The sequence below is a fragment of the Sitophilus oryzae genome, unplaced genomic scaffold, assembly GCF_002938485.1.
Source record: "Sitophilus oryzae breed Bouriz unplaced genomic scaffold, Soryzae_2.0 scaffold_377_pilon_pilon, whole genome shotgun sequence".
Lineage (NCBI taxonomy): Eukaryota > Metazoa > Arthropoda > Insecta > Coleoptera > Curculionidae > Sitophilus > Sitophilus oryzae.
Window position 1 is genome coordinate 201,021 of NW_022146948.1, and position 144,179 is coordinate 345,199.

Here is a 144,179-nt window from a genome sequence, read left to right on the forward strand (position 1 = left end):
TATAAAATATTCATTCAAGCCAACCTTTTAACCCTGAAATAAAAAATATATACATTGTTTTCTTATTATTTACTACGTCTTTGAAAATGGCTATAAATATAAAAATACATAAAAAGTTTTTGTTATATGTAGCATAATTTCCCCGGGAATGGTTTAATAGGTAATTAAAAAGACGGTATATTAAAGTTTAGTCGGGTTTCATTATTTAATCAAGATTGTATGATGTAACTTTGAAATTTAATTAAAATTGAACACAAAGATAAGGTCAAGCTTTTTAATAACTTTTTTAATAAAATTTCTATACAGGGTGTACCAAAAAACGTGCCATATCCCGTGGGGAGATATAAAAAGTAAATTTTATTTTTACGTAAGGAATCTCCCTACGAGAGATGTCACATGTTTTTTGAAACACCCTGTATAAATAATTGCTTCGTCGTTAGTGAAGCTATTAATTTATATGAATATTTTATATAATATAAATTACATAAAAAAAATTGGAATAATTAAATAATCAAAAAAATAATAAATATTATACCCAACTAAAACTTGGTTCTGTATATTATTTCTAACATGCAAAAAACTTTAGTTTTAATAAATTGGAGTGGACCGGTAAAGTATACCGCAAAAAATAATTATAAACTAGTTTCAAAATACAAGTACAGAACTTTATTTTAAGTTGGCTTGTCATATCTAATTACAAAATGGTAAACATTACGAAATAAAAAATAAAAATTGATGTGAGATTATAATAGATTAATTTCTTTTCTATTTTAGTATACCTTTTCTTGATTATCAAAGTGTAAAGGAAATCCATACTTCACTTAAATATATTTGAATACCTTTAGAAATCGAAATCAAAAGACAAACCTTAGTAATGTTATAACATCAATTCAACGATGTCCTATTTATCGAATAAAGCTTTATTTAAAGTAATTACAGAAGTATTGCTACTGGATATTTAAAGCATAAACGTTTTATAGTCTGTATATTTAATATTTACAGGGAATAATATAACCACAATTAGGTAACTTATTTAGGGTGTATTCCGTTCCTTACCTTGGTTATGGTTTTATGTTCCGTTTCTATGGGTTTCCTGAAATTTCCCTTAGTACGGAACACGGTTCCTGAAAAATTCAGTTATAACTGTCAACCAAAGTAACCAGCGGGATTCAAAGCCAGCGGGAGAAGGCTGATTTTTCTAGTTTTGTTTGTCAATCAATGTCGCTTATGTGACAGAAATCAAGCAAATATTGGAAGTTCGAGTAAAATTCTCATTAATTTCTAAAATTTGTATTTACATCCAAAAGCAATGGAGGTAGGCAGTAAAGGTAAATAAATTTCATTAACTAAATAGAATGACTTTTTAGGACCATTTAACTTAACATGCAGCCATTGTTTCTTAAAGTCAGGAACATTCAAAGAAAACATGAAAAACAAGACAACAAGTAATCGTGAATGTTTTGTAAGCTATCAAAATATAAATATTGATTAGATTTGTTTATTTATTATTGATCTGTTTTAATATTGTACCTGCAAATCTTCACTTGAGTTGTCTAACGAGTTTAACAGTTTATTAATAAAGTACTTTTCAATATTAAGCTCCATTGAAAAAAAAGAAGCAAACGTAAAAGCAGAGAACAGGGACATTAAAAATGCATAAAAGATAAATTTTATAATAGAACACTAATAGAAGTATTGAAATTTAGAAAACGTCAAAATTTTACGTTTCCAGTATTTTACAAAACCGTTCCCATACCGTTCCTTATCAAACCGATGTTTTTCAGGAACCGCTCTTTACCATAGTTTACCAGTCTGGTTCGCCTGGTTTTGCAACGGAATACAGCCTTAATGTCAGTAATGTTATTATTACAGTATATTATTCTGTATTTTTTCATTAATTTTTGAATATAAAATGTTTTTAAATCTGTGGTACGTAAAAATATATGATTCCGGAAGATGACATTGAAAAACAAATAATTTTGAATTAAAATGACAGGAAACAACTGCCGATCATTGTCATATATATTATCTTTTACTGGGTCATAAATAAAATTTCTGCCAGATTTTAGTGATATGGTTTGTTCAGATGTATTCTACATTTATTTAAAATAAAAATATAACACTGTTCAAAAAAATTAGATAAGTACCGTTAAAAGATTTTTTTTTATAAATTTACATAATGATATGAATCTACCATCTTTGAAACATCTTGTTATAGGCTGTCCGCTGAAAATATCCATAACAGTTACAATTGTGTCTGTGATTTTAATTGAAAGGTAAATTTTATTTTCTGTCAATTTTTGTAAATTTGTCTGGCAAAATCTTTCCCGACTCGTTGGACGTACTATACAATACGTTTTTTCCTTAATTCCCATTTAAAATAATCACTATACAGTGTAACATAACAACCCTAAACTTGTACAAAAAAGTACTGATAGTTTATGCTTTGAAAGTCCTTCGATGTATAATTGTAAAAGCATTATCGAATTTAAAAAAAAACTATTCACTAGATGTTAGAATAGCGCTTCTTTATAAAATATTTCTATTTAAAACAAAATTAATTTTAAAATAATTTATGTTTATCAACTGCTATGAATCTACAAAGCACTGAAACTTATTACGGTGTTTTGGCCTAAAAACTGTTAAATTTGTCATTTTTAACTGTAATTTTATGAAAATCAATACGAAAAAAATAAAAAAGCTTGTGATCTTCTAAGATTATTATACATTGTTAACTTATTTTCTTCAAATAAATATTAATAATGGGATAAAATATACGAAATGACCATAAAAATTGATTCTATTTGAACAAAAATAACGTTACGGTAGGCAGAGGAATAATATTCCATTACTTCCCGTGTTTGGTTTGGAAGAGACAGTGAACACTAATGCTGACAGATAAAATTTTGTCTATGGTCAAAGTTGTACAATAGACATAATAAAGCTCTACCGAAATGTTATTTCTGTCCCTTCTATGACGTAGTTTTTATTTAATCGAATGATAACGTAGCATCAAATAGTTTTATGATCAAGCAGGCTCCAACTTTAACAGTGATTGTTAATGTTTAAAGCACGCTTAACCGTAAAATTTTTTGATGACATTGCATAGTTATAGTGTTTGAATTTAAATACTTTAATGATGATGCGAATGTCAATAATCTTAATATCATAAGCTTGTGAAATAAATTATTTGATTTTCAACATGAGCTCATTTGAGATATTATAGTAAAGTAACATTTATTTAATATATCGGTTTAAGGCAATACAAATGACAGAAAGAGGGCATTTATCTTTCTCACAGCTCTCTATCATTATTTTGATGATAAACCTTATCTTGAAAGTAATATCTAAAATGTTATTTAGAGGGGCATTATGGACTTAAAAGACTTCGGTAACAAATTTTTAAATTAAACTAGTAAATTTATACTTGTCTTTTTCTTCCTTAATTCTGCTTTAAATTTAAGAGCACTTATATCATATATACCGTATGATCGAGAAAAAACGGCGTCAGCGATGGCTATGAAATGAAGATCGCTGTCATTTTATATGTAAATTTATATGGGAAATGTCATCGATCGTCATTTCCCAGCCAACTGGACGCCGTTTTTTTTCGATCATACGGTATATATGAGAATACAGGATGTTTGAAATGTAAAGTTCTAACATTTTAGTAAATATCTCAGTCGTATATGATAGAAATGTGTCTTTTAATCTACAGGAAATTTTATTAAAGTGTTACAAATCAATATCTGGCAATTCTTCAAAATTTTGTGAAATTTTTGGTGTACCTAAAGCACAGCCTATTTATTAGACAGCCAGTTGTGTTACAATCATTTACATAATCCCGTATATTATGTTATATAACAAGACAGATTCTGAGCTTCATTGAAGCTACGTTTATAAAAATAAACTATCTAGACTTGTGTGCGAGAACAGCCGCGGCAGGTAAACTACAATGTTGGTTCTAAAGAATTTAAAATGACTGGCTGGCTACTGAATAGTCTGACTGGCTAGTCTCTCTGGCTGGCTACTGAATAGTCCCCCATACACCAAAAGACCCGGCCTGCGAATCCGGCCTTCGGACTTGGCTTGCCGATTACATCTTTGTCTGATTGAAATATTCCCATTTGGGACAAAATTCGACGTTTTATGGCAGGTTTATATAGATAAATATTTACAAACGATCAAGATATAGATAAATATTTACAACCTCACAGATCAAGTCCGCGCACTTGGCCTGTGACAGGCTTGGTCCTCCAAAGGCTTGGCCTGCCACAGACTTGGTCTGGCTCAGAAACGTAAAGATTTCATCCGCAGGCCAAGTCCGCAGGCTAAATCTGCAGGCCAAATCTTCTGGGGTATGGGGAGCTAATAGCTGAGCCTAAATAGGTTCAGCTGATAAGCTACAGACAGGGCCTATTTTTCATCTGATCGGACCCTAAGGCCCAAGCAAAAATTCGGGCCCTCTTTTTCAATAACAAGAAATTATGAATATTTTACAACCTTTAACGGCCCCCCAGACCACTGGGCCGAAGGCCCGGACCTTATGGGCCTTATGGTAAAATAGGCCCTGGCTACAGACAAGCTAATGACGATGAGAGATACATTTTACCATATATTTCGCATTTATCCCCACTCTCCAATTTCAGAGTTTAGAATTTTAACTTCGATCCTGCACTATTTTTTTCAAAGCCCAATTATATGCGAAGTAATAAGTAGATTGGTATATATTTGTAAAAAATAGTAGGTAAAGATTGTAAAATCGTAAAATTTTATTAAATTCCTTATATTGGTTTCTGAATTATAAGATTATAAGTTAATACTAACTAGTTAAAACTATTGCAATTTCAAAATTCACCTGTAATGTTTAGGAAGGTATTTAAATAAATTGTTTTAGTTTTACCATGCATTTTTCTAATCTCTCCATGAAGTTAATTAATAATGCACCTCAAAAAGAGCTACGTCGAAGGACGAAGTTAAACGACCTTAGACGGTAAATCTATTTGGACGGGTGAACGTCTGGAAAACTGTGTTGTGCTGTTGTTATAAGAAAAAAGTGTAAAATGTATTGAGACTGTTCATTCATTCTGGTTAGAGGCCGGAAGAGTTCGGATCTCTCAGACGTTTGCTAAGTAGGTAGTTGGTAGGGCACTATATGGCTGGAGGCGACGGCACGTAAACAAAGTAAATTAGCCCTAGCAGCAGAAATAGTATGATATCTTTTTGGTCCTTTAAAATGTAGAGTAAGAGTGAATGTAAATGTATGGTAAAATGCGACCACCTTTTAGTTCAACCATAAATTTTATAAAAATATTTTAAATTGTCCAAATATTATGTTTTAACATTTTATTTTAAAAAGCCTGTATACAATTTTGTTGAATTTAATATATAGAGCAAGATAAAGATTTAAATATAAAGCAAAACTTAGCTGAATTACAAAAATATGTTTTAACCTAAAAACCGCACTAGTTTCTTGTGATACATAGCAAATTTTTGTAATTCTCTTTATAAGGTAAAATATATTGTAGGAATTATCATTTCATATAATTGTAATGAAAAATTTATATGCTGTGTGTTTATACTATTATAATTCTTTATATTATATATAGATTTTGTGCAATATAAGATTTAAGTTTTATTTTTGATGTTACTCGAATTTTAGTTTTGTTTTGTTAAGTACCTATATATATAATTAATTTCAGAGAGATACATAATATATAATATTCTGAATTTTCAAGTTTATATTTTTGTTAAATTTTCGTGTGCAAATTGTGAAGTTTGATGTTTATATTGAAAACATAAGCCTAAAATGACTTCATAATATGCACACTAAACGTAAGAGATTTTATTTATTAAGAAATTTTGTTGCCTGTGGCACATCCAAGTAAACTTACAGACGTATATCTATATATAATTAAAAACTGTGTAGTTTATAATAGATGTTGGCCATATTTATTTTGTATATTTGAATTTTGTTTATGTTGTTTTTATTGATGTCGAATTTTTCAAAGTGTATATAAAATTAAATTTTTTGCTTATCTCAAGATGTATGTTTTCTCCATTTACAATCAAGTGTTTAAATATAAACACCACTTTTATGGAAAATTAAAATATTAAGAAAATACGTTACTTGGTTTGTTTTACCCTTATCCATGGCAGTATATACAGGGTGTCCCAGGCTGAGCGTGCATTAGAAGTTTCTAGAGAACTACAATATCTAAATCGGAGATTTTTTGCACATTAGTTTTTCAGAACGAGATCTATCGATTAAAAATATTTTCAATATGGCGGCACATTCGGAAATACCGGAAATTGACAGCAACTCTCTTATTTTAAATAGATATCCCAATTTTTTTATTACATACTTAACATTATTGAATATTATAACATGAATAAATTATTGTTATGACAACTCACAAATTAAAATAAAATCGTACCATCCTTATTAATATTTTATTTAATAACTAGTCGTCTGGTCTTCAAAGTGGCCCAAGTTGTTATTATTTTTTGTAAATCTAAGTTGATGGCAATATCCGCTTCACATTAGTGCAGCGCACAGTGTGTGCACCCCTTAATTAACTGTGCACCCCTTAATTAGCTGCCCGGTCATAACTGTTTGATATCTAGATATAGCTTGACTGATGCACCTTTTTTAATAGAAATTGATAACAAATGCTAAATAAACGTATATAAAAAACTTAATGTATTATGTATTAAAAAAATTGGGCCCAGTTCGTGTGATTTGCATTTTAAGTTCTAACTATTCGGAAAGGTATACAGATTATGTTTGCACATATACAGACCGGACCACCGTAGTAGTAACATAGCCGGATAAAAAGCCGGCGATAAAATAAAAATAGGTCGATATGTGATAAGAATGTTTCAGAATTTGTATTTATTCGTGTTTTAATAGCCAAAACGAATACGTAGATTCTCGCGACAGTTCTCGTGTAAAATTTATTTTTTAAGTAAAATAATGGATGTTTATGAAGTTCGTGAGAAAATTCAAATTGGAAAATGGTATTTCCAAAATAGGTCTTATCGGGATATACAAACAATTTTTTCACAAACTTTTGTAAACAGGCCAATTCCATCTTTATCTACTATATCAAGAGTTATTAATAATTTTGAAACACATGGGTGCGTTTCCCCACTCCCCACAAAAACACAAAAAGTCTTATGTGTTGATTAATGAAGAACAGGAGTTAAAGCAAGTGTTCGTTTGTGCTACAGCGGATCAAAATACCACGTTTTCAAGTAATCAAATTGCTGAGGTGGTTGCCCTGCCCACAATGCCCGTATTGTTCAAGAATATTTGAACAATACTTTTCCCAACCGTTTAATTAGTGGATATGGAACTATTTTGTGGCCCGCTAGATCACCAGATCTTTCTCCCAATGATTTATTTTTGTGGGGTTATGTAAAATCCAAAGTGTATGGTCATAATAGGGCTAATAATCTGGATGAGCTTCAAGTAAAAACACGAGAGGCTTTCCAAACTATTAGCCCTAATATGTTAGCCAATATCAGACGGGGATTTTACGACCGCCTAGGCTTCTGTCTAGCACAAGAAGGTGATCTTTTTGAACACTTTTTATAACTTTTTTTTTATTTAGAGTAATATTATAGTTTTTTTTGGGTTTAGAGAATTTATTTATTTTTAGTTTTGGCTTGTAAACACACTCAAATAATAAATATTTAAGTATTTTTATTTTAAATGTTACCTTAAGTGAAGGCAAACACTTAAAATGAAAATTATAAATACACGGCACTCCTCCCGTCATATTCCTAGTCTGTCACGACCGACCCGTCCAAGCACAACTGCAACTGTGTACTGCCTGACCAGCCGACTAGCCGGCAGTGACTCTCGAGTACGAACGCAAAACGGGTAAACGTAAATTCGTCCGGCAACTTGCTATGTTACTAGTAGCCTGGGCTTCTCTGTATGTATGTACAGGGACATCATTTTAAGTGTCTCACTCGATTTATAATTTTCCTGTTTGGTATTTAAAGATAGTAGAAAGATTTTCTAATGTATTTTTTCGCGAGGATGCCGATTCTCTAGATCAAAATTTTTGAAAACGTCAATTTTGACAGATACGACGCTATCTTGATTTTTTTTAAATGGAAACCCCCACATATTTTAGCATGGTCCGGTAGACATATTTTAGCTAATTTCAAAAATATATAGTTTAGTGTACTTTGCTCTTACCGTGTTCGATATACAGTGGATTTAAAAATGAATTGTTCCAGAATCATTTTAAGTGTCTCACCCAATTTAAAATTTTCCTCTTTTCTATTTTAAGATAGTAAAAAGATATTTTAATGTAATTTTTCGCGAGGATGCCGATTTTCTACATTTAAATTTTTTAAATCGTCAATTTTGACAGATACGACGCCATCTTGATTTTTTTTTAAATGGAAACACTCACATATTTTAGCATGGTCCGGTAGACATATTTTAGCTAATTTCAAAAATATATAGTTTAGTATACTTTGCTCTTATCGTTTTCGATATACAGTGGATTTAAAAATGAATTGTTCCAGAATCATTTTAAGTGTCTCACCCAATTTAAAATTTTCCATTTAAAATATCTTTTTACCATCTTAAAATAGAGAAGAGGAAAATTTTAAATTGGGTGAGACACTTAAAATGATTCTGGAACAATTCATTTTTAAATCCACTGTATATCGAAAACGGTAAGAGCAAAGTATACTAAACTATACCTATGTCTACCGGACCATGCTAAAATATGTGGGGGTTTCTATTTAAAAAAAATCAAGATGGCGTCGTATCTGTCAAAATTGACGTTTTCAAAAATTTTGGTGTAGAGAATCGGCATCCCCGCGAAAAATTACATTAGGAAATCTTTCTACTATCTTTAAATACCAAACAGGAAAATTATAAATCGAGTGAGACACTTAAAATGATGTCCCTGTACATGTTTTTTTCATATTGAAGAGGTCAAATTTATTTTAAGTGTTGAAAAAATAAAAGAGATAGTTGTTTCATTTTATAAATACAATTTTATTGTCAATTGATATACAGTGTGTCCACGAAATAAGTTGACACGAAGAGGAAAAAATAGGTTACTTTTATTTTAAGACAAAAAGTCAATCTTTAACCACCCGGTATAAGATCCGGCGGCAATTCGCGGCAGCCAGTGGCAATTAATTTATATGCAATATACTTTAAGCAACAAGTATTATCATGCCGTTTAAGAGGATTTGAAAGGGAAAGTAGTTAAAAGCCTTAAAGAGTGACAAGCAAAAATGTAAAAATACTATTTTTACTTGCAAAATACTTTTTTTACTATCATAAACTAATATTACTTAGGTTTGGTTTGGTTATATTATTATTTGGTTATATATTAAGTGTAAAAAAGAAAAAACAGTTCTTTTTACCTTCTTTTCGAACGTCCATTACAGAAAAGGCATCAGCTTTTATCAATTTTAATAAAATAAGTAATTAATTGGCGTTATCTGAAAACTGTTTATGTCAGCTTGATACCAGTAGCAAAAATGTGACATTTCTAATAAAAAAAAGCGCTACACTAGGCTTAACTTGATTTTGTTATTTATTATATATCATTTACAGGGGATTATAAGAAAAGTATTAGCAACAGTTTCATGCAAACATTTTGAAATTAATATTTCTAAGTAATGACCTATCTGGGAATCACTGTGCAGCTGCATAATTTTTTTTTTATTTTGACAAATTTGGGATTTAGACGTCGCGTTGTAATGACTAATTTCCCAACTCAATTAATGCCAGGTCGAGCACGATCCGAGTTTCGCCGGAACTCGTCCGTGCCCCGTCACAGAAATGTCGGCGTACATTTTTTTTGGATCCGCTCCGCTCCCGCCACGTTGCGGAAAGCATAAATGTACTTTTCCTGGTGCCCCGACTGCAATCTGCAATCGTGATATAAACAAAGTACACTTTTTATCATGTCTGTAGTAGGTATTAGTGAATCTTACAGCAGTATTTCTTCTTCGTCTTTATTCATCAACTGCAATTGGTACCAATTCCAAATGGGAGAACTTTGGCATTGTTCGTATTCTTCGTGTGTCTATGGGGCACATCTTGGTGTACCTATGGGGCTGTGTTTTTTAATATACTCGGAGCTAATACGAACCCCGTTATCAACTCGGTGTTGCATATACAGAAGAGAAGGATCGGACGTGGCTCGGTATGTCTACTTCACGGAACGTGCCCGGCTCAGACACGTTCCGGTGTACTGTGAATCATTCTTTACTCAAAAAAATATCTGATCTTATCCGGCCTTAACCACTTGCTTATTATGGAAGCAATACATCCAAATATATTTTTGAAGTTTTTCAAATATATTTTTGAAGAATTTCTTTACGCGTGCTGGGGGTAAAAATCAAGGTCATGACACGACACGACACATATGCCGTAGGCAATGACACGGCTTAGACAAAAGTTGAAATGGGTTTTTAGTCTTTGGATCGTCGTAACCCTTGTCTACATATAATAATCAAGGGTCGTAACTATGTGAGCAATTGAGCTAGGGGGCAGAAAATTTTGACGACGTTTCGTGCACTATGAAACCCCATCATCAATGAATCAAATCAAAAAATCTTCCGATTTCAATGAAATTTAGTATGTTGATGATAGATTGGGTCAACGCCAACCACTGCCGTTCTTTAAAAGATCTTTTAAAGAACGGCATTGCGCCAACTTGACCGTGTACGACACGTGTCACTGTGACAGTTATATTTTGGCGTAGGAAACGTCAAAAATTGATGTTCGACGCGACCAAATTTGGTGGGTAGGCTATGCGAGGTATTAATGGTGTGCGCATGGTCCGACTCTGCAAAGTTGGATACGATATTTAGTTTACTTGATATTGAAGAAAAATGTAGCTTGATTTCAGCGTAATTGGAGACGGGCTACGGTATGATGCCCTCGACCTTTCGAACCGGTGCACGGTGCCTCTAAATGGACGAAATCATCAGGATTTTTCTTAATTATGAGTCGATTGGAACCAATAAACTTGTCACGTGGATAGAGGTACCCAAATGGAGTCCTCACAGATGGATAGACGGACAGACCGACGGACAGATGGAAATAAGAAGTTTCACTTCAAAATATGCGCACATAGCGCACACATTTTTTTTCATTTTTGCCGTGGAAATTGATTAAAAATCACTGCTTCCGCGTAACTGGGCCGTTGTCCAATAATAATATACCTAAAAACACCTGGCTAAAAATATTCCATATTTTTCTTTTAACATATGGCGATTGATATTGAAAAGTAATTTTATTTATAAATTTGGAGCTCTTATTGATATATTTTAATTTTGTAAAAAGGTATTTCACTTATATTTAAAGTTTTTTAAAGTTCATTATTGGTATATTTTTGGAGTCTTTATTTTAGTAATTATAATATAATAATAATAGCTCCCGTATATAGCGTTTAACACCTTGGGAGTAGCAAGGTACAGCTTGCTATACTAGAGCCGTTCGGTATACAAGGAAGGTAATGTGGCTAGCACTACGCTTCAACCGCCTATTATTACCTCTGGATTGTGAATCCCAAGTATTCATTTAAGGCTGAGTCGACCTAGGTACCCAAACTATTTTTATTAAAATAAAAATAGGCTGATGAAATGCCGGGTGTGGGAATCGAACCCACACCTTGAGATTGGTGGACGAGAGCCTGTACCTCTACGCCACCGGGCACCTTACACAGTAATTATGATATACTTAGAACATATTTTTTTAATTTTTATAACATAAATCTAGAAATGGCAACATTACAAAGCCTCATTCAGAACCTCCAAATTAATGGAATATTTATTATAAATTGACATTTTAAAATTGTGAAAAGCTCTATTTAAGATCAAAATGGTTAAAAATATATCCTAAACTATCATTTGAGATACAGGGTTTGAGACGGGGCCGGAGGTTCTAAATAATGTTACCGATTCTAAACAATAGTACCATATGAAATGAAGACCGCTGCCATTTTATATGTAAAATTATAATATGGAGAATGTCATCGATGTTAATTTCCAAGCCAACTGGACACCGTTTTTTTTTTTCGTATTGAGAAATTATGGTTACACTCCTTCAATTGACACTTTATGTCTGTTTCATAATATAATTTTGTACTTTTGCTTAGGCGCGTAAAAATGCTTTACGCGCCTCAATGGTTTACGCGCCTTAAAAAAGTATTAATTTTTGCGTCGGTATTGCAAGATAACAAAATGGCTTTTGTTATCTTGCAATACCGACGCAAAAATTAATACTTTTTTAAAACGTTTAAAAAAGTATGTATTTATAAGTTTTCTAATATGTCTAATTAAATTTGGGCGAATGGAATATTGCTTGTTGCTGTAGATAATTTCTCAGGGAAAATTGATACGTAAATAAAAAGGACAATTTGTTCCAAAAAAGGACTGTCCTTTTCAAAAAAGGACAGGTCCTATTTAAGGTTGCATCATAGAGAAAGATAATAAAAGAGACTATTTTATTACTTTCTCTATGGGTTGCATATACTGGAATGGACTATATCTGCATTCTTCTTTTTGGGTATGATCGAAAAAAACCGCATCTGCTATGGCTATAAAATGAAGATCGTTGTCATTTTATATGTAAAATATATGGGAAATGTCATCGATCGTCGTTTCCAAGCCAACAGGACGCCGTTTTTTTATCATACGGTAGAAAATCCTAGCAACATCTTGCGGTAATCAGTTGTATCCATAAAGAAAGCGTAATAATTAGCTTAAAAACAATACTATTTTGATTTCTAATCATAATTTCTCTAGACGGATAAAAATCAAGAGAAAAAGTTAAAAGTTTGTTAACTTTTTCTACTAATTTAAAATTATTACCACTAATTTTAACGTTCTGAATGCTTACATTGAAATTGGAGCATCAAATTTTAAGCTAATTGGAATCACTAAATTATTCCACTATAATTTCGTACTGAATGAATACTTGTACAATGTTACAATGTTCAAATACAATGATCAAGAAAGTTTTGACTTAGACAGTTACAAAAACCTGTGATTGTTTGTGTCATCATATACCTATATGAACAAAATCATTTATAGTCAGATCAAGACAAAAATAATATAGGTACTGTGTATAACAATAATTTTGGTTTGACTTGGTATAAATAAATAAACGTACAAACCAAACTAAATAGTGTGATAAATAATATTGTGAAATCGTGAGATTCATTTGAAGTTTTATTGTTAAGAAGTTTCTTTATTCGTATTGTTTTCAAACACTTTCTTATTTATATTATTTAGTTGTTTTTCCATATTCTTTATTTTGCAATTATTCTTGGTTCTGTCATGGTCAAACATATAACAAATTGTATTTTATATAAATTGATAAGAACAGTTTCATAGCAAGTCCCGTTAATATGTTGAATATAAACATCTGCGTTCTGTACTTTATATACAGGGTGTTTCAAAAAAACATGTGCCATCTCTCAAGGGGAGATTCCTCACGTAAAAATAATATTTATTTTTTATATCAACATAGGTTCGATTCTGCTTTGTTTCGTATCTACAGGGTGTTAAAGTCTTAATATTTTTTTCGATTTATTATAATTTTCTTCCGAGTACTTTTAGCGTTTCGAATGAAATTTTGAGGGTAATAGTTAAAGCATCTACGCCACTGATTTTTTTCTCTTGTTAGCGAAATAGTGTAAGCAGTTTAATGCCGATTAAAAGTTGTCTCTAATATTTTGCCGATTTCGGCCTCCTTGATGAGATAAACGCAATTTTTTTGCCTTGATCCAAAAGTCTAATATAGCAACCTTTAAAAAATTTTAATATCATTAACTTGCAAAAGTTTTAAATAAGTACTCATTAATTCCTCATCAAAAAGTATGAAAAAAAGGTCCTATAAACATGGGTATGGAAATGCGTGGTTTTGGAGTTAAAGGATGTTAAAACGTTTTAAAATCAGTTTTTTTGTTATTATCTTAAATACCATTATTTTTTTTATTTAAAATTGCTGTAGGTTGGACTAATAGTAATAATAACTAATATTAATAATAAATTAGGCAAAATATATAATTTATTAATTCTGATTAATAAAATTACGTGTATCTCATCAAGAAGGCCGAATTGGACAAAATATCAAAAGATACCTTTAATTGGCAATAAACGGCCCACACAATTTTGATATCAAAAGAAAAAGTCAGTGGCGCACATGTTTTTTTTTTAAATATATTCTGAAAATATTCCAGTGATAACCCATATGCACGTCCCAGTGATAACCCATATGCCACTTTTTTAGCATTAAGATATGTAGCACTTATAGTAAATTTTACCCTCAAAATTTCATTCAAATCACTAAAAGTACTTAGAAAAAAATTATAACAAATCGAAAGTTTATTTAACACCCTGTAGCTACGAAACAAAGCAGAATCGGACCTATGTTGATATGAAAAATAAATCTTATTATTACGTGAGGATTCTCTCCCCACAAGAGATGGCACATGTTTTTTGAAACGCCCGCGCCCTGTAGATCTTACAGAAGATAGAAATCCATAAATGAAAGAGTGTTTTAATAAATGTGTAAGGTATTGAACAAGTATAAAAAATCTTTTTAACAAAATATATGTATATATTGTTTTAAATCAATAAATATCGTATTAATATTTTGTTATCATTATAATGTGAAAATAAATTAGTCTTATAATAAATAAAATCTATTCACATGTGTATTATCACAATAAAAATATCTGAAATATTCCAAATACTAAACAATTTAAAAAAAATTCAAGTAATTGAAGTTTTATAGACAACAAAAACATAAGAATTGACTTGAAAGCTATTATCAATTAATCAAAATATCATAGGTCTGGTCATTTACTACTATCATAAACCATTTCTTAAAATTTTACAACATGAACATCACACTATAAAGACTGTCCTGGGTAACATTGCAAACTTTGTCTTTTAATTCCCTGAAGATCTTGCTATATGTTGCTTATACATTGTGTATAACATTCCCAAAGTTAGAGCTCCAATAGCTGCACCTTGTGCACCCACACGAAGTTGCATTAAGTAGACACTTGTGCTCATCTTTCCTTTATTTTTGTATGCATATGCTCCATAAGCAACTGCTAATGTACATACACCAATAGCTAAAAATGAAAATGTAATATTAGTTATTTAATTCCAAGATAAATTTTAATCATGCTAAAAATGAGGCGAGGACAAGCAATAGGCTGTCAATCGGAAACTTATTTTTAATAATATGTTTCATAGTTCATTTTATGATTTTGTTACTTAGAATTTTAAAGTAACAGTAGGTAAAATATGAAATTTTAGATTTAGAGGTGTGCTTAATCTTAATATAATTTTGTATATTTCGTACATACAATTTTAGAAATAGTTTACTAACCTATAGGAAACATTGGAGACTCCTTAGACTTTCGACTCAATCTATCGGACTGAGATTCCTCTTCATACAGAACCTGATCATTCATATTGCCTTTTGTAGCTTAAAAATAATGTAACAAATTATTAAAACATTGAATGAGGGCTGGTAACTTTCATAGTTATGAATGAAGTAACATAAAGCTGATAAAAATGTATGCAAATAAATAATAAACCTTCTAATTTCTATTTTATATTAAAAAGTACATATTTTGAATCCACCCTTCGTATGAACTTTAGGGTAGGTACACTCAAAATTAAAATTACGCAACTTAAAACAAAAATACAATAGGTTATACATTAAAAAAAATTGTAAAATTAAAAACTCACTCAATGCCATTACAGCGAAAAAATAATAAGAGCTGAACAAAAATAAACAGGCTCTAAATGTTTTAAAACTAGCAAAAACACATACAATTAAATTATTGTACTATAGACTAGAGAACACAACGGGGAACGGGGAAATTCCACACAAGAAAGAATGACAGTTCTAATGAAATATTCAATTCGAGTTGTCCTACTAAAATGAGCAGTTCCATGCTATATTTATCTCTGTCTTCCATGGCAAGTAAACAAGATAACTATGTAGAGTAGCCAATTATAAATTTAGAGAAATGATGGAAGAAATAACGTTCTTTCCTTGTTGGCGTAGTGAGCTAAAAAAGGACAAAACATGATCCGATCATTTTTTAATATGAACTTAATTTTAAATTGTTTTGGGAAGTGAACAGTCCTATTGAAAGTGAAAATTTGTGAACTTTCAACCTTGCGTATGTCACTGCTTACGTAATTTGACGGAATTTTCCTAAAAATGCAAATTAGTCAATGTCACGGGCACATTACGGGACAGACAAGTGAGACAAGGACGGAGAATTGATTAGATTGAGATTTAACTAAAAGAGACTGACTTGAGCATTCTTATATAAACCCAGGACTTTTCGTCTGACCCAAATGTCTACTATGAGAACTGTGTATGAGAATACCAAACACGTCGATGTAGGCTGTAATGCCAAAGGATAAGCACTTTTGCGGTTCGAAACCTCTCCATTTACTAAAAATTGACGTTAAAAATACTTATATATTGTACTAATATAGTTAAAAAAAATGTTTAAAAATCTTTCCGAGGGATAATGACAGTGAATGGTTATTTTCTGCCATTTTAATCGAGGTATAAGTTGACTACTAACAGAGCTACTAATTTTTTTAGATGTCAGTCAGCTGTCTAAATCAGAGACTAAATCTTTCCCAACTCGTTAGACGTGCGATAGACGATGGATAGACGTGCGTTAGACACTATCACCAGAGCTATCACCTGCTATCACATATATCTTCATATGTATCACGCGTACAACGCGTATAAAAACTCCAACATAGTTCAGTCATTGGGGATCAAAAAAGGGGCCTGCTTGGAAAAAAGTCCGGAAGTTTTGAAACTTTGCAAGTTTATAGGTTTTGGGGTCCCTAACTAAAATCCATAAAATGCACATTTCCAGACTTGCCGCCGGCGCGGCGCCGACATCTTGCCAAGATGGCGCCCAAAATCGGTATTTTGTGAATATCTCGAAAACTATGCGTTTTTCGCGAAAATTTGAGGAGAGCAAAATTAAAGAGAATAAAATTTTCTATAAAAAAGGTTTTATGAAAAATTTCGCTAAAGTCAACCGTTTAGGCACAAAATCCCTGGAAATTTTACAATTTTGCGTAAAATATGATATATTATGTATAGTCGATTTTCCGAAATCAAATGTCGATTAGGGTTCACTAAAATTAGTTTTAGTTTAGTTTCTTCAATTTTGTCATGAAACAGTGGCGTATTATTAATTCGCTCATTAATTTATGCATAATTAATTGTCGTGCTGGACAGCATTCATTGCGAACTTACCACCAGGTTCAGCATTGGTCTGGTTGTACCAAAGATGCCGAAGAATGGGGTTGGAAGAACAAAAACAGGCATTACTCCAGTCACAAAACGTTGAAAGATCCAGCTCCAAAATCCCTGTTGGCATTTTTATCCTGTAAATGCAAAACCAACAACTATGGTAAAGCCTGCGGATGCAGAAAAGCAGGATTAACATGTTCAATGATTTGTGCATACTGCAATGGGAAATCCTGTGACGTCACTGAAGTGTCACTCGACGAATCCGATGAAGAGGAGTTGGACTTGCCTGTAGATATCTCTCTGGCGGCTGAAGATGAAGAGTTGGACATATTGAGAGACCACCCCGATGAGCCCAGCACAGCAGACACGATCGACTTTGACATCAATGAGCCAGATCCGTCGGGCTTGTGCAGTTAAGTTAAAGTTTTTAATTTACCTAGTGGAGTAGGCCTCCGGGGAGACCACGTTAAAATAAAGGCGCCATATACTTTATCTCTTGTGGTGTGGAAACAAGTACACATTTTCAATAATTAAAATTAATTATTCATAAATTAATGAGCGAATTAATGATACGCCACTGTTTTATGACAAAATTGAAGAAACTAAACTAAAACTAGTTTTAGTGAACCCTAATCGACATTTGATTTCGGAAAATCGACTATACATAATAATATCATATTTTACGTAAAATTGTACAACTTCCAGGGATTTTGTGCCTAAACGGTTGACTTTAGTGAAAATTTTCATAAAAACTTTTTTATAGGAAATTTTATTTTCTTTAATTTTGCCCTCTTCTAATTTTCGCGAAAAACGCATAGTTTTCGAGATATTCACAAAATACCGATTTTGGGCGCCAGCTTGGCAAGATGGCGGCGCCAGCGGCAAGTCTGGAAATGTGCATTTTAGTTATTTAGGGATCCCAAACCTATAAACCTGCAAAGTTGCAAAACTTCCGGACTTTTTTCCAAGCAAAAATCCCCAATGACTGAACTAACGAGTCGGGGAAGATTTCGGATTTTGACGGGGAAGACATTCGAAAAATGACAGCAGATACAATTTGTCTTTTGTTTGACAGACATAACTGTGACGATCCTCTCGTTGAACATACTGTATTTAATCATATAGTATTTCTATAAATGACTAGGATAATAGAAAAATATAGTAAATACAAGTACCATTTATTAACAACACAGGTTCTTACAAAAATAAAACAAATAGTACCTATACCTATATCAATCCCAAAGGCCGTTGTGTATGAGATAGATACAATGATATAAAAATGCTGATAATTGTACCGTATTATCGAAAAAAAAACGGCGTTGGCTATGAAATGAAGATCTCTGTCATTTTATATGTAAATTTATATGGGAGATGTCATTGATCATTTCCCAGCCAACTGGACGCCGTTTTTTCTAGATCATACGGTACTATTCAGGTTGTGTTCCTGAATATCTTTATGATTTCCGTGCAGTACTCTAGTAAATTATAAGTTGGCTTTACAACGTTTCGCAGTATTTAATTGATTCTGAACTCGTCTGCTGAAGTCTAGATCAACTTTTTCGTAACTCTTCACGGCCCTTTCTTGGAGCACATCTTGAACAAGTTTTAAGCTATCAACTAGATTTGATATCAGTCTTTGTTTAGCTGGTTCGTCCAAAACGTTTCGCCAGAAAGCAGTCGCTTGCTCGTAATCCTCTTTCACTACTTCGTCGTCATGTCTAAAAACAATAGAAGTATTCAATTATTGCTCAATGTCTTAATATATGATCGAAAAAACAAGGGCGTCAGCGATGGCTATGATTTGAAGATCGCTGTCATTCTACCGGGTCCGTTTCAAAAGTGGCTCACCCCTATAACTTTTTTATTTTAGATAAAAAAACGGGACTTGGTATGTTAGTATACGACATAAATTAGGATTGATTGACGTATTCAATTGTTTTTGGTCACTTCCTTTTTCTCCGGAAATGACTATAACTTTTGATTTTTAAATGATACTCTCGGATTTTTTTACTTTATTCAATAGAAAATGACACTCTGAATAGAATGACATATCATATGTCAACATCCGCATTTTCGCATATGGTTTATTTGCAATTGTAACATGCGGTTCATAACGACAACTATTACTATGGAGTACATCATAGAATTTATTTTATTTTTATTTATATACGCAAACTTAAAAATTGGTAGTATTGAGAGAAAGAATAATTATGTTTTATATATTAAATTGATGTCGGTCTCTTAATAAAGAAAAGTTATTTATTATTATATCAGTAAAATCATCAGATCGTTGAAGAGCTTGAAAAGATCTTTTTAGATTGAAAGTAAGGCAAGTGGCAATAAACGTTTATTTTTCATGGGATCTCTACTATAAATCTTAATGCATTTCTAACATGAAAAATATCTCTCAACCCAAGTACTTGTAAATGGTGTAGTAACAAACAAAACAAACAATTTGAAAGCCTCTGGAAATATATTTCCAGGATTATTCTCCTTAATTTATTTTATGCTCGAAATTATCATATCTATTATTAATACCTGCAATTTATTCATTAATTTATGTTGGTCAATAATATTTTTTGTTTGTTAAATCACTATTAAATGCGTTGGAAGTTGGAAATGTATCTATATAACAAGTTTGTTAAATCAGATGTATTATTATATAGAAATAAATAAAAATAATTGAGACATACGAGTACCTATCTGCAAACCTTATTTCTAAATGTATAACAATGTTATCTAATACGAGTATTTCATAAAATAAAATTCGCAAAGATATTTGACTTAGCCGATTTTATTAACATGTCAAATTGAAATAGCACAGAGACCCATTCTGTAATATCTGTTGTATCGTCTTCTTGCACAGAATAAAATAACGCGCTTTTTATTTCGGATTCTTTTATTTCTGTGGCATGTTCTGAAATACAACCGGTTATATCATTTTTAATAATTTCGAATAAGCCCGAAAAATGCTTCCAATTTGCTTTAAACGTTTTTTGAATTTTCATATAAAAGTTTTAAATGCTACGTATAATGAATCATATGAAATATCCCCTTAACGATATGTGATATCCTTATGAAATATCCGGAATATCCCCTTAACATCTAAGCCTATCGAGCCTCCACGACTTCATGCGAAGGCGACCTGAGATTTCGCCTAAGCCCCGCCTTAACATTATGCAATTCCGACTTACGTCGCGTCGCTATCGCACGATGAGTTAGACAGAGACAGAAGACTACCGTACGTCGTGCATCGACACTGATAGTAGGCGATGTAGAAATCGCCGAACAAAGGCCGCTCAAAAACAAACGGTCAAAATTATATTGTTTTCTCAGCGGCACAGTCAGCGGTCAGCGTAAGCCAGCGGTAGTGAATATGTTAATTTACAAGACCACAAATATTAAAATAATATTGATTAAACAAATCACACTTCCGTGTATTAACGGTATTTTTATGTATTGGCAACATTAATAGTAAATAATGTAATGTAATAAATCGCTTAAATTCTGCCAAAATCTTAGGGTAGGCGCCGCCTAAATTGCCTACCCTGACGAGCCGCCACTGATGTATGTTGATATGAAAAATAAATCTTATTTTTACGTGAGGAATCTCCCCACAATAGATGGTACATATTTTTAAATGAACAGCCACATTGCCAGTATAATTTACAAAAGAAATAACTGGAAATATCTAATAGAAAACAAAATATGAAGGATTCTCAAAAAAAGAGGGGGTCACCCAATATCTTTGGTTTATTTACCTATCAACATCTCCAGTCAGAAACTCTTTGGGATATAGAGATTTAACTGTTAGGTCAGTTTTAGGACCTGAAAAACTATTGGGATGGTAATTTGGACCACTTCCTTGATTGCTAAAGGCCATTGCACCGTCCCTTTGATAATTGCTCACTTTGAACGGACAATTGACAGGTAGCTGGTTAAAGTTTGTGCCCAAACGATGCCGCTGCGTATCGTTATATGAAAAAAGACGACCTAAAATAAAGAAAGAAAATTAGTGAGAATACTACCAATTTAAAGGTCACATTATCACACATGTGATAACATTTTTTTAATGATATTATCAATGGTGTTATAGGATCGAAAAAAAAACAATGTCAACAACGGCTGGGGAATGACAATCGATGATAATTTTGGCGAGGTCAAGCCCTAGACGTCATTTACTTGGACTATACTCTTCATTATTTTCTCGTGGCGCTTACTTCCAGGTGACCTTAAGAAGGTTGTAATTTAGTTTTATAATGAATAAAAAAACTAGAGAAAAAATATTTTGTTGAAAATAGATCTGTGTGTCTAGAAATGTTGTATCCCTTTTTTATTATTCCTGTAATAAGTTTTAATTTTTGACAAGTTTTATATCAATTTTGTCAGCTGTTTAAGACCGTTTTTTTTTCGATCATACGGTATAATAAAGTATCTACGTAATTCAAAACAATTTACATTATATTCAGTGATTTAAAACTATCACCACAGATTATACAGATTATAAACTTTGTTTTTTCTTTGTTTTTCGTGGTGCCAATTTTCGGAATCGGGCACTAGTCTGACTGATTAGAAAATAACGCAGTTTTTAAATTTATTGCATTTTCATGCCTCCGTTTATCGGATATAAGTTGGTGTTATTTTATATTTTCGTTTCCATAACGATATTGCTATTTTACAAAGTATTTTATATTTTATTATATTTTTATTAAGGTTAGATTAAATTTGTCAAAAAAGTGTCAAAACGTCCGTTATCGTATGAACGGGTCCGTTGACGGGCTGAAGTAAAATATTTACGGATGAAAAGTGGCGCGAAAACGCTATGACCAATCAGAGCACCGTCGGACCATCGTATCAACGTATAAACGGATGCATGAAAATCAAGCTTTAAGCCGGAGTCTCATGCATCCGAAATCCGATGACACGACGATCAGACGGTGCTCCTATTGGTCGAAATATTTTGACAACAATTTTTATCCGATAATTTTAACTAATCATCCGACGTCGTATAAAGTTAAATTTTGTTTAACTTTTGTACGATATCGTGTGTTTTTTAACCTCACTTTTTTTTAAAACATTTGTTTTTAAAAACAAGTTTAGTGGGAAGTGGGCAATTTCGGGATATTTGGCGAGGAAGTTATTTTTATAAGTGTTTCTCCAATAAAACATGACATGAATCTCTATTCAGCGCAGCAGAAAAATGTTAAAACTGTCAAATTTCGGAATGAACTTTCGGATGTATGTGACAGGCTTGTTTTATTTCACACGATAACTTCAAATTTCGGATGTCGTACCATCGGATTTCGGATGCATGATATTCCGGCTTTACGCGTACCTTATCATGGTTACGATATGCGCGAGTGAATTTTTAACGCAACACCCGCTTGTTTTGAATTATTACTTTAGTTTTATTAGGTAATTTGATATTTAAGTAGCTGGGATTAGTTTTAATTAAATAAATATGCACCTCTTCAAATATTAAAGATTCTATAAAGAGGCTTAGGTTTACAGCAGATGACGGCTTAGCCCTTCTAAGAGAATTTGTTGCTTGTTGCCCTAAACCCACTGGCAGACGTTGAACAATAAAGCACTGGAAATAAGCACTTTAGCCCTTTAGTTTTAAAATACCTAGTAAATAAAACAATTTCAAAGTTTTAAATTCAAAGTTAGGTTAAGTTTAAATAGCGGACGCGACGCGAACAGAATTTTTTCCGATGCGATAACTATAAATGAACAGAGTTAATACCACCTGACGTAAAGGAAATAACACCTGGCCTTATTAACGTCCATGCACGCTATTCGGTTTAGCGATATCTCTCTATTACGCTGTTTATTGTTATTTTAGGTGAGTTTATTTTTGCGCACAGGAAATTTTACTCGTTTGCACATCGTCATAAAAAACAATTTTCGTACCACGAATTAGGGACAAGATTTTTATCTGTATACATATAGGATACCTAATCTGTGCTATCACTAACCTTGAAGCATCCTGTCAGGAGAAGGTTGAATGCCTGGAACCATATTTGATGGGCACATAGCGATTTGTTCAACTTCAGCGAAATAGTTTTCTGGATTTCTGTCTAGCACTATTTTGCCTACAGGAATTAATGGAAACTCTGAATGACTCCAAACCTTTGTCAAATCAAACGGGTTGTGTTTGTACGTAGTTGCTTGACTAGGAGTCATTACCTAAAAAAATAATAAGTATAAACCATAGATTTAGGAAGAACAGATATCACATTGTGCATTTTAACCCGATCAAACAATCGGAGGTTGACTACGTACTGTAAAAACCAAATGAGATAGAGAAGGCGACATTGCCACATCTCAAATTTGCGCCTATCTGCTTAGTTTGATTTGTAGAAAAGGTGACTTTAAAACCTTCACCGGATATCAATAAATCTCAATTTCTTAATTAAATTAATAGTTTATTTTTAAAGATGTATGCGTGATTAACCAGAGGATATATGCGTTACTATTAAAGGACATGTTTATTGTTTAATGTGCTGAAACGTCTAGAACTATTGGCAACGTCGCTGCTAGTCTTCCAGAATGAAAATGAGCCGTCCGTCCCACCACCCCTCGCAACGGCCCTTGGTCCGTTATAGCGTACTACGTTTAGCTTACGGTGTGTTTGTAGTCGGAATCAAGTCCGAAGTGAACTTTTCAGTGTTTTTCAGTAGTTTTTGCTTTTGTTTAACGTACTTTTGAATCTGCGAATTTTCAATATGGTACGACAGTGTCAAATGTGTGGAAAAATAAGCTCAAATTACCCGAATTTGTCTTTTCACAGGTAGGTATTGTTTCCGCCGCGCCGTAATCGCCGTACATAGGCGTCCCACAAGGGAGCCTCTCACAATTAAAATAATTTCTAATTATATTTGTTGAATTTTGAGCTATTAAAACAGGAACGTAGTAGCCGGTAATTGAATTATTATTCGACTCAATTACTACTTAACTGTTGTAGATCATAACAAATTTGAATATAAACGTTGCATTTGAAACTTTATTATAAGCCAGAAAGTGACATTTTTTCTTAAAATTGCGTCATATTTTGGTCATTATATACGATATTCTAAAGGAATTTTGCTCAACAAATACGTAGGTGTTTACCCGCCCTTTCTACATTTTATTGCATTATTATATCTGCCCCTTCGGCCTCGTTTAAACAATTTTTACCACCGTACAAATACCTCTTCCTAGAGTTATTTGTACGGTGTGTTTACTTTTTTTAAATGGGACGAACTGTAAATAATTTTTAGGCTACTAGTTTTATACATACCTATATACAGAGTGACCCAGGCCTCCAAAAAAGCTTTTTTTTACCTATTACGTTTTTGGTTTGTCGCACATTTTCAAAATATGTTTGTCAACATACACGGTGATTCAAACCACAATACATATGCTTAATACAGTTCATGAAGATTCAGATATTTTTCTAAAAAATTTGATTGTCTGATGAAGCTACCTTTAAAAGTAATGGGTTTGTAAATAAACGTAATATTCAATATTATGCGACAGAAATCCCATACTGTAGCACACAGATTTGATACTTTTAATGATAAATGCCTTCTATTGAGAGAGACTAAAAGGTAATTGCCTCGTATCAGAGCCATCATAATACAAAGAAGAAGACCCAAAGTCAAATCTTGTCTTATATTTTCAAAAAAAAACACAATTTTCTCATTAAATATTCATTTTAGGTATAGGAAGTTATTAATAATATAAGATTAAACAACTATTACACAGTACTTCACAGGAAGCTATCGATTGCGAACTAACTAAATCGTTACTAATTACTAATTTTGAAAAGTTCTTTTTAAGATCAAAAAAGGTAAAACTAAAACCTAAACTATCGTTTGAGACTAAACGGGAAGTTCTAAATAATGTTACCTATTCTAAACAAGAAAAAATTATTTATAAGTTTTATAACATCTCTAATTAAATTTGGACGAAAAGAATATTTCTGTTTGCTCTAGGTAATTTTCTCAGGCAAAATACGTAAATAAAAATTACTTTTTAAGTCAAAAAAGTCAAAAGACTGTCCTTTTCAAAAAGGACAGGTGGCAATCCTAGGTATTTCTGGAATGGAAATTTAATGGGTAAATCTACAACTTTAGTTTGAAAATATGTTCCGGCCACCTATGTTTACAAAAATGTCTAAAATGTGCTTTACCATTGCCTCCATATTCTGAAAAAAAATTGACAGAAAAGTCACCAACCACAAACCTAATATAGAACTGTTTCAGAAACTTGAGTCACCCTGTAAATATTCAAAAGTAACTGAAAGTTTATATAGAAGTAACTGAAAGTTTAAATTGAAAATCGACGTTGGAGCGATTTTCGAAAACTACCTACTAACGTTTCAACTTAAGTATATATGGGATATTAATTATATTATTATATTAGACCATATAACAAAAACTCATCTGACGAAAAGTGTTAATGTAGTATATTAATATGGAGTAAAAATTTTATTAATTACTTTACTTTTACTTTACTAATTAAATTCCTTCCAAAAAACGATACGCTACTGGCCATTAGAACAATCCAAATGCGCCTAGTTGCCGGGGTCGGAAATTTTAGACTTCTCTGTCTCTTCTGTCCTTGTTTGACACATTGGAATGTTTGATACACTTCCAACGAGTATTTATGAATGAGATGTCCGGTCTATCTTTATAATGTCTTTGGTATAAACACTTTTTGTTGCAGTGTTGTATATGTTACAGTGAAAGTCGGAAATTCAGTGATTGTTAAGATTCACTAGGAAATGCTAGCAATTACGCATTGGACCAGTGAATGTGGTATTTTAAAGAGATTTGTCAACTTTTCCTAGTAATTTCTAACATTCACTAGTGAAAGTAACGTTTACTAAAGGTGGCCAGTAAAAGTCATTGTATTGTACAGGGCGAGTGTGGTGAGGACGAATGTTGGTGAAAGTTAGAACAAATAAGTAAAAGTTTTATTGGAATATTGGATCACCTCAATATTCAAGCTGATCCACATATATCTTAAAAGTACACTTTTACTTCTTTCGTATATATATTAAAAATGATGGAAAATAGCGACATAACCTCCTAAATATTAAAAGAGAAAACATAGTAAACATTTTAAAGCGTAAAAAAAACATTCATAAATGAGTCGCCTAGTTTCAAAACACGACAAATCCACACAAGTCAAATGTTGAGAAATTGGAAAAAACTGTTTTAGATTTGTAAGTAATCTTATATTTAATATAAGATATATTTAATATAAGATTACTTATTGGTATCAGTTTTTTAATAAAGTTCTTCATCGTGGACAAAATAAAGTATGCCCGAATTTTCTTCAACGGGAGTTATTCGTTTTTTCAAATCCGCTACTTCAAGCATATCAAAACGTTTAATAAATTCATAGTCATTAGGTTCCTTAATATATTTTTCTTTTGCACGCTTAACTTTTGCTATGACTTCATTATATTGCAGAAATGAAAAACAAGAACTATTACATTCTTGGAGTGCCTAGCGCCTAGTTTATCTAAATTTTTCACAGAAAATTTCTTCTATATGGAAAATACTGTATAGCACTTACCACAAAAAACAAAGCGAATTTACGCCAGATGTCTGTCCACGTTGCCAACGTTCAGCCTAATTTAATGTTATTCTTATATTGCCTATTATTCAATTTATCCTTATATTTTACAACATGTGGCAACCGCGCTAACTGAATCTTTCAAACTCACTGCTATCGTCCAGCGAATGCTACCATTCACTAGTTAAAGTTGGTATCAAAAATAGCTTTTGAACTTTTACTGGTGTCTTAGCAAACCAGTGAATGTGAGCTTTTACTAGTAATTGTTAACAATCACTGATTTCCAACTTTTACTGTAACATATACACTGCCACATACCCTGCTGGTTATCCAAACTATGTGGTCTGTATTTTAATGCGTGTGACAGAGAATAATATAAATGACCAGTTGACAGACAGAGAGACAAAATCAAAAGCGGCATACAGTGTTGTCGGTTTTTTTTTACTTTTGTAGGAAAATGTGTGTAGAAAAATATAAGTTCTTTTAAAAACTTTATGTATACTACTGAAATGAAGATAGCATATCTAAGCTAAATATAATTTATTACAGCTATAGTAAAATGAGTAACTAGTAGTGAAAAATAAAGTTCCAACCATAGATGCAACATTTGCGTAAAGGCCTATTTGAGCGGTTTGAAATTTTGATGCAAAATCCGGCAATACCACATAGAAGAAATGTATCGACCCAATTTTTATCTCTTTTTAACACATTTGATTTTCCATTAAGCTGTCCACAATACTGTCTTACACGTTAAAATTCAGACCTCACAGTTTCAATGACCGAATCAGTATAAAGTCCGCATCATATATAACTGTTTTTATTTATTAGCTTAGGTGAAATTTGCCTCGAACAATAGTTTCTGCTTTGATTTAGATTAATAATGACATAAGAACATCTATTCTGATACCGTCGGGTATCTGTCAAATTTGACATTTAAAGCAATAAATGGCTAAAAAAGATTTCCTGGCCAAATTTTGAAAAACTGTTTCTATTCTAATTTTACATAATTTTGATTCAACTTTTACTCTCGAGATATCCGATCTCATACGGCCTCCAACTGGCGCGAATGACCAGTACGCTCAGTAGATTTACGCTCTTGCCTTGGAATAACAGCATAATGCCGATTTTCAGACGTCTGCCCGTCCAAATATCAATAACGTCTAAAGTCGCTTAACTTCGGTGAATTTTAGCATTAGAATTTTCATAAATTGCACTTACAAATTCTTTTCAAAAAATATAATAACAAATTTTTTGTGTATTTAAACCCATACATTTGTTTAGACGGCTGTTTACGATATTCTCCGATGGTGGCAGCACCCGCGAAGAATGCACTAAGCCTATTAAAGTTTTCTATAGGATGAAACACGGTCTGTTAAAAAGTTTAAAATTTTTTGCTAAATTAAATTGTGAATGTACAGAGTGGGTCAAATTCGACGCTTTTAAAGGGAAACACCCTTTTCTATAGGAAATAGACGAAAACTAATATCGGTGTCTGGAGCTCAATTTTTATCAAAAACCTGATGGTGAAAACCGTACATGGATGTCTGTTACCGTTTATGAGTTACGGGGTGTTTTTCAAAAATGTGCATTAACAAATCGCTATAACTTTTTTGCTATGGGAAATTTTGTATTTTTATGAAAACATTTTCAAAGCACCTTTTTACGTAGAATTTAATGGTTTAAGTATATTTTTTTAAAATTAATAATTTAAGAGTTATCAACAGAAAAATTGATCTTTTATTTGGGACACCCTGTATATTTTCAATTAAATGAAAAGAACTTAAAATTACCTTTCCACAAATATAGCACACTTGATATATTGTTATAGTGCCTTTCAAAAGAGAATTTTTAAAAGTCCACCACTTTTAACTAGTAGGCGTTGGACCCCATATTGATGATCTGCGCCTGATAGAACACGAAAACATATTTTTTCAGCAAGACGAGGCATCGCCTCAGAACGCTGAAGGTATCAGAAAATTTTTGCAGCCAATTTCGAGAATAATTGGATAGAATAGCCGATGTAACCAAGATCCCAGCCGTTGACCATCGAGGCCGCCGGTCTTAGTGTCTATGGATTTTTATCTTTGCGGAAGAATAAAGGTTCTTATTTTTAAATTGCCCCTATAATCTAGACATCTTCACTCCTACTGAGTTAATGAATTCCTCGGGAAATGTTCAAAAACGGTCCCGTCTGTCCATGACTGAAGACGGTCGACATGTCGAACACCTATAGCAAAATCTCATGTCTTGGTTTGCTATTAAATTTTATTGTTATTGATATAGTTTAAATGTGTTGATGTTGTTAAATATAGTTTAAATTGTGATAAAATGCTGCATCTCTCATAGCAAATATTATTTTCGTTTTAATTGCTGCTCACTAGAATGCTACCTAGGATTTATATACCTAGAATTTTGCTGCGCACTAACTGCCAGCTAGATTTTTTTTGTATTACAGCCGGCGCCGTTCAAGCCTACTTATTCAAAGTGGGCGAATTTTTAAAAAATCTATATCTCGAAGAGGAATCGAGCAAAATATCAAGTATGCTATCTTTTTGGAAAGGTAAGTTAAAATTCTTTTCAATTATTTAAAAATATACAGGGTGTCCCATATAAAAACAAAAACAAATTTTCTGTTGCTAATCCCTAAATTATTAATTTTAAAAAAATATACATAAACCATTAAATTCTACGTAAAAAGGTGTTTTGGAAATGTTTTTATAAAAATACAGAATTTTCCACAGTAAAAAAATTTCAGCGATTTGTTAAAAATGCACATTTTTGAAAAACACTCCGTAACTCCGAAACGGAAAAAGATATCGCTATGCGGTCTTCACCATCATGTTTTTGATAAAAATTGAGCTCAGACACCGATATTAGTTTCCGTCTATCTCCTATAGAAAAGGATGTTTCCCTTTAAAAGCGTCCAATTTGACCCACACTGTACACAAACTTTAGTACCTATATTCTGTTCAGTAAAAGCATCTGTGACAATTTAATTCAAAATTGGATTTTTCTGTCATTATTTTGTGTCATGTGTTAAATCACATATTCACATGACAGACTAATATATGTCAATGAAATCTTATCTTTTACCTGTATATAGAATGTCCAACTGGGATAATTTCCATTGGCAATAGCATTATGGAGATCTCTGATAGAATAATCAGGATCACTTCCTGACAAGTCTGCTGCTGTCTTTGAATCAAGATTCTTTATTCCTTGATCTGTTTTATAATGAAACTTGCAATACACGTATTCTCCATCTTTGTTGACTAGTTTAAAAGTGTGAGATCCATAGCCATTCATATGTCTGTAACCATCAGGTATTCCTGAAACAAGAATTATAAATTTTTGTTTAACGAAATAGTCAATAGTGGAAACATTTATATACACTCACCGGCCAAAAAAACCGGCCACTAAAAACTAGTCCCAATTTCAAAGTCGGATTTCTCGCGAACCACTCATTAGATTTTGATGTTTTTTTTTAAATTGTAACTTAATTCCTTCTTAATGGATGCTACGTCGGCAATTTTTATTCCGAATTTATTTTGAGCATATACAGGGCACAACAATAAGACGAAGTTTTTTGCCTAAACTTAGTAACACCCTGTAGAGTGCAGCAGCTGTAGTAGCTTTTGCTAAATCAAATCACATTATAGCCTCATCTTTTGTGAGCATTTTGTTTTTTAATCACATTAGCTCTGTTTGTATTGAGATACGCTGCTTTAAAACAAACGTCTCGAAAAAAGCTTTAAAATCAAATCAAACATCAGAACGTAGACGTATGAGAATTAAAAAAAAAGGTAAAGAAATTTTAAGAGGCTAATATCTAGTGTCCAGTCGCCTGGTGAAATTTCCCGTTTCCATAAACCGATTTCAGGCATCCTGGACTGTTGTTCGAAACATACCCAAGGTATCGGAGACATAACGTTGACTTCGGCTATCCCCAATTAAAGCCACAATACGAGCAACATCCATTACAGATTACAGATAATGGGATTTTTTAATTTGACAACCGTTTTTCTTATATTGCAAATACTCATAAATCCGTTTTCGCCTATGTTGCCTTGATTATTTATACATAAAACTTTCTGCCTTTTCAGAGATGAGTTCTGAATTTTTCCGTGACGTTCGTTTTCAGCATATCTTCAATACAAAAAGAGATAATGTGGTGATTAAAAAAACAAAATGCTCACAAAAGATGCGGCTACAACGTGATTTAATTTAACAATAGCTAATACCGCTGCTGCACCCTACAGGGTGTTAGAAAATTCGGACAAAAAACTTCGTCTTATTGTTGTGCCCTGTATATGCTCAAAATAAATTCGGAATAAAAATTTCTGACGTAGCATCCGTTAAAAAGGGATTAATTTACAATTTAAAAGAAAAATCATCAAAATCTAATGAGTGGTTCGCGAGAAATCCAACTTTGAAATTGGGTCTAGTTTTTAGTGGCCGGTTTTTTTTGCCGGTGAGTTTATAATAAAATACAGTATTGCAAGCTGTTGGAAACAAAAGATTATTTTAGCTTCAAATAAAAATTGGTTATTTAAAGTAGCTATATAGGCCTGGTCATCCTGAATAGATATGGAGATATCCTAAAAGTGGATTTCCACCAAACAGACAAAACTTACAGAGTTGCGGTCTAATGAATAGGATGTGCACGGAGAATCCCACAACTCTACTTTGTTATGTCTCTGAATATCAACTATTTTAGTTATAATAAAATCAACTTTTATGTTTGTTTTATAGATTAAAATACAGACCAGATTTAGAATGACCACGCAGGTCTGTAAAAAGATATAGAGGTATTCAAAGTCAAATATTGAAAAATTCAAATTACAAGAATTTTAAGGGAGTTACGTTTCTAAACTACCCCTGTATGAAATCAATAAACCAATTCTTATAGGGATCTGTTTTCTATAAATAAATAGATAAATAATTTAATCTGATCATTATCTTGGCATTTCTTGTCCAGTTATTTTCGTGAATATTTGCTTATCAAATTCCAAACATAGGCCCACACCTGTCCTTTCTAGATTGGAAATATTATGAAAAAATATTAGCTGATAAAAATATCAAGAATGTTGGGACACAAAATTATACCGAAGATTAAATCCTCATATTTGTTATCATACTGCATAATACAACATCTTTTAAAATATTTTTTAATTATAAATTTAAAATATTAAATTATAAACAGGCATAATAGAAAATGTTACGCCAGAATCAAAATTCTGTATAATTGCTAATATAATTCATGTTGTTTGAAATGTAATTATCAATCATTAAAAAACGAAAATAATAACAAACAACTAGCTATCAATGAATAATTTTTTAATAATTATATTATAATTTATACTTGTTTTGTTTACTATATTACGTTTTGAAAATCTTGAACTGTAATAAACTTAGTGTCTACATAATAATAATGATAATCATAATACTACTGAATTTCGACCTAATTGTGATTGGTAATTTGATAGAAAACTAATTTTGATACATGTTAAACTACGTAAATGACGAGATTGTCTGTGCTGGTGATCTTAAATAAATACTTCATTCTTGATAGTGAAATCTTAGCATTAGATCAATCACATTATACAAAAGATACGAAATTTATTACCCTTCAATAATAAAGTAATTACAAGTAATATAATAACTAAATAAGTTATAAATCCCAAAAAAACAGGAAATACAATCTTCAATTGAATTAAAATGAAATGAAAAATTCAATATTTTGAGATGTGGCTTGAGGAAAATATAAAAAAAATATTTATCTACCTCTTTGGTAAAAAAATATAATAACTTTACGGTTAGTAATTAAATTATTAAAAATAATAAAAGTTATTTTACCTCTGTCACTAAATAAAAACAACCATTGATGCATAGTTTCAGGTCTTAAAGTATGAAAGTCCCACATCATATTGGCATCCTTCAAATGTGTCTGAGGATTTCTTTTTTGGGTGTGTATGAAACTAGGAAACAGGATCGGATCTCTGATAAAGAAAATGGGTGTGTTATTTCCAACTAAATCCCAGACGCCATCTTCTGTATAAAATTTGACGGCAAACCCTCTTGGATCCCTCACAGTATCAGCAGAACCTAAAGTGTTACAGTAGATCATACATATATTACATTAAGAATCAATAGTTATATCAATATTTTTTTACCTGATTCACCACCTACTGTCGAAAATCTAACAGCTAAGGGTGTACGTTTTCCTATTGTATCAAATATTTTTGCAGCACAATATTTGCTGATGTCATGAGTCACCTAAATAGAGAAATTTTATTTTATCCAAAAGACAAAGATCCAACAGCTCTTAAAATAAAGCAGTTATTTAAGTTACATAAAAAAATATAAAAAAGAAAGAAATAGTGATGGAAATGTATAAAAAAGAAGCAAAAAGATTAAACGGCTCAGCCCTCAACAACTCGTAACCGTATACACCAGTGCAGACACGCACACTCACACACTCACGCAACCACACCTACACTAGTGCACACTGATGTAACTGCCTTCAGGCTTCATCAGTACGGTAAGGAATCAGGAAGCGCAGAAACCGATCCCAAAACACAAAAAACCAGGAAGCAAACGATGCAACGAGGCACCGTGTGCAACCCAGGAGATGGAAAAAAAATTTGATGAAGAAACGAAAATAAAAGATGGAAAATAAAAGGAGGAGCAAACGGGAGCCTTCATCATCATCATCATCATCATCATCGCCTCTTCATCAAATTTTTTTTCCATCTCCTGGGTTGCACACGGTGCCTCGTTTAATCTTTTTTCTTCTTTTTTAAAAAAATATATATCGGGTGCGTCTCAAAAGTTGCTCATCTATAACTTTATTATTTTTTCAGTTTAAAAAACGAGATTTGGTATGTTAGTATATGACATAAATTAGGATTGATTGACGTATTCGCTTGTTTTCCGTCACTTCCTGTTTCACCGCAAATGATTACAACTTTTGATTTTTAAATGACATCCTGGGTATTTTTTTACTTTATTCGATAGAAAACGACATTCCGAACAGAATGAGATATCATATGTCAACTTTTGACATTCTCGCTTAATAAAAAATCGTATTTTAAATTTCTTGTTATGTTAAAAACACTAATTTTTAATCAAGGAGCCTTGGAAAAATAGATTTGATCGTCTAATGTTTTTAGTGTATTGTCTACCTCATTTTTATTTTTTTTGTCTCATTTTAACCCAGCCAGTTAAAAGATGCCCAAATCGTATTTTTAATCACATCTCAATTTTTTCAAATGGAACGAAGGTGGCTCATTAGCTTATTTGGAAAAAGCATTTCTTTACGAATAATTTGATACCACACACTTGGTATTTTGAGCCAAATTGTCGTTATGATCCGCATGTTATAATTTCAAATAAATCATATGCGAAAATGTCAAAAGGTGACATATGATATGTCATTCTATTCTGTGTTATTTTCTATCAAGTAAAGTAAAAAAATATCGAGGGTGTCATTTAAAAATCAAAAATTGTAGTCATTTCCGGTGAAACAGGAAGTCACCGAAAACAATTGAATACGTCAATCAGTCCTAATTTACGTCATATACTAATACATACCAAAACTTCTTTTCTTTATCTGAAAAAATAAAAAAGCTAGAATAGATGTATTATCAAAATAGTTTTTTTTTTGTTAAGCAACTCTGTCTTTAATTATATAAAGTGGCAATGAAATATTATTTTTCTGTGAATTATTATTATCACATTTTTATAAATGATAAAAACTCGGATTTTATAGAAGATTTATGGTTTTTCAATAGATACTAGAAATGATAGTACCAAGGTTATAAAACAAAATACTCAAATAGACAAAAGGTCGGTCTAATAAAAAGCATACAGGGTGGTTAAAAGTTAAAACTCGACGCTTTGGAATAATACCAAGAAAATGGAAAATAAAAGGTGCAATGTATATTAAAAAAATCTCAAAAAGACTGATTAAAGGTATATTATTTTTGTATACCGGGTATGTCTCAAAAGTGACTCACCCCTATAACTTTTTTATTTTATCAGATAAAAAAACGAGATTTGGTATGTTAGTATATGCACAGAACAGGTATATGACATAAATTAGGATTGATTGACGTATTCAATTTTTTTCGGCCACCTCCCTGTTTCACCGGAAATGACTACAACTTTTGATTTTTAAATGGCACCCTCGGAATTTTTTTACTTTATTTGATAGAAAATTACATTCTGAATAGAATGACATATCATTCGTCAACTTTGGCAGCATGTAATTTTGACAATCCCTCACCAAGTTATCTACTATAAGTTAAACAAGCGTGTAGGGCACAAGCGCGGTTTTAGAGGAGGGGTAATGGGAGTAATTACCCCCCCTCAGACCGATCAAACTTCAAAAAAAGTTTTTAACACGTAAAAAATAGTTTTTTGCGTGAAACAAATAGTTTTTTCTCGTAAAAAATAGTTTTTATCTGTAACAAATAGTTTTACACACAAAAAAATATTTTTTACGTGTAAAAAACTATTTGTTACCCATAAAAACTATTTTTAACGCGAAAAAATATATTTTTTAATTTATTACTTTTTGCAACATTTTAAACTACACTTTTTCAAACATGTTCTTCAAATCCTTCAATTTGTTAGTAAGACGTTCCACTGCAAATACACGCACGTAGTGCACACACATTTTTTTATTTAAAATTACCCCCCCCCCCTAGAATTATTTTCTAAAACTGCCTGCACGTGTACGCAATGTGATGGCACAAACACTATTTTTTCCAAATCATACCATTTTTTATAAAATTATTATTTTCATAAAATTCAAAAGTTGACTAAATACAAAAAATATCCTAACCAGTTTTTTCAACCCTCACAATAAATTTTCTATTTTGAATATCATTTTTCTGGTAGTTTACGACTAAGTTTGTATCACCCTGTACCTGTTGATTATTTTTATGAGTAACTATAAAAAAACTGATATCAGTTGGAAAACAAAATGTGAACTTAATTATAAATTTTGGCTAAGATTAATTATACTGGGTGGCCCAATATTCCGTGGACATAGAACTACTGCCTATTTTTGGGATCAAAATAAGTTCATTTGACACAATTTACCTCTATACAAAAGTGCTTCGTTTGTCCGTTAGAGGGCATCAAACTTTAAAAAAATAAATTTTTAAGATATTTTAGGAACCGTTATTCCGATTTGAATTAGATTTGTGGTGCGTATATTTTGTTAGAGGGTTTAACGTTTGACTTTCACAAAAATTAGGAAAAAGTACCCCTACTATGTATATTTCAGTAGAAATATTTTCCAATTCCAACTCTACCGACGACTGATTTTTTTAGTAAAATGGTCTTTCTATTATATACTACTTTTTTGTCTATTGTAATAAAATGTCTTTCCGAAGCTAACTTAAAAAAACTATGTCCACGGAACATTGGAACACCCCGTATATTATTATCTATTTATATCATTATAAGTTACTACTATATTTTAGTTGAGAGTATACTGGCATATCTACCTCAAAATATCCAAAGGCACCAGCTCCCTTGGCATGGACCACTCTCTCTGGAATACGTTCCCGGTCAAAGTGGGCTATTTCTTCCAAAAAATGAACGTCTCTGAGTAAAATTGGGCCTCTTGGTCCAACTGTTTCGGTGGCATCTTTTACAATAACTCTCGCACCGCTTGCTGTAGTGGTCACAGAAGACTAAAAATTTATAAATATTTAAATTATAATGTACATCATACAATCAATTAATTCTTGCGTGCAAGGAAAATTGCAGCAGTTAATAAAGTTGCAATTCACTTTGCAGCAGGGGTGTATAGTGTATAAAGGAATTTATTTTAGGGGGCCCAAATAAAAATTAATATAGAATTTGCTTTTTAGGGCTCCATTTTTAACCCAAAAGCCTAATATTTAAGCCAATTTACAGTTTTTAGGGGGTCCTGTGCCCCATAGCCCCCCCTCCTTCATATCCGCCGCTGCTTTGCAGTCAGCAATTCTGTTGCAATTCTTTGTATTCTCACAGTAATACCAATATGAAGAGATTTTTGACGTTTTGAAATTCAACAGAACCCAAATGTTTTATTTGTATTATTTTAAATAGATATTTAATTGCTTGTAAGAAATGTATTAAAAAAATGCACTAAGTATTTTTTGCTGATATTTCATAGTTTTCACAATACACTAAATATTACTAAAAATATTCAATATTTTTTTTTATACGTTTTGAACTCTTGAATTATTGGGCTTTGGGCTGAATTTATTTTTGAAAACTTTTTTTGCCAGACCACCCTGTATGTATAATATCGCATTATACATGGTGGTCTACACAACTAAAATAATTATAACACAATATAAAATAATTATTTAGCAATAATATTACATCATAGTTTATGTCTTGAAGTTCGAAAAACAACCGAAAGACGGCTGGGGAATGATAATCGATGATAATTTTTGCGAGGTCAATCTCTAGACGTCATTTACTAAAAATTGACATAAAACTTCTCACAAATTAACACTAATAATTATAGAAAGATTAATAACGGATACAACGTTCCCAGACACACAAATCTATTTCCAAAAAAAATATTTTTTTCTCGAATTTTAAACTACACCATTCAAAAATCATTTTTACTCAATATAAAACTAACTAAATTAGTACCTTCTTAAGGTCAAATACATTTAAATTAAATGTATTTGTTTAAGACCAACTGGCTGGCAGTAAGTGCAATTAAAAAAATAAAGAAGAGTACTACTACGGGCTTGACCTCAGAAAAATTATCATTAATTGTCCATGGTATGATAGTTAGTTGTTCTCAAAGTATTAAAGATATCGATATTAAGCTGATATCGGTACCAAACATTGAAAAAAAGAGGATCCTGTTCTATTTTTTCTTATGGGACCTCTCCTTTTATTCCGCTTACTTTTATGTCAATATGACAACGTCGCAAAGAAGAAGTAAATTTGATAATGGGGGTGGGGAGTTTTCGCATAACAATATTTAATTTCAAGTTATTTGGAAGACAAAAATATTTTTATCAAAAAAAAAATGTTTATGAATTTCTGTTCTAATTGTATGTTAGCACAAATTATTTTCCTTTTACAATAACAACAAAAACAAATAGATAAAATAATATATAACAAAATTCTTATGACAAAAATCTTAAAACACTCTGTCCCTTTATTATAACTCTCCAGGATAACCAAAAAATAACACAATTTTTATTTTTCAACACCCCTCGTATATCGGTTGTCCTGTTACTTATCGAGTTTTTCAGGTAAAATCTAGTGGCGTAATTCGGTTTTCGCTTTTAAATGTGGCAATCTCTATATTATTTCTTTATTTTATTTGTCTTGTTTTCAACTTCCTAAAAATATACTATACTCTAACTTATTTTTATAAGGAAGGTAAAAAAAATGCATTATTTAACTTATTAACATAAATCAACTTAATTTAAGAGAGTATTTTATTTTATTTAATTTAACCAGATAATGTTGTTTTGCATCATGTTATTTGAATTGTGAATTGTGTGTGTTATCTGTAACAAGAACTTATGCAGCTTTTTGATACCACGATGCCAATCAATTATTGACATTTTTTATGCACTTGTGTAATAATTCGATACACAGAAACTAGCGTGAAATAGCACAGAAAATAATGGACTAATAACCAAAATTTGATGTCAAATAAATTATTTGATTCTTTTGTTTATTTAATTTAAAGAAGCCTATGTTAAAAAGTTTTAAATAATGCATTTTTCATAATAAGCATCATCAAAAATAGGTATAGACTCGGGTATAGATTAGGTATATTATATTTTTGGAAAGCTCATAAGAAGACAAATTAAATAAAAAATAATATACAGGGTGTCCCATTTAAAAAAATATATAAGTTTGGATCTTATTTCAAGAATGGCACTAATGGCAGCTCCCAGTGAAAATCTAGTTACGCCACTGAATTAATAGGTACTACGTGAAAAACTCTATGAGACTCAGTTTTCACATTTTCGATAAGTTATAAGATAACCGATATCTCCTCCTTTGTGGGTCGAAATATACAAAATTTTCTAATTTGCCCTGTATTTCAGAAAGAAGACGGCGACTAGAACAAATCCATGTGTAGAATGTTCAGTAAATCTGCAAAAAGTAGCACGGTAATGTGAAAACCGCATTTGTGTATCTCTACTTATAAACATGATCTTATAAACGAGAAGCATGCGAGAAACCATGTAATGTAAAAGTAAAAACACAAAAATGGGACACCCTGTATGTATAGTCTATTATCTATACGGACGGATAGATAAGAATACATTACACAGCAATCGATTAAAAACGATATGAGTAAAAACAGGAAAATACTGTAAAAATTGTAACTTGTAGGCTTGTAGGTATTATGTCGTATCTAACTTATTAATTTAAAAAAGAGTCAGCAAAGGAGTCAGTCACAAAAATGTTTAAAGATCTGATAATGTTACGCTTGTTTTAATCTTAAATCACAGAACCCACTTATCATAAATAGTAAATAAAGCTATTATAAAATGCACTCAATTACAGTGATGAATGTTTACAACGAAATTAACCTTGTCCTCGGTTGACCTTTGCCTATGCATTTTATGTTTTATGCATGTGGCAGTGCATAAAAAAATAATTACTTAATTTTAAGGCTTAAACAAAATTAAATATATATTACTTACCGAATTATTCTTTGCATATTCCTCCAATTGCTTGGCTGCTTTATCTATTGAACTCATTCTTTACCGGCACACAACAAAACAACATAAAAATGTAAACAACGAAGAGTTTGGATTCCTATTTTTGACCAAGCAGTGCCTTCTATTAAAAGATCAGCCTCCGGGCGAGATTTATGACGTCACGCTAGTTAGATATAACGGATTAATAAATATGTTGTAGAATACATGGAAAACATAATTATTCCTCAGATTTTTGGTTTGTATTTTAAAAATGATATAGTTTAAATGAAATATACATAATATACAGTTAATAACAGGTATCTGCATTATCTACCACAAAAAGGCGGGCAGTTTAAATGTGAATATAAAATTTTTTGTATTTTTAAAAATATTCGAAATCAAAACTGCAAAAAAAATAATGAAAATTTATTTTTAACAACGGAATATTTGAAAAGTATAAACTATTCTACACTTCAAATGCTTACAGTTAAATGCTAAATTAAATTTGATAATATACAACATATGTATATGCCAAATTAACCTCGAGGGGTAAACCGCTGATGAATTTCTGTACACTAATGCCAAATAATTTAGTACTAATACCAATAATACCACGAAAATGCCAAAAATGCCAACATCTTGTACACCAAAATACACCAGCGGTTTACCCCTCGATTAACCTATAGTATTATAAAACGTATATAACAACGCCACTAACAAAGCATATAAGATCGCAGGGTTTGCAATCTATGCTATTATAACAGATTAAGATTTAAATAAGACATCATCAAAAATGAATTCACCTTTAAGTTGGATTTATAAACTCAGCAGTTGAAGTTCAGTTGAGGTAGCAAATGTTCAACACTATGAAATGAAGGCACAAATTTATACCTAGTCAGTTCGTTTTACGTTCACGGAGTTGAGAGATGGGCAACGTTTTTACATATCGAACTTGCTTTGCATGATACCCTTTCCCTGGATCGTGTTCAAATGATGTTCAATCGGCTGAACAAAATATTGCATGATGACGGCAAAACACATAGCACAAAACATAAAGTTCAAATCATAGAGAAATATAAGGTCTCTGGTTCCTCGGGAAATAAAACTTCCTCCATAATTTCTGTACGCACAAACACAAAACAAACAAACAAAGCGTCGTTTGCTACACAAAATAATAACAAAATTCCAAAATTCAAAACAAAATTGTAAACAATTGCAAAATACCACTGACTAAAAAAAATACAAATAATTTGCTGTCATTTCACTTGTCAATCTTGTCATGACACGTGACAGGTAGCAGGTGGCGACGCTTTTGAGCCCTAACTGAACTATGAAACATTATGGCCAAGTTAGACAACCTTTCAAACACTCTTTTATTTTAGTTACTTTATGGTACACGATAGGTACACGGCACGTCTGTTGCAAGCCACTGTTGCCAGACGTTTAATTTTAGGGAAAGTTGTTCATGGAATGCATGATAACCACTGTAATTATGTTATAGTTGAATGTTGAAGTAAACTTTTTTATAAATCATATCAATCACATTAAATTCATTTTGATGCAATAATTAATTTAATCATAACAATATAACATTATTCTTATTAGTAAATAAACTAAATTTTATATATTTGTACTTTGTACTAGGTACTTTAAAATTGTTTCTGTCTTCCTAACACTAAATATTATTAATAATTTATAAAAGTGTAATTAGGTCAATCGATGTTCCTTATTCTGATTCAATATACCTAATTCAAACCAGTTTTTCAATTTTTTAATATTTTTACATTTCACACTGTTTTTCACAACTTTGAGTTTGCTGAATATGAAGTCTGTCCGTCGAGAGAATATATGACAGTGACAGAGTTGCTGCCTATTGTTTTAATTCACAGGTTTGTGTGTTTAGACCAAAGTATTATAATTATACTTAAGTAGAGTCTTAAGTAGTAGAAGAGTCTTAAATAAGTGCAAATATTTTTAGAGCTGATAGATCTCGATAAAAGAAGTATATTTTTTCTTTGCCGTTTTTCAAATAAGTCCAAAGTAACCAAGTTATTCAAGTTTGAAAATTATAAAAAAATTATTTATTTAAAAAAAAATTGAAAGCCACCCTTTCAGTGCCGTAACAATGGTACCTAATATCAGAGGTTAAAGCCGGAGTCTCATGCATCCGAAATCCGATGACACGACGATCCGACGGTGCTCCTATTGGTCGAAATATTTTGACAACAATTTTTATCCGATAATTTTAACTAATCATCCGACGTCGTATAAAGTTAAATTTTGTTTAACTTTTGTACGATATCGTGTGTTTTTTAACCTCACTGTTTTTGAAAACATTTGTTTTTAAAAACAAGTTTAGTGGGAAGTGGGCAATTTCGGGATATTTGGCGAGGAAGTTATTTTTATAAGTGTTTCTCTAATAAAACATGACATGAATCTCTATTCAGCGCAGCAGAAAAATGTCAAAACTGTCAAATTTCGGAACGAACTTTCGGATGTATGTGACAGGCTTTTTTTATTTCACACGATAACTTCAAATTTCGGATGTCGTACCATCGGATTTCGGATGCATGAGACTCCGGCTTAAGAAATTATACCCTGGGAAAATTTGCGGTGAACGGGCAGTTCCAAAAAGTTTTCTAAAATATACAGGAAAATTTAAAAGAAAATATATATATACATAATTTTTAACATCTTTTTTGCAAATAAAAACTCATAGACATGTTCCTGGGGTCGAAATATACCAGCCCAAAAAATATTTGCACTAATTTAAAACTCACCCTGTATATTCTGTGATTCTATAGATGTCACGTGTCTAAATCTTCCCTGTTTGGTTAGACAGATTTTATCCTTACTGTATGTAAGTATCCGTCATTCGTCATTCCTTCTCTCCGATCCCGGTGAAATATAATTTTTTAAATAAACCAATAGAATTGCCCAAAAATGACGACGCATGACAGATGCATATAACATATAATCTAAAGATCTTATAGTCACAGATAACAGATCTAACTTATAGAATTAATAGGTGTTTGATATAACCTCCTCAAATGATAGGTAGGTACCTATAAAAATTTTTATAGATTATATTCGGAGCAAATTTGTGTTTTTCTCTAATCATTTTTCATATTATTATAGAAGTGAAACTTCTTTACGCGCGCTGGGAGTAAAAATTCAAGGACGTGACGTGTCACATTGCGGACGTGACGTGTCACACATACGCATGACACAACAGCCCAGAGGAAAAGTGGTAAGGACAGCCTACGGCTTACAAAAAATCGTCCGATTTAAATGAAATTTGATATTTTTATATATAATACACAATACAATATTTTGCACACGGTCCCACCCTGCAAAGTTGAATACGACGTTTCGTTTACATCTTCATCAGGGTGGTACTAAGGATTTGATATTGAAGAAAAATGTGGGTCGATTTGGGCATAATTGGGGACTGGCTACAGTAAGACGCCCTCGACGTTTCGAACCGGTGCCTCTAAATAGACGAAATCATCAGGATTTCTCTTAATTACGGGTCGATTGAAACCAAACTCGGCACGTGGATAGAGGTACCCGAATGGAGTCCTCTCAGACGGACAGTACGGACATGGTACGGACACACGGTCATTTTAATACAAATTTTATGAAAGTGAATTAAATTATTTATTAATTTTTAATTTAACACTTTTTCAAACATGTCCTTCAAATTCTTCAATTTAATAGCTGTTAATAAGAAGTTTATTCGAATATACGCACATAGTGCATCCAAATTTTTTTTCATATAAACGCAGCTTATGGAAATTTCTAAAAACTTTAGTCATTGTCATCGAATATATATATTCGTATTTACCTCACAATTTATATAAATTTGACTTCCTTTGGCCCGTGCGTTGACAAAATATTTAGTCGGCCGACTATATTTAGTTACAAGTTTGTAACCAATATATTTTTATGGAGCCGCGCTCATCGACTATTTGATTGTATGTGAACGCGGCTCCATAAGAATACATTGGTTACAAACATGCAACTAAACAGTCAGCCGACTAAAAATTCTCTGTCAGTGCACGGGCTTAAAGTATTCGGTACTAAAATAAACTTCTGGCAACACTGTCTAAAAGTTGTTTATAATTTGTAATTAATAATACAAACGTAGCCAATTTTAAATGTCAACAAAATATATAACTCAAAGATATAACTCTTATCTCTAAAACAAGATAATTAGATAGATATTCCATTCTAGTCAATAAGTATGCATGTGTATTTTTGCAATTAGCGTTTATTTTTGAAAGTAATCCTCGTTTGATTCATCGGTTAGCGGCTATAAAATCGGAATATTTGCTTTATTTCGATATTATACCAGGATGACCAGGATAATTTTATTTTACTAAAACCAGACATATTACTAATATACAGGGTGGCCGGAGTTGTATACGGGAAACTTCGGCAGCATATTCTCCAGATAGAAATAAGTAAAAAATGTTCGTATAAATGTATCTCCTAAACTAAAATGTTTTGGGAACAGAATGAAGAAGTTTCATTTTTATTTCGATTTTTCCAAATAATTTCTGAACTCACGTCCATATTTGGGTGAAAATTGGCGTCTGGAAGTTTTTTGATATTAGAAATTTGGATTCTGATGTCAATATGATTCCTACTTGTAGAGGGCGCCACCTACATATGCCACTATACTATCTACAACTTATTTGGAGAGTAATAACTTTTCGTCCGTACCTGTATAAAATTACTGAGAAAAAAAATAAATATTTCCGCCATTTTTTACGCAAAAAAGGTCTTGTAGTAAAAATTACTACGAGTAATGGTTTTCCAGATATTTGGAATTGAAGTAATCAGTACATGTCATAAATGACAAAAATTAAACATGTTGACTGGAAAGTAATTCATCTGAAATAATAAATTTGAAATGTTTTTGTGTCAAAGATTCAACAGAAACTGTTTTATCGTAGTTTCCTCTAGAAAAATTTGTGATTAGCCTAAAAAAAATAAAAGTGCCCAAATTTATTATTTCAGTCAAATAAATATCTTCTCAACATGCGTATATTTGTCAATAATGACATGTATTGACTATTTCTTTTCTCAATATCTTAGCAACGTAGGCTCTTAGCGATTTTAAGAAACCTTTTGACGTAAAAAATAACGAAAATATATATTTTTTCACTCAGTAGCTTTATACAGGTATGGACAAAAATTTATTAGTCTCAAAATGTTAAAAAAATATGTAGGTGGCGCTCCCTAGAAGTAGGAGTCATGTTGACACATCGAAATCCCCCAAATTTCCGATGTCAAAAAACACCCAGACATCAATTTTTATCGAAATATCGACTATAGTTCAGAAATAATTTGAGAAAAACGAAATAAAAATAAAATTTCTACACTCTGAATCTCCGAAACCAAGCATTTTAGAACATAAATTTATACCAACTTTTTTACTTCTTTATCTGCTGAATATGCTGCCGATGTTTCTCTAATACAATTCGGACCACCCTTTATAACGATGGATTTCTTAAACTCGGTTAATCAATTAATCTTTTCAATCTCTTTCTAATCTTCTCATTCTATTTATAAAAAATAATTCACAAATCGTTAAAATAGAGTTTAAGAGTTTTTTTTCCGTAAAAATAATTTAATAGTTATGTTGTTAAATAAAAAATGCAAAGTCTTTTTAAGTATTTTATTGAAAACAATATGCACCTATACTTATAAAACATCTTACTGAAAAATACATTTGGTATATAAGTTAAATTCTAGTTTTCATATACAATATTTGATAAAATTATGTTCCGAAATAATTATATACAATGATACTTAAACATTTTTAAAAATTACCCTTAGAACTCTACAGTCTGCCCAACAAAAGAATATACAACGGTGACAGTATCCTTCCGTCATTTAAATTCAATGCTAAAATTGTAGCACTATCGTTATCTGTACAGTCTGTCGTACTAAAAAAATGTCTTACAGGACAGACTATAGATAAAACACATGCTATGATATTTAATTGAAGAAAAGATCTTAATTTCCGTTAATGCTGATCGGTGCTTTCGACAATAAGCATGATACTCTGTTGGTTGGAGGGATCTGCAGCGCCACCTCTGACACATTCGACTTGATGCGAGGCCCAGTCTTTCCGTTGGCAGAACGTCGAGCAATACGGTGTTCTTCTACATAGTGAACATTCCGCCAAAGCTTCCCTGTTGCAATTGGCACACTGGAAAATAAAATCATATATATGTTACAGTAAACGTCGGAAATCAGTGATTGTTAACAATTACTAGTAAAAGCTCCCATTCGCTGATATGCTAAGACTACGCCAGTAAAAGTTCAACAGCTATTTTTGAAATCAACTTTTACTAGTGAATGGACAAAATTTACCAATTCCCTGGAGAATAGCAGTGAGTTTGAAAGATTCAGTTTGCGCGGTTGCCACATGTTGGAAAATATAAGGATAAATAAGGATAAGTTGAATAATAGGCAATATAAGGATAACCTTAAAATGGGTTAAACACTAGCAACGTTGACATCTGGCTCAAATTCCCTTTGTTTTTTTGCGGTTATGTTTGTTTGTTATCGTTGTAAAAGTGCTGTTATCGTTGTAAAAGAAATTTTCTGTGAAAAATTAATGCAAAATAAACTCTCTCAAGTCATAACAAAAGTTAAGCATGCCAGAGAAAAAGTTGTGACTTGACCTATGTGTTTGAAGTGCCGTATTTGAAAAAAAAATAGTAGCTCCAGAAGAAGATTCGGGCATCCTTTATTTTGTCTACGATGAAAAACTTTGTTCAAAATTATTTGTTTTGTACAGTTTAAAATTTTTATTATGTTTTTTTTTTATAATATTTAGAAGGTTATTTTGTGTCGTTATTTTCTATAATTTTTAATAAATATACTAAAGAAGTAAATTGTAATTTTAAGATATGTGGATTAGCTCAAATATTGAGGTGATCCAATATTCTTAAAAGTTTTATGTGGTCTAACTTCCACAAACGCTCTTCCACACCACATTCGCCTTGTAAAATAGAATAACTTTTACTGGCAACCTTTAGTAAATGTTACTTTCACTAGTGAATGTTAGAAATTACTAGTACAAGTCAACAAATTTCTTTAAAATACAGCATTCACTGGTCCAATGCGTAACTGTTAGCATTTCCTAGTGAAGTTAACATCACTGAATTTCCGGCTATCACTGTAACATATATAACAGCATAACGAATATAACTCGACAAAAATCGTCTATTTTTTGTCTGGTCCAGTGATAAAGCTGTTCCCGGTCATGAGACATTGAATTAGAAAATTGTCTCAGTCTAACAGTTGAAATATTGGTTCGGCATCGTTTCTAAACTAAAATACTCTGAAGCAATATTACGAGACGAGATCTTGAGAGGAACGGAACCTCGGTTATAAAATCGCGGTATTTTGTAGCGGTATTTCTCTGGAACGGTCGCTATTGTAACGCGACTCATGTGGAACCGGTATTTCCATTACTAAGAAGTACGGATATATTTAATTATCTTAAGCATCTTGAACTTGAGTATCAAAGTGCATTTTACTGCATATAATCTCAAGTTTTTTTCCATAAGCTTATTTTTTATTTTTTAAATAGGTTGTAAAAAAAAGAACATGTGCGCCACTAACTTCTTTTCTTTTGATATCAAAATTGAGTAGGCCGTTTAATGCCAATTAAAAGTGATCTCTTGATATTTTGTCGAATTCGGCCTACTTGATGAGATAAACGCAATTTTATTAATCACAAAATAAAATTAAAATAAAAATGAAATTAATGAATTATATATTTTACCTAATTTATTATTAAATATTATTACTATTAGTTTTTATTACTATTAGTCCAACCTACAGCAATTTCAAATAAAAAAATTATGGTATTTAAGATTATTATAATTATAAAAAAAACATAATTTTAAAAAGTTTTAACATCCTGTATCTCTAAAACTATGCATTTCCATACCCATGTTTATAGGAACTTTTTTTCATATTTTTTGATTTTTTGAAAAACGAATAAGTACTTATTTAAAACTTTGGAAGTTAATGATATTAAAATTTTTTAAAGGTTGCTATCAGACTTGGATCAAAGCAAATTAAAAAATTACATTTATCTTGTTAAGGGTGGCTGCAACGACGTCCCGTAATCCTGCTGTTAAAACATAACAGCTGATTTTTATATATAAAAACCAATTCTTATGTTTTAACAGGAGGATTACGGGATGTCGTTGCAGCCACCCTTAAAAGGCCGAAATCGACAAAATATCAAGAGACAACTTTTAATCAACATTAAACTGATTAACATAAAAAATTATTGACAAATAACGATGACGTAACGTTGAACAATGGCTGAACAGACTATATAATATAATGTCCAAATGAAACTTCTAAGCAGTTGAAATACTTGTTTGCTATGGTTATTTCTCGAAAAGTAATGACATCACAACACCATGTTGCGCCAAATATCATATAAGGGTCCATAAGAAATGAATGAAGTCATAAACAAGAACATGTATGAGATTTTAACATCTGACAATCCTGAGCTTTACTGTTAAATTTAATGCAATCTCAGACGATTTGTTGTCATGTATGAAAATTTACACGGACTTTGTCCTTAATACCTTCTAATTATTTTTGGGATAATTTGATAACAAATAAACCGAACCAGATTTATAAAACGAAAACAATCATTTATCTGTTATTTCATTTTACAAAACGTCAGATGAACTTGAAATTCAAATTATAAAAATTCCGTAATGTAACAAATCTTTTGATACGTCATATAACCAAATTTACCAGGATTGTGTAAATATTCTTGTGTTTCGTCTACCGGGTGTTTTTCAAAAGTAGCTCCAGTAGCCCAAACGAAACCTATAACTTTTTTATTTTTTCAGATAAAAAATGAAATTTGGTATGTTAGTATGACGTAAATCGGGATTGATTGACGTATTAGTTTCGGTAAGTTCCTGTTTCACCGAAAATTACTACAACTTTTGATTTTTAAATGGTCAAAGAAAGGGTTTTCTTTACTTTATTTGATAGAAACTGGTATTCTAAATAGAATGACATCGTATGTCAACTTTTGACAATTCCAATTAAAAAATGGCATTTTTAATGCCAATCTACAGCATGATACAAAGAAAACAAGGTATGATCGATAGCGGCTCCAATTTCCTTCAGTTTGCGCATATCACCTGTGACTTCATACGCCATACAAAAAAAATATCCATATTGTTCAATTACCACTAAAAGAGACCTAAAATAGGGAAGAATAAGGACATAACCTCAAAAGTTATGTCAAATCATTGAGCTTGACATTTGACAAGAAATTTTCACATTTATTATGTGTCATCAGTTTGACGATTTGAAACTGGCGCGTGGAGTTTGCCAACCAATGGTGCCGTTATCACCTGTGACGTAGTGACCAAACCTGCGCAATATCATACCTTGTTTTCTTTGTATCATGAATCTACAGTCTGTCCCCGGATTGTCTCTACAAGAGGAAAAACTTATGTATTATTGAAATTTTCAGAAAAATGCATTCTTTATAAAAAATTTTGCTTATTCTAAAATGGTTAGTCCCGTTTATAATTTTCCGAATACCCATATCGTTTTAGAGAAAATTAAAAAAAAATACATAAAAATATGGTTGAATGTTGTATTTTTGTTGAATATGGTTGAAGTCCTATAAGTCAAAACGCGTTGGTAATATAATTTCGTTTTCATTCTTTGATAGATTGTTATTGATAGAATTTTAATTAACGTCATATTTCTTGCTGTCTTAAATGTTAAATAAGTGGTAGATAGAGCAAAAAAAGACAAAACAACTACTAGAGCATAAAAAGGACCTAGTACGCATAATTGTAGGTGTCGTCACTGGAAACTGTCCCACGGGGGTAAACCTCGTGAGACAGAAAATTTCCAACGACGACTACTGCAGAGAATGCGGAGAGGAAGAAGAAACCATAGAGCACCTGCTGTGTCATTGTCCGGCACTGGAATACCTACGCTTTAAAATTTTAGGACAAGGATTTTGGAGGGGCTAGAGGAAGCAGCAGAAGCCAACATCAGCGACATATGGAACTGGAAGTGCTTTAACGCAAAGAAAGAATGAGAGGAAGGTTTGGTAAAACAATACAGGGGTATCGCAATGGGCCCAAGGTCTCCGAGTGAGGGATCAAATATGATCCCAAACCCCAGCAACCTAACCTAACCTAACCTAAATGCAAAGAAACACAAAATTCATTTAGTTCAATGCTACGGAAAAAGTGATATAGTTATCGGAAAATATGATACTTTAACAACAGTAAAAAAATATGACGTTAATCAAAATCAATAATAACTATCATCAAAGTATGAAATCGAAATGATATTACCATAGAAACGCCTTTTGATTTTTAGGAAATACAACCATATTTTCATGTTCTTTTTTTATTTCCTCTAAAACGATATGGAAATTTGGCAAAGTATAAATGGGATTAACCATTTTAGAACAAGCAAATTTTTTTATGAAAAATGCATTTTTCTCAAAATATCAATAATAAAAAAGTTTTTCCTTTTGTAAAGACAATCCAGGGACATACTGTAGAGTGTCAAGGCTGTGTCAAAACTATTAATTTTTGATCAAGGCTTTGGAAAACTAGATCTGATCATCTAATTTTTTGCGTCTTTTCCTGGCCGGTTAAGAGATGCTCAAATCATATTTTTAATCATAACTCGATTTTTTTAAATTGAACGAGGGTAGATTAGCATATTTGAAAAAAGCATTTATTTACGAATAATTTGGTACCACAAACTTGACATTTCGAGTCAAACTGTCATTACATTTATGGCCATAGCACTCTAGATTGAAGTTTAAAATACTACTTTTTTACTTTTTATTAGATCAGTCAAAATAGTTCATTGTGTGAGACCTTGTACTTGTTTACTAAAAAAATGCACACGTGTTTGAACTCCAGGCACATATTTGCAACTAATAAAATATTGCATCGTAACATGCTCTTACAGATAAACCTATTTTTTGCTATATTATTATTATTTGTTTACAATTATTACTTGCACGATACCAGTTTGAGATAAATTGTATAAGTTATCTAAAATGTCATTAAATAATTTGAAACATATGTCACCGTCTATAGATAATGTGCTTTTAAATTACCTACTTATTAAGGCTGTCCATTCATAAAATATATAAGATTAAATATTACAGGGTTTTAATAAAAGCGCAATAGGCAAAAAACCTTTCTCTGGTTTAACGAAATGTAACTCAAATCTTAAATATCACGGAAAAAAACTATAGTCTGGTCGACACGATACAAGTGTACTTGGGTCGAGAACAGTTGGGCACAGGGCGCGTATCATTTGGTTTGATACTTGGATCGTATCAACCGATTTCATATTTGTTCAAACAGCGTCCAAGTGTACAGGGTGTCCCATTCTGTTTGAAATCATACGGTATCTCCGTTATTAGTGATGATAGAAGGGTGCGGTTTGCACACACCTGTCCCACTTTTTTGTTAAACGGAAGATGCCGTAAACAAAATGTTCATAGCCCTCTTCGTTTCTAAGCTACAGGGTCTTTTTGAAAATTTTGCAATTTGGGACACTTCATTTATCTCTGGTATTGATAAAGGTATCGAAATGGTGAAAATTGTTTATTGTAGAAGTTTTTACGTAGAATACAGTGGCGTAGTCTGTTGTTCTACAAAAAGAATATTTTTAAAGATATGAACTAAAGTTATGATTTCTTTAATGGAACACCCTGTATATTTATAAATTATATCGTCCCATTGCTGCCAAAAGTTACTAACTTACTTTTTATTACTTCCGAGAAAAACGCGTCTAAAGATGAATTGCATTGCATAAAGTTGTTGTTAGTAACTTATTCGGTATTAAAATACAGCATAAATAGCCAGAAATCGTAGTTAATGGCTTTTTCAATCGATTCTCGGCTTCAAAATATAGTTAAGTGATTGAATAGTTTGGTTATTCTGTAAAATATTAGTTAGTGACTTTTAGCAGCAATAGGACGATATGATATATCATAATTTATAAATATATAACACTCTATATTTATTTTCAGTATTTACTGCAATATTTAAAGTTTTTATTAAAAGATCATATTTATTAGATCAGTAGGCCATTATTGATAATAAAAGAAACTAAAGAATTATTAAAAGTATACTGCTATTTGTCTCTTGTTTTATTTTGGGAGCCACTAATAAATTCTTTATACTCTTTCGATACTTAACTCTCTACTGCTATTTGTAAATCTTGGAAGCTATTGTACCGAAACTTTTAGATATTCCTTTAGGTAATTTACGTGAAATATATTTTCAGCAAAATGGAGCTCCCCTCACAACCTTGAAAATATTAGAATTTTAATTTTAATTTAAGTAAATTATTATTTCTCAAATCAATGAATTAGAACCAATGTACCCATATGATGGCTCCCTGATTCCCGGATTTGTCCGGTCTCGATTTCTGATTTTGGGGATTTTTGAAATATGAAATATATCGTGGCAATGCTTTAATAATGCAAGCTTTTTGATATTTGCAAACCCATCCCGTAATAATAGATTCCATTATAAAAAAAGAAAAATATATTCAGAGATTCAGTGGTAACAGTTTAAAAGAAAAATATATCAATCCCAAATAAAATATTAATATGTGTATGATTATTCTAGTAAATACCATTTGGATTTTGTGTTGTTTATCACGGCCTACTAATTAGAAAATATAGAGTGATATATATTTTTGAGAAGCTCATAGCAAGACGAATCATATGATCTATAAATATACAGGTATTTGAAAAAAACATAACCATAGTTCATATTTTCAAAAATATTTTTCTTGTTGAAAACCAGACTACGCCACTGTATTATACGTAAAATGTTCTACAAGAATCAGTTTTCAACTTCTTGATATCATCCACAATAACGGATATACGGGGGCTGTCCCAAATTAGAAAATTTTCGAAAAGACCCTGTAGCTCAGAAACGAAGAGGGCTATGAAAATTTTATTTACGGCATCTTCTGTTTGACAAAAAAGTGGGATAAATTTGTGCAAACCGCATCCTCCTATCTTTACTAATAACGGAGATACCGTATGATTCCAACTAAAATGGGACACCCTGTACTTGGACCAAATCAACCGGATGCTGTCATTATAAATACACCTATATTGATGCTATGCGCGTCTTGTATAGTATTGACTCTTTGATCAAAGTCGAGTTGGACGGCTTCGTAGCATCCAAGTAAGTTAGAAAGCAGCCTACTTATCAATCATTAAGATATCAATTAAGCGGCGTTACCAGTGTCAATATAAAACAAAATAAAAATGTAATAAGAGTTGATGGAAAATAACAAAATTAAGCTTGCGTAATGATTGGTACCACTCATTTTAATACTATCTCTTAGATTCCAGTGCCATGCCGCCTTGAACCGTTTTTCCAGTATCTTTTAAAACCGGTTTTTCATCACAGTTGACAAACAACAATTATAGGTGTTATTTATTTCAACCCCTCCACTTATCTTAAAAAAGTGAAAAAACATACAGATAGTGTGCTTTCACTGTAGTAATTCTCATAATATAAAATTTCATAGCTTGGTTTTTAAGATAAAAAAAAAATAAAAACATTATTATTCAGCCACGTTTGTACTGCAGTATCTCCTTAATTGTTGACTTTTGACCTAACGTGTATACCGCGCCGGCAACTCTTATTTTTGGGTCGGTATTTACATGTGTAGGAGTAAATCGCATCAAACACCCCCCCTCCCCACCCCTACTAAGTCGGAGTTATACATTTCTCCGGTACGCCTTTCCCTATCGAGTAAAGTAAAATCACGATCGCAAACCGCTTATTTTTAAGACTTTTTTTTCGAAAAGATAACTAGATAAAATCATTAGATACATATCTAATGATTTTATGTAAAGCATCTGAGCATCTGAAATGGAATTATAAGGATATCCTTAAGGTGTTCGTTTTTTTATAACGAGAAAACGTCAGTAATCGCGTATAAATAAAGATGTTTAAATAAGAAAAATTCGATAGGTTTGTTTTTTTTTCATTCAAAAAATTTTAAAAAACTCATCCATTTACTTTTAGTGCATTGCAATTTTCAGCAATCTTGTAACTTTTTTATTTATAAAGATTTTGAAAAAAAAACTACAATCAATTATTTCTAATGGATTTCGAGATATCGATTTTTGAATTCAGAGTTCTAATAGCGCGACCACTGTCGAACACTAACTCAATTCCACTTATTTTTACCAAAAGTGCAAGTGTTTCTAACTTGCACTTTAAAATTTACAAGCTATAGAAAAAATTACAAACTTAGGAAAACCTAAACACTTAGTTATTTTTCTGTCTTTTTTCTCTAAAATTTTACGATTAATTGAAATTGGAGATAAAAATAATATAAATATTGAACAGCAACAAAAAATCGAAAATAACAATTTTCTCTTGAATTCTTTAATAATTAACTTTAATTATTCTTTATTATTTTGATTACCTAACATACACATCTAAAACAGCACATCATTCTGTTATGTTACATATTAATATCCTCAAAAGAGAATACTGGTAGTATTAAAAACCATTTAACACTAACAGTTGAATAATCACTAATATAATTTTCAACAATTTTTTATCTGTCTAGATTCAAAACCAGGTTAATTACAGTCAAATCATTACACAGCTTGGAGTGGAACTCTGTAACTAAATAGCGATCGGTAGCGATGAAGAATAGTGTCCTTGGCCGTAGAAATTAAACGGCAAGCAAATTAATTATTTTTATGTAAGTTTCGCCCCCTACAAGTAGGAGTCATATTGACATCGAGATCAAATTTCTCATGTAAAAAAATACACAGTCATCCAAATATTGTTATTAATTCAGAAGTTATTTGGAAAAAGTTGAAATAAAAATGAAAATTCTATACCCTGTATCTGAAAAACCAAGCATTTTACGACATAAATTTATACACTTTTTTACTTATTTTTATCCCCAGAATATGATGCGGAAGTTTCCGAATACAATTCAGACCACTCTGTATTATTACATTTATTTCCAACTTTAGGTTAGGTATGGATAGCTCTTAGATAATCAAAGGTACACTAACCATACAACAAACACATTTAAAATTGTATAATAACCTAACAACTATTTTATTTCTATAAAATTTCTGAAAGCATACCTTTTTTTGATTATCTGTATCAATTTGTTGCAAGGTTGGATCAGTATTCTCTGGCCCTAGGGCAGCCACTTGAGCTTCGACTCTAGCGGCTAATATTGCAGCTTCTTTCTCCCTTTCCGTCTTTTCCTGCTGCCGAGTTATTGTCTCTCTCAGTTCCTCTACACCTCTAAATATATGAAATAAAATAACTCAAAAAAGTGGTTGCTTAAACTTTGAAAAATACCTTCGAAAATCATTGGAAAGTCTTGAAATTTGAACGGAGATTTCTTCTAGTTTTTTAAGTTGCGCAGCAGGGTCGGCACTGACAGACTCCATAAGTTGATAATCATTTGAGTCTAAACCCTCAGCTAAATTTTGCCAAGCTTCTTCTTTGCTCTGGTGATCGCTGTCTTCTTCATTTGAATTGTTTGAAATTCTTTTGCTAAAAAATAATAACAATATACATTAAAATTAAAAAAAAACTGTCTACACCATAAAATTCTAAACACATTTTGTCTATAACTTTCAATACTAAACACAGAATGCTTAGCTATGCAAATGCGGTAGCAAGCGTCGATTTCTTCGACAAATTTAAAATAACTATACCAGATAGGGAAGTCCTTGAAAAGGACAGCCCTACATGTGGCTTAAAAATGGAGAAGCTGGAATTGTTAGGCTGGAAAAAGAGATAGATTTCCATGTGAGCCTATCCAAGGATGTCACAATTTTCCAGGCGGAAATAATTGGATTGTGTGCATACCCTAAATAAATTGGGAGAATAAAGCAATGCTTCATAGAATGGACAAGAAATGGCCAAACAATGCCATTCATAGATCCAGAACACTTCTATAATGCCAACAAGAGTACCCATGTTGTGTCTATCATTTTAATTCACAGGTGAATTGTATTTTTTTCTGTGGGCACGTTACAAAAATAGCCACAAAACAAAGTGGTCAACAATTATTCTTTAGACATACACACACTATGATAATGCAATAGTCTAGTAAATGTGAGTTTTTTTGTATTAATGCTAAGTCATTGACACAGAACTATATGAAAGGTTCAGTGTTCAAATTAATTATTAGACTTTTGAAATAGATATGTCTTATTTACTAAGAGTGGGTCCCAGGTGGGACTCTCCACTGCAACCAGTCATATCCACTTGTATATGACTGGCCAATATAAATAGAATAATATGGCAACAGCTCACCTCAAAAATCTAATCCAATTTAACCCCTACTGTAAAAGACAGTTAAACAAAGTGTGTTTTGAATTTCTTGTTGATTAAAAAAAAACAGAATTTCTAAAAAAAACCTAGCTGAAAAAAAAGGTTCTATTTAAAAAAGAAAAAAGATTCTATTTAAAATAGGCAGATAACTGGTATAATATGTCCAATGGGAGGATTCAGAATAGTGATTTTAAAAGTGCCCCTTAAAATATTCAGACTTGTATCAAAACTAGATCCTAACATACTTCTAAAGCTGAATTTACATTTACGCGTTCCCGGATCCGAGTTTTGCTACTTTGCAGCAAATTCGGAATTGTAAACATCTACTTGGATACATTAATCACGCGGATCCGTACTAGTATTGAAGTAGGGAACAAACCGACTTGCTGGTTACTCGTAAGCTTATTTACGGAAAAAAAAATGGCGGAAACTAGATTTTCCACTGAACAGATCGAACAATTTATTGACATTTATCGATCTTTTGACTGCTTATGGGATGTAATATGTAAAGAGTATCGTGATATTAATAAAAGAAATAATGCCTATGAAACAATAGCTGATATAATGAATATTAGTATAGAACAGGTGAAGAAAAAAATATTATATGTTTTGTAGTCCATTCGCATGAAGTTTTTAAAGTCTTTTCCATCTCGGTGTTAATAAGTCTTTTAATAAATTATATTCAATGCCAAATGAGTTTCGCACTTGCAGATGTGGTTTTACCCAAATACTTCTAAACCTACTAATTTTATTCATATTAAATTGCTTCTTTTTTAACAGCATTATTATTATTAAAGCTACTCGCTTTTTTTAGAGGCAGCCATTTTAAAAGGATGAAATCTGAGAACTAACTAGTATAGAGTGTAAACAGGAACAATCCAAGTTGTAACAAAACTCGGATCTGAGAACTATTAAATGTAAATTCAGCTTAATAATTTTCATTTTTTTTTACTTTTAATACCTACTTGTAATTATTTTTAAATTTTAAGCATTGTGTATATCTATTTCTTGTTATTAAATATTGGAATAAAGAGTAGATTGCGAATTTGAAATGAATAAACCAATTTCGAGGGAACAACCATTGGTTATGGTTGACAGATAAACAATGCTTTAAACGTCAGTTGTCAACCAATCAGTAGACAACTGACATTTAAAGCATTGTTTATCTATCAACCATAACCAATGGTTGTTCGCTCGAGATTGGCTATAGTTTCCTGAGTTTAAAACCTAGTTTACTTATATAAAATATCTTTATATTTATAACATTTACAGCGTCTTTTATCATTCGCTTTTTTTTATCATGACTTCACTTAGGCGTCATTTCTTGTTTACTGTCACTGGCTTTTTAATTATTAAATATTAATATGTTTGGTACTATGGTATTCTGGTATATTATCAATATTAGAATAAATTAGGTAATCGTTTCTATAAGGTCATAAACAAGAGGGCTAAATTCAGTTTGGAAATAGATATTTATAAAACCTATATCATACCTTTGTGAATCACTTTCTTTCCTTCTTTTTCTTTTGTATGGTGTAAAAAGCCTCACTGGACCTGTAGCACTTTCATCATCGCAACAGGCAGAACAGGTACAACTTGTAGCATGTGGCATAATAATTCCTAGAAATCAAATAACTAGTATTTACATCTCTTATTCAAGATTTATCAATTACCTTCATCAATAAGAGTTTGTAAACTTCTACCTCCAAACCTTATACTTCTTTTCCAATCTTTACTTGATGCCCTACCTATAGTAAACAAATTATAGTTAATTATTTATTTCAAATTCTATTTCATACCACACAATGCTTCAAATTCGCTAGGTGTGTACCATGCATTTCCTAATTTTATACAACGACCTCTACCTCCTGATCCAAACCGAGCTTTATGAAGCTCTGCCGATGTATTTTTGCATCTAAAAATTAGTTCCAAAAAATAAGGTAATACATATGATACAATAACTGAGTTAGAATTCATATAAGGTTTATCAAAATAATTACCTAACTGGTAAAATTGGAAGAGAAGCAGCTTCAGTCCAAGAACCCACAACTGTTGGTGTTACCTGTAAATACATAATGTACATTATCGGAACTTATGCATTGCTCAAAACTAAAGCTACCGTAACTTGTTGGCTGGCTACATTGGCATCCTCTTGTTGAATAACAATAGTTTTAAGTTCACCACTAGAAGCATCAGTCGCTAAGTATCCATTATTATCAACGCACAACATAGGCTTGAAATGTTGCATTTGTTCTTGGGTGATAACATTGAAAGTGCTGGTAATAAGACTCCCTACAAACAATAATTATATTAGCAAAATTGTGATGTAAGTGAAAGTAAACAGTATATAAATTTGGTTTCAAAATATGCATAGAAAATGAAGAGCAGATTAGAAGTGGTACTTTTACTTTTAGTATGAACATTTTGTGATACTGACCAACCGGTAAAGAAACAGGAACCCCTGCATGTCTGACTGATACAGTAGCCACCCGGGTATCTTTGGTGTCAATTGGATCAGAATCGCCATCGCCATTGTCATCGTGCTCGCTCGCAAGTTGTTCGGCTTCGGAGATGTCCGGTAGGACGACCCCATCCGAATTGGAGTTCTCCATTGGGAAAATCAGCTGAACCCGTGACAAATTTCTGGAAATCGGTTAGTTTTTCCCAGAAATAAAAATGAAATAATTCAATTTTAAATACTCAGAAATCTACACCCCAAACGTTGACAATGTTAGTTCACATCTGTTTGAAGAAACTTCCGATAATGTTGCATATGAAACAAAGGCGCATGCGTTGCACTAATTTAAATGTTAATTTTTTCCCCCAATATGAAATATTTATGTTAAATAAAGTTTTTTTATTAGTTTTCAGTTTTCGTCGTTCATTTGGAATGATTTATTTAGCTAGTAAGTACATAAATATTGCAAATTATGCACTTTTTATTCTGACATTAATTTTAATTAATTCTAATAAGCAATAATGTAATTTGTATATTTCTGAAAAAGGTGTTACTTTTAAATAAAGATAATAGCTTATTAAATTATTTATTTTATAAGTAAATTTTCCCTAATAAGTTAGAGATACGCCTTTTTAAAGTCCCTCCTATTATAAACTTTTTAAATAGCTGTAGATATGTACTTAAAGAGGCACAATTTTATTATGTAGGTATTACAAGGGTATTAGGTATCTTATCGGATGCACTAATTTAATACGTATAATATGGGAAAAAAACAATGATATAGGTATATTCAGTTTTATAACAAACCGATGATGACAAACTAGGTATTATTATATATATACAATTTTTAATACCTCAAAGAAATTTTTGATATTTCAAGTAAGAACAAAATACCGCTAAAAAACTAGAATTTGAACATTGACATAATGACATCCGTCCCTAAATTTGCATCTATTGGATTAAAATGTCACGTGGAAAAGAATCTTTGTTATTATTGGCTTACTGCTTGTTTGACGCTAGGTTTGACGTTTTCATTTGACATTTGACATGAAATGGTTTTTGTTAAGCCATTTTGGCTGTGCATTTTGGTCATAAGGCAATTTTGGATTTACCGACGCCGCTAAAGAATTCCTATTTTCTAGAAAAATATTGATAAATTGAAACATTTTACATTGTTTTTAACTACGTAAGTAAGATATAAATGCGTTGTGTAGTATTGTATTTTTTTATATGATAATTCTGACTTGATGTAGTTTGTGTGTTTACATTTTTATAATGGTCTATTTTATAATGGTGGACTTTAGTGAGTAGGTGCTTGTTTTAGTGATAAGATGAGCCGAAGACACGATTCCGAAAATGAAGATGATCCTGAGCCCTTTCAAAGTTCTGGTGATGAATGGAGTATAGAGGTAAACACAAACATTTTCATAATATTACAATGTATGACTGATGCTTATTGTAGAAAGATGAAAAAGAAGGGGGCCGGAGAAAATCCGCCCGAATCAGTCGAAGGCCAAAAAGAGCTGTTGTAGATGAAAGTGCCAGTGAAGAAAATGAAAATTCAAGTGATAGTGAAGACGATTCCTTTTCAGAAGAAGAGCCAGTAAAAAAGCGAACAAATAACAAGAAACCTGCTGGAAAACCCTCTCCCAAAAAGAGAAAGGTGATTATTATTGTACCACCTTTATTAAAATTTTAATACTCTCTTAAATTTGTAGCAGTAAAGATTTATTCATATTTTTGTTAACGTTCTAGGTGACAAATGATAGTGAATTTTCAGAAGATACAAATTCTAATATATCTCAAGAAGACAATGGAATTAAGAAAGAAGCTTCCACAGATTCTGATTCGTCCAAAAGTTTCTCAAGATCAGGTCCTCGAAAGTTTATTCCTAAAACAATTTATTCTGAAGAGTTTGCTGTAAGTTGATAGTTATTATATCTGTAGTTTTTATACCTACCATCATGATTCGAAAATATGATATTTAGCTACTTGTCAGATATAACACCCTCTGAATTTGGCACTTATTTTTATATCAGTTGAAAGCATACACTGGAATAACAATTTTAAGCAAAAAAGCTCATAACAATGCAAATAAAATAAAACATGTATATAGGGTGTTTTATTTTAAAAAAATATAAGTTTAGGTAATATTTCAAGAATGACTATTTAAAGCAAAAAACTTGTTACTCCTCTGGATTCTACGTGAAAAACTCTATGGAGCTCTAATGATATCACAAACTTTACAAAAAATTAGTTTATAATGAAAATCGATAAAAGGTGGGTACTGGTGGGTACTGAAAGGCTTAATATTTTATTTTGTATTTTTGATGCTATTTTCACCCATCTAGTATCCTTTCTATTTTTGGTTGTGAAATTCAAATGTTAAAGCGCCTAGGAAGAACAGTAGGCACTCCAAATCTCATTCTAATCAAAATTTCGATTATTAAAACGTCTTCAAAAGAAATATATTTTTTTAAATTTGGCTGAATTGTTTTTCTCTAACGGAAAAATGAAGCACTTCTGTACAGAGGTATTGTGTTCAATTGTGTATATGTTACGGTTAAAGTTCGATGTCTGGTTAATGTCAACATTAACAGGTTAATGTTTGGGTTTGGTTTTGTTTTTGGTTGTTTTGTGTTATTCTCGAGATTATCCGGGTAATGTCGATATTAACCTGGATATCGGACCTTAACCCTAAGCGGCGACAAGTTTGCTTGAAAATGACAATCAGTGATATTCACCATATAATTTTACATATAAGATTACAGGGTTCTCTATTTCCAAGCTAACTTTGACGCCATTTTTTTATTGTATGGTACATTGCAATATCTATCGTATTGAAAAAAAACGGCGCCCAGTTAGCTTGGGAATGACGATCGATGACATTTCCCATATAAATTTACATACAGGGTGTCCTAATATTCCGTGGACATAGAACTACCATGTATTTATGGAACCAAAATAAGTTTATTGGACACAATTTACCTCTATACAGAAGTGCTTTGTTTGTCCGCTAGAGGGCATCAAACTTTAAAAAATTAAACACATTTTTTTAAGATATTTTAAGAATCGTTAGTCCGCTTTAAATTAGATTTGGATGTCTATGTTTTGCCAAGTGGTTTAACATTTGGCTCTCACAAAAATCAAGAAAATGTACGGGAAGGGTGAAAAATACTCCCACCCCTGTATAAATTTTAGTATTTATACAGGGTTTAAATAGTCCCTTTAGTATTTACTACATTTTTTGTCTCTTGTATTAAAAATTAAAACGCTACGTCGCGTCGCATAGTTTTTGTGAAAAACATTTTTGGAGAATTTATTTTACCAAAGCAGATCTGCAAAATATACATGGAGTTCCAATATTCCATGGATATAGAATAGATATTTTTTAGATCAAAATAAGTTTATTGCACATAATTTACCTTTATACAAAAGTAGTTTGTTTATCCGTTAGAGGGCATCAATCAAAAATACAAAAACTGCAACCCTTACATTAATTAATTTAAAAATTATTAATTTTTTAAGTTTTTTATGAAGTTTATTGTCAAATATAATTTGTAATAATGACATAAAATTTCATATTTTTGCCAAGTAAATTATTAGAGCAAATTATCAGAATAATATTCATATAGCTTGATGTGACAAAAAACATTTTTTGGGAAGTCAGCTTTGGAAAGATATTTTTTTTTCACAAAAAGTATGCAGGGTGGCGTTTACATTTTCTTGATTTTTGTGAAAGCCAAATAGAGCACTTAGCAAAACATGGACACTCAAAATCTCATTCAAATCGGAATAACGGTTTTTAAAATATCTGAAAAAATGTGTTTTAAAGTTTGATGAACTCTAGCGGACAAACGAATCACTTTTGTATAGAGGTAAATTGTGTTTAATGAACTTATTTTAATTCCAAAAATACATACTAGTTCTATGTCCACGGAATATTGGGACACCCTGTATAAAATGACAGCGATCTTCATTCCATAGACATCGCTGACGCCGTTCTTTTTTTCCGTCGTACGGTATAAAATCTAATTTTTATCTAATCTACCAATAATATACCATATGATCGAAAAAAAACCATGGCGTTAAAGGCTATTGAAATTTTGATTGCCTTACATACATAATAAATTGCTTTTTTTTGGTATTTTTTTAGACTGGTTCATTTGTAATCTTAAAGAAAGATGCCCAGGGTGGTGATCCCAAGAAACATCCTTGCATATGGAGAATTGATGGAAAAGCTCTACTTCAAAAATACGAAGCTTTTGATGAAGATGATAAAGTTCGGCATAAAAACACTTCAGTTGTAAGTAGTTTTGTCTACTTAATTATCGTAATTCTTACCTTAAATTATTTTTAGTACACCGGATGGTCTCCATTAGATAAGGATTTATATGCTCCAATTACAGTTGATGTAGTTCGGCACAATAATAATAATTTAACAGTGGAAGTTCAGTGGGACAAACTTAATATCCTGAATGCCGACAGTGATTAGAACATATAGTGCAGTTTTCAGTTAAATTTATACTTTGTTTTTATAAAAGATCTTTGATATATTTTCCCTCATCGATAAAATTGTCAGATATTTTAGATATGGTCAATCATATTATTTTATACGGGATTCATACTCTTTAAAACTTAAAGGAAGACACAACATAGAAGGTATTAATGTTTGCAATAAAATTTTTATTCCATTGGGTTGAAATAATTAGAAATATACAAAAAAATATTATGTTACATTGGAAGTTTTACGGTATGAAACCTGTTGTTACTTAATCTTAGAATAATCTCTTTTGAGTGTAAAAGCATTTCTGTTATTCTTCTCATTGCATATTAAGTTTGAAATATAGCTGTCTATAGTTATCTACTCTTCTTTTTATAAATTAGTATTATTGTTTTGTAATTTAAATTCTAAGGAAGTTCTAACTGTAGGAATATTTTTTGTCATTATGTATGAACCGTAGTTTAAAGAAATTTGAAACTTTAAAACACAATGTTGGGTCTCTAGTGAAATTTTTATTATACACCAGATAATTTTTTTCTTTTAAATAAAGGTCAATTTTAATAGAAATTAAGTTTATTTTGTGTCTTGACGAACTTCATTATTATTATGAGTAAATGTTTTATAAAATAGCGTTATTTTTATTTTTAGATCACTGTACGTCACCTTTACGTTAATATTAAGTGACAGCGAAGTTGTCAATAATTATACAGCGTTTCTCACCGTAGACGTTCGTTAGAAGTTTTTGAGGTTAGGAAAAACTTAGAAGTTTGAAATCTTGGGACTTAGGGTTATTTAAAATTTCCTTCCATTTAAAAATATTTTCAAGGTTACACCACTTCTGGTTACACCGGAAGTCGCCATTAACTTCCTTGTTTTAAATGGAACACCCTGTATATTATTTTATTTTTGGATTTCTAAGAAAATTTTATGATGAGTTTCATTAGGTTTTCCTATACCTATTTTCAACTGTTTCTCAGATATCTTGATTTATTTGAAAATTTTTACAGATTTACCCTTATTTTTAGCAGTGGGTCTTTTACTCATTTTGAATCGGTGATAAAACGCTTCCGCGGTATACCGAAGCAGAAGACTAATACTTTCGAAGTCCATATTGACAACTAATTTATTGCATACAGGGTGTCCAAAATTTAATAACTGATTAGATTATTATCAAACTCAAAAGAGTTAATTTTTTCAAATGAGACACCCTGTATATTTTTTGATAGTTGGATGCAGAATTCAAATCTGCATAGATTTGCTGTAACTTTCCCTATACCCATTTTCAACGGTTTTCTTGTTAATCCGTATTTTTTACTTTAAATTCAATTTTTGGCAGAATCGACAATATCGTTTGTGTTTTTTAAAATAAACGAATTTAGTTAAAGTAACGAAATTGAATATAATTAGAACATACGAACAAAACAAAACTGAAAACGTATAAAATATAACATAACATAGCAAAACAAACGTATAACAGTAACGCTGGGGCATTAATTATTAACACTAAACGCTCGACTAAACGTTAGTGTATCCCTACAATAATAAAAAAAAGTTAACTCAATAATTACAAAAATTGTTCGAAGTGACCGCCATTTTCGTTTAAACATTGAATAACTCTGCGATGCACTCCTTGCGAAACAGATCTCCGGATTTCGTCTGGGCATAGATTAGTAAACCCATAGTTAATACAGAATAAGTACAAAATTAATAGAACTTCGAACTGACGTTTCTTTGAGATAAAAATCAACAACAGTGTTTTATTTTCTCTCAAAATCAAGGCTTACTAAATAAAACTGTTAAAGTAACATCGGCTTTTGATAAAAAAATACATATAGGATAATAACATAACCGCCGTTGAAAACAGGTATAGGGAAAGTTATAGCAAATCGTGCACTTTTTCAAACGAGACACCCTGTATATGTTTGTATAGTAGGATGCAAAATTCAATTCTGCATCGTACGTAGCTAGATATTCTGTGGTACTAGGTAAAGACGAGTTATTAAACCGTGTTAACCATGCGTTTACTTAATCTATGCCCAGACAAAATCCGGAGGTCTGTTTCGCAAGGAGTGCATCGCAGAGCTTTCAATGTTTCAACCAAAATATATAAGTTTATTTTATTTTATTATATATAAGTTTGGTTTGTTCCTGTTTTCTTCGAATGTTCTAATTACATTCAATTTCGTTACTTTAACATAACTATTTTATTTTAAAAAACACAAACGATATTGTCGATTCTGCCAAAAATTGAATTAAAGTAAAAAATACGGATTAACAAGAAAACCGTTGAAAATGGGTATAGGGAAAGTTATAGCAAATCGATGCAGAATTGAATTTTGCATCCAACTATCAAAGAATATACAGGGTGTCTCATTTGAAAAAATGAACTTTTTTGAGTTTGAAAATAATCTAATCAGTTATCAATTTTGGACACCCTGTATGCAATAAATTAGTTGTCAATATGGACTTCGAAAGTATTAGTCCTCTGCTTCGGTTTACCGCAGAAGCGTTTATCACCGATTCAAAATGAGTAAAAGACCCACTGTTAAAAATAGGGGTAAATCTGTAAAAATTTTCAAATAAATCAAGATATCTGAGAAACAGTTGAAAATAGGTATAGGGAAACCTAATGAAACTCATCATAGAATTTTCTTAGAAATCCAAAAATAAAATAATATACAGGGTGTTCCATTTAAAACAAGAAAGTTAACGGCGACTTCCGGTGTAACCGGAAGTGGTGTGACCTTGAAAATATTTTTAAATGAAAGGAAATTTTAAATAACCCTAAGTCCCAAAATTTCAAACTTCTAAGTTTTTTCTAACCTCAAAAACTTCTAACAAACGGCTACGGTGAGAAACCCTGTATTCTTTGTGCTATTCACTTATTGAATAACATCTTTTATACCGGGTGTCAAAGAAAATCTTATAGCGACCGTTATTTCACTGTTATTGTATAAATTTGAAGTGAGCCGTGAGCCTAAGCAAAGAATTTTAAATAACACCACTTATAAAGAGGAGAAAGAAAGATATACCGTCAATGGATATACCTCCTGAAAAGGTTAGGTAAATTTGTTTTATTAGTAAAATAGCGCTGATATACCGGGTGCGCCTGAAAAGTAGCTCACCCCTATAACTTTTTTATTTTCTCAGATAAAAAAACGAAATTTGTTGTGTTAGTATACATATATAATATATACCTGATAACATAAATTAGGACTGATTGACGTATTCAATAATTGTTTTTTGCCACTTCCTGTTTCACCGGAAATGACTACAACTTTGGATTTTTAAATGACGTCCTCAGTATTGTTTTATTTTATTCAATAGAGAATGACATTCTGAATAGAATGACATATCATATGTCAACTTTTGCCATTTTCACATATGGTTTATTTGAAATTGTAACATGCGGTTGATAACGACAATTTTACTCGAAATACCAAGTTTGTGGTACCAAATTATTCATAAAAAAATGCTTTTTCCAAATATGCCTATGAGCCACCCTTGTTTCATTTGAAAATATCGAAATATGATTAAAATACTATTTGGGCATCTTTTAACCGGCCAGAATAAGACATGAAAAACATTAGAAGATCAAATCTATTTTTCCAAGGCCTTGATTAAAAATTTGTGTTTTTAACACGGTCTCATGGCACTCTAGATTAAAATTTAAAACACGATTTTTTAAGCAAAAATATCAAAAGTTGACATGTGATATGTCATTCTATTCAGAGCAAAGTGTCATTTTCTATCGAATGAAGTAAAAATATACCGAGTGTGCCATTTAAAAATGAAAAGTTGTAGTCATTTCCGGTAAAACAGGAACTGACCAAAAAACATTTAATAAATCCTAATTTATATCATATACTAACATATCAAATCTCGTTTTTTTATCTGAAAAAATAAAAAAGCTACAGGAGTGTCACATTTGAGACGCACCCGATATTGGTCTGTGTTGGATCAACGCCAGTGGTGTTTACAAAAGATAACTTTATTTTGTAGATTTTCTTCTAGTGGTGAAAAACCTACAATTCTTTCTAGAGACTATGTATAGTGTTATAAAATACTGGAGCCACGTGTCAAATTTGAAGAACTTTGGTCAAGCCAATTTTGAGTAATTTTAGAAGAACTGTATCTATTTTTAAATTAAAACTGAACAGGTAACAATCAAATACCATTCAAAAATCAACATACCTTAAGTTGTTAACCTATAAGTTTTTCATTTTCAAACATATAACAAATTTTAATCAAATAGCATATGATTTTATAACTGAAAAAAAAACGGCGTCTACGAGGGCTATAAAATTAATATCGCTGTAATTTGATATATAAAATTATATGGCGAATGTCATCGGTCGTCATTTCCAAGCCAACTGGACGCCGTTTTTTCGCTCATTGACAGTGACAGTTGTGTCTGACATTTTAATTTACAGGCAAATTGTATTTTCTGTTTTTGGATATTGTCTGTTGAAATATTCTCTCCCTTCCAGGACAGACTTTGTGACAAATTTGTATTAATATTCAAAATGGCGGCGTAGGGCTCATATTCTAAATTCATTATGGCGGAATTTTTAAATCACTTATATTCACAATCACCAGACATACATCTATGGTACATACTAAGGATACTAGGAAACACGCGTCTAGTTCCCTGAAGAAAAAAGTGTCATATTTACATGAAATATGCTGCTAATCTCGTTTTTTTTATCAAAAGCCTATACCAGAATATTATTTATTGTATTAGACAATAACTAAAGTTCTTTGAGTTACAACAACATATTCTCTTCTCTAAATATTCTTTGAGTTGACAAAGTCATATTATATTTAACATTTTTTATAGGATATATTAGACTATATTAATTCCTAGCATAATTTTATAGGACTTCTGTACTAAATTTGTCTGAGACGGGTACGTTCTGTGAAGTAGACACCGAACCACGTCCGAGCCTTCTGTTTATGCAACACCGAGTTGATAACGGGGCTCGTATTAGTTCTGAGTATATTATAAAACACAGCCCCATAGACACACGAAGATTTAATACGAACAATGCCATAGTTCTCGCAAGTGGAATTGGTGCCAATTACAGTTGATGAAGAAAGAACAACACCTGCTCAAAGGACAAGATGAAGGATCTAACTTCTTCATTATATCCTTTCATTGTCCAGTTTTATGCATTCCCTATCATCAAATACTGCTGTAAGATTCACTACCTGTTACAGACATGATAAAAAGTGTACTTTGTTTATATCATGACTGCAGATTGCAGTCGGGGCACCAGGAAAAGTACATACGATCCGAGAAAAAAATGTACACCGGCATTTCTGTGACGGGGCACGGACGAGTTCCGGCGAAGCTCGGATCGTGCTCGGCCTGGCATGAATGTATATGTGTAAATAACACTTGACAATGTTTGGCCGTGTCTTCACCGACGCACGGCTCGGACCCGTCACGGTATAGCGCGAATCATCTTTTAAGGATGATTCACAGTGAAGTAGACACCGAGCCACGTCCGATCCTTCTGTATATGCAAAACCGAGTTGATAACGGGGTTCGTATCAGTTCCGAGTATATTAGAAAACACAGCTCCATAGACACACGAAGATTTAATACGAACAATGCCAAAGTTCCCGCAGTTGGAATTGGTACCAATTGCAGTTAATGAATAAAGAACAACACCTGCAGGGGAAACACCTGCTCAAAGGAAAAGATGAAGGATCTATCTTGTTCATTACATCCTTTCATTGTTCAGTTTTACGCATACCCTGTCGTTAAATACTGCTGTAAGATTCACTAATACCTACTACAGACATGATAAAAAGCGTACTTTGTTTATATCATGACTGCAGATTGCAGTCGGGGCACCAGGAAAAGTACATTCATGCTTTCCGCAACGTGGCGGGAACGGAGCGGATCCGAGAAAAAATGTACGCCGACATTTCTGGGACGGGGCACGGACGAGTTCCGGCGAAGCTCGGATCGTGCTCGGCCTGGCATGAATGTATATGTGTAAAGAACACTTGGCAATGTTTGGCCGTGTCTTCACCGACACACGGCTCGGACCCGTTACGGTATAGCGTGAAGCATCCTTTAATTTTAACATTTTAAGTAAAAACCAATAGAGCTGTTATTTAATATAAGACTATTCAATGATAACATAAATCAACAAATTAATCCCTTTTGAACTATATTTTAGTTGATGATTTGACGTGATTTTTATGGCTAAATAATATGGTTGAAATATATTCTTTATGGGGCAACATTCAGACATGATAATGATATATCTAAAAATAATTTAGCATTTACCTCTTTTATACAATTTTAACTTATTTTTGAAGGAGAGGATTCATGACAGTGACAGTTGTGTTTAACATTTTAACTTACAGGTTCGTTTTTGGATGTTTTCTGTCGAAATATTTCCTAATCCGTCGAACATACATACATACATACATACTGTCATTACTCGCTGACGAGTATTTGACACGCATCAGATGGTCACGCAAGGCGTTTTCTTTCATGAGCTTTTCTGTGACTGGAAAGCCCGATACGTGATGTTATCTGTCTCCGCACTCCGGAGATTTTTGAATAAATCTCATTGCTTTGCTGCCTCTTGACTTTTTGGTTGTCGCTGTTAACTGAGTTTACAATTCTTCTCCATTGCGTTCTATTGTGAGCTGCTTCTTCCAACTCATTCTGCATGATAATACCGTTTAAGTTTTCGTGGAAAATATCCTTGTACCTTGTACCTTTTGAGTTGTCCGCCCGGCCTCCTCTTGCCATCTACAAGCTCAGCGTAGAGATTTTGGTATGCGGTTTTCTTGTATTCTGCATACATGCCCAGCCCATCTGAAGCGGGATTTTGTAATCATGACTTCCTCAGTATTTTCGAACAGACTATTGTGAAAAGTCAGTGTGTAAGACAACTACATATATACATGGGGTGCAAATAAACACAATATTGTAAATATTGTGGTAGTAATTCACCCTCTATACCCTATACAGGGTTCGGAAATAGTGCGTCGGGCATCTGTAGCTCCTAGAATAAAAAACTTGTGAATTTTGTTTAAGTGCAGACCTAAAGTATGTACCAGGATGTATTTCCGGAAAATATTTTAACTTCTATAGGGTGGCTAAAAAAGTGTGAGTAGATCTGGATGATTTTTTTTAAATGGAACACCCTATATATTATTGCATTTTTGGATTCCTTTCAGATCACTTTACATAATCCTAAGATACGAGTAAATCTATTTCGATAGTTTCAGAGATATTAAAAAATAAATCAAAAATATATAATTTTCAGCCCTTCTTAAAAAATATTAAAAATACAAGAACTGTTCTGAAATCAAAACTATATTAGATATTTACTTTAGATGGCCTGATTCTTACTTTGCTATAAATATGGTAGTCATAAATCATACAGGATGTTCAATATTTTACGTCAAACGTAAAATAAAAAAAATAATAAAAAATAATTTTTCTTCGTTTTTTTTAATGGAACACCCTGTATATCATTTTTTATTAGATGTACAATTAAAAAATGGACATTTTTTGTATTTAAAGTATTTCAAAATTTTTAATAGTTTTCCGGATACACGCAGTATTATTTCATATGGCGCTTTCAATGGTAAAATACGAGAGAAAAATCATGAAAATTTACTGTGGAAAATGCCATATGAAATACAGACCATCTAAAATAAATATCTATTATAGTTTTGATTTCAGGACAGCTCTTGTATTATTAATATTTTTTTTAAGAAAGGCTGAAAAATATATAATTTTTACTTATTTATTAATATCTCTGAAATTATCGAAATATATAAAAAAAATTTACTCATGTCTTAGGATTATGTAAAGTGATCTGAAAGGAAGCCAAAAATACAATAATGTACAGGGTGTTCCATTAAAAAAAATCATCCCGATCCACTGACACTTTTTTGAGCCACCCTATAGAAGTTAAAATATTTTCCTGAAATACATCCTAGTAGATAATTTAGGTTTGCGCTAAGATCAGTTTCTAAGGAACTTAACTCATCAACCTCTAGAATGGTCTATTATGCCCTTTTTGAGTCACATCTTCGTTATGCCCTTCCATTCAGGGGTACTTGCTGCGCGACAAAATTTGATCGTATTTTCAAACTTCAAAAGAGAGCAGTTCGATACTTATTGGGACTAAACAGTAGAACTCACTGCCAGAATTTCTTTAAAAATTTCAAAATACTGACTCTTCCTTCCTTATTCATTTTTGAATCCGTTTGCTTAATCCGCAAGCACATATTCTCTATTCCGCAAAGGCCTTCTCACAACTATCCACTTAGGAATGCGGAGCACGATATTTATCTGCCAACCCCGATCTCAGAACTAGTTAAGGGCTCAATACTGTACAATGCCAAGAAAATGTACAATCATTTGCTTTCGAATATCAAGTCACTTTCATTCTTTCCCCGCATTTCGCAAAAGCTCTGAAATTATACTTACTGGAGAGAGCCTATATGCGGTAAACGACTTTTTGTTGATGTTTAATCATGAACAATTTTGAATTTTAAAATTTTGATCATCTCACACACTGGTTAAAGGTCTAGTATTTAATATTTTATAACTCTTGATTTTATAATATATAACATTATTTTATCCATTTACAGTTTTCCTTTTGTAAAATTTTCTAGATACGCCTGTGTTCTGCAATGTCCATATATGTTTTATTTGTAATTTTATGACGTAATTTTTTTTTGAATTGATTTGTATTGTATGACATTTTTACTTGTTTATTTGTATATTTGTTTTTGTGTTTTTTTGTTTTGCTTTGTCGATGAAACTGTTTTGGCTTTTTGTACAATAAAGCGTTGTGTTTGTTTAAACAAAATTCTCAAGTTTTTTATTCTAGGAGCTACAGATGCCCAGCACACTATTGCCGGACCCTGTATACGTTACTAAATTTGCAGGGTAATATTTAACTGAAAAAATGTATGAAAAATCTAGTTTATTTTATTATTACATTCATATTCCTATAATTATTAGTGATAAAAACTAGTGGTATAATAAACTTAACATTAAATCATTCAACTTTCATACAGTCCAATTATCTGATTTTCTTAATTATTATGGATACAATTAAAGTATATGTCAGTAATATTTAACTTTATTTTATTATAAATCTTATAACTGATACCTATATCTCCTAGATTAGTCTATATTTTGGAATTAAACATTAAGTACAGTGTGTTAAACAAGTTTTACGATCAAGTATAGCCTTGAATGCATTGACGTAACCTATGGCGTAACTACAGGGGTGCCCAGGGGTGCCGCCCCACCCCAGGTACTGCTGGGCAACCCCCAGAGAAATCCTGAATTATGACTCTTGGCTACGTATTAATTTTTATTTGCTTGTGATGCAGTAAAAATGACGTTTTCTAGTTTTGTATAGTTAATATTATTTTGTTGTGTTGAAAACATGTGTTAACTTTTATTTTTTTAGGAAATTTGTAGGTATTTAAGTAATCTACGGGAACACGGTTTGATAACCACGTCTATGAAATTTATTGATAAAAAAATTCATGTAAACATTTTATTGAAAAAATGTCTTTTTAAAATGATTTTTCATTTTTAAACAAACAAAAGCCTGGGCCCCACTGGGCTCAATCACAGCCCCCCCCCCAGGCCCACCCCAGGATAAATTGCTAGTTACGCTAATGTTTGAATGACAACTTTAATAATACTTTATGCAACTTTATACTTCATTTGTAGGGGCAACACTGTATGATCCCTGTACAGGCGTATCCAGTATAGTTTTCTTTAAAATAACGTAGATGACTGCGCCGATTATTAGTTCACCCAGTGCAGTAAGAACAATGATTGCCCATGCCGGTATTGCCATAGGACCTGAAATATTTAATTAGTCACGTTAATTAGGGTGTGTAAGCTCTCTCTCTCGCGAGTTTCGGTTTTCTCCTGTTGTCTCGTTTTGCAAAAACTATACAGGGTGTTTCAAAAAACATGTGGCATCTCTCGTGAGGAGATTCCTCACGTAAAAATAAGATTTATTTTTCATATTAACATAGGTCCGATTCTGCAGTTTTGTAGTTACAGAATTATTATAATTTTAGAACTTTTAGCGTTTCTAATAAAATTTTGAGGGTAAAAGTTACTATAAATGCGACATATTTTAAAGCTAAAAAATGTCAACATATTCACCAGGGACGTGCATATGGGTTATCACTGGAATATTTTTCTATAAAAACATGTAGGCCACTGGCTTCTTTTGTTAGCGAAATAGTGTAAGCAGTTTAATGCCGAATAAAAGTTATCTCTTGATATTTTGTCGATTTCAACCTCCTTGATGAGATAAACGCAATTTTATTAATTTGCCTTGATCCAAGTCTAGCAACCTTTAAAAAAAATAATATCATTAACTTGCGAAGGTTTTAAATTAGTACTCATTGATTCATCAAAAAATATGGAAAAAGTTCCTATTAACATGGGTATGGAAATGCATAGTTTAAGAATTACAGGATGTTAAAACTTTTTAAAATTAGGTTTTTTGTAATTATCTTAAATAACGTTATTTTTTTATTTTAAATTCCTGTAGATTGGACTAATTGTAATAATATTTAATAATAAATTAGGTAAAATATATAATTTATTAATTTTATTTTAATTTTAATTTTATTAATTGGTTAAGAAAATTGCGTTTATCTCATCAAGGAAGCCGAATTCGAGAATTGGAGGCCCAACTCAAAATATCAAAAGATCACTTTTAATTGACAATAAGCGGCCTACACAATTTCGATATCAAAGAAAAGTCAGTGGCGCACATGTTTTTTTTTAAATATTCCAGTGATAACTCATATGCACGTCTCTGATGAAATTATCGACAGTTTTTTGACAGTAAAATATATAGAAACAGTCAAAATTTCATTCGAATCACTAGAAGGTCTTAACACCCTGTAGCTAGAAAACAAAGCAGAATCGGACGTATGTTGATATGAAAAATAAATCTTATTTTTGCGTGAGGAATCTCCCCAGGATGTTTTTTGAAACACCCTGTATAAAGTTAACTTACGTAAGTACGTCCTTGTTACTGTTTTTCTACCCCTCAGAATTTTTCGTCTAGCTTCAACTTCCGGTGTGGCAAGCATGAGAAGCACTAAAACCAAAAATTAGTCACTTCCTCACAAATTTGCACATAATTTGTATATTTACCTGCAGCTACAACGATAACTACCGATATTGACTTGCTAAACATTTTCATTTTGTTTTTTAACTTTCTTAAACAGAAAAGAAAAAAAATGACGAATACAATAATAGCAAGTTAAATTTGTTCTACATATTCCGTATGTATTTTACTTTTTATCTTATAGATAAACCGATAAATGAAAATTATTTATCTCTGAGTCGACATTTGTCAATAAAGGTGATTAGATAAAAGAATTCTTATTAATATTATTGACTATAGGTGAACTAGGTATGTGTCATTATATTTAGTAAAAAATTGTGTAAAAAAGTTAGTTAATCAGATTTGATATCATAAACTTTAGCTGTGAAACAATTCTATATTACATGTAGACAATACACTTATTTACATTGTTTGATAGGGAGTGTAGCAAAATATAGATTTTTATAAAATGTGAGTGTGCGGGTCGTTTTACCAATATTAGAGCTCATCTATCATTTTAAATTATTTTTATTGACAGTCTAGTAATTTTCAAATAAAGAAAAAGCATAAAGTTGTATTTTTTATTGTTTTTTAATTAATTCGGCGTAACTGAACATTTCCTAAGGGCTCGAAAACACTGACGACCAGGTCGCACTGGCCAGGCCGCTGCTACGTCTAAAACCATTAAATCAAATGATATAGCGCACACTAACGTCCTGGCCGTCCGTTGGTCGTTGCGACCAGTAGACTGCACTAAAATATTATTATTTTCTGCCGCTTGTTGCCGGTTTTCTTCCAAATTAATAATTTTTCAGATGAAATCCCTCAAATTCAAGGCACAATATTTTATTTTCTATAAGATATAGTGTTTTAGTGTAGTTTTTGCACACGTGCAGAAAATCCAAAGAAATGGTATACAGACTGGATCAAAGGGAAACTTAAATCTAGTCCCTTTTTTATCAAGGGTCGATTCTATTAAAAATTCAAAACATTTTTATATGACATACTCTATTTATGGTTGGTATGATACCTGTTATTATACCTTCGAGATTCGATGTTAAAAAATAAAAAAATCATATTTAAAGTTTTTCTACAACCACTTGTGTTTTTTATTAAATTAGTTTTATTTATATTTTAGTTGTATTGTAGTATTGTAGTCATGTACAAGGAGGACAACTGTATTTTAAATATTATATTTAATTTAACGTTTATCAAACAGGATCCATTAGACTTTATTTCTACTAGGTACATTATTTTTAAAAAAAATTAAGAGTAAAAGTAACTTAAACATTCATAAAAATAGAAGTATTTACTGTTATTATTACTGTAGATTTTCAGTAACAATAAAAAAGAGGAATTTATATTGTAAACATTGAAATAATTGGAAGCTAAACTTTCTACCTGCTTATATTTAGAGCCAGTGTCTGACGACCTTTTTTTTACGATGGCCCTAATATGTTTACTTCTAAAGTCGATAAGAGCCATCAGTAGAAGTTCATATCAGTAGAAAAAGAAACAGAATATCTCCCTCTTTGTCGGTTTGGTTTGGTTTGGTTTCGGGCTAAAATGCTCAAGTCTGGACGCACCTTTAGGAACAATACTGTTTTTGTCCTTTATCGATATAATGCTGAAAATCTCACGAGTTACATGTCTCACTCTACACATATTAAATTACATAGACGTAGGATGTAGAATATTCTGTTATGAAACGACTGATGGAATAGCAGGCATCGCGGATTTGAAAAACATGGAAATAACGACGTTATCGTGTAGTCGGGGTTGGAGATTTTACTTACTCCATACAACACCAGTTAAGTATTTATTAACGAAAAATCCAAGAATATTTTAAATGCATTAATTAATATTAGAACATATTTAATAAGCTCATGAATAGCAACTTCGCTTTTTAGTTAACTCGGATATTTTAACATTACTGAAACTTAATTCTTTCTGAAACAATATTTTCTAATTGGCAAAACGTAAAAAATCGTTAGATCTGACAACTCTGTTGAAACTGGTCGTTCATCTGGCCGCAGCTATAAACGCAATGCATCCGGCCGGACGACGGCCAGGTCGTTGCGACCCTGGTCGTTAGTGAGTTCGAGCCCTAAGCAAGTGTCTCAAAAGTTATTCCAAAATATGATTATTAAATCAAATGATTTATACCGTATGATCGAAAACAAACGGCGTCAAAGACGGTTGCCTCTCTCTATGGATACAACTGATTACCGCAAGCTGCTGCTAGGATATTCTGTGTTTTTAGATGTTGTGAATGTTCGTAAACTAAAAAGTATAAAGTGTAATTGAAACCACTAATTTATTCCAATAATTGTGAGGTTCTGAATGAAGCTTTAATCTGTAAACGTCATTTACTAAAAATTGACATAAAACTTGTCAAAAATTAATTCCAATTATAGAAAGATTAAAAAAAGATAGAACGTTACCAGACACACAATCTATTTAAAAAAAATATTCTTTCCCTATCATTTAAACATCATACCCTTAATATAAAACTAAAATACAACCTTATGGTCAACTGGTAGTAGGCGCCATTAAAAAATAAAATGAGGTCTAGGGCTTGCCCTCGCTAAAATTATTATCGATTGTCATTTCCTATAGCTGTCTTTGACGCTGTTTTTTTTTTCGATCGTATGGTAGTATGGTATAACCATAGTATATGATATAACCTTAGACTAAGGGTATATACTATTGTGCTTAGACCGAAGAACAGACATTTTACTTGAACTGAATTAAGGTAGACCATCTAGAAAACTACCGTCAGTTAAAAAAGGTAAGGTAAAACGTTATGTCTAGACCTGGCTTAAGAGACAATAATAGAAAAACTATACATATAGTATGACATTTATAGATTTGTATACAAATAATAATTAATATTTAACTAGATTAATTTGCTAAGCTACATTTTATCTCGTGTGTGTATAACAGTAACATAAATTTACATATTTATACAAAAAATATTGTTATTTCATAATACCATACGATCGAAAAAATCGGCGTCAGAGATGGCTTGGAAAGACCGCTGTCGTCATTTTATATTTAAAATTAAATGGAAAGTGTTATCGATTTTCATTTTAAAGCCAACTGGGCATCGTTTTTTTATCGTACGGTATTGAGATTAGTGTCTTTTATAATTTAAATTTACATCCCTTATTATTTATTTTGAATTTTACCATCAGGCTGTTTGGCGTTCATCTGCTAATGACATTGGAGCAGCAGAGTATCGTTGGTTTAAAGGTTTATCCAATATAGTGACTTTTAACAGTAGGTAAAATAATGCTCCAATTATAAGCTGTCCTATTGCGACTAGTGTTATTATTGCCCAGGCTGGCAGTAGTAGCGGTTCTGAAAAATAATAATTTTACATATACACAAAATAGACACATTTTCACAATAGAATATTAATCTTCACAAATCTGGTTGTGATATAAAGAACTTAACATCATAACCATAAATTATTTTATACGGATTGTTAACTGGACGGTTACTTATAGGGGAGCAGAATGGCAACACTGCCTACATTCCAAATTATTACTAAGGTAAGCTGCCGACTCGTCCCGTCGCGTCGGCGTCGCGTCGCACAGTGCGTCGTCTCTCGACGAGCGGGCCGAGGTTGTCATATTTCAACCATAAAGCTTCTGCCGCGAGTGATAAACAAATTAACAACCTGTATATACAGGATGGATCGAATTAAAATAAAACATCCTGTATTCAGAATGAATAAACACAAACTTTACTCAACTTCTAGTTCTGTAAAAAAATCCTATATACAAAATAGATCTCGAACTCAACTTTCCCGGGTATTCAACTCTCCCGAAACAGCATTTTATATCTTCACAGTTTCTCACACCGATTTGATCAAAAGCAAAAATGGATTCAAGCAGTTCGACGAAACAAGTGAGTAAACAAAGTGCTAATATAATCAAAAAATTAAATAGATACTATGAGAGAATAAAATATAATTTGCAATATTAATGGTATATTTTTTTTAATTAACTAGTGATTAAATGTTTTATGAACATCTTCTAGCAAAATCGGTGCGTAAAACTATGCTTGCTACCGTAGTTTGGTATGGTTCAGTTTGGAATAATAAATTATAATACAAGTTAGACCTTCTGAAGATATCAAAATATTTACTTTTTTATTTTTAGAATTTTCACAAATTATACTTCCTAACACTTTTAGAATAATTGTATAATACATTTTTCGTATGTTCGCTATTTAAACTCGTGTATTTGTATATATCGGTTGTTTACGACATTCTCAGATGGTGGCAGCACCGGCGGAGAATGCACCAAGCCTATAGTCGAGCCTATAGTGCTTTTTCGGAATACCTTATTATTTTACAAAATTTTCATGAAATAATAATTGGAGTAAAATATCATTAGTCATTATCATATTTAATTTTTAATATCTTTAAAAAGAACGTGTCCGTTAACTATTGATTACCATTATTGAACAAAAGGTCTATGCCAAACTAAATTATCAACAAAACAGAACGGGCAATATTAAAACACTAATATTATGGTACTCAGCTAGATGCACAACAAAAAGATAAAATTGTGTTTATATACATTTTTTAAAATAAGTTTTATACATTTTCAGGAAAACTTGTTATGTCTGTCACAAGGATATCGACCGATGTACTCGTAGGCTAGTACAAGTACAATAAAAACTGATCATAACCTAACCAGGTTAAAAACAGATGACTTAAATTCAGTTTTAATCTACTAAATTAATCATTGTTATCATCGTCTCATTTATATTAAATAACTTAAGCAGTATCTTACTCATATATCGCCTGGTTACTGTTTTTCTGCCTCTCAAAATTTTTCTTCTGCATTCTGCTTCTTGTATCGACAGCAGAACAATAACTAAAACATATTAAACGGTTAATACAATTTCTTAACGAAATAAACCAATTTTGTATTACCAATTAATATAATAAACGTTTTACGCGTTGCACGTAACATTTTATATCTTCATACTAAACGTTGATCGTAGAGATGCCTTAGTAATGTTAGACCGCGAATTAGTAGGGCTTCTTATCATTAATTATACAAAAATGTGTAATTGTTGACATGTAAAATACTGGTTAAATGATGCAAATAAGATTATATTAATAGGAGATTTTGTTTTGATGCTTTGTTACAAGTAATTTTGTTTAATATTTTTAATGAATGATTTTTTTGCTTGCATTTGTAAATTTTTCTTCAATATGTTTCACATTTCTCCAATGAATGTCATAAGAAACTAGATGCAGGGTTTCTCTAACTTTACTTATCTTGATGTATTTTAGAGGACTACCATATTATGTAGTTCAAAGCTGTTTTGTACATTAATGTCTCATAATGAGCAACCAATATTACTATAGCTGCGAGTTGCGATTTTGCTGCGATTGTGATTTTATAAACTAGGACCGTGATATCCTTCTATCTGCGAGTTTGAATTTTTAGGAATTGCGATTTTTTTGTGAATGTAATTTTGTGGCCCATTGAAACATTTTATAGTAAACTGCGATTGAATTTTTTCTGTGATTTTATTTATTTATAGAGAAGGCATTATTTTCTAGGGCCAAGATAAACAAAAATATTTTTCTGATAAAAAAACGAGATTTGGCATATTCAGTTATTGTTTTTAGTCAGGTTTTTAGACGATTGATTGACATATTCAATTGTTTTTAGTCACTTACACAATGACTACAACTTTTGATTTTTAAATGGCACTGTCGGTATTTTTTACTTTATTCGATAGAAAATGACACTCTGAATAAAATGGCATATCATATGTCAACTTTTGGCATTTACGCTTAAAATATAGCATTTTAAATTTCAATGAAGAGCGCCATGGTTATGTTAAAAACACCAATTTTTAATCAAGGATCCTTGGAAAAAGATTTAATTGTCTATTGTTTTTCCTGTGTTGTCCTGGTCGATTAAAAGATGCTCGCTCCATATGAAAACATTGAGATATAATTAAAATCGTATTTTTAATCATATCTCAATGTTTTCAAATGGAACGAATTAGCAGGTTTAATATTTAGAAAAATCATTTTTTTACGAATAATTTGTATGTTACATTTGGTATTATAATTGTCAGATGTTAAAAAAACTTAAAACTAAACAACTGATTTTTATTATTTTTTTTTTAACTGTTAAGCTATAGGTACATGCACAGACAATTATATACAGATTGTTAACTGGACAGTTACTTATAGGGGAACAGAATGGCAACACTGTCTATTGAGAACGCATGCACTTATAGGGGTTTCTGCTGACTCGTCCCGTCGCGTCGTCTATCGACGTGCGGGCCGAGGTTGCCATATTTCAACCATAAAGCTCTTGCCGCGAGTAATAAACAAATTAATAATCTGTATACCTAGTACACTATTTAAATATTAAAATCACAATGGCAGGATACAGTCGCAGCGATTTAAAAATCGCAATCGCAGTTTTGCTCATCGCTGCTATATATACTTTTATGGATACAACAATTTCTGAATTTTGTTTTTTACTACTGCTTCCAACGTAGATTAAAACTATTTTTGATAATTTACTTCAATCAAATTACTATTAAAATAATATTAATAAAATATCATTAACTTAATAACCATAATATTTACATTTGACAAACAATCTAATGCTGCATATTAGAAAAAGAAAAATTGTAATTTATAAGCATTAGTTTTAATATATTCTGTAGCTTTATTTACCTTAAAGCTCTAACGACCATCAATATACAATTTTTTATTTTATTTAAAACATATATTTTTGTATAAGCTTATGTACAATCGTAGAAATTTTTAAAATGACTGCGAAATTAACATTCGGGAAATTATCACAAGTCTTATGTTATTATTTTTTGAAATATTTAATAATTTTTAAGATTGCAATTGTTTTAGGATTGCTCATTATTACAATTGAACTTAAGTTATGCTATGGTACCGTACTGGAGGAACTACCGATATACCTTGGGATATCTTTCGCCCGACTTTGTGTAAGTTTTATTTTTATCAACATGCAAAAAGTTTGTGTAAAGTATATTGTTATCAATTTTTAAGAAAAAAATGTTAATAATGCTAAAAGTACGATCTTAATTCTTATTGTGGTCCTCCATGTAATTTTTATAGCCACAGCTCTGTTGGCAATCAAGTCATAACAATAGTTTATTGTTTTATTAGGAGTAAAAATGACACTTTTTGTGGCGAGGCTGTACGTTTGACACAAAAAGTCATTTTTACTCCGAATAGAACATACTATTTTTTTTCAAATAGCACAAATTATTTGTTAAATAATTTCAAACAAAAAGATTTGAGTAGCAAATACTTTGCTCATTTTGTAACACGTTACAATACAACGCTCAGCTCAAGTCAACCTCCGCCTTAATAGAATGTTATACTGGGTGAGTCTTAAATAAGTGGAAATATTGTCAGGGGTGGTATATTTTGACTCCAGGAACACGTCTACGAGGGTTTTTTCGCCAAAAAAAAGATGTTTGTTGAATCGTGCATTTTCTTTTAAATTTTCCTGTATATTCCTCGAAAACTTTTTAGAACTGTTACGGCACTAAAAAGATGCAATATTGCCACTTTCTACATGACCTAATTATTCATATACGAGAAAATGCCACTAACAAATAAAAAATTACTGAAAGAGAGTGAAAAATTCAAAAAAGATGGGAACAAAATACCCTGTATGGTAAAGTGCAAGGTACTAGTTACCATTACTAAGATACTATGCCATTATGACAACTTTGAGAAACACCTCACTGTAGTATTGAGTAATAAAAAGGATTGGAAGAAAGAAACGCTCACTCAGCATATAAAAGACCATACCATCACGTGGTATACTGATGCTTCCAAAACCAAAGCAGTGACAGGAGTATTTGAGCCGAAAAATAAATACTTCGAACCAATGGGCACCTACCCCAGTATCCTTCAGGCAGAAATTTACGCTATCGAAAGATGCGTACAATTTATCTTAGATAGGAACTATCAAAAACAGGAAATTTCCATCCTATCCGATAGTCAAGCAGCACTTAACGCGATCAACTCAGTATATATCAAGTTGGTCAAAGAATGCCTAGACAAGCTCAACAAATTAGGCAATGAAAATAAAGTCCTCCTACTCTGGGTGCCTGCTCACCAAGGGATAGAAGGCAATGAAAAAGCAAATGATCTAGCTAGGAAAGGAGCGAACACTCCACTAACTGGACCAGAACTGTTCTGTTTTCCAAACGCGAACCAACTGAAAGCGGAACTGAAGAATTTGGAAGACTCCATCCGTAACTTTGAATGGGTGTTCTCCAACGGTCTAAAACTTGATTTTCATGCATCCGTTATCCAACAATACGTTGAGACGATATTAATTTTATTGGTTGAATTTAAAGACTTTGATTGGTTAGAAACGGTTAACCAATCGAAGCCTTTAAATTCAACCAATAAAATTAATATCGTATCATCGTATCGTCGGTCAACGGATGCATGAAAATCAAGCTTAAGACGCTCGAAAAAGTTCCTCAGAACTTACGACCGAGAAAAATCAAAGGTGATTTAAGTAAAAACAATCTTTGGATTGTCACGGGGTTTCTAACAGGACACTGTCTCCTCAACGAACACCTCAGTAGGCTGAAGCTGAGAAACAACGGCGAATGCAGACTCTGTGGGGAAAATGGGGAAACACCAACCGCGTGCAATGGTAGTATTTTCGTACTACCGAGGCGCAACTATCGATAGTAAAAGGATGCTAAAAGGCTTATTTTCAGGCAAGCCAAATTATAAAATAGAAAACAAATTTCTTGCAGTATAGGTATAAATAAAATTCTATAAGGATTCTTGCCACTTAACTGCTGATACAGAAATTTAATTTTCTACGCTGTGTTTGTCATAATGTGGATCAACCTGCTCTCACTACCCGTTTCGGAGCCCTATTCCACCATCGGGTGAGCTTGGGCAGAAAGTAATTTTAACGCCTACTCGTAAGCGAGTACGAAAAAATATATTATTAAACTTTTGATTAAACTGACATAAAGTGTCAAATTCAACGAACTTAACCATAGTTTCTCGATATATAATTACTTAAGGGTATTATATATTATATTTTATATTATTTGGAACGTTTGAAATTGTTTAAAAACTTATTTGTGGCGTTTCAAAAAAATAGCATGTTCTATTCGGAGTAAAAATGACTGTTTGTGCCTCGGCTGTCAAACGTACCGCCTCGCCACGAAAAGCATAATTTTTACTCCCAATAAATCAATATACTATTATTCATTAGTTACAGTTAATGTTAAACAACAACTAAATGAAATAGGGAAAACTCTTTTTAGAGCATACAGAACGAACTTAAATAAATATGTATTTAATCATGGCGATCACGACTATCTAATTCTGACTAAAATGTGACTGCGCTGTCTTCTGTTAACTCTTTTATACGTATGTTATATGTAGTTAAACGATTTACTTTTAAATAAATATCTTCTAATGCGTGAAAAAAGATACAAATCTCACACACTTTAAAAAAAGATATTTTAATTTTTTATCCTTAATAAATAAAGGGCTACATTTTTCAGGATTATTACATCCCATCCTCAGGCTCAAGCTAAATTGAGTATAAAATTTACTTTTAGCCGACCGCCAATGACCTATAGGTTTTATGTCGACTTGCCGAATAAAATAATATTTAACATGATTTTTCGCAAATTGATCTAATCTACAAGTTAGTCGAAGTACCGTAAACTGGGATGACTTTAATCCACTTTTCAACTTTAAATAGTCATAGCTTGCGCAAATTACGCGTTTTTGTCTTCGTAATCATGGTAAAAACTTGAAGGGGGTCTCTACTTTCGATTTTTATTCATAAAATTGTATTTTTAATTTTGAATATACACTCTCAGTTGGATTTCTCGCGAACCACTCATTAGATTTTGATATTTTTTTTATATTGTAAATTAATTCCTTCTTAACGGATGCCACGTCAGAAATTTTTATTCCGAGTTATTACACAAGAGTAAGAAGAAGTTTTTTGCTCGAACTTTGTGACACCCTGTAGGGTGCAGCAGCTGTAGTAGCTATTGCTAATTTAAATCACATTGTAGCCTCATCTTTTGTGAGCATTTCGTTTTTTTAATCACATTATCTCTGTTTGTATTGGAAATACGCTGCTTTGAAACGAACGTCTCGGAAAAATGCTTTGCAGGCAAAATCGCGACCAAACCAATTCACATGTAAACGCGCAAACTGAAGACTATGTTCGACGATGTCTTGGAAGTAGCTGGGGTCCTATGGCAGGCCTCCTTGCAGACAATCTGTTTTCTTTTAGTCTTCGTTGGATGGTTCTCTCACTGACTTGAGTTCTACGCACGGCTTGTAGCAAATGTAGATTCCGAAACGCTGTAATTCTACGATTTCGTAAAGTATTCAGGACAATAAAGCGGTGGTCAATTGCATTTGTCTTCCGTTTTGTTCCGGAACCCACTCGCCTCGTGAAATTTCCCGTTTCCATATACGATTCCAGGCATCCTGGGCTGTTGTTCGGGGTATGCCCAGGGTATCGGACACATAACTCTAACTTCGGCCATCCTCAATTAAAGCCACAATACGAGCAACATCCGTCACAGATAATTGCATTTTTTAATTTGACATCCGTCGTTGTCATATTGCAAATACTCATAAATCCATTTTCGCCTATGTCGCCTGGATTATTTTTATTTATACATAAAACTTTCTGCCTGCGAAGCATTTTACCGAGAGGTTCGTTTTAAAGCAGCGTATCTCCAATAAAAAGAGAGATAATGTCGTGAATAAAAAAACAAAATGCTCACAAAAGATGATGCTACAATGTGATTTGATTTAGCAATATCTACTACAGCTGCTGCACCCTACAGGGTATTACAAAGTTCGTGCAAAAAACTTCGTTTTATTGTTGTGCCCTGTATATGCTCAAAATAAATTCGGAATAAAAATTTCTGACGTAGCATCCGTTAAGAAGGAATTAATTTACAATTAAAAAAAAAATCACCAAAATCTAATGAGTGGTTCGCGATAAATCCAACTTTGAAATTGGGACTAGTTTTTAGTAGCCGGTTTTTTTTGCCGGTGAGTTTATATATTTTTTATAAAAAACATGGTTCCAGTTTCACTCCGTACAAAAGGGAGTTTTACCCTGGGAGTAAATGGCCTGTTGGAAAAATATCGTGATAGGCCAATTTGAAGACGGAAAATAGGTGACTCTGGCCCCTATAAAGGTTTTAAAAACCCTATGCATACACCTATATATTATATAGGTATATAAAGTTAAAAAAACATTTTTTTGGTGCTTGTTGGCGTATATTAAAATAAAATAGTAATATTCAAACATAAACTGTATAAAAATCAACAGAGGAACTCTGAAAAGTAGGTAGTAGTACCGACATAAACCAATAAAGTAGGTAAGGTATAAAGGTACCTACTTAAACTAACTTTAATAAACAACATTTTTGTATTTGAGCATCTCCGGCACCACAAAACTAGCCCTAGATGTATATTATATCCCTGGTTTTTGGACCTTTTCCATTTTCTCAATATTTTTATACCATATAGGATATCTTCTCGCTGCGGCCATTTCTAAGCTTTTGGTCCAGACTTAGTCATAGTAAAGACTGGAGTTTCATTTTTTTTGACACTAATGACTTCATTAATGCCGACAAACAGCAAATCAATGGGATTTCGGCCTACACGCTTAATGTCGCTGTCAATATTAACGATCTTTTTCAAGGATATCCGGTGGCCATACTGATCCCTCTAAGGCCTGAACAGTAAGAGGTGACTATGGCCTCCCCTATCCCAAAAACTCTTATTTTTAAATAAAAAAACAACCTTAGGCACTCTACACAGACCATTAACGACCCTTATTTAAATTAGAGTCAAAGTTTTCAGACCCCAAAAAAATCGAGAAACGTTGATCGAACTTCTAATCATTAAAAATCAATTTTAAATAACACCTAATTCTAACTATTACTAATATATTTTCTATGATGTTTTCTTCCAAAAACAACTTATACAATAATTTTAGGAATCATACTTTTGATGTTCCAGAATTTTTAAACATCTTTCCCAAATTGGCCATAGTCACCTAGCCATAGTAATAAAAAATATATGTAGATGAAGCTTGAGAACACTGGGGGATTCGCGTCATTGAAACGTTAATGTTTTCTTTTAATTGATAAAATAAACGCTAATAAATTAATAATAATAAGTCCTAAGTCAAAATTAATATTAACAATTTTAAACTACATTATATCTTTCTTAGTTTCTAGGATCATTGTGTGGAATTGTAGTGGCTATAAACAGTTATAAATACTTGAGCGATTTGATGGACATCCTATTCTCTCAGGTGCAAAAATCAGAAGAAAATTCTAAACAATATCGGAAGCAAGAAGAACGTTTACTGTATATATTTAATTTTTTATACTTCAATCTGTTTACATTAGCCTTGATTTTACATTTTGGAGGTATGAAAGACATTAACCCGTTTCTTTTACAATTATTAAGCCGGGATCGCATTAGCCAACACGCCACGCCACGCCATGCCACCCCACGTCATGAAGATATGTGCGTATGTTTTTCCGTTTAATTACATGTATTGCGTTCACACTAGTCAACACGCCACCCCACGCTATCAGACGTGTGTCGTCTGTCCCAGATCTCATGTGTATGTACACTCTTTCCCACGTCGCAACACGTGGACTCACGTGGGATAGCGTGGCGTCGCGTGGCGTGTGGTCTAATAGAGTCCCGGCATTAGTCTCGCTTCACCATTCATTTAATATATCGTTTTGCTTACAGAAGGAAAAAACAGAATACCAATTCTTAGGTATGCATGTAAATATTATAAATCAATATACTACGTCATTTGGTTTATTCATTTCTTTTGGTTTTCTATTGGTGCGTTTGCTGCTGAAATTGTTTGTGAAGCCAGTTTTCTGGCATTAGTAAACCCGTTATTCCAGGTCCAGAATGAATTATCATTTTGATTTAAAATCTTTATTCCATTATTTTACAGATTGAGTTACTTACAAATGGCATGAAGAACAACACATTACTAAACGCAGGAAGACATGTAAAATTGACAAAATTAATACAGAATGAAAATTACCAAAAAATGGTTTCTAAAGAACTAAAATGTATTTATATTTATCATTTGAAGCTCTTAAGGTAATTATTGCTGTGGTTTATTAATAATTAGTAAATTAGTAATTAGCAATTTGCAAAACCCCCCTTATCCCACAAACATTGTTTCGAGATAATAAGCAAAAACTGTTTTAGCAAATGTTTGAAGCGTTAATTTACAAAAAACGTGTTCATTGAGTGGAATAATTGTTTTGTATCTTGTTTTTCTAGAAATAAAAATTAATATTTAATTTTTAAACAAAAAAACACAAAAATAATTCGGATAAGGCCGATTTTGTTGCTGTATGATGCATATTGGAAGGGCCGGCTACATGTACAAGCTTTACCACAAGCTTACCTGCACAAACCTGTTTGTATCAGGAACTCGCTGTGTGTAGACGGTAAAACCAAAGGTCAAACGGTAGCACGCACAAACCAACAAGCGCGGCTTGCGTAAACGTCGCGCTGCTAAAAGCGCTGTTCGGGTTCTTGTTATTACCGATTCTGAACCGTCCTAGAACGCTGCAGCGCATGCGCAAATGAAATAATGTCTTCATATTTCCTTCTGCGCATAGGCATCACAGTTCTAGGACGGTTCAGAATCGGTAATAAGAGAAACCCGAAGTAAGCTAAAGATTTTAGTTTGCGCAAACCAGTTTGCCAGTTTGTGCGGTGATATCATACGTGTAGATAGTATCAGCGAGTTCAAGCTACAGTTTTGTGAGTTAAACAATAATTCGTCACTTGACATTTCCACGAATGGAACCACAAATTCTGGATAAAAATAATGATGAATGTACTATCTTACTTACATCGTGTGGACACCACAAAGTGTTCCTTCTATTTTGCGCAAACTATACCGTGCAGGCAAGTCGCTACCGTGTAGCCGCCGCTTATGAAATGAAGAACACTCTCATTTTATATGTAAATGTTTATGGGAAATGTCAGCGATCGTCATTTCCTAGCCAACTGGACGCCGTTTTTTTTTATCATACGATGTTTGCATCCCGACTTGATTTATTAAATATACTATTTTATTAAAATTAAGTAAGGACTTGAAAAGACATCAGTAGTAATATTATACTTGTGTAAATAACTTATCAAAAAATGCGGGATTTGTAAAAATAATAACAATAAAAAGCAAATATAAGTGGATAAGACTGATTTTGCTGCAGTAACGTAATTTGTAGTGAATTTTATATAAGAATAAGCGACTTTTACTGCAGTTTGGGATTATGTTTATGAAGATTTCAGGGTCCACTAGTAAAATAGGCCATTAGGCCATTTAAAAAAAAATGGATAAGGCGGATTTTGTAATTTGACGCCTCACAGCTTTAATATTGATAAATTTAAGAACTATACTAGCCAACAAATACCCTTTTTTTAAATAAATAAATTAAAAATCAATCAAATATCAAGAGTAACAATTATGTCTATATTTATATTTCATGGCAATATAAAAAACATTTTTTTTAAATTTTTATACCAATTACTCAGTTTACTTAAATTTTTATTTTAATCTAATGCAGATTAGTAATACCCTTGTTTATATATCCATAATCAAGGGTAATACTTAAGGCATTTAAAATTAATAATTAAATACTATTTTATTGATTTTTTTTATATTATTTATTATTTCTAGATATATTAAAAAGTTTAATGGTTGTCCACATGTAAGAATTATGGGCTCTCTTATCATGTATTCTGGAATGGCAGTGATTCCTCTGGTGATGTTATGTACTTTGGCTTTTCACAGCGTGAGTTACTTTTTAACTTTTAATGTCTATAAGTATAGACAAGACTAGCCAAGTACACTTGGCAAGTGTAGGAATAATTATTGTGATCCTTTCCTCGGTCTATATTTACCGACAGAGAGTGGGGACGAGACGAGTGGCCAAAAAACCATTCACAGTTCACACGACATGGCGAGTATATTCCAATAACAAATGTTTGTCAAGTACACGAGTCGTGAGAATGCGCCTTTTGTGTAATTAAAAGCTACTTTCAAATTTGCCACATCCTGTACCAACAGGAAAATAAAAATGTTACTTAATAAATAACATTTTAGCCTAGTCCATTCCAATTTTGTGTTATGATTTCAGATCGAAGGATACATATCAGGAGTTTTATTAATTATTGTTATCTTAATCAATACAATCATTTTATTTAATGCTGGACAATTTTTGGAAGATCAGGTAGTTTTGGAAAATATATGTACATTTGATGATTGCATATTTTTATTTTAGTTTAAAAATATCCACCACTGTCTGCTTTACATGCCATGGCACGTTTGGAATATTGAAAATCTCAAAACATATCTCTTATTTTTAACCCAAACACACAAGCCTGTACATACGTTAATCTCTTTTAATATTAAGGTTAACAGGGAAGCAGGATTAAACGTAAGTTCTAACTCTATTAATGTAATAAGTAATAAAATTATATTAATTATTTTTTAGTATGTCAAGATAATCTATATCATTATGATGTTCATATACCAAACAAATTTAATACAAAAGTTTTAACAGAATTTTAGTAAAAATATAATAAATTAATGTGTGTACTTAAGTCCTATATGTGCAATCGTGCTAAAAGCTAAAACCTCTTCTAAAACCTGCATGTTCTCGTGGTTGTGCATCGTCTAGCGTGTTTTGTATTGTTGTTTATTATTTTTGTGATTATCTTGCATTTTGCTGGTAGTAGGCTTATTGATCTATAGTTTCTGATGTCTTCTTTGCTGTCTTTCTTATGAAGTAAAATTATGATGGCAGTTAGGGAGAGCGCCCACCAAAGTGACGTAGCATATGACGTTGCACATAGTACATGGCAATGATATGTAAAAACATTGCATGATTTTTCAGGAATCGCACATATAAGTGATGTGACAGTAGTGTAAACATGTCGTCCTCAGAGGATGAAGATTTGTTAGCAGTTGTAAACCTAATTAATATGAACCAAAATTTTCCAAAGCGTCGCGCGTCGCTATTAGATACACCTCTTTTGTAAAAAGAGACAAAGGAACAGTGGATTTAGTGTTTTTAAAGAATAGAATATCTATCCTGAAAGATTTCAAGCATTTTGTAGAATGAAAAAAGAAACCAACATTCAACACCATTATTCCCATGTCAAGTCTTGTTTATTCCTGTCGGAATAATCGGCACGAGTGTGGTCATAAATGCATGGTTTAGTCTCAATCAGTGATAAAAGACGTATATTGAAGTCCGGATCGTCATCTTCATTTTCGCCAAATTCGAGTAACGTGTTAATAGCACGCGGCGAAAAGTAGAACCAGTTCTAGTTTTGAAGCAGTGGCATAACATGCTACAACGACAAATGACACGTTTCTGACAGCGCTACTTCAGTGTGCGCTCTTACTTAGGGAGAGCGCCCACCAAAGTGACGTGCATCTGAAGTGGCACGTAATCTGGCAAGTAACATGCATCTAGCAAGTTACGTCGAATTGAACAAACGACAATAAGTGTGTCAGCGCACACTGAAGTAGCGCTGTCAGAAACGGGTCATTTGTCGTTGTAGTATGCCACGCCACTGCTTCAAAAATAGAACTGGTTCTACTTTTCGCCACGTGATATTAACACGTTACTCGAATTTAGTAAAAATGAAGGACGATTTGGACTTCAATATACGTTTTGTATCATTGATTGAGGCTTTTCTAACTAGCACATCAAAGGTTTCTTTTTTCATTCTATAAAATGCTTGAAATCTTTCGGAATACATATTCAGTTCCTTTCCACTATTCCTTTGTCTCTTTTTCCAATAGCAACGCTTTGGATAATTTTGATTCATATTGATTAGGTTTACTGCTAACAAATCTTCATCCTCTGAGCACGACATTGTTATATAAGCGCACATCACTTATATATGCGCTTCCTGAAAAATCATGCAACGCTATTGCCATATCATTGTCATGTATTTGCAACGTCATATGCTACGTCACTTTGGTGGACGCTCTCCCTTAGTGAGAGCGCTCACCAATGTAACGTACCATCTGACGAGGCACGTAATCTGGCAAGTAACATGCATCTAGCAAGTTACGTCGAATTGAACAAGCGACAATAAGTGTGTCAGCGTAAACTGGAGTAGCGCTGTCAGAAAAGTATCATTTATCGTTTTAGCATGCCATGTCACTGCTTCAAAGCTAGAACTGGTTCTACTTTTCGCCACGTGCTACTAATACGTTACTCGAATTTAGCAAAAATGATGGACGATTCGGACAGGAATAAACAAGACTTGGAACAACTTTTCTAACTAGCACATCAAAGGTTTCTTCTTTCATTCTATAAAATGCTTGAAATCCTTCAGTATAGATATTCAATTCCTTAAAAATACTAAATCCACTGTTCCTTTGTCTCTTTTTGCAAAAGTGGTGTATCTAATAGCGACGCGTTGGATAATTTTGGTTCATATTAATTAGGTTTACAACTGATAACAAACCTTCATCCTCTGAGGACGACATGTTTATGCCACTGCCACATCACTTATATGCATGTGCGCTTCCTGGAAAATCATATGCAACGCTAAACGCTAGTGCTATACCATTGCCATGTATGTGCAACGTCATATGCTACGTTACTTTGGTGGGCGCTCTCCCTAAGTCAGCTAGTGTAGATGTTACGGTTAAAGTCCGATGTCCGGTTAATGTCAACATTAACAGGTTAATGTTTAGGTTTGGTTTGGTTTTTGGTTGTTTTGTTTTGTGTTATTCTCTAGATTAACCGGGTAATGTCGATATTAACCGAATATCGGACCTTAACCGTAACTTCGGACCTTAACTGTAATATTTGCTAGGATTTTCTCCTACCGGCACACTAATACTTAAGTGCACAAAATTATTTTTCTGCAAAGTTATTTTTCTTCTACATTATCTTGTGTCTGATTTCTAGTAGATAATAGATAATAATAATAATTTTTAATATTTGATTAAAGTGTTTTTAGATATCGTAGTATAATTAATATAAAAAAGTATGTAGTAAAACTAAACTTTAGATATACAGGGTGGTCCGAACTGTATTCTGGAAACTTCGGTAGTATATTCTGCAGATAATAAGAAGTAAAAAACTTCTTATAAATGTATGTCCTAAAATGCTTAGTTTCGGAGATACAGGGTGTAGAAGTTTTATTTTTATTTCGATTTTTTCCAAATCATTTCTAAAGTAACGTTAATATTTGGATGAAAATTGGCGTCTGGTAGTTTTTTGACATGAGAAATTTGATTTTGATGTCATTATGACTCCTATTTGTAGAGGGCGCCACCTACATGTATTTTAACTGTTTTGAAGAGTAATAACTTTTTGTCTGTACTCGTATAGAACTACTGAGTGAGAAAATAAAATATACATTTTCGTAATTTTCTAAGAAAAAAATGTCTCTTGGTAAAAAACGTTACGAGCAACCCTTCTCGAGATATTTAGAATGGAAATAGCCAATACATGTCTCTATTGACAAAAAACAAACATGTTGAGTAGATAGTTTTGAGTAGATTTCACTGAAATAATAAATTTGGGAAATTTTTATTTTTTTAAATTAATAATTATCATAATCATAAAATTTTCTTCGAAAAAAATGATGATTGATGATGACTTGGCACAAAAACATTTCAAATTTATGATTTCAGTCTATTAACTATTTAGTCAACATGTTTGGTTTATGTCAATGATGACAGGTATTGATAATTTCGATTTCAAATATAATAGTTACTTGTAGCGATTTTTATTAAGAGACCTTTTTTACGTTAAAAACGGCGTAAATGTATATCTTTTTACTTAGTAATTTTATACAGGTACAGACGAAAAGTTATTACTCTTCAAACCAGTTAAAAATATGTAGGTGGCGCCCTCTACAAGTAGGAGAGTAGAGATATTGACATCAAAATCAAATTTCTCATATCAAAAAACTCCCAGACACCAAATTTCATCTAAATATTGACATTCCTTCAGAAAATATTGGGAAAAATTCAAAATAAAAATGAAATTTCTATACCCTGTATCTCCGAAATGAAGCATTTTAGGACATACATTTATACGAACTTTTTTACTTATTTTTATCTGCAGAATATGCTGCCGAAGTTTCCGGGATACAGTTCGGACCACCCTGTACATTTCTAATAACATTATTCTCATAGTTATACCACAGAATAATACCTTTTGTATTTGATAGATATATACAGTTTAAAGTAATTTGTAGTTATTGATTGTACCTGTGTGTGTGAAAATGCGACATAATCTGTCCAACTAGACAGTATTAGATTTTGATAGACGATTTCGAAAAAATGCAGAACTAATTTACTATTTATCAAAATATCGATATGTAATTTATGACATTAAACATTTTTCAAAAATCGAGCCCATGACATTAAAGTCGATTTTCTGTATCTAGTCAGGAAATAGATGTTCTTTGTTAAAACTGACCAATTTCAACCATCTACTATAAAAATTGCGCTCGAGAAACCATTTTTTGATTTGCCCTCTGCAGGCCGATTTCAACATTTCAACACCACAATCGATGAGTCCTGCAACGAGGCGCGCTTGCAACGATTAATCGGAGCCAAGCGAACAATAGAATAAACCTGATAATACGATTACTAGCAATCGAATTGATAATTAATTAAAAAGTAAATACCCAGTAGATATATTAACCGATAAAAACAAACGGAATTTACACCAAGGTCAGAGTCGATAGCGACCAGCAGCGGTGGATTACTCTCCATTCGTATTTAATTTAAAAAAAGCCAGAGATTATGTAGAGTCGCGTATAGGAAAAGCGCTCAGTAAGTGAGGTTAGGCGTTGAGGCGAAGGCACAGAATTTAGCGTTCTAGCACAGATAACATATAACTAGTGGTTCTAGGTTCTATCGTTGATTGAAGAAATTCTTTCAATCAACGGTTCTATTTTATGGCGAAGGCGCGCGTTGGTATGGGCCCACTGATTGGAGCGATCGACGAGGGCACGTCCAGTGCCAGATTCATTCTGTTCAGGTAAGAAAAAAGTGATCGTATGCAACTATTCGATGCAGGAGAAAATTTTCTGCTAAAAATATCGATATTATTTTTATTCGTTGGAGATTAGCGACATCTGTCGCCTTATAAAATGTTCATTTATTTTATATCGTAACAACTTTCTTATTTCGTATGCACTTCAAAAAGTCCATGTCTAATGTCAAACAGGAGAATTTGATACATGAGTTAAAACAATACTTATTTTTAAAACACAGTTATATAAATAACTATTTTGATTTTTTAGTTCATAGTTGACATTTAACTTTAGAAGATAGATAGTGACATTTAACTTTAGAAACTTATTTTTCTTCTGCATTATACCGGGTGCGTCTCAAAAGTCACTCACCCCTATAACTTCTTTATTTTTTCACTTAAAAAAACGAGATTTGGTATGTTAGTATATGACATAAATTAGGATTGATTGTTTTCGGTCACTTCCTGTTCCACCGGAAATGACTACAACTGTTGATTTTTAAATGGCATGCTCGGTATTTTTTTACTTTATTCGATAGAAAATAACACTCTAAATAGAATGACATATCATATGTCAATTTTTGACATTTTCGCATATGGTTTATTTGAAATTATAACTTGGTGCTTGTAACGAAATTTTGACTCGAAATACCAAGTGTGTGGTATCAAATTATTCGTAAAAAATGCTTTTTCCAAATATGCTAATGAGCCACCCTCGTTCCATTAAAAAAAATTGAGATATGATTAAAAATACGATTTGAGCATTTTCTAACTAGCCAGGGCAAGACACTATAACAACATTAGACGATCAAATCTATTTTCCAAGGCTCTTTGATTAAGAATTAGTGTTTTTAACATAGCCATGGCACTCTAGATTGAATTTTTAAATACGATTTTTTATTAAGCGAAAATGTCAAAAGTTGACATGTGATATGTCATTCTATTCAGAATGTAATTTTCTATCGAATAAAGTAAAAAAATACCGAGGGGCCATTTAAAAATCAAAAGCTGTAGTCATTTCCGGTGAAACAGGAAGTGTCCAAAAACAATTGAATACGTCAATCAATCCTAATTTATGTCATATACTAACATACGAAATCTAGTTTTTTTAACTGAAAAAATAAAAAAGTTATAAGGGTGAGCCACTTTTGAGACGCACCCGGTATTGTTTTTGATTTCTAGTAGATAACTAAATTCACTGGGTTATTATTTTTAAATTATATTTATATCAATTTATTTTAAGAAAGTTTGATAGATACAGTGATATCAGAGAAATATCATTAATATAAAAAACGAGGAAATAAAATAAAATTTTATTTATTTTTAATAATATTGTGGAACATAATAGTTTAGTTATGCTATAGAAATATATTTAATAATTATACCGTATAATTGAAAAAAAAACTGCATCTAGTTGGCTGGAAAATGTCGATCGATGACGTGTCCCATGTAAATTTAGATATAAAATGACAGCGATTTTCATTCCATAGCCATCGCTGACGCCTTTTTTTTCGATCGTACGGTACATTTAGTGTATATGTTACGCTCATTAGTCGAATTCGGGCAATGCCCGAAAAAAATACGCAAATCTGGTTTTGAGCAAGGAATATTTCCCAAACCCGGAAAATCAATTAACCAATGATTTAACACCCTCCAAATAACCACGCTAACCAACTCGCCAAATAACTAAACCAATCCAACCAAAAAGAGTGAAACCAATTAATGCAATCAAATCATACTATAAGCAAAAAAAATAATCGAATAAAATTAATTTTTCGGGTTTGGGAAATATTCCTTGCTCAAAACTAGAGTTCTGTATTTTTCTCGGGCATTGCCCGAATTCGACTATTGAGCGTAATATATACAGTTTAAAGTAATTTATAGCTTATCGTCGATATGTAACTATACAGGGTGAGTCTTAAATAAGTACAAATATTTTCAGCGCTGGTAGATCTCGATAAAAGAAACATATTTTCTCTTTACCAATTTTTTTTATTTTTTACCAATTATTTTCTTTACCAAGGTTTTTCAAATAAGTCCAAAATAACCGAGTTATTTTACTTTCAAAAGTTCCAAAAAATGATTTTTTGCTTAAGTTTTGAGAATCACTGGATCCTTTTTATGTTTTCTGTCTTGTAAATTTAATCTACTACATATTATGTTGCCTTATTATCAAGAAATTATGTTTTTAACTAACCAAAAATTTTTTCAAGAAGTTCCAAGTTCTTTTTCGCCAAAAAAACTCATAATCGTGTTTTGGGGGTCGAAATATACTACCACTAAAAATAATTGTACTTATTTAAGACTCGCCCTGCATAAAATATATCCGCGGCAAGACAGTATTTATAATTTTGGTACACGGAAATAATTTACTTCATTATGAAATTGACAGACAAAATTAATCACTGTAATATCACTTCTTTTTAAAACATCGTTATACAGGGTGAGTCTTAATAAAAAGAAAGAAATAAGTGCATATATTTTTAAGGGTTATAGAATTTTGAAATTTTGGAATTTTTTGAAAAAAAAATCAATAGAGGCTGTATACTTTTGTTGATTTTTTTTAAATTTTAGTTAAAAAATTAATTATTCTAATTTATATTATATTATTATCTGTATTGATATATTGTTGACTATTTCTGGTCTTTAACCTAATGAAAACCTATAGATAATAATGCTTAGCCTTTGTCACTTAATTAATGATAAAGGCGCTGTTGATCCATAAATAAAATAAACTTTAAAAATTTAAAATTACGAATTGTGGGTCGATTAGCCACATATAGATTTTTTATAAATAATACCAAAGAATATTATAATACCGTTTACAGTTGTACAAAACTGTAGGAAAATTTGAGTATAAGTTTGTTTAAATTTAAATTAGCATATGTTTATAAAATAAGTATACACGCACGACTTTATTAATTTCATTTCAGTGAAGATGCTCTGAAATACATATGGAAAAGTTTTATTAAATCAATATCTATACAGGGTGTTTCTCATATAAAGTAACTCTGATGTTATTATAGATATCTTTATGAAATTATGAAGTACAAATGTATATATTTTGTTATACTCTTATAGATATCTTTATGACAAATGAAGTGCAAATGTTTTTTGTTTTTCTCTAAATTTTTTGTTTTCCAAAATATTTCTGTTACGCTACTGATCCACGTGTTTTCTCTTTTATTAATAGAACTGGTTCTATTTTTATGAAGTTGTTGATATTTTTAATTACGAAATGCTAATTATTTTTTGATGGAAACCGTAACGTTACTTATACAGAAGTAGATCGTTTTGTGTTTTGGGTTAGGATGGATATACATTTTAAAAAACAAAATTACAAATTCAAATGGTTCCTGTGTTAAATCGAACCAATGTGTATTTATTATTTTAAATAACTTTCATACTTTCAAAAATATCATCTAGGTATACCATTGTGGCGGGTTAATTTTTTGGAAAAAGTCCGATTTTTTATCTTTTCGCTACTGGAAAAATCTAGAAAATAAAAAAGTGATTTTATTTTGTAAACACAACACCGTTGAATCCAAAAGGAAACCAGCTTGTCAGTGACTTTTTATTAGTAATAAGAATTTGCCTGGCCGACAATGAATTCTTAACGTTTAAGGAATAATATTTTTTATTATTAGTAATTTAATCCGTTAAGACTATTTATTAGTCCTTTTTAATAAATTTTATAAACATATTTTATTTCAGTAATTGAAGCTATTCAAGAGAGGCTATACTTTTGTTGTAAGAAAATTTTAGAAACAATTGAAAATTTAAAATTCTAATAGGTACTTATTAAACTTTAAGATAAGATACAAATATCGCAATAACAGGAATAATAATATGACTTTTCATCATTGATAAGGACTCAATTATTCACTTTCTATAAAACATATCTCAAAATATTTGTAATAGCCATAGAATTAGTAGGTACTTCGTAATAGCTATATGGCTTAATATGCGTTTATGATACACCTATACGAAATGAATTGCAAAACAAGGTGATAAAAGTACGACATTATTGAATTCTAGGCGAGGAACGGGTTCAGTGTTGTTCGTTAATTATTTCCATAAAGTCATATCTTTTATGACATATAAAATAATATAAATGCATCAGGGGCGTGCGGTCCATTGAAGCGGGGGAAGCGCTGCTTCCTTATATAGAGACAAAAAGAAACTAAGTTTCTAAATTAATAATTTATAGCAATTAACAACAGTCCCGTAATTGAACATGCCTAGAGAATCTTGGCAGGACTATCTCTAAATGCAAAACTGGACAACTCTTAAAGGCCTCCCACGATTAAATTGAACGAACCGTATTGTAAGCAATGAATCAATTCCCATGATTCTTTGAACGTAGAGAGCAAAAAAAATTAGCGTAGAGCTGTAAAAATGAACGAGTCGCATTGTGATCCGTGCTGGCCACTCTTCGCTTGAACTAACCGTATTCTCAGCGGTAAATTGAGTCCTACGATTCATTGTTGATCCTCGTTCAAATAAACGACTCGTTCAATCTTTGTCCACCTCCATACTGGAATATGTTGACACACTGTAGGCTGAGATCAGATCTGTAGAGGATAAGTCTGGGGTGGAAGACACCGAATTCCAACTCGTACGTTATGTATATCTTTTTTTAAGATGGAAAAAGGCCATTTACGGCCGGAGTGTCGGTGCTTACCTCTAGTCCTACCCACCATCTATACTCAAAACTGACCCATTTCGATACCACGGGACGTTTGTTCAAGAGAGGCCACTGTCTATGTCACTACCTGCTTCATTCAACTGTTTCCTTTTCATTATATCTCTCAACATATTCCAGATTACTTCTATTTATTCTCTCCAGAATTGCTTCATAATGTTTATATTTAATGGCTCTCTCCCAAATTTAGAACGCGTACAAGATGGTGGAGTGCACGACCGTGGCCATGCAGAACCTTTCTTTTGCCGGCTCGAGGCCCACTAATGTTAAGTGTAATTCTCGTCAGTTGTCTAATGATAACTGACATAATATGTAAAGATACCGTATGATCGAAAAAAAAACGGCGTTAGCGATGGCTATGAAATGAAGATCGCTATCATTTTATATGTAAATTTATATAGGAAATGTCATCGATCGTCATTTCCCAGCTAACTGGACACCGTTTTTTTTCGATCAAACGGTACTTGATAGTCTTTTGCGGTCTAATATCGTATCCAGCTATATTAAAAAAATATAATAGTTGTCCTATATGTTTTCCTGCTCTACCAAAAGCAGGACCAGGTTGAGTTGTTTGAGAAAAATATGCTGGATTTATCAACTCAATGAAGAAAACACAGTGAAGGTTCTTTAATGTGGAACCCACTCTTGATGAAATACAAAATACAATAATGAGGGAAATAGGCATTTAGAGAATATTAAGAAAATAAACAAGGGAAATTTTGAAAACAAATAATAATCTTATTACTGTTTGTTGGAGGTGGTATCTTTGGAGGTTGGTATCTTTGGTGTTAGACAACAAAATAAAACACTAATTCACCCCAGCACACCAAAACACTTTATTTTGGCACTGGCCGCGCGTTTTGCTACAATTTTAAATTTACCACAATACATCAAAACACCTTATCTTTAAACACCGGACGCGCGTTTAGCTAACCACGGCATGTTATCATTATCAGCAGATGATCATAAACTAATCGAGTGTTGATCATTTGCTAATGATGGATAAAAAGTTAAAAAACATCACCTTTTTCCGTCAGTATTAATGTCACAAACAATCTTCTTATAAAGTAATACAATTGGAAGTTAGACCTAAAAACTGATTGTATGTAACCTTTAGTAACTTATTTTAAATTTCAAATGTAAATTTCTTTTACTAATTAATAACTAACCAGTTCTGTAATCTATTTAGGGCCGGTACTACGGAAGTTGTAGCATCACATCAGCAATCTCTGGCTCAGATTTTTCCCCAAGAAGGATGGGTGGAACAGGATCCTATGGCTATTATGGAAGTAGTCACAATCTGTATAGAAAAGACAATTGATAAACTTATTGCTTTGGGAGGAAGCGTCAATGATATCAGTGCAGTAGGTAATATATTTTAAGTTATGTCAATTAAAAAATATTTACAGAATTGTGTAAAACAATAGATTTGTTGAGTTTCGTTGCTAGCTATTAAAATGTTACTTCATTATATTATGTAATTATCTATTATTTTGATAAAACTTCTAAACTTCAAATTGAAACCTTTGATGTTTAAACATAAATTCATATAAATCTACTGCAATACACCAGACATGATCATAAGGAGATTATCAATAGCTATTTCTTAAAAAGTTTCTTTTTGAAATTGTTTTAAGGCGGGTTGACTTGGACTTTATACCAAATGGAAGTGTACTTGGACTTTAGACTAAATCAAACGGATGCTGCTATATACTACTACTAGCGTGTACCCGCGACTTCGTTCGCGTCGAATTAATCAATTGTAATGGTGATGATAAAGAACAAATTATGCGTGTCCAAGCGTTTTCCCGAAAGACTAACCGTTTTTTAAATAACAAATATGGTAATATTTGAGGGGCGTTTTCACCCTCTTGAAATTTGAGTTTCGAAAAATCCCTTCTTATCGAACCTCTACATCCTAAAGTCAATCCGTTTTCCAAAAATCAGCTTTTTACGTCAAGCGCTTTAAGCAGGATCGCGATTAATCAATGACCAGATTTTTCGAAACACCCTGTATACATTTTTAAAAAATCTTAAAATATATAAAAAAACAAAATAAAATATACGGGTTTAAGCGTCTTTTCGGAAACTTGGCCGTTTTTTAAATAAAAAATATTGTAATATTTGAGGGGTGCAGGTGGTTTCACCCCCTTGGAACTGGAATTTCGAAAAATCCCTTCTTATCGAACCTCTACACCGTAGAATCAACCTGTATGCCAAAATTCAGCTTCTTACGTTGTTTGAGCCTAGGATCGTGATTAATCAGTGAGTCAGTCACTTAAGGATTTTATATATTAGTATAGATACTGTATACATGGATGCTGTGCACATCTCACTTATACGCTACTTCTATCGTATCAGCTGTTTTATCTAAATCGAGTTGGAAGGTTTCGTAGCATAGTTAGTAAGTTGGCATCCAGCCTACTTACTTTAATGCTAAAAACATAACTGAGACGCGCGCCGTATTTTTATAAGTACAATTGTACTAGAAAAATATGCCGTATCATCAGCATCAGCATCCAAGTGTATGTACCATTGCGATAAAAAAAAAGTAGTACAACAAAATATGATTTAATCTGCTGGTCTATATTCTTGTGTCAGTGTCATGTAATTTTTCAAAAATGCTTAACTTCAGAGCAAAATTCGATTATATTAACGATTAAGGGATGGGGTTCCCATAAGGGACATTGCAGATGCATTAGGGATAAACAAAAAAACAGTATTGTTGGCTAAATCCAAAATTCAATATAATTCAAATATCCTTCTAGACCAGGAGTTCTGTCTGGGACTACTAATTCTGGTACTACTTTTTTTTTATCGCAATGGTACTTGGACCAAGTAACTTGGTTCAAATACACTTGGACTGTGTGATCCTGTCTTTATAATAACGTTGCGCGCGTTTCACTGGTACGCTGCTTGTATCGTATTAACTGCTTTATCCAAGTCAAGTTGGAAGGCCTTCGTATCACCCAAGTAAAAATATAGGCTGGTGCCAACTTACTTGCCAACTCGACTTGGATTAAACAGTTGATACGATACAAGCAGAGTATGTTACAAGTGAGACATATGGCAGTATCCGTGTCCTTGGCCCAAGTTCACTTGGAACATGTGTAGTCAATATCAACTTATCGAATCGTTTGTTAGAAGTTTAAGTTAATAATTTAAAGAACTGTTTTGGTAATTTGGTGCATTGTGGTAGAATGGTGAATTTTTTTCGAAAACTTGTATTCTTAATACTTATACCGAAATTAATTATTAAGTAACGAAAGTCAGCAAAAAAATACATGAGAAAATAATAATGGTCATCTCTGTAATGATATAATATAGTTAATCAGTTAATAATGAATGAAAAGTTTCAATAAAATAAATATATAAAATTTTTGTGATGTGTAACATTTTAAGAATTATTATATAATTAAAATCGCAACAGTTCTAGTCGCAGCGATTTAAAAATCGTAATCGCAGTTTCAATTGTGATTGGAGAATCGCACTTTTGCTCATCTCTAGTTAATACCAATAAAAGTGATTTTTAGGTGTCACAAATCAACGGGAGTCAACTATAGTTTGGGAAAGATCAACTGGAAAACCACTCTACAACTCCATAGTATGGTTGGATGTTAGAACGTCAAGCACAGTGGACCAACTATTGGACAAGGTACCCAATAAAACAAAAAATAAAAACTACCTTAAACCGCTTTGTGGTTTGCCATTATCGCCATATTTTAGCGCAGTTAAGGTAAAATGGTTGATGGATAATGTACCAAGGGTCAAAAAGGCTATTGCTGCGAATGATTGCATGTTTGGAACCGTTGATTCGTGGATAATATGGAATCTTACTGGAGGCATGTATAAAATTTTAGTTATGCATTTCTTTTCATAACTTAGATAGATAAATTACTTAAAACAAAATATAAAAAAAACCTTATAAATTACGCCCCCCCTTATGTCGCCACTTTGTTTTTAGTCACTGTTTCTCTACACTATCCTGTTTGAGCTTTATTAAACTTTGGATAGCGTTTGGAGGAACGCGCACACTGACCAGAGTCACACGCGCCGCATTGACCGAAGAAAAATATTGTTTGTGTTACTTTCAATGAAGGTGCGCACACTAGCCAGAGCCGCACGAATCGCATCGACAAAAATGCGGCTAGCATTGTTGGGCCAGAATGATTTTCGGTCAATGCGGCTAGTGCTGCTGACGTCACACGCAATTCCTTCCACTATACGTGTGTAGCCGAATCGAACTAGCCGATGAGGAGAGTAGAAATATGTTAAGAGAGTTCGTAAATTTTTCATGGCTCATTTTAAAATATTCAAAAATTTTCAGTTCGTCCTCAATTAAATATGGTAATAATGTGTCGAATTCCCCTCCTATAAAGGTAAAATTTTTGATATTGTGAACCCATAACTTTCGATTCTTTCTCATGATTTCTTCTTCTTCTATTAGCAAGGAGCTCATAATTATTTCTTGTTCATTGTCATTGATTGTCGAGAAATATTAAAAAAACTCGCATATCACTGCAGACAGGATTCCGGAAGCGACTGATGAGAAATTTGATTGGCAAATACGGGTGTAGTAGGGGTAAAAAGACACAAAAGAGCGCATAATGCGGTGAGTGTGGCGCGTTCGGTACGGGTCAGTGTGCGCGACAAGAAAAAAAAGTGTGATTCAGTTAATCTACGGATTAATTAGTAGTTCTGACAACACTGTCCCCGGCAGCCACTGACTCTGTCGACTGAAAGCAGATCTATGATACAGTACTCTTTATTCGCTGTGCCGTAAATGACAGCGCAGCGGATCACATTAGCGCGCAGCGGCGCAGAGCTAAACTACATCTCGGAATTTTCGGACAGGGTGACGGTAACGCCAGCTACATCTCGGACAGGTTATGTGACACGACGTCGCCCATAAGGTTGCGCATCTTCTTATTTCTTCAATCAACGTTATGATAAAATAATCTCAGATAAAAAGCATCTATAATTTATTTTTTTTTTAATTTTGAGAGACGTTAAGCTGTAAAATTATAAAAAAAATAAAATTTAATTTGGAAATGGTCACATTTTAAAAACCACTCGGTATAGACTATGACTTTGGGGTATGTGTGTAATATGATTTTTTTGACAAAGTCCACTCAGCAAACACCATACACTATTCTGTTTAAAAAGATACATGTTTAATGTAAAGACACCGTATGATCGAAAAAAAAAACCGGCGTTAGCGATGACTGTGAAATAAAGATCGCTATCATTTTATTTGTAAAATTATATTTATACAGGGCGTCCCAGAAATAAGTGCAAATATTTTAACTGGTAGTATAGTTCAACCCCAGAAACACGCCTATGAGGATTTTTTCGAGAAAAAAAAAATTTGAAAATTCGAAATTTTTTGAAAAAATTTTTGGAATTTTTTTTAGTTTTTAGTTAAAAAACATAATTTCTTGATAATATGGCAACATAGGTATTAGATTAGATTTACAAGAAAGAAAATCCAGAAAAGATCCAGTGGTTCTCAAAATTTTAGCAAAAAATCATTTTTTTTTTTAATTTTCAAAGTAAAATAACTCTGTTATTTTGGACTTATTTGAAAAACGATAAAGAGAAAACATGCTTCTTTTATCGAGATCTACCACCCCTTAAAATATTTGCACTTATTTCTGGGACACCCTGTATATCCGTATCAGCCTATATATCTATAAAATATGTTTTAATATGTGTTTCTCGCATTTTAGAGTAAAAATTTGAAATAAAAGAGCTGAAATGTATCTTTTTTGAAACACTGGGTCCCCCTGTGTATTGAAATATCTATTTTTTAGGGATTAATGGTGGTCTGCATATCACGGACGTCACAAACGCTTCGAGGAGATGCTAATGAACATCGACACTTTGAAATGGGATCCAGTTCTTTTAAATTTCTTCGGAATTTCCAGCGGTATATTACCCAAAATTAAGTCAAGTTCTGAGATATATGGAAATGTTACAGTTGGCTCCCTGAACGGAGTTCCCATAGCTGGATGCGTGGGCGATCAACAAAGCGCCTTGTTGGGCCAACAGTGCTTACAAAGGGGAGAGGTACGATTAATTACGAGCCCTAACACTAAACATTCAGGAAAACAAAAATTTATTGAAAACTTTGATTTACACAAACCTATTATTAAACGTTATTAAATTTAAGAACTACAGTAACAATACCGGGTGCCTCTCAAAAGTCACACCCATATAACTTTTTTATTTTTTCAGATAAAAACACGAGATTTGGTATGTTAGTATATGACATAAATTAGGATTGATTGACGTATTCAATTGTTTTTGGTCACATCCTGTTTCACCGGAAATTACTACAACTTTTGATTTTTAAATGGCACTCTCGGTAATTTTTTACTTTATTCGATAGAAAATGAAATTCTGAAAGAATGACATATCATATGTCAACTTTTGATATTCGCGCTTAATAAAAAAATATATTTTAAAATTCAATCTAGAGTGCCGTGACTATGTTAAAAACACTAATTCTTAATCAAGGAGCCCTGGAAAAATAGATTTGATCGTCTAATGTTTTTAGTGTCTTGTCCTGGCCAGGAAATACTTAAATCGTATTTTTAATCATATCTCGATTTTTTCAAATGGAACTAGGGTGGCTCATTAGCATATTTGGAAAAAGCATTCTTTTACGAATAATTTGATACCACACACTTGGTATTTCGAATCAAATTTTCGTTACGAAACGTAAGTTATAATTTCAAATAAATCATATGCGAAAATGTCAAAAATTGACATATGATATGTCATTCTATTCAGAGTTTTATTTTCTGTCGAATAAAGTACAAAAATACCGAGGGTGCCATTTAAAAATCAAAAGTTGTAGTCATTTCCGGTGAAACAGGAAGGGAACGAAAACAATTGAATACGTCAATCAATCCCAATTTATGTCATATGCTAACATACCAAATATCGTTTTTTTAACTGAAAAAATAAAAAAGTTATAGGGGTGAGCCACTTTTGAGACGCACCCGGTATATTACAATGTATTATTTATACTGAGTATTTAATTAATTTGGTTTCTATATCATCATCATCAAAGATGTTAAGTCTACTATTAAATAACAGAAACATAATATCATCATGATCATCATTCTCAGCTTATTCAACCATTTCCAATTATGGTTAGGTCTCATATATTTAGATATTCTCTTTGTAGTTGGGCCTATTGTTGTCTATTATTATTATTGTATATTGTCTATTGCTATGCGAGCACAAGTTATCGCTAATTTCCTATTATCATGATCCCAAGTCAGGTTCGGTCTTCTTCTAGGTCTCTTAGTTCCTCGTGGGTACTACGCTGTAATTTTCGTGGTTTATCTGTTGTCTAACCTTCTTGCCAGGGGTCCTGCCCATTGCCACTTGAGGAATTTGATTCTGTGGATGACATCTATTACATGAGCTTTTTGTCGTATCCACTCTAATTTTATACGGTCTTTCTTGGTTATTCCTAGCATATTTCCCTCTATTGAATGTTGTGCGACCTGCAGTTTCCTTATAATGTCCGTTTTAAGTGTCCAAGTTTCGCATGCATAAGTCATGACTGGTAGTGCACATTGGTCGAATGTTTTCTTCTTTAGATAAAGTGGCATTTTAGATTTGAATGTGATTGAGTTTCTTCCACGAGTACTCCATGCTAACTTAGTTCTTCAGTTGATTTCTGCTAGTAGAGATTCCGAGCTGTGTATTAGTTGTCCCAAATATATGTATTCTTCTACTATTTTCAGTTTTATATCATTTACTAGAATGTCTTTTCTGTCTACTATTTCATTAAGTTTTTGCTAAATTAATTTTGAGACCTACTTTATTGCTGGCTCTATTTAGTTCCTTAATTTGTGTTTGTAGTTCTTCAGGACTATTTGACTATTAAGACTACGTCATCAGCGAATCTTAAACGGTTAAGATGTTCTCCATCAATTTTTAATCCTTTGTTGGTCCAGTCTCTAATATGAGGCGTCAAGTTGCAAAACCCGCCTTATCCCACAAACGTTGTTTCGAGATACTAAGCAAAAACTGTTTTAGCAAATGTTGAAGCGTTAATTTACAAAAAAACGTGTCCATTGAGTGGAATCATTGTTTTGTATCTCGTTTTTCTAGAAATAAAAATTAATATTTAATTAATAAACAGAAAAAAACACAAAAATAATTAGAATAAGTCGGGTTTTGTTGCAGTATGATCAAAAAATATTATAATTTGGTATGATGCATATTGGCTATGAAATGAAGAACACTGTCATTTTATATGTAAATGTTTATGGGAAATGTCATCGATTGTCATTTCATATATCATACGGTATTTGCAACTTGATTTATAAAATATACTAATTTATTAAAATTACGTACCTAAGGACTTGAAAAGACGTCAATAGTAATATTGTACTTGTGTAAAAAGTTTATGAAAAAATGCGGGATTTGTAACAATAATGACAATAAAAAATAACATATTTTAGGGCTTTTTATACTTTTAAGCTTAAGCGTAAAAGTGCTTTACTTTTATGCCTAGATCTGTGCTTAGGCGTGAAAATTACTTTTGTATATTGTCACGTTACAAAAATTAATACTTTGGTTGTGACGTTTGAAAAAAAAAACTTTTCGGACAGTTTATTTTTTTAATGCAAAATTTTATACCAGTTCATTGCATAACCTTACTTATTTCTTTTCTGTTATACCGGGTGCGTCTCAAAAGTGGCTCACTCCTATAACTTTTTTTATTTTTTCAGATAAAAAAACGAGATTTGGTGTGTCAGTATATGACATAAATTAGAATCGATTGACATATTCAATTGTTTTAGGTCACTTCCTGTTTAACCGGAAATAACTACAACTTTTGATTTTTAAATGATACCATCATCGGTATTTTTTTACTTTATTCGATAAAGAATGACACTCTGAATAGAATGACGTATCATATGTCAGCTTTTGACATTTTCGCATATGATTTATTTGAAGTTGTAACATGCGGTTCATAACGACAATTTGACTCGAAATACCAAGTGTGCGGTACCAAATTATTCGTAAAAAATGCTTTCTCCAAATATGCTAATTAACCACCCTTGTTTTGAACCTGTTTACCGTAATTTGAAAAAAATAAAATGTGATTAAAAAAACATCTTTTAAACGGCCAGGACAAGACACGAAAAACATTAGATGATCAAATTTATTTTTCCCAGGCTTTTTGATTAAAAATTAGTGTTTTTAATACAGCCGTGGCACTTGTAGATTGAAATTTAAAATACGACTTATTTAAGCGAAAATGCCAAAAATTGGCATATGATATGTTCTTTTCAGATTTCTTCATTCATTTTCTTCATTCTTTTTAGAGTGTCATTTTTTATCGAATAAAGTAAAATATATACCGAGGGTGCCATTTAAAAATCATAAGTTGTAGTCATTTCCGGTGAAACAGAAAGTGACCAAAAACAATTGAATTCGCCAATCAATTGTTATTTATGTCATATACTAACATACCAAATCTCGTTTTTTACCTGAAAAAATAAAAAAGTTATAGTTTATAAACTACTTTTGAGGCGCGATATACAGTTTTATACGTACCCATTTCCTTTTCTATGTTTTATCAACTCTGCCTCTAATAGGGCCATTATTGTCTCCGAATTAGTAAATAGTATTAAATATATTTTTATATTTTCAGGCAAAAGCTACTTATGGCACAGGCTGTTTTCTATTGTATAACACTGGAACAGTAAAAATTAACAGTTCACATGGATTAATAACTACAGTTGCCTATCAACTGGGACCAAAAAGTCAAGCCATTTATGCATTGGAAGGTACATTACAATGTAAAATATTCTTTTAGTGTAAGAAGTAAACGAGTAATGCATACAATTGAAGAAAAAAAGCTATGGAATTGGAAGTGAAGGTGCTGCCATTTTTTATGTAAAATTATGTAGTGAATGTAGCTATCGTCATTCCCAAATCAACTTAACGTCGCTTTTTTTCTATATATTATGCGTGGTGCTACAAATTCGAGGTACGAGCATTGGTATCTCGGAAACCGTAATAGATACGAAGATGGTTAAATTGGGGCAAAGTTGCGCCTTGGGCTGTTCACCCAGATGCCATCAAAAAAGTTTTAAAAATTTCAAGGATTGCTGAGTTTTTTGGAAAAAATGGATTTTTTTGAAAACTAATTTTATTTTTTCCTGTCGTTACTTTTTAGAAAATCAAAAAACTAATTGCACATTCTCATAGCCACTTTATTAGGGCTACCTGAGAGTATTTTTAGATTTTCAAATTAGCTGATAATTTGTGAGATACAGAGGCCAATTTAATTTTTTTAAATACGGACCTGCGTTTTTTGTTTCAGATTTTGTAAGTTTCCTGAGTACAATGATATGCCACACTTTATACTTTTTTTTTGTTTTGGGTACCTTAACAGCAACAAAACTATTTAATTATTATTTAAAAAAAAATTCAAGTCCTAAATTTAAATTATTTAATCTGATTATATTCATCGCAACAATATTGATCAGTGCTAATTAACATTGAATAAAGAAAATTGAGCCAATTGAAAGATTCAAATAAATAATATCCAGATCAGCAATTTAAAGATATTATTCTTAACTTTTCTTATTGTGAATTTGAAATTCTCAGTGTACGATCTAATAATTTGCATAATATTAATCGTAGTTATTATGAATAAATTAACTTCTACAAACTAGTTTCTAATGCTTTACATAGTCTACATGTTCGAAAGGGTTACCACCCTCCCTATTGCACAGATATATTTATTTATTTTTCGTTCAATTTTATTCATAGCTTTTGAATAGATCTTCTTCTTATACTTTCGAATGCATTTTATACTCTTTATTGTAACTACCGATATGTTGATTTCACTTTTTTGTAAAATTTGGACCTGTCGAATTACTTGACGTTATCAGACGGTCCAGGAACCTCGCTGGTCATTACACTGCTCTACCATGTCCAATCCATCTTCCGGGGAAATGATTTGATTGTTTATATTACATTTTATTTATATTATTTTTTATTGATTTATTGCATTTGATTTTCCGTATTCAACCCACGTCATTCTTAAGTTTGAAAGCATATCAATATTGTAACGATGAATATATTAAATATTAAAAAAAAACAGAGCCGGACTTGAAATTTGTTTAAATAAATTGTGTCTAAATTTCCAACACAAAAATAATATTAAGTGTGGCATATCATTGTACTCAGGAGAGCGAGTTCTTTCAAAATCTGAAATAAAAAATGCAGGTCCGTATTTAAAAAAAATAAGTTGGCCTCACAAATTATCAGTTGATTTGAAAATCTAAAAATACTATCTGATAGCTCTAATAAAGTGGCTATGAGAATATGCAATTAGTTTTTTGATTTTCTAAAAAGTAACAACAGGAAAAAATAAAATTGATTTTCAAAAATATCCGTTTTTTCCAAAAAACTCAGCAACCCTTGAAATTTTTAAAACTTTTTTGATGGCATCTTGGTGAACATCCCAAAGCGCAACTTTGCCCCAATTTAACTATGTTCGTATCTATTACGGTTACCGAGTTACCAATGCTCATACCTCGAATTTGTAGCACCCTGTATATATAATCAAAAACCTTTCTACCCGAAGGTGTAAGGTATACTAAATTAAATAAATTCACTTAATTGCTATACTATACACAAATTGTTTCCATTTATTTTTGTCTCTTGCTAAACTTTTGGCTTCTGTTAATGTTAGTCCTCTATCCTGCACTATCTTCTCTATTGTGTCATTCCATGTTTTAGTTGGTCTTCCCCTTGATCTCGTTCCCTGCATTTTAGCTTCCCACACGCCTTTTACTGGTATGTCTATATAATAACAAAATTATATAAGAGTTTCTTGCCTTGAACTGCTAATATAGAAATTAATTCCACGCTGTGCTCGTCATAATGTGGATCAACCTGCTCTCACTACCGGTTTCGGGGCCCTACCCCATCATCAGGTGAGCTTGGGTATTTCCACAAAACGACGAGCACAGCACAGAGTATATAAATACACGACTTGTCGTAAAGTAGCCGTAAGATAATAAGTCCCGCATCGCGAGATAGCGGCCTGCGTGCAATGGTAGTACTTTCGTACCACCGAGGCACAACTATCGATGGTAAATAAAGGCTTTTTTCGGCAAGCCCAAATTATATAATAGAAAATAAATTTCTTGCAGTTTTTAGGTATATAATATAATTATATAAGAGTTTCTTGGCTTGAACTGCTAATATAGAAATTAATTCCACGCTGTGTTCGACATAATGTGGATCAACCTGCTCTCACTACCAGTTTCGGGGCCCTACCCCATCATCAGGTGAGCTTGGGTATTTCCACAATATGTCGAGCACAGCGCAGAGTATATAAACACGACTTGTCATAAAGTAGCGGTAAGATATTAAGTCCCGCATCGCGAGATAGCGGCCTGCGTGCAATCGTAGTACTTTTGTGGAAATACCCAAGCTCACCTGATGATGGGGTAGGGCCCCGAAACCGGTAGTGAGAGGTTGATCCACATTATGACGAGCACAGCGTGGAATTAATTTCTATATTAGCAGTTCAAGGCAAGAAACTCTTATATAATTTTATTATATACCTAAAAACTGCAAGAAATTTATTTTCCATTACAATATATAATAACTATATATGTATTTCTATATAGAATTATTTATTACTATATTTATATTAAATATTGTAGAATATGTATTAATAAATTCCAATTATAATACAAATAGGATTGAAATTTGAATGTATTTAAACATTACTTTGAATTTTGAATGTGGTAGACAATGATTCAGTATTAAAACTAAAAGAGTTTCGGACTTCCATTGTCTTTATTTATTTTGCTTACACAACGTTTCGGTCAGAACTACCACTGACCGTTATCAAGAGTTCACACTTGATAACGGTCAGTGATAGTTCTGACCGAAACTTTGTGTAAGCAAAATAAATAAAGACAATGGAAGTCCGAAACTCTTTTAGTTTCATATAAACATTATATCGAACATATGAAGAGTAAAATAGCTCTTTAATATTCGCCTTAAGAGTAACTCTTACCTTTAAAAGTATAATATTCACGTGTGTTTTTTTATGATGACAAACTATTTTAGATAAAAATGTTCTCATTTTTTTCTGTCATAATACAAAGCACACTTGATCATACTTTAAGTTATAAGAAATGGTAAATAGATCAATAATTATTTGAAGTATCAAAACTGTTATGTAGGATCGGTGGCAATAGCAGGAGCAGCTTTGAATTGGTTGAGAGATAATTTGAATATACTTCCGAGTTTTGGAGAAGCCCAAACAATTGCCGAGCAAGCTAATGTAGAATCTGGAGAAGTTTACTTCGTTCCGGCATTTAGTGGTCTCTATGCTCCTTACTGGCAACAAGAAGCCAGAGGGTAAGAGTGTAATTTTTAACTCTATTTCTAGTTATATTTATTATCATCACATCCTATCACCAGTAAAATTGTTTTTGGACTAACATACGCTTTAGATGCGCTAAAAAAATAAATAATACTACTTAAAAATTATAACAAATTATTACTCTTATTATATCGAACTTTTTTAAAATTAAAATTATAATTTTTATCAACAATAATTTATTTTATTTATAGGGTTATTGTTGGTATAACAGAAGAGACAGACGCATCTCATATCGTTAGAGCTACTTTAGAAGCTGTGTCTTATCAAACGAGGGACATATTGGAAGCAATGAACAAGGATTATGGGTCTCATCTGAATGTTTTGAAGGTACTAAATCTGTAGACAAATATTAGTAATAATGGTCTTTCTCATGCAAAGGAAAATGTGAGATAATTATCGAAATACATGTCTAATTTTCTTGTAAATAAATATAAATATAGTATAGGCTTGGTGAATTTCAGTTGATTTCAAAAAAATCCGACAGCATTTTCGCTATGTATTTCACGCCGTCCCGGTTACAGTTCATGTTGATTGGATTAAAATAATATTGAAATCGTGGCTTTGTCATAATATTTAGGTATTTTAGTTTTTTGCTAGTGCAGTTATTGAAACTATAAAACACTCAGGTACGAGGTTTGTGTGATGTAACGCTGTTTCGGGTGGTAAAAAATAAGTCAAAAAGAATCCGAACTAGGCGTCATATTGTGCTGTGACAATTTTAAATGTTAATAAAATCGGCGAAAAAAATGTCAACACGAACAGGAGAGCGTAATTAGGGCGTTGTTGGGTGCAATAGTATTCAGTAACTCAACTTTCCCGGATATTCAACTCTCCCGAAACAACATTTTATAGCTTCATAGTTTCTCACATTCTCACACGGATTTGATCAAAAGAAAAATTGATTCAAGCAGTTCGACTAAACAAGTGGGTAAACAAAGTGCTCGTTACATAATCAAAAATTAAATAGACATACCTAATACCTATGCTATGAAAAGATAAAATATAATTTACAATATTAATAGTATACTTTTTTTAATCAAGTAGTGATTAAATGTTTTATGAACATCTTTTAAACTTATAATTGTGTACCTTTAAAAAATTTTGTTATAGCCGAAATAGCTCCAATTATGAGTCCACTAGCAAAACCGCTGCGTAAAACCCTTGATAATGTATAAAGTAAAACTATGCTCGCTATATACCGTAGCTGAAATCATCTAAAAAGTTTTTTTAGGTGGAATAATAAATAATAATACAAGTTAGCCTTCTGAAGATATCAAAATATTTACTATTTTATTTTTATTGTTAGAATTTTTACAAATTATACTTCCCAACACTTTTAGAATTATTAAATAATAAAATTTTCGTATATGTACTCGCTATTTAAACCCGTGTATTTGTATACTAAGGGTTGGCATTTCTGGTCTTGGGTGCCGGTTTTCATGTGTACGAAGAGTACGGTCAACACGCTTAGTAAAATAAGATATACTGAATAAAGACAGAAGGCGAGTATTTTCCCAAGCGCAGGGAATCTAGCGTCAGATTAAGTAGTTATGTAATAAATACTTCGTATTTTTTCTCACTCCGACTTACTAGATTGCCATAACGACTCACTCCTATACATGTAAACGCCGACCCAAAGGTTCGCTTGCCAGCGGGGTATATGAGTTGTTTACGATATTCTCCGATGGTGGCAGCACCGGCGGCCACCAAGCCTATAATAGATAGGGATTTATTACACTGATCTGCATGAAAATCTCATACCATTCATTCCGATTCTTATGTAAAGAGCCTCCTGAATCTAAATATGACCAATAATTTGAAAATATTTGTATTGACTTTATTAGGTAGACGGAGGAATGACTGCTAATTCATTGCTAATGCAAATGCAAGCCGATTTAGCCGGTGTCACGGTAGCCAAACCATCAATGGCTGAAAGTACCGCATTGGGAGCTGCTATGGTAGCGGGTGCTGCAGTTGGGCTATGGGACCTGAGCAATCCCATGAGCATACCCATCGATAAATGGTCGCCACAACTGTCAGAAGATGAGAGAGATATGAAATACTCCAAGTGGAAGTTGGCTGTGGAGAATGCAATGGGATGGGACGTACTTTGATTTTAATTTATAATTGTTGTATTAAGAAGTTATTTTTTTCTGTATTAAAATAAGTATAGATGTATGTATTAAAGTACAATCAATGCAATTTATGAATGCAATAATGATATTTAAATTGAATTGTTAAATATATTGTATTTTTCAAACGTCAGTAAGAGCATTATTAAGGGATGTCTGTTCAGCGGAAGAATTTATGACATAAATAAATAAAAGAATGCAGTGACCAAGCGTCACTTAATGTTAAATTAAACAATTCTTTGTCGCAATTTTGTCGTAAAACATGAATGTTTCTGTCTTGTCTTTGTTTTGTCTGCTTGGTCTGGACCCGGCATTTTTGTTAAGAAATGTCTTAACAAAAACAAGACCGGAGTCATTGAAACAAGAGAAAGAGTGTATCTACCAGGTATCTTGTGAATGCGTTGCATTGTATATTGGGCTAAACCGGGGCGGATATAGAAATTTATTCTAGGAGGGCCCAAATAAAAAGTAATTTTTAACTCAAAAGCCTTAAAAAATATTTAACACAATTTATAGATGTAGGGGGGTTCCTGGGCTCTATGTGTCCCCTTCTGTATCCGCCACTGGGACTAAACATCCTCTAAGTGTCCGACTTCACCGTCCGAAGCACAAAAACTATGTACAAAAAGGTGAAACAATGAAGTCAGGTATTGCGGACCATGTTTGGTCAAAACAGCGCAATATAAAGTTGTCAGAAGCTCGAATCGGGTTGTCCACAGGGAACCTCATTGGAAAAGGCGTAAATTTAAAGAGACCGTTTTTATAGCTAACAATAACAACATTTTTAGCAATCCTAGTACGGAAATATCTACGATATGGCAACCACCTTTTTAAGTCCAGCGGGGGCCTAGGTCTTTTGTTCTTTAAAAAATGAAGAATAATATTAAAAGACACATTTTTTAAATAAAACGTTTACATGAATTTCTCTGTGTTCCTGTAGATTACTTAAATACTTACAAATTTTCTAAAAAAATAAAAATTAACACATTTTTTGTACACAAAAAAATAATTTTAACTAAACAAAACTAGAAAACGCCATTTTTACTACATCATCATCATCACGCAGCCCCCTTTCACGTCCATAGTTGAACATAGGCCTCCTCCAAACGTCTCCAGTTCTCGCGGTTTTTAGCTGTTCCAATCCAGTTAGTTGTTATTCGTTTCAGGTCGTCGGTTCATCGGGTGGGAGGTCTGCCTTGGCTACGCTTGTCGGCTCTTGGTCTCCACTCTATAAGTCTTTTGGTCCATCTCCCGTCTGCCATTCTAGCAATGTGTCCAGCCCATCTCCACTTTTGTTTTGTGATTCGCTGGATAATGTCATCCACTCCCGTACGTCGGCGTATCTCTTCATTTCTTACTCGACCTCTCAAAGTCAGGCCAATCATAGATCTCTCCATCCGCCTCTGTGTCACTCTCAATTTTTCTGCGGTTGCTTTTGTTAGAGTGAGTGTCTCTGCGCTATAGGTCAAAACCGGGAGGATACATTGGTTAAATGCCTTTCTTTTCAGGTGTATTGGGATATTTGCTCTAAAGATGTCCCTCATTTTTCCGTAAGCCGCCCATCCCAAGGTAATTCGTCTAGCCAGTTCACAGGTTTGGTTATCTCTGCTTGTTTTGATCTCATGGCTCAAGTATACATATTTGTGGACTAATTCTATTTTGTTGTTGTGAATTTGTATGTGTTGGCTGGGCACCATATTAGTCATTATCTTAGTCTTGTCGAAATTTGTTGTTAGTCCAATCTCGTGTAATATGCATCGTTAAGTTCTTGAAGCATGTCTTTGATCTCTCCCAGACTATCTGACACTATAACGATATCATCCGCAAAGCGTGGGTGGTTGAGTCTCTCTCCATCGATAACTATTCCTTTTTGTTGCCAAGCTAGCATTTTGAATGCATGCTCAAGAACAGTAATAAACAATTTTGGCGACATGGTATCGCCCTGCCTAACTCCCCTTTTTAATTTTATCTGGTTAATTGTGGAATGTAGATTTACAGTTGTTGTAGCATTGTCATACAGGGGCAGATACAGGAATTTATTTTAGGGGGGGCCTAAAATAAAAAGTAATGTGGAATGTGCTTTTTAGGGCGCCATTTTTAACCGAAAAGCTTAAGATTTAACCCAATTTAGAGATCTTAGGGGGGGCCCGGGCCCCATGGCCCCCCCCTCTGTATCCGCCACTGTTGTCATATATGTTTTTTATTATGTTACAATATCGATGGTCGATTCTACCGTATTAGGATGGCCGGTAATTCTACCGTATCGAACGCTTTCTTAAAATCGACAAATATCAGTGCTAGGGGACGATTGTATTCGATGGTTTTTTCTATTAAGGTTTTTAAACACTGCAGATGATCGTTGGTACCAAATTCGGAACGGAAACCAGCTTGCTCTTTAGGTTGGTAGAAGTCCAATTTTGCCTCTAGTCTATTTGTTATAATTCGGGTATATAGTTTATAAAGATGGTTAAGAAGGCATGGTAATTTTCCAGGTCTGCTATGTCTCCTTTTTTTTAAATAAAAATTAATATGTAATTAATATGTAGCCAAGAGTCGTAATTCAAGATTTCCCTGGGGGATGCCAAGCAGTACCTAGGGGAGGGGGGCACCCCCTGGCACCACCCTAGTTACGTCAATGGCTGTTTTTGAAGCGGACGCTATCCAAAGCTTTTGATAATTTTAGAGCGGTTCGGCATTTTCCATACTTTTATCGGAAAATATTTTCTATTTCTTCGGGTTGGAACTGTAGGTTGCCATCTGTTTGTAATGCTGATGAAACGTGCGTCCAGTGCAAAAGTAAAAATGTTTTGGTGTATTGTGATGAATTAGTATTATTTCGCTTTTTTGTATTGTGATGAATTAGTGTTTTACTTTGTTAAATATATTCTCTAATGAAATTATTTAATATGTATTAATATTTTCTTTTATGAAATGGTTGATATCATCTCATAAAAGTTCTCAGAATTCTTTCAATCATGAAATCAGTGATTGAAACAATTCTTTCAATCTACGATAATTGTTTTTCTAAAACTCATTTGGAAAGATGAGTAAACATTTCTGAATACACTTTATTGCATTTATCAAAACTAATAACAATCGTAATAGGTATCATCAAAAGCTGTAGTGTTGTCATTTTAATACCGTATCATTTACGTGTATTATTTAGAAAAAAATTCCAGGGGGTCCATCCACTTATTGGCCGATGTATAATGCATGACTTTCAATATTCCTATTTTTATTTATTTCTTTTATCTCTGGCTTTCCTTGTTCAAAGTTAAACCACTTTAGTTTTTTTTCACATTATTCAATAAAATAGTCACGTCAAGTGATCACTTACTTAATTTTCAATGAAGCCCTTGAAGCATATAAATTATTGTTTATATATCTTTGGATAACGAAATTAAATATGTTGCTGAATGCATTAGACCTAGAGATGGGCAACAAATCGCAAACTGCGATTGTCGATGAAAAGTACAGTTTTTCAGCATGATGTAATTACTATACATGATTTTGTGAGAATTTTTCCGAACTAAAAATATAAATAATAGAACTACTAAAATTTCCAGGCTACTTTTATTCCTGATATTATTACATATTGCCTGCAATTAGATGTGTAATTATGCAATCCTCAATGTAGATTTTCAATGGATAAATGGAGAGTCAAGTAATAGCTTACTGAAATAGCTTTTAATGGATTGGTCATGGAAAAGAATTAAAGACAAGCTAAAGGCAGGCTCTCACCTATCAGTCTCACTGACGATATTTTACTGATTCTTTATTAATGAAAGAATAATTATTTTTTATTTTATTTGAATAATTATTAATGTAATATAATAATAATGGAATGATCCATGGAATGATATAAAAACTAGCTGCTATTATCAGATTAACTTCTCCCTTTGGGGTTAAATACTACATGTTTTTTATTCAATCAAATAAAATCACTTCAAAATTCCTCATATACTTCATACTACCCGACAGTGCTATAGAAGTTTTTTCGGTGTGGATATCTATCCAACAACTATCTAGTTGTTTCCAGTTATTTTTATTCCAGTTATCCAGTTTGTAGGTATTTATTTCTCAGTCAAAATGAACTCAATTAGCTTTACTTTGACATAATATACAATGCTTTGTTCAATATCACTGACTCAATCAATTATGTCAGTGAGACTGAGAGATGGGAACCCACCTTAAGAAATTACAACTACGAGAAAAAAAACTCGGCTTTTATTGAGGGACCCGTAACAATGTACTGTGTCTTATGTAGAGTCTATACGTAGAATCACAAATTAATTTAAATTATAGGTTAGTCTGTGTATAGGTTAGTCTGTGGTAGAATGTAGAATGAGTGGGAGGGGGGAGGTTAATTACTGTGAGGTAGTATGACCGGTTTTTTTTTCTTTTTTAAAGAGGTAGGAAAATACATTTGCGTATGAGCCAGATGATTGGCCTGGTATGTCGGACTCAGGTTTCAATACCGACTAAAAACCTCCTCTTTCTCCGGCCTCTGCAGTCCCCGCGGAAACCGTCGTTAGGCATTACTTCACAGGGAGAGGAGCTAGCAATTGCTCTTCCTTCTATTAATTGAAGTCAATCTTCTCTTCCTCTAACCATTCTTGTTGCTGGCTCGTTTTCTCTCTATAGAACGCAGGTGTTGAAGCACTTTCGTTGTGAAAGTATTGGTCGCGTTCCAGGATGCCTCCGAAAAAGTATCGCATCGATTAGTGTCTCTAGTTGAATTGCCTGTTCGAGGATAATCTCCAAATGACTGCGCATTAAATTGAAACGTGGGCACACAAAGAACACGCGCTCCGCGTCTTCAGGAACTCCTGGACATGACGGGCTCTCCGGGGAATCATCGAGCTTAAAACGATGAAGATATGCTCGGAAGCAACCATGTCCTGAGATCATCTGTGTCAGGTAGTAGTTGACCTCACCATGTCTTCGATTGAGCCAAACATTCAACTGAGGTAGAAGACGGCACGTCCACCTACCCTTTGTTGCGGCCTCACTGTACCTGCCATCGACGTATGCTATGCTGCCGCTCATCTTTTCTGAGTGCATCAGGGCTCAGTGCTGACGATCCTCTTCGTCGATAAAGGACTTGCCTTTTCTCGGCTAGAATTCCAATAGGAAGCATTCCTGCGATAACGCACACCGCATCCTCAGACACCGTGCGGAAGGCACTAGCTACTCTCAGGGCACTCAGCCTATACTGATGCGACTCTTCTCCGTGTTCCTGGTATTCTGAGGGCGTCAGCCCAAACAGAAATTCCATAAGTCAGTACCGATGTGACTACTGACGACAGCAGTGTCCTCCTAATTTGTTTCGGGCCTCCAACATTTGGCATCAGCCGTGATATGCTAACTTTAACTGCAGACGTGACGCTTTGGTACATACATGTTCCACTTACTGCTTAAAATTTAGCCTGGCATCAAGCATCACTCCCAAATGTCGAATGAACGGCTGTGATGCGATCTCCTGCTCTCCGACTTTCAGTCATGTTTCAACCAAGACAAGTTTCAACCAGTTTCAACCTTCTTTCTACTAGTGATAAGCACTGCCTCTGTCTTATGTTTGGCTAGTTGCAGCTTCATTGCACTCATCCATTGGTTAATCCTCCGGAAGGTGATGTCGAAGTCCAGATTAACATCTTCTAGATGCTTCGCAACAATCACCACGGCCACATTATCTGCATACGCCACCACTTTGACATTCCCCGGAAGTTCCAGGTTTAGTAATCCATCCTACATAATATTCCACAAAAACTGCCCCAAGATCGAACCCTGAGGCACTCCTCCAGTTATTCTATAATCCTTTGGGCCGCTCTTCGTGTCGTATTTCAGGAGCCTACATGAAAAGTAGCTTGCAATCATCCTACGCAAGTATCCTGGTACATTTTTCTCTTCAAGGGCCCGTATAATGCAGTCCCAATTAGCGGAATTAAAGGCATTCTTGATGTCCAAAGTAGCCACCAAACAATACTTCTTCGTGCCACCCTTCCATTTTTTCCCTGCTATCGCATCCTTCGCCGTGGCAACGACCAGATTGACCGCGTCTAAGGTTGATCGCCACTGCCGAAAGCCATACTGGTTGTTAGCCAGAACCATCATATATGTTGTAGGGGGGACAGGGTGTTTTCCATCCTCCTCTAACAACAGATGTTCCTCCTCCGAAGGTAGCCCTTTCACGGTTCGCCTTTCACGGTTGGGGTATGGTCCTCCAGCTCCGTGCCCTTCACAGTCAAGGAGCTTGTCTCCGGCTGAAGTACCTATGAGGTGGATGCTGGAGGATCTGTCTCAATTTTCTCCACCTCACTTTTCTCTTTTGCCAAATTTGGTCTCTTCCAAACCAAAGGGAATTCCCCCTGTGCCAAAGTATCAGAGGGAATTCCTTCAACGACAAGGTCTCGCATCCTAGAGGAAAGGCTTATACGTAGATATGTATTTAGATGACGATGGTTTTGATTATTAAGAGATATCAACTTTTTGAAGAAACTAACAAACTCTAAGACTTTATTACTCAAAAAAGGGAAAATAAATAACATTGAGAGGTAGTAATGTCATCGGACTGAACTACTATTAATATCAAGTGGTAAAAGTTATTTCTACATCTTTGATTAAGTAAGGGTACTACATACAGTACTTAATGTGCAGTACTTCGACAGATAAAATCGTATTTGATCCATTTTTCTCTGTTTTGAAAAAAATCACTTTAAATATTCTTGTATATTTTATATCATTTTACGTGCCATCTAACACTATAAAGCTAATATACATAGATATGAATAATTAGTTTATATATTGGGGAAAAATATTCCATTCATTAGGTTGATATCAAAAAACATACTTTATAATGGAAATTAGAAGTTGGAAGGCTTCGTAGCATCCAAGTAAATTGGTAGCCAGCCTACTTACTTTGATGTTACAAAGCCTTCCAATTTGACTTTTAAGAAACAGTTAAGTGAGATGTGCTGAAGCATTTTTATACGCACAGTTATATGACAGTATCCAAGTGTACTTGGACCAAGTTTTTTACATCTACCCTGCCCTGATAATTGATACAATATTAATGTTTATGAGAAACAAAATAGAAAAATCAAGAACACATGATTACAAACATAAACACCTCATTTTCTAAACAGTACATTAGATAATTACATTATAAATATGTAATTATCTATATTCTTTTATATGATATAACATATTTTAAAAACAAATTATATTGAAAAATCATTAAATACATAAAAACAACGTTAACGAGTCTCGTATCAACTAAGATGATGAATAACTAGAGCTATAAACTGACCACAGAAAACTAATTACTTATTGATCATCTTAGTTCTGATCTGTTAAACTCTTATAAATTAAATAATAATTTAATTTATAGTAATTTTAAATATAGTCTGTTTAACGAGAGTATACAAGACATTGACAGCTGTGTATATCATTTTAATTCACAAGCAAATTGTATTTCTTGGGAAAGTTCTCGTCTGTCGAAATTATCCCAATAACAAGGGGCCGTCCTCAGCCGGAAACAGTACGACCCGTGAGGCCTATTGTGTTTATCCCCTTTCTATATCTACATCCATTCTCCTATCCCTGTATCCTGCACCAACTTGTGCAAGTCATTGATAGGATGGGAGCATAGTTCCTCCGGTTCAATCCTTGATTTCCCAAATAAAAAGTTTCGCTTGCGATCCAGAGCCTCTCAGTGACATATTATGGCCCCGCTGTTTCAGGATCTTTATCGCGGAGTTTACAGCAAAGACATACAGGTTGAGCTTGTTTAGCAGCCATATAGCCTGTCAGGAGACCTATTGTAATCCGCAATTTATTCCTGCTTAGCATTAGCATTTCGTTTGTGGTTCCTTGCTATGCCTGTGCCCCTGTTTATTTCTCCAGTGGACATTTTGCCTTTCCCTGATCCAGAGTTTTACTGAACTACGGGTCATACATTTGGGTATTCCCAGTACTGGCTCTGGACCAACGATACAGGCTTTAGTAGGCCTTAGCTGAGATTTTTGAACTTCTCATTTATCTAATCTGATCTGATGTGTGGAGGAAGAGCAATCCAAAAGATCCAATCCCTTGGACATCTCCTCTCGGAGCCAACCAAATTTGGAAAACGAACGCAAAAAAGTCACTACTACTTTCTTGCTACTTTCTTCAGCTGTTATATTTTGCATTTTAGAGACTGGACCAGCAAAGGATTAAAAATAGATGGAGAATAGCTTAAACATTTAAGATTCGCTGATGACATAGTACTAATAGCCAATAGTCCTGAAGAACTATTAACACAAATTAACGAACTAAATACAGCCAGCAATAAAGTAGGTCTCAAAATGAATTTAACAAAAACTAAAGTAATGTACAACGAACTAGTAGACAGAAAAGACATTTTAATAAATAATATAAAACTGGAAATAGTACAAAAATACATATATTTAGGACAACTAAAACACAGATCGAGATCTCTATTACCAGAAATCAACCGAAGAATTAAGTTAGCATGGAGTACTTATGGAAGAAACTCAATAATATTCAAATCTAGAATGCCACTTTATCTGAAGAAGAAAACATTCGACCAATATGTACTACCAATCATGACCTATGCATGCGAAACCTGGACCCTGAAAACGGATATTAGAAGGAAACTGCAGGTCGCACAACGCTCAATGGAACGAAATATACTGGGAATAACCAAGAAAGATCGCAAAAGAATAGAGTGGATACGACAAAAGATCCAGGTAATAAATGTCATCCACAGTACCAAATCTCTCAAGGGGCAATGGGCAGGACACCTGGCAGGAAGGGCCGGCAACAGATGGGCCACAAAAATTACAGTATGGTACCCACAAGGAATTAAGGAACCTAGAGGAAGACCAAACCTCAGATGGGACCATGATATTAGAAAATTAGCAGGAATAACTTGGGCCCGCATAGCCAACAATAGACAACAATGGGCCTAACTAAAAAGAGAATATCTAAACATATGAGGGAGGCTACACCATAATTGTAAATGGTTGAATAAGCTGAGAATGATGATGATGATGATATTATATTTAGGTTATTGAATGGTAGATTTAACATCTTTGAATATTTTCTGCTTGCTTTCTGGAAATGATCCCTGTAACTCTAATATTTGACTAACCATCTCTTTAATCATAATAAGAATTATTCCATAGAAATGATGAGTACCGTGAGATACAGTCTCTATTTAAGATGAACTCTAGCCTAACCTCCCTGGTTCCAAAAATTTATTTTAGAGAATTTTTCTTCCTCATTAAAATTCATTTATTAATGATAGCCAAACAATGCACTGGAAATTAAATACTAAATACGAAATAGACACGCTAATGTATCCTTTTTATAAGCTGCATGAAATTACACAGGAGACTCTATCTATAATTATTAGGCAGTTAATGAATATCCGATATCTAATGAACCTGATCATTAATTAGTTAAATTAAGTAATTACTGCGTTATTCGATTCAATGTTGATATATGATAATGCACTTTATCGGTTTGTTTTTTATTATATGGTTTTTATGCACTTGAAAAATTAAAAAATCAAATCTTCTACAAAATTTGTTATCAATACGAACCAATCAACACGCGTTAAGACGTCACTGGAAATTTTAGAGTTATCTGATATAAAATTTGAAAAAAAAAGTTTTTCCATACTCACTAACTGATAATTTATTTTAAATATATCGATTAATATATTTAGATTAATTTAGAGATTTTATAATGCAATTTTTGTACCAAATAAAACTTATTATATTTCCATGCATGCATTAGTCATTATCAGGATAGTGCATTACTCCCAATAATAAATTAGTACAAGAACCGTTGAATTATAAACACATTAAAATCATGCCACTGGATATACTATTATGTAATTGTTTTGTCTACATTTTTGCCTATCATGTTCTGCTGCAAAATATACCGTACGTCCGTACGATCGAAAAATAAACGGCGCTGCAGTAATAGTCCAGGAGGCAGTGAAGATTTTCGGTACTTATTTTCCCAGTCAGCAAACACCAATAGAATTATTCGGTATCTTATTCTAAGCAAATTTCATATATAGGGGGAGCGGGAGTTCCGATGGGTTAGGGCGGAAAATGCAAAATAAAGTACAAATACACTGCACTTTTTTTCCAGCGATAAAAATAGTCCTTTAGTGAGAGATGTTCTGCAGTTAAAAAAAATTAGTCTGGCTAATCTGTGAGAATGGGTAATATGTCTGGCAGGTAAAAATTGGATAAAAATTATTGAAACAATTGCCCTAATTTTCGCAGTCTTAAAAATTAGTTAGATGATAGGTTGCTGCCAAATATAGTCTACCTCACGTGGAACATCCCGAAAGTTTTGCCAAACACGTCCATCGCTCGTCGGTATGTAATAAAACATTCGGTATGTTCAATTATATAGGTCATTGTTGTCATCTCTACATATTTTTACTTTTCATAATTTATGGTAAGAAAAGTAAAAGTTTAGGGCAAAATTTGACTATGGCCAAAAACACTTTTCTCAAAGTTTTGACCCCAGGAATTCTTCATTCGCCAACAACTTTGTAATTATCAGAGATATAAGAAAGCTGCATTAATAAATGTCAAATATTTGTTGTAGAAAATTTAATTCTCTACAAAATCGATCTCTTGACTTTCCTTTGTATCTCCCTTATTTTTTGCGTTATAGCAATAAAAAAAATCTAGTCAAGAGGTGACTAGTCCCAAATTTCTCATCATATGAATGTGTTTGGATCAAGAGCAATTTTTGAAATTAAGAGTAACGTTTCTCGATTTTGGTATGTTGAAAATCACGAAATTGTGAGTGAAAATCACGAACCTGATTTGAGAGTTTGGAAGTTCTAAATGACAGCCAGACGTGTATTTTCTAGGAAATTATAGTATTATCATGTGACACCTAACCTAACCGTTACCGTGTTCGATATACAGTGGATTAACAGTGGAATTACATATTCTAGAACTATTTAAGTGTCTCAGCCAATTTAAAATTTTCCTGATTTCTAAATTTAAAATATATATATTTTAGCAGTAAAACCAGAAATATAACACATTAAAAAATATTTTTTTAGTTGTTTCTTGAGTGTTGTGGCTATATTGTTAAATTAAAACAATAGTTTTTCGACGTTTCGCATTTAATTTATCATGCTTCTTCAGGATTTTTTTTTGGTCTTTCCTATGTCTTGGAGTAGTGTTGTATTATCGTTTCTTTACTGAGAATTAAAAAAATATGTATACTTTATTTATTATTTATTGGATTGATTATTGATTATTGATTATTAGATTAGAGATATTAAATAGTACTTCTAGAACAAACATTGAAAAATACATAACAATAACCCTTATTTCATTTTTATGTCATAAATCTACGTTTTAGAAAATCCATTTAATAAAACATACTTATTAACAATAGAATTAAGTAAATTCAGGTGTGTATTTATTCGTACCAATATATTTTCATTAAAAAAAACGGACAAGGACTCAGAGTCTGACAGTTTTTTTCGGAGCTTTTACTGAAATTAAGTTTCCAAAAAATAATTAAAAGTCTGTTTAAGCTTGTGCCAATGAAGTCCTTTCATACGATACCCCACATTAACTCAATTCAAAATTTGGAAGATTGCACTGTTCTGTGCATAAAGACCCTGCTTTTTGTGATTTAATTAAAAAAATATGCAGCTTACTTATTCAGATTCTGTACTGTACAAATTAGTGAAATTTCAAAAAAAATCTACAAAAAGATCACTTAAGATCACATCTGATCACTTAAACCTTAAACGGACATAAAGTGTCAAATTCAACAAGCGTAATGCCGCGACCCCATTAGCCAACACACCACGCCACTCCACACCACCATGCCACCCCAGATCATGAAGATCTGTGCGTATGTTTTTTCATTCAATTACATGTATTGCGTACACACTAGGCAACACGCCACCCCACCTAACGCCACCTAACGCCATCCCACACTATCACACGTGTGATGGGCGATTCGTCTGCCCCAGATCTCATGTGTACACCCTTTTTCACGTTTTGATATTTTTTTTAGAAAAATATTCTAGTGAAAACCCATATGCACATCCCTGATCAATTAATCGACACTATTTTAGCATGAAAATGTAATACTTATAGTAACTTTTACCCTCAAAATTTCATTCGAATCGCTAAAAGTACTTGGAAGAAAATTATAATAAATCGAAAAAATATTAACACTTTAACACCTTGTAGCTACGAAACAAAGCAGAATCGGATCTATGTTGATGTGAAAAATAAATCTTATTTTTACGTGAGGAATCTCTCCACGAGACACACATGAGACGTACATGTTTTTTGAAATACCATGTAATTGGTAGTATAAGACCAATGACTAAAGAATTCAAGGACAAATAACACCCGAGAGCAAATTGTTATCATGTCACCAAACAGTGCCGTGGCCATATTTTTTTCTTAACTTAGCTAGTTGAAGGGATATTTATATTTTTGACAAATGTTTTGACTACGCCTACGGTATAGGCGGTGGCATCATACTAATTAATTACGAAAAAAACGTATTAAAATGTTAACAAAAGGTACAAAACTAGTATAGACGTATAGCACACATCAAGTGCATATAATATCAGAAAAATAATTATCTAATTCAATAAGAAAACTTAAGAAAACGCTAAAAAGGTGGAGCGGACTGTTTATTTACCTATGAAACGTAACTCCTGGCTCTTTCTTGTCACTGCTGCTTTTACATTTGAAAGCTGAACAACTAATCAGCATTGTAATAAAGTTGTTACAAAGTTCACTACACACAAACTAATAAAAATTGCTAAAATTGTTGTTGGTGACCAGCTGATGACTCATTGTTTGCCACCAAAAGAAAAGGCGTCTAAGGTCACAAATTCTGCTGCAGCCCGTATATGGGCGTTGCATGTCCTTATATTCTTTAGTCATTGTATAAGACGGTATTACATATTTGCCAAATTTCATAGTTCTGGGTCAACGGAAAATACCCTATAAATTTTGATTCCCTCGAGAGTGCTGAAATATACGTTTTTTTCCGGCATATACGCTAATGTAGAGGTTAGATCTTTCCAGAGCTTCAAGGAACTGTAAACCTGAGTATACGGTTTTAATTTCAACTCGATACCTCCACGCGTTGCCGAGATAAAGGGTTTTGACTGTCAGACAGACGGACGAGCATCAAAGAACGTTCCGTTTTTTTCTTTTGAGGTACGGAACCCTAAAAATCAAAATCAATTTTGACAGCTTGGACGGATTGTGTTCTATCGCCAATGGAAAAGTTACACGAAATAAATTATGGCGTCTGTCAAAATTTTAACCAGCACTTTTAAATCACTTATAGTCGAACTGACCCGTAATCGACAATTTTTATTGGAAACGATTATTCAAAGAACGGAAATTATACGCATAAATATCTTCTACCGAGTCACCACGAACTTACGTCTGCACGCAAACTGGTTTGCTTCTCACGACCACTGCTTACGGTAACGTTAAACAGATTCGGAAATTTTCATTATACCAGTAAAAACCCAGCTTAGAAATAAGACCTGCAGATTTCTTAAGCAGTTAGTGATTTGCGTATGCAAACGGTGGCTTTTACAGTCTTACGCATAGTTGGAGTTCTCAAAATTGCCTCTGAATAAGAGAAAATCAAAATTCCCAAAGTAGGTTTATGAAAAATGGGTTAATTTTATTGTTCTTTACAGTAAAAATTTCCATGAAAGTATTTGGGTGCGTCTCGAAAGTGGCTCACCACTATAACTTTTTTATTTTTTTTTCAGATAAAAAAAAGAGATTTGGTATGTTAGTATATGACATAAATTAGGATTGAATGCCGAATTAAATTGTTTTTGGTCACTTCCTGCTTCACAGGAAATGACTATAACTTTTGGTTTTTAAATGGCACCCTCGGTATTTTTTTATTTTATTCGATAGAAAATGACTCTGAATAGAATGTCATATTATACGTCAACTTTTGGTATTTTCGCTTTAAAAGAATCGTATTGTAAATTTCAATATAGAGTGCCATGGCTTTGCTAAAACACTATTTTTTAATCAGAGCTTTGGAAAAATAGCTTTGATAGTCTAATGTTTTTCGTGTCTTTTCCTGGCCGATTAAAAAATGCCCAAATTGTATTTTTAATCCCTAGTTTTTCAAATGGAACGAGGATGGCTCATTAACATATTTGGAAAAAGCATTTTTTTGCGAATAATTTGGTACCACACACTTGGTATTTCGAGTCAAGTTGTCCTTATAAATTGCATGTTACAATTTCAAATAATCCATATGCAAAAATGTCAAATGTTGACATATAAAATGTTATTCTATTCAGAGTGTCAGTTTTTATCGAATAAAGTAGAAATACATATACCGATGGTGCCATTTAAAAATCAAAAGTTGTAGTCATTTCCGGTGGAATAGGAAGTGACCAAAATAATTGAATACGTCAATCAATCCTATTTTATGTCATATACTAACATACCAAATCTTGTTTTTTATCTGATAAAATAAAAAAGTTATAACCAAGTTCAACTAAGATCCATACCAAAGTTATAGTTTTTCCCAGTATTTTATTTCATGTTTGGATTCTTGGGCATAAAATAAGGTATTTATTGTAAGGGTTTAATATGTTTAAATGCTTTGGTTTTTGAAATTTTTAAAGGTATTTAAATATGCATGCTATAATAAAAAAGTTTGTCAAAATGTTATTGCTTCCTTAAATTTATACAGGGGTACCAAAAATTCCTGATCTATTATTATGTAACCAAGATGGCTGGTGCCGCCATGGCAATTTTCTAGTGACACTTGGTAGCTATTTTCAAAATCGACTTTAGTTTATGGGCTTTATTTAAATTTATAACAGTTTATTTTTATTTAATTTTCCTACAATAAGGTAAATAAGTATTTATTATTTTATCAAGAAAAATGAAGCAGCAGTATCTGCTGGCGGAAGAAATAGATATTACTAGTAATTTTATTTTGTGACGACTATTATTGCTTGTTGGCCTCAAGGGTTTATGCTCAAAGATATCAATAGAAATTTTCTTGACAAGCGTTCTTTTGAAAAACTACTTTTTCTATTTCGCAGAGCTGATAGTGTGGTATATGAAAAACCTATTATATAGGAACCTGTCGTTGGAAGTGAAGAAAACGAATTTGCCTTAATTGTTCTTTTATAGAAAATCCAATAAATCTACAAGTCATCGTATTATAAATCAAAGAACTACATCTTTATTTTTCTCGATAAAATAATACTTATTAAAATATTGTAGGTAAATTAAATAGAAATAAACCCTTATAAATTTAAGTAAAGTCCATAAACTAATGTCGATTTTGAGAATAGTTACTATCACTAGAAAATTGCCATGGCGACACAGCCATCTTGATTACAATTTTATTGAAAAAATCGCTTTTTATTCAAAATCTGAGCCAGATAGGTATAGGAACCCCTAATATAGTTTGAAAGAGTATTTAAATCTGCTTCGACTTATTCAAAAAAAAATTACATAGTTTTGTATTTGAAATAACGCAGTTTTTATGTAAAATAAATATTTAAAATAGACCAGCAATTTTTGATACCCCTGTATACATTTAAGGAAGCAATCAAATTTTTTAGTAAAATCTATTTCTCTTTATTATAGCATGCATATTTAAATATCTGTAAATATCTCAAAAACTCGTATAAAAGCCCGTATAATAAATGCCTTATTTTATGTCCAAGAATCCAAAAATGAAATAAAATACCGGGTGTTCCATAAGAAAAAATATAACTTTGGTATGGATCTTAGTTCTGACACACCCTGTACATTTAAAAATAATTTTAAATTATACACATTGCCTTCCCATATATACCCATAAAATATTTTGTTTCTACATCTTTCCGTTTTCGTATAATCAACCGAGGCGAATGAGGTGCGCCACCCTGTATTCAATTAACAAAAAACATAATTTTAAATTTCAATCTAGAGTGCAATCCAAACCAAAGCAAACCATTATTTTTTTTAATCAAGGGGCTTGGGAAAATCGACTTGATCGTCTAATGTTTTTCGTGTTTTTTTCCTGGCCAGTTAAAAGATGCCAAATCATATTTTTAATTATAATTCAATTTGTTTCAAATAAAATGAGTGTTGCTCATTAGCATATTTAGAAAAAGCATTTTTTTTTACCAATAATTGCGTTCCAGTGGTTCCATAGTTGGTATTTCGAGTAAAATTTTTAAAATGCTAGTTTTTCCTTATAAATTATTATAATTTTAACTAAATATACAGACTGAGTGAAATGAGTGCAACTATTTTAGGGGTGGTTTATTAAGATTTACCAGCCCTGAAAATATTTGCACTTATTTACAAGATTCATCTTCTATAGGTGCACGTGTTTGTGGATAAAACGTATTACATTCGTATGGAAATATTTATGGAATTATATGGAAAATATAAGCTAAAAGTACTATAGTACTGGCTATACAATCTAATTTAGTAATTAACGTTTGAGTTTATATTATTGCATAGTCACATACATACTTACTTATAGTGGTGCATAATTTCAGAGATGATATCAATATATTGTTATCGATAAATAAGTGTTCTCATTTAGTAATAATATAATTTTAAAGGACTTGTTCTTATAGGATAATAATGGAGATGTTTGCGTCAATAAACGGGATTTTTTTTAAATCGTGACAAGATAGTATACAAGGTGGTCCGAACTGTATTCCGGAAACTTCAGCAGCATATTCTGCAGATAAAAATAAGTAAAAAAGTCCGTATAAATGTATGACCTAAAATGCTTAGTTTCGGAGATACAGGGTGTAGAAATTTAATTTTTATTTCGATTTTTTCCAAATAATTTCTGAAGTAACATCTATATTTGGATGAAATTTGGTGTCTGGGAGTTTTTTGATATGAGAAATTCAATTTTGATGTCAATATGGCTCCTACTTGTAGAGGGCGCCACCTACATATTTTTAACTGGTTTGAAGAGTAATAACTTTTCGTCCGTACCTGTATAAAACTACTAATTAAAAAATATACATTTACGACGTTTTTAACGTAAAAAGATCTCTTAATAAAAATCGCTACGAGTAATAGTTCTCGAAATATTTGAAATCGAAATTATCAATACCTCTCATCATTGACATAAATTATATAAACATGTTGACTAAATAGTTAATAGATGGAAATCATAAATTTGAAATGTTCTTGTGCCAAACCATCATCAATCATCATATTTTCGAAGAAAATTTTATGATTAATTTAAAAAAATAAAAATTTTCCATATTTATCCTTTTAGTCACACGGTGCCCGGTAGCGTAGAGGTACAGGCTCTCGTCTACCAATCTCAAGGTGTGGGTTCGATTCCCACACCCGGCATTTCTATTAAAATAAAAATAGTTTGGGTACCTAGGTCGACTCAGCCTTAAATGAGTACTTGGGATTCACAATCCTAAGGTAATAGTAGGCGGTTGAAGCGTAGTGCTAGCCACATTGCCTTCCTTGTATACCGAACCGCTCTAGTATAGCAAGCTGTACCTTGCTACTCCCAAGGCGTTAAACGCTATATACGGGAGCTATTATTATTATTATTATCTTTTTAGTCAATTAACTATCTACTCAACATGTTTATTTTTTGTCAATAATGACATGTATTGACTATTCCCATTCTAAATATCTCGAGAAGGGTTGCTCGTAACGATTTTTACCAAGAGACATATTTTACGTAAAAAAATACGAAAATGTATATTTTTGCACTCAGCAGTTCTATACAGGTACGGACAAAAAGTTATAACTCTTCAAAACAGTTTAAATACATGCAGGTGGTGCCCTCTACAAATAGGAGTCATAATGACATCAAAATCAAATTTCTCATATCAAAAAACTAACAGAAACCAATTTTCATCCAAATATTGACGTTACTTCAGAAATTTTTTGGAAAAAATCGAAATAAAAATGTAACTTCTACACCCTGTATCTCCGAAACTAAGCATTTTAGGACATACATTTATAAGAAGTTTTTTACTTTTTTTATCTGCAGAATATGCCCCCGAAGTTTCCGGAATACAATTCGGACCACCCTGTATATTATGAATATTTAACAGGTAGGTATCTATTACTTATAAATAAAAAAATTACAACAGTTTTTTTTGCTGCTGAAAAATATTTTTATAAAAAAGTTTATTAAAAGATACCTAGAAACATTTTTTTTTTAAAACGTTAAAAAAGTATTAGTTTTTGCAACGTGATTGACAATATGAAAAATCATTTTAACGCCTAGGCATAAAAGTAAAGCACTTTAACGCCTAAGCATAAAAGTGCGAAAATATATTATTAAACTGACATAAAGTATCAAATTTAACGAGCGTAACCATAGTTTGTCGATATATACAAGATACGATATTTTTAAATATTTTTATAATATTTGGAACTTTGAAATTTCTTTAAAAAAATATTTGTAACGCTTGAAAAAAATAGCATTCGGAGCAAAAATGACATTTTCTGCCTCGCCCGTATGTACATACACCCTCGCCACAAAAAGTGTGATTTTTTACTCCTAATAAAACAATATACCGTATGATCGAATAAAAACGGCGTCAGCGATGGCTATGAAATGACGATCGATGACATTTCTCATGTAATTTTACAAAAATTGTCTCGCTAAAAAAATATCATTTTACTCCTAATAAAACAATATACTATTTTTTTCAAACGTCACAAAAGTATTAATTTTTGCGACTTGATTGATGACAGTATAAAAAGTCATTTTAACGCCTAGGCATAAAAGTGAAGCACTTGTACGTCTAAGTATAAAAGTACGAAAATATATTATTAAACTGACATAATAAAAGTGTCATATTCAACGAGCGTAATCATGGTTTCTTGATATATAATTACAGACAAGGTATGATTTTTAAATCTTTTTATGTTATTTGGAACGTTTCAAATTGTTTAAAAAATTATTTGTGGCGTTTGAAAAAAATAGCATGTTCTATTCAGAGTAAAAATGACTTTTTTTACCCTCGGCTGTATGTCAAACCTACAGCCTCGCCACAAAAAGTGTAATTTTACTCTTAATAATACAAATATACTATTTTCTAAACTCGCAAAGAAACAGAATTTTTTTTTATATTCAAAGCTGTTTAAATAATATTGTTAAAAAGTAAACTTTTTGAATCTATAGCTTGTTTGATCCCTAAAGACAAACAAAAGTTTCTATATAAAACTTAAAAAACATGACTTTTTTGATTATGGTCAAATAATGTTATTGTAAGTTTCGTTCGTAAGTGTCGTTATATCGCAAACTACTATAGTTGTTTGTGTTTGTCTGTAGTTATATTCAAAAAGATCTATAACCAGTTTATGTCAGCCAGTGTCCAATTTTAGGGATTTTGATCCTGTTTAGAAATCCCGGGATAAGTACAATAATAGAGACCATAATAAAGAACCTATAATCCCGAAAAATAATTGACTATTATAGAATGAAAAATTTAATCTAATGAAATACATACTTTAAAAATGCAACTACAAAAAATAAAATGAGAAAAGAGTTTTATTAAAATAGACAAAACAAAGTAACATTAAATAACTATATGTTATAAAATAATTTCATCATTATGAAATAATAAAAGATATTTGAAATAATCATAAAGTTACTATTAGATATTAGAGAAACCAGGCGTTTTTTTTCTGAAAAATACGTCTTTAAAAAAACTGATACTAAATATGTCGCAAAAACCACCAGATCCATTCAAATGTTTTCATCTAACAAAACAATATCGGAAGCATCTTTAATTACCAAGTAAAATAAATTAATTAGTCATCGCTTGTGGGTATTCTCAATTCGAAATTATTTCACTATTAATTCGGGCTAGTTGTGCGACAAGGACCGTACAACAACACAACGCTACTATGTAAGCGAAACTGCGATAGAAAACCACCAAGGATACGGACAACACTTGATTGATACCAATCCGAGGAAAGGAGGAGCTGTTTCAATGGCGCTGTGACGTCACAAGTTCAAAACCGTATAAAACTAATGAATCCATAGTTATTGTAGTTTGTTGACATCTTTGTCTGCAGCTAATAACAGCTTTTATTTAAAACGATTTTAACGTTTTAGTTTCATTTTAAATTTCGCGCTTGTAATTTTTACATTTTTACATTCATCATGGTTGAAATTGGTGCCTCAAACGGACAAGACCTGCCTTCAGTCATCACGAAACAGAAGAGATTGGTACAAACCGAAGCCAACGGACATTCCAATGGGGTTGTTAATGGACAAAATGGATATGAAGTGGTACCAAGTAAGACACTATCTCTACCGAAATGCCATTGCGTTAAAGGTGATGAAAAATGTTCCTACCACGAAAGTAAAAAGTCAGTACCTACCAGAGAAGCCCTAATTCCTGAAATGGTCAATGTTTACAGAACTCTACTATCATCCCTCGGTGAAAATCCTGACAGAGAAGGCTTGCTAAAAACTCCAGAAAGAGCAGCCAAAGCAATGTTGTATTTTACTAAAGGATATGACCAAAGCTTGGAAGAAATTCTCAATGATGCTATTTTCGATGAAAACCACGATGAAATGGTGGTAGTAAAAGACATAGAAATGTTTTCCATGTGCGAACACCACTTAGTACCATTCTACGGAAAAGTTTCCATTGGATATTTGCCTTCAGGAAAAGTGTTGGGCCTTAGCAAATTAGCCAGAATCGTCGAAGTATATTCCAGAAGGCTTCAAGTACAGGAACGACTAACCAAACAAATTGCTGTGGCTGTTTTGAAAGCTGTACAACCAACAGGAGTTGCAGTTGTAGTTGAAGGATCGTAAGTATTTTAATATTTACATTGTACCGAGAAAAAAAACTCATCGCACAAAATTATTTTTTGGCTATTATTATATGTTTTATTTACACATTATTTTCCTTACAGTCATATGTGCATGGTAATGAGAGGAGTACAAAAAATCAACAGCAAAACAGTGACATCAACCATGTTGGGGGAATTCAGAGACAACCAAAAAACAAGGGAAGAATTCTTGAAACTCGCGCTGAACCATTAAGGTTAATTTAGGTGTTAATTTTATTTATTTTTTAAAATTTAAAATTTTAACACTTGAAGTGTTGATAGAGAAAGAAATGGCCAGATATTCTGGCTAATCCTCTAACGGTCTTTTGTTCATATTTTTGTAATTTAAATTCTAAGGTATTACGAAAACTCTGTGGTATTATTTAGTTAAAGTTAAATGTGCTCAAGTAGTTTTATTTTCAAGTATTTTTAAGTAGGTTTAAGTAAACTTTTGTGTTTTTTGTTATGATGTGATATATTTATTCTTGTAATAAATCAGTAGTATTAAGATGATAAACTTGTTATTATTATCCTGGTCAATGATGCAAGATATTCTTCGAAAAACAAAGATTTTATTTCAAATTTGCACAATATATCTTTCACGCAGCAATTATAGAATAAATGATGAAATCATTCAAATAGCATCACGATACATGCTCTCTATTTGTTTTAATAAATATGTGATATACTAAATAATATAATATCAATTTAAAAACATCAAATCGATAAAATTTTTAATCACCATCAATTTATAAAACAAAAAGTAATAAAATATAGGAAATACTCTAACAAAGAAACATTTTGAAATGAATTGAAGTATAGCAATATTTATCAAGGCCTTTATATATAGATTATAACAGTATAAAATTCAATTATGATTTTTTATTAGGGTAGACAAGAGTGATTTCTTTTACTACACATTTTTTTATTGTAACCTTGCCTATACTAACAGGAAGTTCATAATTTACAAAGAATTACCGGAAATACAGATAATTAAAAATATATAAAAAAACAATTTTGAAATTTTTTAACATAGGTAGGGACTTTTTTTTATCGACGCAGAATTTAGTAACTGTATAGTAGGTATTAAGCCAAACACCTTGAGTTAGGGAAGCTTTATGGTGCTTTAAATTCTGCCTTTTATCTATATTAGTGGTCTTAAAAAATCCACTAACTTTTAAATTATTTAGTAATTTTAGAATTGCCTTTACTTGATTCCATCTAAATGATTTATGTTTAAAAATGATCTAAAATTGGCAACATAAACAGATAAAATAATTTCTATTACCGTATGATCGAATAAAAATGGCGTCAACGATGGCTATGAAATGAAGATCGCTGTCATTTTATATGTAAAATTATATGGGAAATGTCATCCATCCTCATTTCCAAGCCAACTGGACGCCGTTTTTTTTCCATCATACGGTACTTTTTTATCTTTTATGTATTATATGACAGAGGGGTATTTCTTAAAATGTCAGCATATACCAAATGTTTTTCAAAAGTGGCTCGTCCTTATGCCTCATTTTTATTTTTTTTGGATTAAGAATTGAAATTTGGTTTGTTAGTACCGTATGATCGAATAAAAACGGCGCCCAGTTGGCTTGGAAATGAACATCGATGACATTCCCCATATAATTTTACATATAAAATGACAGCGATCTTCATTTCATAGCCATCGCTGACGCCGTTTTTTCTCGATCATACGGTATCTGACATAAATCAGGACTGATTTTTCGCACCATCAGTATATTTTCACTTTATTCTATAGAAACTATGACACTCTGAATAGTATGACATATCACTTAAAACATAATTTTAACAGTATTTTAAATTTCAATCTAGAGTGCCATGGCTGAGTTAAAAACACTAACTTTTAATCAAGGAGCCTTGGAAAAATAGATTTGATCGTCTAATGTTTTTCGTGTCTGTCCCTCAAATCGTATTTTTATACCTCAATTTTTTGAAACGAGGGTGGCTCATTAGCATATTTGGAAAAGGCATTTTTTTACGAATAATTTGGTACCACACACTTGGTATTTCGAGTCAAATTGTCGTTATGAATCGCATGTGGAAATTTCAAATATACCATATTCGAAAATATCAAAAGTTGACATATATGATATGTCATTCTATTCAGAGTGTCATTTTCTATCAAATAAAGTAACAAAATACCGAGTGTGCCTTTTAAAAATCAAAAGTTGTAGTAATTTCCGGTAAAACAGGAAATGATCGAAAACAATTAAATACGTCAATCAATTCTAATTTATGTCATATACTAACATACCAAATCTCGATTTTTTATCTGAAAAAATAAAAAAGTTATAGGGATGAGCTACTTTTGAGAGGCACCCGGTATACGAATAATAATTTTTCGTCAGTATGAAATGCTTTAACTGATTTGACGAACACACACAATATCATACACAATATACTATAAAAATATTTGCTATCATTTTATTTTAGAAATTAATCGTGTCTAGGCACTAAATATTAAAAAAAAACTAACTGTGATAAGTCATAAAATGTAGTTATAAATGTTATGATAATATTAATTAGATCAATCTAATGATATAGTAATATTTTTTTAATTAAAAAATTTAAATTTAGTCTAGTGATTTCTAAGTATACAGTATGTAGTAAGTATGTACCCGGATTGTCTTTACAAGAGGAGAAACTTTTTTATTGTTGACAGTGGCGGATACAGAGGAGGGGCCCATGGGGCCCGGGCCCCCCCTAAAATCTGTAAATTGTGTTAAATATCAGGCTTTTTGGTTAAAAATGGCGACCTAAAATGCATATTCTACATTACTTTTTATTTTGGGCCCCCCCTAAAATAAATTCCTGTGTCCACCCCTGATTGTTGATATTTTGAGAAAAATGCATTCTTTATAAACAATTTTGCTTGTTCTAAAATGGTTAATCCTGTTTATAGTTTTCCAAATTTCCATACTGGATAATGGGTCTTGCGAATAAAAGTTAAGCAAAAACTTTTACTTAAATTTCTTGACATATACTTATACAATTTGTAAACAACCAACAAAAGATAGTTCTATAGAAAAAGCAATTGCTTCTCTTTATTCATCAGGCCCAATATTAAAAAAAACATGTAAATATACCGGGTGTTGCATCGTCGGACGGGACATAGGAAATCCCATGTAAATTTTAATGGGGTCAATTATTGGCTTCTCTTATTATTTTAGAGAATAATTCTATTTAGGTTTATTGAAGAGCACTAAAACCCACATTCAAAAGAATTACTTTAGATATTTTTGATTAGCTCGTTTACGAGTTATCGCCCATTTCTTTTTAAATATTTCTCCTTTCTTATGGCCCTGTATTTACTTATGAGCACCAGTCAAGGTAAAAGATAACTGTCAAATGAAGTTGTCATTTCAGAAATTTACCTATTTAGTGCTTTATTATTATTGAGAACTGATTCCTACATCGGAAATCTTAAAGATGTATTTATAAATACAAATTAATATGAATTAAAGTAAAATAAAGTAATCAATTACAAGGTTAATTATAGTATTATTACAATATTCAATAACTTATTAATTTAGGTATTATTAAATTGTTAGAACTTTAGGATTTAAGAAGATGTTCAAATATTCCTCCATCGACTGCTAGACAATAACCCAGTCGATCATAAATTTCTCTTCTTACATTCGCTAGTTGGTAAACTGAAATTCTATTGCATTCGGCAGAAATAGCATTTTTTAACTCGTCTAGATTTGGGTAAATAGATAAATTTCTGAAATGACTTCATTATTTTCATTATCTTTTACCTTGACTGATGCTCATAAGTAAATACAGGGCCATAAGAAAGGAGAAATATTTAAAAAGAAATCGGCGATAACTCGTAAACGGGCTAATCAAAAATATCTAAAGTTATTCTTAAAAATGTGGGTTTTAGTGCTCTTCAATAGACCTAAATAGAATTATTCTCTAAAATAATTAGGGAAGCGAATAATTGACCCCATTAAAATTTACATGGGATTTCCTATGTCCCGCTCGACGATGCAACACCCGGTATGTTATTTTTTTCTCTAAAAGTCCTAAAAATTAACACGCGTTTCTATGGTAATATAATTTAAATTTCATTCGTTGATAGATGGTTATTATTAATTTTCATTAATGTCATATTTTTTGCTGTTGTTAAAGTACCACATTTTCCGATAACCATTATCACCCTTTCCGTAGCATTAAACTAAATAAATTTTGTGTTTCTTTAACATTCTAAAAAGCAAAAAATCAGACGTTAATTAAAATTCTATGAATAGCAATCTATGAAAACGAAATTATTTTACCATAGAAACGCGTTTTGATTTTTAGGACTTAGAAAATGATCATATTTTTCATGTTTTTCTTAATTTTCTCTGAAACGGTATGGAAATTTGGAAAAGTATAGACGAGATTAGCTATTTATTTTACAACAAGCAAAAATTTTTATGAAGATTGCATTTTTCTCAAAATATAATAATAATAATAGCTCCCGTATATAGCGTTTAACGCCTTGGGAGTAGCATGGTACAGCTTGCTATAGTAGAGCCGTTAGGTATACAAGGAAGATAATGTGGCTACCACTACGCTTCAACCGCCTATTATTATCTCAGGATTGTGAGAATCCCAAGTACTCATTTAAGGCTGAGTCGACCTAGGTACCTAAACTATTTTTATTTTAATAAAAATAGTCGGCTGATGAAATGCCGGGTGTGGGAATCGAACCCACATCTTGAGATTGGTAGACGAGAGCCTGTACCTCTACGCCACCGGGTACCTTTCCTCAAAATATCAATTTTAACAATTTTTCCTCTTGTAAAGACAATCCGGGGACATAATGTATGTATATACTCGTACATACATATATAGGGAAAGATACGAAGTGGCAAAGAAAAATAAGAAATTCGGTAAGAGCTATATAGAGATCTATAAAAATACTCAAAACTCCCGGAACATTTTCCAGCCAAAAGTACACAAAATGATTGAACTAATAAGAGACAGAATTACCTTTTTATTACCATTGAATATGGAGTCAACGAAATTATGAATGAAATCTATATTAGGCAAATACGATACTATTACATTTTCTGTAATGAACCTATCACGGAAAACAATATCTAGTAACCAAACAAAATAATGATAACGTAGATCACGAGAACATTATACACAAAATTATTTATTTGGTCTCGTGACTACAGGAATGTTATGAAAAATGAGACGGTTGATGTATCAAATAGATACTTCCTTTATATCACTATTTGGTAATATAAAATGATGGTAACGCGACTTATTCCTATTAAATATCGAGTTTGAAAGTATTTTTCCTTGAAACTTAGAATATCACAAACTTTAGGTATGCGATGACACGTTAATTTTTGTATGTTCAAAGGAAGAACTTGGCTCAAATAATGAGAAGGCTGAGGGTAGATAATAGACCGAAATCCTAAAGAGAAATCGATGGTTTTGAAGTGATCGAAAAGTTTAATTATCTCGAATCCCTCATAACAAACAAGGGAGGCTGTGACGAAGAAATCAAACGGAGGCTAGCAATAGCTCGTAACTCGACAATAAAACTGACTCGAATTTGGAAAGACTCTGTAATATCCCAGCACAACAAATTAAAATTACTATTAATCCAGTAATATTACGATTTAAACCCGACAAAATTCAGAAAGTTTTGAAAATTGGTAGGTATGTTGGGGATAGCATGAGGATTACTAAATCGAAAAGTTTCCACCCTTAAATAGTGTGCGTCATCCCCCAGGACACCGTTTCTACCCCCATTTTGAGTTTTTTTAGATAATCTCGGCAACGGTGCAATTCTCGACAAAAATACCTATATAGAAAATTGTTCTTCATAAAATTCTCTATCAAAAAGTTAATTACACCTTTTTTCTAAAGTTAGTAATAAAGTGGCAAATAGGGCGCAAATATAAGGGTTGGTTATGACTAGCACTATCTGCAATTCAATCTAATTTAAAGTTTAATGTTAAAACAAAAAGCAGTAACCACTAAATTATACTTAGAATTTTAATATACTTTCTTCTCTCACACTCCTCTACCCCTAAGAAAGGGGTGATTTCCACATCACCCTAGAGGTAAAGTATTTGATGCGTTTTTTTAAGTGGTATCGCCTGTAGGTCTAATCCACTAATTATCAAATGTTAACTAGTAATCTTCGTTATCTTCCACATGGCAATGATAACACATTGTAGAACAACGCAAGCATGCTCTTCTGCAGCTACATCTGTATTTGCACTCTAATTTGCATGAACATGAAATAAGCGTTAAAACAGATGCGGAGGCTGGCTTTTTGTTTGTCATTGTTGGGGTTACTATACCGCCAACTTTTTTCCACCCCCAGTCGGTATGTTCGAGCATAACTCCTCTCCATGTTTAAATTTCGTGAAAAACCCGATACGAGTGTTGCCGAGTATGCAGCAGAAGTTGGTGGTAGTTTTGACAACATGACAATGGTTGTTGGCTTTACTAACAAGTTTGTTGAAGTACATAAATAGGTATTCATCTAGACTGCTTTCTGCTGAGGTACAGTTGTATAAAGCTAAACTAAATTGCTCTCCTACGTTAACAATTTCTTCATGAGTAGATTTCTCATTATTGAAAGTTTGCACAATAAGTTCTAAATCACTTCTTTTAGCGAATACATTGATTGCATTAAACTTTCCTTTGGAAAAAGAAGCCGAGGTTGTGTCACAACCGCTAATGCCGTGCACAAATAATATAGTGTTTTTGCAATTTTTTAAAAAAGTTGCGGATTGTAAATCTTGAGAACTGTAAATCCTTTTGCAAGTATTACCCTGTTTTTCTTTTAAAAATTTGATATCTTGGTCAGACGGAGAAAGTGCAATAAGAAGAACTAGCAGGCCAATATCTTGACCTACTATAACAGTTGTATCGCAATTATTAGATTTTTCTATAGCAGTTTGAATTATTAATAAATCGGCGTCATCTGCAGCAACAAATACTTCTATACCTTCTTTCCTAAATTTGTTTACTAGTTCTGTGATTAAACGTTCTTTGTTAAACAAATTACTTAGGAAGTTCTGCTCAGTTTCAGAGACAACAGCATTCTCGTCAAACATAATTTGCGGACAGCTTCTTTGAAGTAGCCGCCTCTGTCATTCTAGGCTCTTCGTGCTGTTTGCATTTTCCATATAGCCATCGAACACGACAGTTACTCTATTCCCATAATGTTTTTCAATGTAACTAACGTAAGCGTTGTAAACAATGGTAATGTCCTTTTTTTGCCATATTACGCGGCGAAGCAAATATCCTCCATCAATGACATATACTCGCTGCTTTCAAAAATATGGTCTCGTTCTGGAACTTTATTGACAATCTGGTATAAAGCTGCTTTATTAATTTTCCTCATTAGGCCTTTCGTATCGAAAAGAGAAAGAGGTACTGAAGCTAATTCGAAACTAAGGCACTTTTTTAACTCCAGGCTAGAATGAACGGTGCAAATAATTCTTTGAAATAGTAATGTTGAGTCATTTGTCACTTTATTATTAACTTTTTGATAGAGAATTTTATGGAGAACAATTTTTTGTATAAGTATTTTTGTCGAGAATTGTGCCGTTGCCGAGATTATCTAAAAACACTCAAAATGGGGGTAGAAACAGTGTCCTGGGGGATGACGCACACTATTTAGGGGTGGGAACTTTTCGGTTTAGTAATCTTCATGCTATCCCCAACATACCTACCAATTTTCAAAACTTTCGGAATTTTGTCAGATATATCGCAATTTGAGCCAATAATATTACTGATCTATATACACATTGATCTTTCCTATCACTATACTTAGGCATCTGAGACCTGGACCTTGAAAACTACAAACCGAAGAAAAATAGATGCTTTCGACATGTGGGCCTACAGAAGAGTGCTGCGAATTTCTTATACAGAACATCGGACCAACAGTCTCAATTCTAAGACAGTTGAAGGTTACCACAAGACTTTTAACCAAGTCATACAGGTACTTTGGGCACATTTAAAAAAAAACAGATGGACTGGAAAAAATCATTATCGAAGGGAAAATTAATGACAAACGACCACCAGGAAGATCTCCGTCGCGCTGGGTAGACCAAACTAAAGAGATTATTGGTCACGGTCTTCAAGAGGCTTCTCTTGTCGCTCATGGTAGAGAGGGAAGGAGAGGAAAGATGTGCGCAATTGAGACATGTCGCATGTCACCATACTCTTTCGAGAGTTAACGGACGAGAGGAAGAAGGGATCAATATACTTCTGATTGATAGATCAATGTGAAGATACTATCAATCAGAAGAAAAAGCGCAGGATATATTTTATGTCAATGCAATGGATGGTTCTCTTAGAAATAATACCTGTAAGAAATACCAGCTCTACTGCTAACGTCTTCTAATGCCAACATTGTCATTGTAACCTCGACTCAACCTCCTTGGTTGTCCTATATGCATAGTGTGTCTAATGTTGGAAGTAGAAATGGGTTATTATTTAACTATTGTATCTGTTGTTGCACAACGGTTATCTAGAAAAAATATATCGAAACTGTTGGTACTCCTCAAAAATCACAGTTAGATATAAAATAACAACACGTAGAGATCGACGGCTCGAGTTTGGTCATAATGGCTGCGCTTTTTAGCGGGAGACGGCCGATTTCTCCTATTAGATTTATTTTCTCAAATTTATACGATAAGTAGTTTCTGAGATACAGCCGGCGTCCAATCTTAATTGGCCACCCTGTACAATAT

The 144,179-nt window shown here is 32.4% G+C and overlaps 9 protein-coding genes across 12 annotated transcripts; 4 read left to right on the top strand and 5 right to left on the bottom strand.

Moving 5' to 3' along the window:
• Positions 1-14,648: 14,648 nt before the first annotated feature.
• LOC115885222 (HIG1 domain family member 1B-like) lies at positions 14,649-15,956 on the bottom strand. Of its 2 annotated transcripts, none has more exons than XM_030904058.1 (3): positions 15,854-15,956; positions 15,404-15,502; positions 14,649-15,143 (listed from the first exon to the last, which is right to left on the bottom strand). In XM_030904058.1, exons 2-3 carry the CDS (start codon positions 15,486-15,488, stop codon positions 14,956-14,958), a joined length of 273 nt encoding a protein of 90 aa, XP_030759918.1. In that variant the 5' UTR covers positions 15,489-15,502; positions 15,854-15,956; the 3' UTR covers positions 14,649-14,955. The 2 variants fall into 2 exon arrangements, with proteins under 2 accessions (XP_030759918.1, XP_030759917.1); XM_030904057.1 differs by having other exon boundaries at positions 15,769-15,928.
• Positions 15,957-18,479: 2,523 nt separating this feature from the next.
• LOC115885223 (catalase) lies at positions 18,480-39,734 on the bottom strand. The gene is made up of 8 exons (XM_030904059.1): positions 39,586-39,734; positions 36,406-36,594; positions 33,061-33,163; positions 32,744-32,992; positions 29,981-30,216; positions 23,296-23,506; positions 21,079-21,310; positions 18,480-19,035 (listed from the first exon to the last, which is right to left on the bottom strand). The coding sequence occupies exons 1-8, from the start codon at positions 39,640-39,642 to the stop codon at positions 18,801-18,803; spliced, it is 1,512 nt and encodes a 503-aa protein (XP_030759919.1). The 5' UTR covers positions 39,643-39,734; the 3' UTR covers positions 18,480-18,800.
• Positions 39,735-45,253: 5,519 nt separating this feature from the next.
• Positions 45,254-59,353, bottom strand: LOC115885191 (deformed epidermal autoregulatory factor 1). Of its 3 annotated transcripts, none has more exons than XM_030904014.1 (10): positions 59,310-59,353; positions 58,435-58,640; positions 58,117-58,289; positions 57,998-58,059; positions 57,797-57,912; positions 57,671-57,745; positions 57,491-57,617; positions 55,014-55,211; positions 54,791-54,956; positions 45,254-45,805 (listed from the first exon to the last, which is right to left on the bottom strand). In XM_030904014.1, the coding sequence occupies exons 2-10, from the start codon at positions 58,607-58,609 to the stop codon at positions 45,620-45,622; spliced, it is 1,278 nt and encodes a 425-aa protein (XP_030759874.1). In that variant the 5' UTR covers positions 58,610-58,640; positions 59,310-59,353; the 3' UTR covers positions 45,254-45,619. The 3 variants fall into 3 exon arrangements, with proteins under 3 accessions (XP_030759874.1, XP_030759875.1, XP_030759873.1); XM_030904015.1 differs by lacking the exon at positions 59,310-59,353 and adding an exon at positions 58,698-58,799; XM_030904013.1 differs by lacking the exon at positions 59,310-59,353 and having other exon boundaries at positions 58,435-58,798.
• LOC115885195 (nucleolin 2-like) lies at positions 58,864-63,526 on the top strand. The gene is made up of 6 exons (XM_030904020.1): positions 58,864-58,903; positions 59,780-59,864; positions 59,918-60,118; positions 60,211-60,375; positions 62,612-62,761; positions 62,816-63,526. The coding sequence occupies exons 2-6, from the start codon at positions 59,787-59,789 to the stop codon at positions 62,948-62,950; spliced, it is 729 nt and encodes a 242-aa protein (XP_030759880.1). The 5' UTR covers positions 58,864-58,903; positions 59,780-59,786; the 3' UTR covers positions 62,951-63,526.
• Positions 63,527-72,647: 9,121 nt separating this feature from the next.
• On the bottom strand, positions 72,648-74,314 carry LOC115885194. The gene is made up of 3 exons (XM_030904019.1): positions 74,154-74,314; positions 74,014-74,097; positions 72,648-72,833 (listed from the first exon to the last, which is right to left on the bottom strand). The coding sequence occupies exons 1-3, from the start codon at positions 74,200-74,202 to the stop codon at positions 72,682-72,684; spliced, it is 285 nt and encodes a 94-aa protein (XP_030759879.1). The 5' UTR covers positions 74,203-74,314; the 3' UTR covers positions 72,648-72,681.
• A 2,640-nt stretch (positions 74,315-76,954) lies between these two features.
• On the bottom strand, positions 76,955-79,168 carry LOC115885193. Its single transcript, XM_030904018.1, has 3 exons — positions 79,058-79,168; positions 78,915-78,998; positions 76,955-77,469 (listed from the first exon to the last, which is right to left on the bottom strand). Exons 1-3 carry the CDS (start codon positions 79,095-79,097, stop codon positions 77,300-77,302), a joined length of 294 nt encoding a protein of 97 aa, XP_030759878.1. The 5' UTR covers positions 79,098-79,168; the 3' UTR covers positions 76,955-77,299.
• LOC115885192 lies at positions 77,990-90,032 on the top strand. The gene is made up of 9 exons (XM_030904016.1): positions 77,990-78,021; positions 81,026-81,120; positions 86,412-86,613; positions 86,948-87,111; positions 87,165-87,316; positions 88,914-89,028; positions 89,374-89,466; positions 89,518-89,673; positions 89,731-90,032. Exons 3-9 carry the CDS (start codon positions 86,475-86,477, stop codon positions 89,794-89,796), a joined length of 885 nt encoding a protein of 294 aa, XP_030759876.1. The 5' UTR covers positions 77,990-78,021; positions 81,026-81,120; positions 86,412-86,474; the 3' UTR covers positions 89,797-90,032.
• Positions 90,033-93,929: 3,897 nt separating this feature from the next.
• Positions 93,930-114,678, top strand: LOC115885204 (glycerol kinase-like). The gene is given in 9 exon segments (XM_030904032.1): positions 93,930-94,263; positions 100,152-100,330; positions 102,496-102,804; positions 104,776-104,820; positions 104,823-105,031; positions 108,648-108,783; positions 112,213-112,390; positions 112,607-112,742; positions 114,260-114,678. Coding segments are annotated over 9 exon segments (1,545 nt in total). The 5' UTR covers positions 93,930-94,180; the 3' UTR covers positions 114,530-114,678.
• A 19,947-nt stretch (positions 114,679-134,625) lies between these two features.
• Positions 134,626-135,943, top strand: LOC115885217 (GTP cyclohydrolase 1-like). Its single transcript, XM_030904046.1, has 2 exons — positions 134,626-135,405; positions 135,511-135,943. The coding sequence occupies exons 1-2, from the start codon at positions 134,747-134,749 to the stop codon at positions 135,638-135,640; spliced, it is 789 nt and encodes a 262-aa protein (XP_030759906.1). The 5' UTR covers positions 134,626-134,746; the 3' UTR covers positions 135,641-135,943.
• The last annotated feature ends 8,236 nt before the right edge of the window (positions 135,944-144,179 follow it).

What these genes read in the sequence shown, in the direction of transcription:
- LOC115885222 (XM_030904057.1), bottom strand. An exon ending in GTCTCCAATGTTTCCTATAG is followed by an intron (nt 15,144 to 15,403) that starts GTTAGTAAACTA and finishes TTTCATTTTTAG; the next exon opens with CTATTGGTGTATGTACATTA.
- LOC115885223 (XM_030904059.1), bottom strand. Translation starts at nt 39,642, where the DNA reads ATGAGTTCAATAGATAAAGCAGCCAAGCAATTGGAGGAATATGCAAAG. An exon ending in AATATGCAAAGAATAATTCG is followed by an intron (nt 36,595 to 39,585) that starts GTAAGTAATATA and finishes ATAAATTTTTAG; the next exon opens with TCTTCTGTGACCACTACAGC. An exon ending in GTTGGACATTCTATATACAG is followed by an intron (nt 23,507 to 29,980) that starts GTAAAAGATAAG and finishes TTATTTTTTTAG; the next exon opens with GTAATGACTCCTAGTCAAGC.
- LOC115885191 (XM_030904014.1), bottom strand. Translation starts at nt 58,609, where the DNA reads ATGGAGAACTCCAATTCGGATGGGGTCGTCCTACCGGACATCTCCGAA. An exon ending in CTTCCAATTTTACCAGTTAG is followed by an intron (nt 57,913 to 57,997) that starts GTAATTATTTTG and finishes ACTAATTTTTAG; the next exon opens with ATGCAAAAATACATCGGCAG. An exon ending in AAAGAAAGTGATTCACAAAG is followed by an intron (nt 55,212 to 57,490) that starts GTATGATATAGG and finishes ATTATTTTTTAG; the next exon opens with CAAAAGAATTTCAAACAATT.
- LOC115885195 (XM_030904020.1), top strand. Translation starts at nt 59,787, where the DNA reads ATGAGCCGAAGACACGATTCCGAAAATGAAGATGATCCTGAGCCCTTT. An exon ending in GTGATGAATGGAGTATAGAG is followed by an intron (nt 59,865 to 59,917) that starts GTAAACACAAAC and finishes TGCTTATTGTAG; the next exon opens with AAAGATGAAAAAGAAGGGGG. An exon ending in TTTATTCTGAAGAGTTTGCT is followed by an intron (nt 60,376 to 62,611) that starts GTAAGTTGATAG and finishes GTATTTTTTTAG; the next exon opens with ACTGGTTCATTTGTAATCTT.
- LOC115885194 (XM_030904019.1), bottom strand. Translation starts at nt 74,202, where the DNA reads ATGAAAATGTTTAGCAAGTCAATATCGGTAGTTATCGTTGTAGCTGCA. An exon ending in AGTTATCGTTGTAGCTGCAG is followed by an intron (nt 74,098 to 74,153) that starts GTAAATATACAA and finishes TTTTGGTTTTAG; the next exon opens with TGCTTCTCATGCTTGCCACA. An exon ending in AGTAACAAGGACGTACTTAC is followed by an intron (nt 72,834 to 74,013) that starts GTAAGTTAACTT and finishes TAAATATTTCAG; the next exon opens with GTCCTATGGCAATACCGGCA.
- LOC115885193 (XM_030904018.1), bottom strand. Translation starts at nt 79,097, where the DNA reads ATGTTACGTGCAACGCGTAAAACGTTTATTATATTAATTG. An exon ending in AACGTTTATTATATTAATTG is followed by an intron (nt 78,999 to 79,057) that starts GTAATACAAAAT and finishes AATATGTTTTAG; the next exon opens with TTATTGTTCTGCTGTCGATA. An exon ending in AGTAACCAGGCGATATATGA is followed by an intron (nt 77,470 to 78,914) that starts GTAAGATACTGC and finishes ATTATTTTTCAG; the next exon opens with AACCGCTACTACTGCCAGCC.
- LOC115885192 (XM_030904016.1), top strand. Translation starts at nt 86,475, where the DNA reads ATGGACATCCTATTCTCTCAGGTGCAAAAATCAGAAGAAAATTCTAAA. An exon ending in GACAATTTTTGGAAGATCAG is followed by an intron (nt 89,467 to 89,517) that starts GTAGTTTTGGAA and finishes TTTTTATTTTAG; the next exon opens with TTTAAAAATATCCACCACTG. An exon ending in ACAGGGAAGCAGGATTAAAC is followed by an intron (nt 89,674 to 89,730) that starts GTAAGTTCTAAC and finishes ATTATTTTTTAG; the next exon opens with TATGTCAAGATAATCTATAT.
- LOC115885217 (XM_030904046.1), top strand. Translation starts at nt 134,747, where the DNA reads ATGGTTGAAATTGGTGCCTCAAACGGACAAGACCTGCCTTCAGTCATC. An exon ending in GCAGTTGTAGTTGAAGGATC is followed by an intron (nt 135,406 to 135,510) that starts GTAAGTATTTTA and finishes TTTTCCTTACAG; the next exon opens with TCATATGTGCATGGTAATGA.